Raw genomic sequence first — 143842 nt, forward strand, 5'->3', positions numbered from 1 at the left:
ACTGTCTCACTGCGGCTTCTCCTTTGTCTTTGGATGTGGGGTATCTTTTTTGGTGAGTTCCAGTGTCTTCCTGTCAATGATTGTTCAGCAGTTAGTTGTGATTCTGGTGCTCTCGCAAGAAGGAGTAAGTGCATGTCCTTCTATTCTGCCATCTTGAACCAATCCCGGCATGTATTAGTAGTTTTAATCTTTACCCAATCTTGTAGACAAAAGAGAGGATCCGTGGCTTGCCCAAGGTTGAAACAGCCAGTAATGACAGAACCAGTAATGACAGCTGGCCAGGCAGCTGGCTCCAGAGTTCATGTTCTTAACTGGCTTAAGTAGGGTTTGGCTGGATTCAGGGGTTGAAACAGTGCTATGAGACTGCTTGGCTTGGCTTGCATCTCAGAGCTTCCTTCCTAAGGTGGGCTCCTCTGTGTGTCTCCATGGTGACAAGCCCACACTGACCTCAGAGAGGTCTTCCCAACAGCTCTAGCCTAAGTCTTGGGGACTGACAGGTCTGGTCTGGGTAATGTGCCCTCTCCTAGGGCAGGGTCAGCCTCTTGAGAACACTGCAGGAGTACTACAGAAGGGAGAAAAAGTGTTTTCTCAGAGGAAGGGATGTCTACACCAAAGACCAGAGTTAATTGTGACCAAGGGTCAAAGTGAAAACCGGGTAATGGAATTCCTATGTCGACGAAAATAATCAACAAACAATCAATAATTAGAAAAGAGTTTTATTTGCGCCAAACTGAGGACTAGCCCGGAAACCTCGTTCCCAGATTACTCTAAGAAACTGCTCTGGAGAAGCAGGTTTTCAGGACAGTTTTATATCTTGTCAGAACAAAGAACATTAAACAAGTCAGGGATACATTTCTTCAAGGTTTCAAAAAAACACCAATGCATACACATACAGCACATACAGTAATGGCCTTGGCACCTGGGAAGGGAGTCTTATCATCAGAGGAGGACCAGCATTGGCGTCCCAGGAAGAGGGGCATTTAATCTTTATTTTTAAAATGGACATTCTTTACATCTGGTCAATGTGCCCTTTTCTTTAATAATTAAAGCAGATGTACAGGGTTTCCCTGGTGGCACAGTGGTTAAGAATCCGTCTGCCAATGCAGGGGACACGGGTTCAAGCCCTGGTCCGGGAAGATTCCACATGCCGCGGAGCAACAAAGCCTGTGCGCTACAGCTACTGAACCTGCGCTCTAGGGCCCACGAGCCACAACTACTGAGCCTGCGTGCCACAACTACCGAAGCCCTCGCACCTAGAGCCTGTGCTCCGCAACAAGAGAAGCCACCGCAATGAGAAGCCCACACACCACAACGAAGAGAAGCCCCCGCTCAGCGCAACTAAAGAATGCCCGCGCGCAGCAACGAAGACCCAACGCAGCCAAAAATAAATAAATTAACTATTTAATTAAAAAAAATAAAACAGATGTACAAAGTAGGTTTGACAGGCCACAAACAGGCTATTTTGGTTAGCATATAATTCAAGTTAACTCATGTAGAAGCCAGAATGATTTCCCTATATCTCAATATGTAAAAATTTCTTTTATCACCTGCTATGTGCCAGGTGTTTGCAAGGCATTGGGGAGCAGCTATGACATGGTTGTAGCCCCCCGTCAACTGGGAGAGCACAAGCAAAAGGAAAATTGCAACAAAGAGTAACTGGAGCCCAAGGAGAAGGGAATAACTGATGAGGAGGTAAGCAGGAACCAAATCCAGAAAGCCTGGCAAGGCCAATTAATAACTACCACTGCTTGAACGTGCGAGGCACTAGCCTGAACAATTGGTATACACTTATCTTCACTCTGGTACCCACTGTGTCACAGATGAGGAAACTGATACTTAGAACAATGAAATAACTTGCCCAAGGAATCCAGAGTGATGGAGCCAGGATTCAATAAACACCTTGGATTTAACCACATTGCTAAGGGAAGGCCAGCAAAGGTCACAGTCAAATTTATTTTTTCCCCAAAAGTAATTCACAGTCAAAATGAAATTTCTTGGTTGGTAGCAATCTGATATCATACATCTATCATTTCAGTGCACAGTACACACATTGAAGAACTTATTTAATGGGCCCTAGCAATGAAGATGTGGTCATTAAATACCAGATTTTTTCCAACCTGCTTTTAAGTATCATCAATATGGTCTTCAAGAAGTGCATTTAAAATATCAAGGGGGAAAAAAAAGCTGAAAGGCATTCGGATCCAAATACAAAGGCCCTGAAACCACCAAAGGGGAAACTGCTCTGACCCGAACATACTACATATGGAAACCCTGGAATGGTTGCGATGCTCTCGGGAATATTCAATTACAAGGGAGACCCAGCACTGACCTTTGTACAAGGAGACAATCAACAGAAGACTGTATTTGATAAGAGGAATTCACTTCCTGTTAACAAGGCTTCTAACGCTGTACAAGCGAAAGGAGAAGGGAGGGCAAAGACCCCAGTTGGCTTTGAAGAGATAAACCCTGGTTCTTTAGGAGTCTGAAAAGAAAAAGAAAAAAACAAAAAGGGAAAAAGGAGGTATTGTGTACAAAGGCCATGTGATCCACCCAGTTGTTAAATCCTTTGCTCCAAAGGGTTTGCTACAAGGGCTGAAGAAATGATAGAAATAAACCTGTAGAAACTTGACATTCTTGAGTATTTATTGCATTTCTTCTGCAAACACTCACAACACATAGAGATATTAAAGAGTGCCTACTAATTCAGATTTTACTTCCTGGGTGGCTTTCTGGACTATCCATCCCTGTATTCAACCTACCTCAAGCCACTCTCCCTGGTCCCCACGTACCACAGCAGAATGAAGGGCTGCCCTTTATTCGGTGCTCCCATAACCCCATATGCAGTATCTCTGTTATGGCATTGGATGGAAATCGTCTCCACCACTAGATTCTAACTTACCCCTGTCCTCAGCATTTTAGCAGATGTAGCTGCTCAGAAAATGTTTGTTGACTGAATTAATGAAACGCTTCCATACATTTATAAATACTGCTTTCTACTGTACTAGGTCTCTGTGGTCATTTTTGGCCCAGGAGCTCCTCAAGGGCAACGTCATGTCTTATCTTTCTTATCTCCATTGCCTTGCATGGTGCCTAACAGTTCCTAGCAGACAGTAGGTGCTCAGCAAAAGTTTGAAGGGTTAAGCACAAAATTTCTCAACATATGACACGGTAGGAAGGAGGCAGGAGAGTAGCAAACAGGATTACTGATGGAGGAAAACTTGTGAATTAGTGACACAGTCTTTTTCAGTTTATGAGCGTGAGTGATGGGAACTGACGGATTTCTGGGAAAGTACAATTTTAGCTTTCACGTTTCTGGCTGGGGGCAATTTCTCACAAGCCGTAAGAAGGGGGCTAACACGAACCACATACGGGTGCTTCACATTTAAAACCCCAAAACAAATCCAAGAGGCAGGTATAATCCCCGTTGTACAGAAGAGGAAACAGACCCAGAAAGGTTTATTTCTTGCCTGAGCCCACCCGAGCGGTCAGCGCCAGGCCCAGACTCCACCACAGTTTGCCGGGCCCGGCCCAGCGGTCCTTTCCTCCTCCTGGGTGGCCTCTGACTCTTTCAAGTCTAGCTGGGCGACTCCTGAGGAGGAAGAAGAAAGAAGCTGGGGGCTGAGATGCTTTGGGCATACAGGAGCCACGGGGTTCAGGACGCAGAGCATAAAAGCAACGAAGTGCCCCCGTAGGGCCCCGCACACCCGCCCGCGCGCATTCGCCGGCATCGGTAAGCTTGACCCTTCTGGGCTTCCGTAGTTCGAAACAAACTGGATCTCTTTAGGTGGGGAAAGATACATATTTTGAAATTCAAATAATGTTTGCGGATTTGAGCACTGAGATAGCAAAACCAAACCCTCCGTACGTTCTCACGAACTAAAACCGCGAAGACAACACAGCCTCTGCCCTTCACGAAAGGAAATCCCTCCCTCCGCCGGCGAACCGATGCCGGAAGTTCCGGTGGGCTTGACGTCACTACCGCCCAGTTTCTGGGAGGTGCTAAGATGGACGCTCTACAGGCTCGGGAGCGACTCCGGCGGAGATACCTGTTCCCGCGGGACGTGGAGGTTCAGCTGGACCGCGAGGGCTACGCCGGGCCGGGTGAGGCACCCCCCGCCCTGGCGCGCTCCGAGTCGCGCCGAGGTTCCCGGAGGCGAGGCGCCGGACACGGCCGGCCCCGCGGGCCTCCCGCAGCCCTACCCAGTCAGGAGGGACCGGGTTTCGTTTTTTCAAGGCTTACCAAGTAGTTTTGCAAGTCGGGTATTTACTATCGTAAAAGACCCTTAGAGATCAGGTAGCCCTGCGCATCTTGGTCTTCAGGATTCCTAGGAGAGCTGGTTTAACACCTGTTTGGCAATATCCATTAAAATAAAAAATATCCACAGATTGTATTTCTAAGAACCTAACAAAGGAGCGTACTCGTAGCAGTACACAAGGGCGTGTGTGCAAAGTCTTTCATCTCAGCTTTGCTTGTAATAGCGAACGACTGGAAACATCTAATTGTCCGTCAGCAGGGAGCTGGTTAAATACACTTGGCTGTTTATACATGACACAGCAGGCAGACTTTTATGTACCAATGTGGATGCTTTTCAAAGGGAGGCGCAGAACAACGTATGGTATGCCACCATTTGTGTTCAAACCAGATAACATGCGGTGTGTGTTTACCTGTAGATACATAGAATATGCAAGAATTCAGTAGACGTTATTACTGGTAGCTGCTTTGGGGCTGGGGAACTGGGGTTAAGGATAAAGAGAGAGATTTCACCTTAGATCTTTTTGTCCTGTATGTTGTAAATCTTGTGTATTTATTACTTTTAAAAAGTAAACGCAGAAAACATCATGCGCAGGCATGCTGGTTTATAAATTTTGAGAGTGTCTCGCAGAATTTGTATTATGAATAAGCTTCCCAGGAATTCTGATGGTCAGCTAAAAGCTCGGGAACCTTGGCTACATACTAGTGGTTCTCACATGAACTGAGAGAGAGGGCATGTCAGTCACATGGGGAACTTGTTAGACCCCATTTGACCCATTCTTTCAGATTGGGTCCCAAATGGAAGGAATTTGACTTGTCCATCACCTGTCTAAGACAGTACCATGTTGGGACTGGACCTCCAGTGTGCCCTTTCCACTTTTGAGCTGCCCCAAAAGGTTGTGTTTGTTTAAAAAATTAAAATATGTAGTTTAAGTAGTGTTTTTGGAAAATCAAGTCCATTTTGTGTTCTAATGTTTGCCACTTGCATTTTTCTTAATTAACAGGACTAATCACTTTCCTAGACTATATATGAAGCATAGCATTAAAATTCCTATACTACCAGATGACATTATTCTTTCCAAAGGACTATATAAATAAATTTGGTTGCAAAACTCATTTAGCGGCAAAAAAGTTGACTATATTGGACAGGTTTTATGGCAGGCTCCTATTAATTATTTCTAAAAATATAAACCTATTTTGGTGGTTTTACAGAAGAAATTGGTACTATAATGGGAGAGAATGTGGTTCTTAGAAAGCTCTAGGAAATTATTTTATTTGACTTAAAATAGGTGTAATTTTAAAAAAAGAAAAAAAGGGGGAATTCCCTGGCAGTCCAGTAGTTAGGACTCCGCGCTTTCACTGCTGAGGGAGCAGGTTCAGCCCCTGGTTGGGGAACTAAGATCCTGTAAGCGGCACGGCGTGGCCAAAAAAAAAAAAAAAGGTATAATTTTTCCTGTGAAGTTAATGGTTACTTCATAAGTTGAACTCTCCGTTATTTGCAGAAACCTCTACACCTGTTGAGAAAAAGGAGAAACCTCTTCCAAGACTTAATATCCATTCTGGATTCTGGATTTTGGCATCCATTGCTGTGACCTATTATGTTGATTTCTTTCAAACCGTTAAAGAAAACTTTCACACCAGTAGGTAAGAAAACTTTATTGCTTCGTAAGTTAAACACGCGTGTTTTATTTTTCACGTTTTGTGAGCCGAATTCTTCAAACGCTTAGTAGGCACCTACTTTCTGCCGGGCATGGTGTTGGAGGTGCTGGTGACGCAGAGTTGAAAAAGAGAGTGTGTATTTTGGGCACGTACCGCAGAGTGGGTGAGGCTGGAAATTATTTCATTGGGCTTTTTCAGCACAGGTGTTTTCTGGATGAGGACGGTAGTGAATTTAAGAAGGACCTAATCCATTTGTAAACCATGCAGAGAGAATGACTGAAGGTCTTTAAGAAGATCAAGTACATGAGCACTGGGAGGAGGGAATGAGAATTGTGTGGTGGGTGGGAATTGGGTCTCAGAGCTCGTTTTCAGAGAATAGTTACAGCCAACAAGGTAACTACATGTACAGGCTGTGATTGAATTAGAGTTGAGGTCACTGGTGGGAGGAGTCAGGAGCTTTGAGGCAGGATGTCAAATAGTCCATCGTTCATGAGGATTGAAATCTCTGTAGTACAATCCAGGAGTTGACATGGAGGGGAAGGTTGTTCATCACACTCCTGAGTCCTCACTGAACATTGGAGAGTGTTCTGGAGGCCCCTAGATAACAGAAAAAGAGGGAGAGGTGTTGATGAGCGTTGGAGCTGGCATCGAGAGGGGTGGTTTGCTTAAAGTGCAAGTGTAATTGTTTGGAAGTACCAGCGGGGCTAGAAAGGTGCAGACGGGACTGTTTGATCCGGTGATATCGTTGGGGGTTGGGGGACACACAGTCTCTCCCGCAGAGGCCCTCAGGAAGAGCAGTGACTGCTGGAGGGGTGCCTGAGGAGAGTAAGGGAGCAGGTGGTCTGGGGAAAGCAGGTGGGGGACGGGGGGGGGTGTTATGTAAACTATGGGAGGGAGAGAGCTTGTTCCCGTTCCTTACTTCCACAAGCAGGAGCTTTCCCTAAACACTGCCATCTTCTGGCCCTTCCCCTCACTGGCTCCTTCCCTGGGAGGTGCTAGACCTCCTGATAGGGTTTGGGATGAAGAACCAGACATGTAGCTCAGCACCGTCTTCCTCTTGGGAGCCAGCTGCCCATGGGAAGCACAGATTCTGGGCTGCTTTTCTGCACCATTGTTTTATGGGGCGACCCTGACATGAGAAGGTCTCTAGGTTTTCACTGTGACTTGAAACCCAGTGGGTAAGTCTATCTGTTTCTGGGTCTCAGTGTGAGGAAGAACGTTGTCACCATTCACCAAAGCTGTCTTCTTTTTGTAGCTCCATCAGTAAAAAAGCTGACAGTTGGTCTTTATCAGTCTGGTTCCTTTGTGTCTTTCAATTGGTCTAGAACTTGGGCTGGGAAAAGAAGGGATGGTTGTTTCAGGCACCATCAGTAGCACCTGCTGCTTCGTTCATGAAATATCTCATGAGAGCCTGAGATGTATCCAGTTATGGTGACAGTGATGAACAAGGCACATTTCTCACCCTCCACCAGCTCATTTTAGGCTGTGATAGATGAATAAGTCATGTGGTGCGTACTGTTTGCGTGTACGAGGGTATGTGTGGGATGCCGTGAGTGCACCTAGAAGGGGCACCCGGTCCAGCCCAACCTCAGGAGGTAGGCCTTTTTGAGGTTTCAGGAGAGATGAGAGGATTTATCCATTTGTGTCCTATGTATCCTTGTATATGAGAATACTAACTATTCTTAGTAGTTAAAGGAGATGGTGAGGTAAGGAATAGTTCACTACACTGTAAGGTGTTTGGGGGCGCCCACAGGAGTAGTGGCACCCGGTAGCCCACCGGTGGTGTGTGACAGAGCCTGGACTCAGCCTCCGGACCAGGACTGGGGGGCATGAAAAGAAAGTGGGAGTCATAGGCCTGTCCTCAAAGAAGTGTCAGCTTAGAGGAAACGAGACAGAAACGCATGGCCGAAGGCTGAGGATTTTGAGTAGAGTAGTGTTGCATTCTTGCTGAGGCCTCGCTAAGCAGCGGGGGAGTTGGGGCGGCTGTGGCGGGAGAGTGCTACCCACAGGCAGTCCGTGCAGGCTGCCTTCTGCTTTCTCGAAAAGGGTTCATTCCTCTGATTTTCCAAATCTGGCCTCCTCCCATGACCAGCAGGGGCTGGAAGGAAGGGGCTGATGAGCTTTTTCTCACACACACTGAGCCAGGTCTTGTGTGGAGTTGGAAGGAGCAAAAAGCCATTGTCCCTTGGGGGAGGACTGGAGATATTCTAGGAACGGGAGGGTTTCATTTAGAAATCTTTTACGAGAGGCAGTATGAATTAACTCCTTCCAAATTGATTTTCAGTATTTCAAGAAACCCTGCTTAACTTGGAGGAGTTGATGGTATCTGTTGAAATCTTTATTACTCTCACACTCAAAACTTCAGAAACAACCAGAAAGCCGCTAGCTTTCCTGTATGTTTAAAGAAAACGTCCTTTTTTGTCGGTTAGTTTATGAAAGTGTGTGTGTGTGTGTTTAAAGTCTTACTTTTTCATCCTTTCATGTGTCTCACTCTCATCTTTACCCACCCATCTCCTATTAGATCTAGACTTTCTGCAAGCTGGGATTGAGTAGCTGTGGGTCCCTCTGCCCCTTCCCCAGTTGACATTCTTCTTAGAAATAGATATTTAGTCTATTAATGAAAACTTTTAAGATATCTGATTTGTTAAGTGCTGTCAATTAGCACTTTTTTTTTAAACCACTTTATTTTTGTGTACATATTTGCTTAACAATCACTGAATTTCTAGTCAGCTTCAGGTATCTGAAGAGCCTTTATAAGTAGTTTATATTGTCTAGACCCAAGGTATGCTGCACACAGTCTGGAGCAAAATTGCAAATAACATCTTTCTAAAAATAGGCATAGAAATTCTGATTCAACAAGTTAAGATGCTTCCTTTCTCTAGTAGCAGGGCTGAGTCATACCTGGCTGGTAGGCCCTGTGTTATGGGACAGGACTCAAAATTCAAATCACCTGTATTCAAAGGTAAACTTACAAAACCTTTGTCAGATACATGCACTGTCAAAAATGGGGTCACTGCCATTGGTATGGTAAGCCAGCAACGATATGAGCCTATGTCACATTTAAGATGTGTCAAAAAAGATTATTTACTATTAGGCTGCAGAGGATGTAAAAGAGGATAATAGAAGGGTATTATTTTTGTCTCTACAGTTGGTTTCTGTTTGGCGGTGCCTTGTTGCTTGTTAGCTTATCGATTGCGTTTTACTGCATAGTCTATCTGGAATGGTATTGTGGAATTGAAGATTATGATATCAAGTATCCAACGTTGATACCTATTACAACTGCTACTTTTATTGTAGCAGGAATTTGGTAAGTTACCTTTGGAATGAAAATTTTTTTGATCAGGTAATGATGTACATGGTATAAAATTCAAGAGGGAAAAAAAAAGGGAATAATGGGAAAACAGTCTCCTTGATTCCCTTTTCAGTAGTATCTTTCTTTATGTATATATTTACTTATTTAAAATACAAATGGTGACATGCTATATATATATATTGCATTTTGCTTTTTAAATCATTTTCATTGTGAAGTATAATACAGACAGAAAAGTGGAAGAATCTAAAATGTACAGCTGAATTATCATGCAGTGAGCCTTGGTGTAAACCGTAACGAGGTCAAGAGAAAGATCTGTGCCGGCCCCCTCGGACCCCTTGCATGCCCCCTCCGACCCCTTGCATGCCCCCTCCCAGTCACTCTACCTTCATTCCTGCCCGCAGGTAAACACTGTCCCCACCTTCATGGTAATTGCTTTCTTTTGCATCTCTTATAGAAATGGGTTCATATAGTATGTATTCTTTTACATTTGACTGTTTATATGCGACATTATGTATGATTCATCCGTATTGTGCATAACAGTTGCTCGTTTTCATTGCTGTTCAGCATTCCGTCTTATAACCAAATCCCAGTTTTATCTGTTCTGCTGTTGATAGCATTTGGATTGTTTCCAGTTTGGGGTTATTATGAGTGATGCTATTAAGAACATTCTTGTGTATGTCTTGTGTGCCTGTGCGTGTTTCTGTTGGATGTATATGTACATGCATACATATATACATATCTCTAGAAGGGAAATCGTTGGCTCATCGGGTATGCTTACCTCCAACTCTAGTAAATAGTGCCAAACTGTTTTCCAGAGTGATCTTTTTTTTTTTTTAAATGGAGTTTGGAATTCTTCCATACCAGTACATATAGATGTGTCTCATTCTTTTTAACAGTTACATCATTATCACTGCATGGACATACCATGATTTATTTAACCAGCTCCCTGTTTTTTTTATTCTTTTGCTGTTATAAATAATGCCACAATTAACATCATTTTTCATAAGCTAAGAGGTTCTCAATGAAAAGTTTTTTTTATGTTTATAAAAGTATTTTATAACTTGCTCATTAAAGAAAAATCTGTAAATTACAGAAAAACACAAAGGAAGTAAATCCCATGATTCTGCCAACCAGAGAGAAAACTACACTGAACATTGTGTATGGCCTTTTAGGTTTTTTTCCTCTCTTTATATTAATTGCATCTTAATTTGGGGAAAACCACACACCTTTGTACATATTCAGTTTAAATGTATTTTTTCTATTATGTATTTTCTGTAGTTGAAGTTTATGGGTGTTTGACATATGTTGCATTGTGATGCGGTTTTTTATTAACCCTTCGGTGACGAGTGTAGACAGTTGTCTTATTTTACAATTTCTTATAAGGCTAACGTCACCCCCAGAAATGTTATTGTATTTTTTAGAACAGTAGGATTATAGCTATTTAAATTTCTACTTCTCAAAATATTATGTTAGTCATTAACTATCTGAAACACTTATTTAATTGACTATAATTTTCCTTTATTAACCTGCTCATAAAAATTCAGTTCATAAAAATCATTGCACTTAGAAAGTGTGTTATTCTTACCTTGGTGACAGGAATAGTGTTTTTCTCAATGGAAAGTTTAATAGCAGCTTATAAATGATTACTTTTTCATTCTGTTTCTAACAGAAAAATACTTTAACCGTCTTTTTTTTTTTTTTTTTTTTACCATTATAGTTTGGTAGTGTGTGAGATCGTAAAAGCAGGCTGTAGTCATTTTATTTCGTGTTCCTTTACAGATACTAATGTTAAGAGACTGAAGTCTCTGTTAAGCCAGGCCAGCTCTCATTAGAGGAGCTTTAGTGATTCCAGTTCTGAGTACTTTGTGAAGAAATTGTGATATTTCCAATATTGGCTAAATCACATATCTGAGAAACATGATTTATATATAGAAAGTTACTGGCTGAATGAACTTTCCCAAACCGGGTAAAAGTGAGTCCTTTAAATCTAGATTCTACAGTAGAATATAGTTGTATAGAGTATAGCTATAGTTGTGAACTGTGTGGCTATTTTGTCCTTTTCTTTTCAGCTTCAATGTTGCTTTATGGCATGTGTGGTCATTTTTCACTCCACTGCTGTTGTTTACCCAGTTTATGGGGGTTGTAATGTTGATCTCACTCCTTGGATGATTTCTAAAGGTAAGATTTCTGGAATGGTATTTCTAATAATGAATGCATTTGAAAAAGTCTTTCATGATAATTTTCAGTGGACATAGCAATAACAGACTAGTAAATTATTTCAGTCATGTTTACACGAGAGCTGTTCATCCATTGAACTCTGAGGTAGAAGGGACTGTGATCCCTTCCCATTTGCATAATTTAGTTCTAAGTGACTACTTTTTAGAGAAGGCACCCTGACCTTCCAAGATCTCATGAAGAGAGTATTTGCACCTTCCAATATGGATAAGTTCACACATTGGTCCATTTTCTATTGCAGTAGACTTCCATCTACTTCTATACAGATGACTATTGGCTAGATCGTTCTTAGTTAATGGGAATATGGGAAGAATGGGCAATTTTACCCAGTTGAGAAGAAAAATCTGTTTTCTAACTGTCCTGGCTGCCTCATAAAAATCTGATGGATGGCACATCAGCCTTTTCCTTCCATGTTATTTATAGAATTTCTGCTTCCCCAGAGACCACTGTGTCCCTGGGCCTGCTGCCTTCACAATGGGGTCTATTTGCTAATTGTCAGATAACTCATTTATTGAATTAGTATGTGTTCAGAGTACTCACTGTACATGCTTAGGGACATGGTGAAAAAGACAGACGGTCCCTCTCTTCATGTTGCTTACGTTAGAACTTGGAGAAAATCTACTCCATATGTCAGTTTACTTACTTGTGAACTTGAAAACTGAGACCCAGAGGAGTAAACTTGAAAACTGAGACCCAGAGAAGTAAACTTGGAAAACTGAGGCCCAGAGAAGAAAAAGTTAATGCACTCAATTATTGGGGTGCAAAAGAAAATTGACATTTCAGCTCACAGCATGTTCTCCCTTTGGAGTTTCAAAGGAAAGTCCCTATAACCAGGTAAAGAAGAAATGGATGTCCTCTCATTGTTGCTAGTCTGAAAATAGCTGCTAGCGCACACATGCTGATGTGCAGAGGCCCCTCCACACGTTGTGCTGTGTCTAGGACCGTTTGGACTCTCACAGTATGTCCTCTGTCCCTGTTGACCTGTCGCCACAAGAACATTCCCTCATCTGACCCTGTCTCCTTTGAATCTCTGGCTGTTCAGTATTGAGTTTTTCCACGTGTTCAGGAGCTTTTGACTTACTGCTGACATCAATTTATAATTGGTAACAGAGAGCCAGAGAGTGTTGTAGGCAGGGAGATTGAACTGTGCTTTTCAATATTAAATCCAACAGCCTGAGATAGAATGTCTCGCTTGGGTTTTCTTTCAGGTGTAAGGGCATGTCAGTTTAAAGTGAATGATTAACGTCCTGCTAGCTGGAAGCACCGCAGACATAATGCTACAGTGTGTTTTTGCATCTATGAAGTGAATGGTTTCCTTGGAAGAATTGTAACTTTATAGCTCTGTAGTTGAAATCAGAATAAATTATATTTCATTTGCATATTCCTAAACTCATTATCGAATTTTTCAGATTCAAAGTAGAAATATTCTATTCAGGACAGAAATAACTAATTTGCAGTGTTAATCTGTTTGGATCATTGGAGAAACTGTTGGTGTAAAAATTTAAATGAATTTTCATTAGAGATGCATAATGTACTCCCGATAGTGTAGAGAAGTTGTTCACTCTTCCAGTTAAGGGGGGGCAGTTCAGTGTATGAGATGACTGGCTGTGTATATAAAGGAATGATAGTGTCATGTGCCTTTAACCCAACTTCAGCAATTCCTATATAATACCATTTTTATAATAGTTTTGTTAGGAGGAGGACCAGTTGAAAGGATTTTGTGTTTTCCCATCACTTAAGATTTTATCACTGTGTAAATTACTGGGTTTTTAGCATTTGTTTAACATATGAACTTTTAATCATCTTAAGTACGTGTAATTTTTTTCTTAATATTCAAATAAAGTATTTCTATAACTTTCTTGTGGGTTTTGTTAATACAAACTTTGGAATTGTTTCTGTCTTCAGCTATTAGCACTTTCACTATAGAAATCAGGCTTCTTTTTAGAGAAGGCTACTCTGCTTTTCAAAGACCAATGGAAGACAGTATTTGCACTTTCAAATGCAAATATGTTTACATTAAACCTAAACATCGTAAGCATTGTGACATTTTAAGTACCTTATGTTGGTTTCTGCGCTCCCCACCCCCAAGGGACTTCAGGTGATGATATGTTTCAGTCAACACTTGTGTCTGGCTCAGATCACACCCTGCAGTAGTAGTTAATCTTGACCTTGAGTAGCAGTTAATCTTTCTCCAGCTGTGAGGCAGGAACAATATCTGTGTTGTTGGGTTGTGGGTGATAAGAATAATGTTTATGAAACACCTACTACAGTGCCTGGCATACAGTAGGTGCTCACTCAATAAATGGTAATGGAGAGGGAATGAAAGACAAAGTAGATCAAAGAGCAGGAATGGGAAGAGGCAGGCATGATCGGTAAACAGAATCAAGCCCAGTTTGTGTACAGAGAGAGTCATTTAAAGTAAGGAGCAAAGTCAGGCGAAGGTCAGAATCAGGTGGCCAAGTCAGTCAGTGATGTGAGGGTCCAGTGCAAGGCTGAGGTTGCAAACCCAGGAAGTAGGATTAGAGAGAGCACTGATTCAGAACCTCCGGAGGGAACTTGGTGGGGGGCAAAGGACGTACCCCCGTGACAACTCCCACAGAGTCTTTGGGCAGATTCTGCAAGAAATCCTTCCCTCCCTCCCTTCCTTCCATTTTTCTTTTCTTGCAAAGTAGTTTTACTGTTGATACTTGGATAGAAACCTAAGGCTGGGATTTTCTGTGTAATACAGTCATTAAAACCCAGTTAGCCGGGTGCTGATACTGTGGTATAGCTAGGGTGGTAAGGAGATGACCCTGTTACAAAGAGACATCTGAATAAATTTGTTTAAACAGGATCATGCCTGGTCCCTGTGCCCATTAAATAAGTGCTGTGCAGATTATTTGTGGGTCTTTTCCTATTGTTATAATTATTATTATTTTTTTTAAAATAAATTTATTTATTTATTTATTTTGGCTGTGCTGGGTCTTCGTTTCTGTGCGAGGGCTTTCTCTAGTTGTGGCGAGCGGGGGCCGCTCTTCATCATGGTGCGCGGGCCTCTCACTGTCGTGGCCTCTCTTGTTGCGGAGCACAGGCTCCAGACGCGCAGGCTCAGTAGTTGTGGCTCACGGGCCCAGTGGCTCCGCGGCATGTGGGATCTTCCCAGACCAGGGCTCGAACCCGTGTCCCCTGCATTGGCAGGCAGATTCTCAACCATTGCGCCACCAGGGAAGCCCTTGTTATAATTATTAAATAAAAACTGTGTCCAGCAGTGTTGTTGCTGCTTCTAAACAAGCCTATGGGAGGAACATCCACTCAGAATAGTAATGAATAACGGAATTAATAGTTGTGAATGTTTACCGTGAAAGTCAGGGATATGGTAGAAGCAAGGGTGTGCTCTTAAAAATGTCCCTGACTGACAGTCCCAAGTGTCAAGACCGAGTATTCCACCCGGGTTGCACACTGGTTGCCTCAGGCCTGCTGCTCAGAGGTTCCCATTGCAGCTGGTAACAAGGCTGTCTTGTGAAGAGTCCTCCAGGTGATTCTAACATGCAGCCTCGTTCCAGAACTATCCTGTTCCAATCACTTTGGACAGAGACATCTCTGCAGAAGCTAGAATGTTCGAATTGTCAGGGAACACAGAGATAGCAGAATCGAACTTAGCTCCGTAGGGTAAAAACCAGATTGAGGCTCCCTCCAAATCTGTGTCTGGGACCTAGCTTGGGAGGCAGTGGTCTTTCTAGGAGACTTAATAGCATTTAACATCCTGGCTGTCTCAGGGTTCTTTGGTTTTATACAACAACAACAAGAAAAGGTCTCTGGCTATGCTTAAGCAAAAGAGAAATACATTGGAAAGGAATCGAGGGAAAAGCTAAGAGCCACATCTTTAAAAGTAGAATCATTTGGGGAGGTGGGGCGGGGTGGTCCTAGGTAATAGGCGTTATTAGATGCCCTCTTCTGTGGCCACAGTTAGGATAACTGCCCTTCACTTAAAAATATTTTAAAGACTTTGATTCAGCTCAGTGTTTCTTGAGGTGGGAAAGAGCTTGGTAGATTTTAAGAAATGTTTACATAGAATTCATAAAAATAAATAACAATCAGGAATATTTCGCATACACTAAGGACTAATTTGAAAGAAGCCAAATTGCAGGCTCCGGGTCAAGGGAAGATTGGGAGTTGAACAGAAGAGTAAATTATTCCTAAAAAGGCCACAAAGATCTCTTCTAAGTCTCTCAGATTCAGTTCTGAAGTTGAGGAATGGGATTTTCCCAATTCGGCAGAAATGTAATGTGTAGCTGTTTTATTTCTAAAGCAATGTGAGCAGCTAGCTTTTAGTAGAGCTGTAGCCTTGGCAAACCTTATTATACCTCACTTTGGGTATATTCATGATGCCTTGAGATGCATCATTCCTATCCACATACAAATGTGTTGTACTATTTACCATCTTCAAACAAACACCCAAGATAGGGCTCCCTCACACTTCTCCAGTTATTAACCACTTTTTGGGTCCCCTTTACAGCAAAACTCCACCGAAGAATTCTCTAGGCTCATGATATCCAATTGTGTTCCTCATTAAAAAAAATTGTATTACGACGTATGGATGCAAAAGAGTGTGTATAATGTTCCTTTATGTACAAAAATAGAGTCCAAAAGGATGTCAGGACCTTGGTCCCTCCCCAGCCCACACTCAGGGGTAGGAGTGGACCCTGGAGTTCATTCAGCTCACTGCTTCCCTTGCTCCTGCACGCCCAGCCCTCAGCCTGATCCCCACTCTCTCTCAGGACCAGCAGGACTCCTCGTAATCCCTCCACCCCTGTCATGGTGCCACCACAAAACCTGGGATTCCTTCTCATACCCTGGGCTGACTTCTACGTGCATCTGTCTGTATGTTTCGGTTATCACCTATCGCTGCATAACAAACCACGCCAAAACTAAGTGCCTTAGGACAACCACCACCCTTTATTTTGCTCAGGAATCTGAAATTTGAGCAGGAATTGATAGGAACAGCTTGTTATGCATGGGGTGACTCAACTGGGACTGGACGGTCCACTTCCAAGGTGGTTCCCTCGTGGTTGGCAAGATGGTGCTGGCCGCCAATTTCACTCCGCCTGGACCTCTTCATGGGCAGCTTGGGTTTCCTCATGGCATAGTAGCTGGGATTCAAGGATGAGCTTTTACATTAGTTTTCTGTTGCTGCTGTAACAGATTGCCACCAATAGCGCTAAAAATGACAGAAATTGATTATCTCACGGTTCCCTGGTTAGAAGTCTAATATGGGTCTCGGCAGGGCTGCATCCCTTTCTGGAGGCTCTTAGGGGAGAGTCCATATCCTTGTTCTTTCAGGACGTTGGCAGAATTCAGTCCCTTGCAGCTGAAGGACTGAGATCCCCATTTCCCAGCTGGCTGGCAGCAGAGGGCCGTTCTCAGCTTGGAGACGCTAGCCACGTGCATTTCTTGCTTGTGTAGCCTTCTTTCTCCATCTTCAAAGCCTAGGACAGTGGGTCAACACATCCCTCTTATACTTGGAAATTCTCCTGCCTCTTCTTCCATTGCCACATTGCTCTGACCCACTCTTCTGCTGCCTCCTTCACTCCTAAGGGTCCGTGTGAATACATTGGGCCCACCCACCCGGGTCACCCAACATCATCTCCATGTTTTAAAATCCTTACTTCATTTCAGTGTTCCTTTTGCCAGCTAACACAACATATTTATAGGTTCCAGGGAGTAGGGTGTGGACATCTTTGGGGCCATTACTCCACCCACCACGGTGTTCCTAGAGACAGGAAATGGAAGCTACTGCTTAAAGCGTGGGCTCAGAAGCTGAGAGTGTCACTTCCATCCTATGCTACTGGTCAGGCAGTCACAGATCCCCTATTCAAGGGGAGGGGACATGGCTTTGCCCCATCCTAAAGGAGGAGTACCAAAAAATTTGGAGGTCGTGTTTTAAAATTGCCATAGTCTAGCAGCCACTGTGGAGAGCAGTAGGGAGTTTCCTTAAAAAACTAAAAATAGAGTTGCCATATGATCCAGCAATCCCACTCCTGGGCGTATATCCTGAGAAAACTTGAATTCTAAAAGATACATGCACCCCAGTGCTCATAGCAGCACTATTCACAACAGCCAAGTCATGGAAGTAACCTAAATGTCCATCAACAGATGAATGGATGAAGAAGATGTGTATAAATACAATGGAATGCTACTCAGCCATAAAAAAGAATGAGATAATGCCGTTTGCAGCAACATGGATGGACCTAGAGATGATCATACTAAGTGAAGTAAGTCAGACAGAAAAAGACAAATATCAGTGTCATATGATATCACTTATGTGTGGAATCTAAAATATGATACAAATGAACTTATTTACAAAACAGACACAGACATAGAAAACAAACATATGGTTACCAAAGGGGAATGGGGATGGGGGAGGAATAAATTAGGAGTTTGGGATTAACAGGTACTACTATATGTAAAATAGATAAACAACAAAGTCCTACTGTATAGCACAAGGAACTATTATATTCAATATCTTGTATAAACCATAATGGAAAAGAATATGAAAAAAAATTTTATATATATATATATATGAGATTCACTTTGCTGTACAACAGAAACTAACACATTGTAAATCAACTATACTTCAATAAAAAAAAAAAAAAGTGAAAATTGCCACAGTCTATTCTCTGTTCATAAATTCTCTAGATTCCTTCCACATGCAAAAGTCATTTATCTTCAGGAATCACTGAAGTTTCATCCCATTACAGCATCAGGTTCAGGCTTGAGCTCCCAGATCTCATCATCTAAATCAATAAAAGGTGCCTCATCAGGTGCAAGGTCCTCTCAATCTGCACACCTTTAAAGGTAAGTTACCTGCTAATTACACACCAGACATACAGGGGTGAGATAGACATAGGGTGCTCGCAATAACATTCCCGTTCAAAGAGGGGTAACAAGGCACGCGGCCTCTGTTCCCTAAAAATTCTGAAAGCCAGCTGGGCATGTGTCTCCCTCTCTTGATTAGGGACCAGTGCTGCTTCTTAGGACTGTGCAGAGCTTTAGGCTCTACCCTCTGGGCTCTATTCTACCCTCTGTGTCATCCTTTTTTTAGTGGAAGCCGGTGGTTCTTCCACTAGAACAAGTCTCAGAGAGTGAGAAGTAGAAGAGCTGCTGCTACTTTTTTTTTTTTAATATTTTATTTATTTATTTATTTATTTATGGCTGTGTTGGGTCTTAGTTGTGGCACGAGGGATCTTCCATTGTGGCACGCGGGCTCTTTGTTGAGGCGCGTGGGCTCTCTAGTTGTAGCGGCCGGGCTCAGTAGTTGCGGTGCGTGGGCTTAGTTGCCCCATGGCGTGTGGGATCTTAGTTCCCCGACCAGGGATCAAACCTGCATCCCCTGCATTAGAAGGCAGATTCTTAACTAGTGGACCACCAGGGAAGTCCCAGAAGAGCTTCTTGGTAGCATTTAAAGAAATCTTTACCTCCTGGAGCTGGAGGGTAGACATAGCTAGGGATCAGCACAGAACTGAATTGTGAGAGTGGCAGAGTAGCAGAGAAGGCTGAATTCTCAGTCTAGGAAAATATCATCCACCAGAGTCAGAGCCCTGATAGGGAAGGAGCAGGAATTTGAGAATTGGGAAGGGGATAACTGGTGAAATGCACTTGAGAACCTTGCACTCCTAGATTCCTCAGAACCTTCTGGACCTACAGAAGGGCCACCTCCCCCTTACTGGGTGATAGAGCCACTCCTTGCTTGAAGACCATGCTGAGGCCCCAGAGGCGGTAGGAACCTTACAAAGCAATGCTTGCTCGCCTCCAGATTTGTCCACATGTCCCTCCTGGCCACCCATCCATTATTCTGGATCAAATGCTTGCATAGCCTTACTGGGGATGTGCTGGCCTGCTAAGTAGAGAGAGGGATCATATGGCAAAGGTGCTTCAGGACCTGAGTAACATATACTGACAAATACTTCAGGAGCCTGTGCCTGGGAGTAAATCATGGTGGTGCTTTATTAAAAGCAGACTATAACATTGGTTAAGGGAGAGTTTGTCAGTGTGGGTGCTCCCTTTTGAAACAAGATTTAACACCCTGGCAAGGGCCTGAAGAGATGGTTCTAATCCACTGCTGTTATGGTTCTTGGAGATTTGGAAAAAGTCATGGCCCACGTTAAACAAAGTAGAGATGCCAGGATCGCCATGACACATTGTAGGGGAAGGGATCAACGGACTCAGGGAAGTGGGTGTGCTCAAATGGGTCCGCCATGTAAGATTAGAAAACCTACCAGCTGATCTTTGGAGGACCCCGAAGGCTCTCCATTTATCATGGAGATAAGAAATATGCCAATAAGAAGGACAGGCATCATTGAGTTGGTCAGCAGTGACTGTCCTCTGTAGGCCATGCTGAGGCAGGAATGCTGTTATAGAACTGGTCTCCCTAGCAGCAGTTGGAATGATAGGATCCCCTAATAGTGGAGGCTGCACCATTTTTGCTTTTCCCAGGCAGGTCTAACAGTGCACCTTCACAGCCTTGCCTCAGAGCTACCTGACTCTTGTTATCTCCCATAATACAGAACTGGATTATCTGACATTCTACACAGCATCATACTGGTCCACTACATTGATGATCTACAGTCATTGGATCTGATGAGCAGGAAGCAGCAAGTACTTCAGATGTCTTATCTGAAACAGGGTGGACGAGAAAACCTACTAAAATTCAGGAGGCTATAACTTTGGTGAAGTCTCTGGGGGTTCAGTGATCTTGAACGTGTTGGCCTATCACCTCCAAGATGAAAGACAAGATGCTGCTCCTTGTACTTCCTCCCATTAAAAAAGAGGCAAATACTTATGGGGATTTCTAGACGTTGGAGGCAACATAGACTACATCTAAGTGTGTTACTTTGACCTATTTACTGAGGAAATCACGAGGCTGCCCATTTTGAGTGGGTATTGGAGCAAGAGAAGGCTCAGAAGCATCTCCAGGCTGTAGTGCACACATTCTCCCACTTGGATCTTATAACCCAACAAAGCCAATGGCACTTGAAGTGTTTGTGGCAAATAGTGGTCTTATGTTGGAGACTCTAGCACAAACCACTAGGAGGGTCACAGCACAGACCACAAGGATTTTAGAGCAAATCCATACCTTCTTCTGTAGATAATTATCTCCCTTTTGAGAAATAACTTCTCACTTGCTACTAGGCCCTGGTAGAGGCTGAACGTCCATCTATGGCATTGACTGGAGTTATCTGACCCACCAAACCACAAGGTTGGGCATGCCCAGCAGTGATATATTGTTGAGTAGAAATGATGTAGAAGACTTGAACTTGAGCAGGGTTGAAAACCATGAATAAGTTGCATGCATAGGTGGCTCAGGTTCCTTTGAAAACCACTCCTCCTGCATTGTCTCCTTTCCTTTAATTCACACCTATGGTCTCATGGGGTTTTTTTCATGACTGATGAGAAAAAGCTCAGGCTTAGTTTACAGGTGGCTCTATATGATATGACAACACCAACCATCATTATATGATGTCCAACCACGTGGACAGCTGCAACATTACAGCCCCACCCAAAGGGATCCCTGAAGGGAAGGGTGGTAAAGGAAAATCTTCCCAATGGGCAGAGTGTTGAGTGGTACATAGGGTTGTTCACTTTGTCTGGATTGAGAGACGTCCAGAGTACAAATACACATGAACTCATGGATGGTTGCTAACAGGCTGCCAGTTTGTCTAGATATTCAGTGACTTGGAAATAAAATCTGAAGATTGATTACAAGGAGGTTTTGGGGAAAAGTGTGTGGATGGACCTCTCAGAATGGATTCAGGGTATGAAGATTTGCATCTCATGTGAATGCTCACCAGCGGCATCCCCTACAGAGGAGTGGGATGAAATGGCTGCTCTGTGGGAGTCCGTCAGCCTCGTTGCCTGGCCACCCTAGTGCTTGCTCTACGGGCCCATGTACAAGGTACATGGTGGCAGGGATGGAGGCCATGCATGTGCTCAGCAACACAGAAATCTCCTCTCCAAGGCTGATGTGGTTAACAGAGTGCTGAGTGCAGAACCTGCTGTGATGATCTGAAAAAATAAAATTTTGGAAACGTCTTCCATTGAGAGGGGGAAATCTTTATCCCCTTCCCTTGAATCTGGGTGGGCTTATGACAGCTTTCACCAACATAGGATGCCATAAATGATGCTATGTGGCTTCTCAGGCTAGGTCGTAAAGGCCATACAGCTTTTGCTAGTTCTCTTGGAATGCTTGCTTGCCAGATGTTCCCTCCTGGTATGCTCCCTTTCAAAGCCCAGATGCAACGCTGTGAGAGGTTCAAGCCACACATAAAGAAGCCACGTGGAGGTGCTCTGGTCGAGAGTCCCAGCTGAGCCCAGCCTTCGGGTTATCCTATTCCAAGCACCAGAATGTGAGTGAGGAAACCTTTAAATGATTCCAGCCCTGGCCATTGAGTCACCCCCAGCTGTTCAGGTCTTCCCACGGAGGGACCTAGACATTGTAGACCAGAGAAAAAACAATTCCTGCTGTGTGTCCTCTGCCAATTCTGACCCACAAAATGCAACAAAATGATGGTTGTTATTTACTACTAAGTTGGGTGGTTTATTATGTCACGTTGGAACAGATGCCAGGAGCAGAGGTCAACGCTGAGCTGCCGATGTGGCCCCTTTCCCTGGGGAGACCTGCCTGGTGGGTGTTTGGTTGTACGGCGCCCCTTCCGTCATGGAGGGGGTGGAGACTTGTCCTTCCTGGATGAGACACACATCCTGAAGATGTATTTGCCTTTCCTTCCCATGGTGCTTCTGCTAGCTTTCCCATCCGTACACTCAGGGAGATTCTTAAAATTGTCAGGGTGTTCTTGGCTTCTGATCAAGGAATTTATTTCCCAGCAAAAGAAATGACCATGGACTCCACCAATCCTCAGGACTTAGCATCCACTCAGAGCCCATATCTAGTGTTTTCCAAAAGATCTGTGTAGGAAAAAATGACATTAGTGGGAAAAGTAGCTAAGTTCGAATAAAGCCTGTAGTTTCGTTAATGGTTTTACATCAGTGTTAATTTCTTCATTTTGACAAGGGTACCATGATGTGTAAGATATTAGGGGAAGCTGGGGGAAGGGTAAATAGGAAAGTCTATACTATCTTTGCAACTCTTCTGTAAATCTAATATTATTTCAAAAGAAAAGGTTAAGAAAAGGTTAAGAAAAAGAGACCTGGTTTGGACCTCTCCCCAGCGAATGATCACCTTGCTGTAATGCTATATGCCCTTTTGGGGAGCCTTGGAGGAAGATCCCCAGTATATTTGTGCCAGCGTTCCAGAGCTTTTTCTCAAGGAGACCAGCCCCCTCTTCATTCAAGGGTTCCAGGTCTGTGAACTGGCTCAGGTGTGGGAATTGAGAGTTTTTGACTCTCTCGCATAATGATTCAAGATAGGTCTCTATTTACCTTCTCTAGAGATTTTCCAGTTATATAGATCCAATAATGCTTTAATAGGCTGCCTGTTGTAGGTTGAATTGTGCCTCCTGAAAGTTATGTTGTAGTCCTAACCCCTGATATCTCTGAATGTGACCTTATTTGGAAATAAGGTCTTTGCAGATGTAATTACCATGTAAGTTAAGACGAGATCATACTGGAGGAGGGTTGGCCCTTAATCCAATATGACTGGTGTCCTTATAAAAGAGGAGAAGAGACAGACGCAGACAGAGGGAAGATGGCCATGTGATGACAGAGATATAGATTGGAGTTATGCAACTGTAAGCAAAGGAACGCCAAGGATCGCCGGCAGCCACCAGAAGCTAGAATAGGCAAGGAAGGCTCCTCCCTAGAACCCTCAGAGAGAGCCTGTCCCTGCCGACACCTTGATTTCCAAATTCCAGGCTCCAGAACTGTGAGCCAAGAAATTTCTGTTAAGGAACCCACTTGGTGGTACTTTGTTACAGCACCCTAGGAAGCTAATACACTGCTCACCTCTCTTTTTCTTAGAAACTCTGGGATTATGTAGCCACCAGCAAACATAAGTGGGGACAAAATCTCTTAATTGGCACTCGGGTCCTGTTGCCTATCAGAGTAACTGTGCCCGTGTTACCTGTGGCAGTTAAGCACGTCTGGTTGGCCTCTGCTCCTCTGGGGATTCTGTCATCCTCATTGAAATTGGGGAGCCCGTGTTTCAGGGCAGCATTTCTCAGCATCATCCAAGAGGCGCCGAATTGTCACAGCAGAGCAGCTGCCTGGTCAAAGCATTCCCAGCCCCTTAGAACTAGGTGAGCCCTGCGACCAGCTCTCACCGTGGAATGTGGGTGGGGTAACGTGCTCCAGAGGTGAACGCCAGGGGCCTGGATGCCATCAGAGCCCACCATTTCTCACGCCCCCATGTCTGCCCACTGCTGAGCTGGGATCACTCAGAAGACATTGAGGTTCCTGTGCAGTTCAGACCTTTGAAAAAATGTCATCCACAGAAGGCAGAAAGCAGCGTGGGTAAATCTCTCAATCAGTTTTTCCCATTGTCTTGAGGGGAAAGGGGACAGACTTCAGTTTCTCTCTTTGGTGTCCAGAAACTTACATTTCATTGCTTATGAAAAAGAATTGAGGTAGCCCAGACCAGGGAGTCCCACCTGATTTTCTGATGGGGATTGTGTGTTATCTATCTTTGTATTCTAAGCGAGTTAAGGGTCATGCTAGCTGCTGTAGCAGATACCTTTCCAAATTGCAGTGGCTTAGCACAATAGAAGCTCATGTCTCACTCATGTAAGGTCCAGTTTCAGCAGGGAGAATGTGCTTCACCGGTCACTGGGGGCTCAGGCTGACAGGCTCCGCCGTCTTCAGCACGAGGCTCCAAGGTTGCCCTGGGTGTTGGTGTCAACATCTGGCTGGTGGCGGCGGGGTGGGGGGGGGAGGAGAAAATGGAGGATTGTGTAGGGGTTTTTCATGGGCTAGGGCCCCGAGTGTGTGTGTCACTTCTGTCCGCACCCCACTGTCCAGAACTTAGTCATTTGGTCCACTTAGATGCAAGTTGCACTGGGAATTGAGTCCCTGGCTGGGCAGACACTTCCCTGTGACAGCTCTATGCTCCGGAAGGGGAACATGTGTTTAATGGACAGTTGGCAGCCTCTGCCACACAGCGTCAGCTCAGGGTCTGACACATGGTAGGTGCTCAGTAAATAACAAAGGGTCTTAGGTACATTGTGTTTGGCGGGCACCTTCCAAAGTGCTTCGTATGTATCGACTCATTTTGTCCTCATAGAAACTTGTAAGAGTGGTTACTATTAAGAGCTCCCTTTTACCGATGAGGAAATTGAGGCACAGTGAGTCTTAGTAACTCATCCAGGGTCACACAGCAGGAAGTGATGGAGACAGGAATCAAACCTCGCAGCCTGGCTTTAGAGCTCATCCCCTTAACCACCACTTGGTGCTGCCTTTCCCTCTGCATTCGTGTTGACTTGAGCTGACGTATGAAAAAGAGATAACGGATGTTCATGTGCTTTGTAAACTTGTAGAGTGAAATAAAAGCAGAGGTGGTTTTTATGGGACTCTGGGGCATTCACGGAGCCCTGGCCACTTGTCAGACACTAAGCTGTCTCTCTCCCAGGTTCCTGTGGCATTTGGCGTAAACTGTGGGTTTCATCTTGTTGCCCCCAGGCCTGGTCCCATACCTGGCACATGAGAGGTGCTTAGGACCCATTTTTCAATAGATAAAAAGAAAAAAACACATGCTGGGTTTAGAGAACAGAATGAACCAGATGTAGTTCTTGCCTTTAGGGAGCTCAGAATAGGAAAGACAGTTAAAAAATAGATTATGCCATGTGGGAAATAGAGGGATGGAGAGGTGAACAGGTCCCCAGGGGACCAAAGAAGGAATAAGCTGGGTGTCTTAGTTTCCTGGGGCTGCCCTAACAAAGACCACACTGGATGGCTTAAGCAACAGAAATTTATAATCTCACAATTCTCAAGACTAGAAATCCAAGATCAAGGTGTCGGAGGGGTTGGTTACTTCTGGGGACTGAGAGGGAAAAAGCTGTTCCAGGCCCCTCCTAGTTTCTGGTAGTCTCAGATAATCCTTGGCTTGCAGGTGACATTCTTTCTATATCTTCACATCCTCTTCCCTCTGTATGTGTCTATCTTCAAATTTCCCTTTTTTATAAGGATGCAGTCATATTGGATTGGGACCCACACTAATGACCTCAACTTGATCATTTGCAAAGACCTTTCCAAAGAAGGTCCCATTCACAGGTACTTCAACATCTTTTGGGGGGACACAATTCAACAGATATTTATTGAGTACCTACTATGTGCCGGGCACCACTGTTCTACATGCTGGAAATACAGCAGTGGACAAGACAGGCCACATCCTTCTCATAGAGCTTTCATTACAGTGGGAGTGACAGGCCCCAGATATACACACATTCCAGGTAACGCTGTGCGCTAAGAAGGAAAACGAAGCAAGGTCAGGGGCTAGAGCACTGGGGGGGAAACACATCCCGAGTCCCACCTCCCATTGATCTGATGAGAAGACGACACTTCACTTATTCATACAGCCTCCATCCACTTGTGCATTCATTAACTCTTTGGTTTATGTACTGAGCACCCACCTGGCTTGGCTCTGGGGACACCCAGCTGAAGGGCACACTCTAAGCTTCATACTGATGAACACGTTTCCTGGTCCCCACCTGCCTTTTCACGCTCATTTCTGTGCACGTGCTTCATCCTCTCTCTGGAATGCCCTCCTCTGCCCTGCCCCGTGTCACCTGGCCAGCTCCTACTCCTATCAAAAGTGTACAGGTGGTGGGATAGGGAGGGTGGGAGGGAGACGCAAGAGGGAGGAGATACGGGGATATATGTATGTGTATAGCTGATTCACTTTGTTATTAAGCAGAAACTAATACACCATTGTAAAACAATTATACTCCAATTAAGTTGTTAAAAAACTCCCACAGAAACAACTGTACAGGTGGTGCCTCCTCCGGGAACCTCTCACCCTTCTTGGCAGACTCAGGGCTCGCCCAACCCTCCTGCCCTAGGCAGTCCTGGGTCATGAGCTCCTGGGAGGCAGGGCTGAGTCTCATGTTTGATACTCTCTAGCTTCTCAGCGAGTTAAATAGTTATCCACTGAGTGTGTCTCCACCAGAATGTCAGCTCTGTGAGGGCAGTCTTTCATAACTGAATTCCTGGCACCTAGAACAGAGCCTGAAATGATTCAGTGTAGTATAAATGAGTGTTGACCACATAAATGAATGAACAAAGTGAAAACGTGAATGATGGCAAGTCCTCAGGTTGACTCCCTCCCAGCCCAGGGCTCCCTCACAGCCAGGACCCTCTGGCAATCAGAACCAGCTACGTAATTTGCTGGATCCACTGCAAAAATGAAAATGTGGGTCCCCCTGTTCAAAAATTAAGAATTTCAGAACGGCAACAGCAGGATGGTAAACCAAGGGGGAAAGGGTGTCTCCTGGGTGCTGAGCCCTATGCTACTGCACAAGTGGCTCGCTGTGAGCCCTGCCTGCCCTTTCCTGGGCTCCATCCCCCAGCGGCTCCCTCCCAGCTTCCTGCTCCAGCCCTGATCTCAGCCACACCAGCCCTTAAGACCTCCTGAGAGGGGCACTCTGACAGACCAGGTCAGCTTGGGGGGGCCTGGGGGAGCAGAGGGAGATGCTCCGGTTCCCCCGGTTCCAGGGAGGATCCCTGGCAGCCCCCAGCCCCAGCTCAGCTCAGTCCGGAAGTAGCTCCCCATTCCCTTGGAGGAGGGAGAGAGATGATCTCTTTTCTTGGGAAGTGGCTCCTGTCTTGTCCGCATCTGGGCATCTCCTGGCAGACACACAGGTACACCAGACGGACAGACAAACATAGACACAAACGGAAAGGACACCCCGTCCCCCTATTCATAGATCTAGGGACAGGAGCTGCCACCCCCTCCCATCCTCCCAGACCCAACCAGACACACCCAAAGACTGACCTCCAGAGAGACACAGCAACACGCACGGAGAAAACAGACCGTAGAAATACGCAGTGACGAGGACAGGCAGACACTCACGCACACGGACGCGTTCGTCTGGGCTCACCTAGACCTCCGTGGTCCGCTACGGAGACGCTCAGGGGCACCAGAGGAGCGCACTCACCCGCGGAGCCCCGGACGCGCCGCTCCGCCGCGGCCACGCTTCCGCGCCCACACCCTCGGGCCGGCTCAGGGCGACACCTTGCCCCCCATCCCACCTCTGGGAGGCACCTGTCATCCGGGCAGGACTGGGTCAGCTGGCATCGGCTCAGGGGACAGAGCTGAGCACAGTGGGCGGGTCCGGGCGCGCGGGTCGGGGAGCTGGAGGACGCGCGGCCGTCGGGGCAGGGCTGGCCCCAGGCCGAGGCACCAGGGGCGGGGAGCGGCCCGCGTGGGTCCAGAGTGGGCGGAAGTGTTGCCCCGGACATTGAGGAGGGAGGGAAGGTGGGCGGTGCGAATTGGGGAGCGCGAAGAAGCCGGGGTCAGCCCGGGTCAGCCCGGGTCGGCGTGGGCGGGGGAAGGTGGTAAGTGGATCGGGTGGGTAACTTGACCGAGAGCAGGGGGCAGAAGGCGGGAGATCAGGCGTCCGAGGGTGATCAGGACAGTGAGCTGGTTGGCAGAGGGCGTCGGGGCTAGGGCAGGGGACAGGGGCAGCGGGTGGGGCCCGGGTCGCAGCCACCCCCGGGACTAGACTCAGTGCGGGTCACTCAATGATGCCCGAGGGCCAGGGGGCGCCTGCCTCTCCCCAGGCGTTTCGGAGCAGCCCGGACAGGGGCTCGTCGGGGCCCGCAGCCTGCCCGCCGCCCCAGCTCCCGGCCCCGGGGCCCCCGCAGTCCCCGGCCCCTCGTCGGGGCGCCATCCGCGCCAGCTTCCCGCAGAAGCTGGCGGAGGCGCTGAGCAGCCAGTATGGGCTGAACGTGTTCGTGGCGGGGCTGCTGTTCCTGCTGGCCTGGGCCGTGCACGCCTCGGGCGTGGGCAAGAGCGACCTGCTGTGCTTCCTCACGGCGCTCATGCTGCTGCAGCTGCTCTGGATGCTGTGGTACGTGGGCCGCAGCTCCGCGCACCGCCGCCCCAGCCGCCTCAAGGACACGCACGCCGGCGCGCGCTGGCTCCGCGGTGAGTCCCCGAAGCAGCGAACCGGCCGGCGGGTGAGTGCCCAGCGAACCCAGCCTGCTCTCCCGCTAGCCGCAGCCCGACAGCAGCTCTGTGCCCTTTCCTCCTTTGACGTCTCTCCTTTAGTCTTTTCTGCCTCCATCCTCCTGCACATCTTTTCTCCCCGCCCCCGCCCACCTTCCCTTCTCTCTCTTTCTTTGTTAAGGCTGGATTATGGCCCTAGTCTCCTCTCTCTGCCTTCAGACTCTTGCCTTACATCCCATCGTTGGAACTACGATTACACAAACCTATTCACATCTTTCCTTGTTTAAAGCCCTGCCATGGTTCCACGGACCCCATGATGGAGGCCACGCTCCTTATCCTGGCATTCAAGGCCCTCTAAGATCTGAGCCCAGATGTTCTCTTTAGTTTTATCCTCTCCTTGGCCCGCATTCTGTGCTCCAGTCTCAAAGGCTTTTAGTTCCCTTCACAATATTTCATGCTTACCCGCCTTTGCATATTCTGTTCCCTCCTCCTGGAATGCCTCCCACCTTCCTTGCTTTACGAGATAGGGCTCAGGCCCCACCCCGTGCTCCCCAGTGATGCTTTTCAGACCCCCTCTCTCACCCTTTGGGGTTCTGACCGCACTCCTTCACCCCTCACTGCGCCCTGGGAAGGCACTGTGCTTCTTGTTGACACTTCTGTCCCCTCTGCCAACACTGGGGGAACTCTAAGATGCTCATCTCTTAGTCCTAGAGCCAACTCAGGGCCTGGTATAGAGTGGGTGCTAAGAAAATGCGGTTGAGATGAATGATGTAATCAATGAGTGCATAAATGTTCAGGCAGCGGGGAATAGAAGCACTTGCTAGGTACTCACAACACATTGAAACGTTGTCAAGACAGGAACCCTCCCCTCCTCAAGGACCTTGCACTCTTGGAAGGGAGATAGACATGATGCAGGTCAAAGGGAGGAGGTGGCGGGGAGTCTGTGGAGAAAGCGGGTGCCTGAGAAATCTTCATGGGAGGGGCCGGGTACATTTCACTCTGTGTGGTCCAGACACATCACGGGTCGCTGCTTGAATTCTCATGTTCGATCTGAATTTAAGTCTCTCTTAGAGTGTGGCTGTCATTTTCCTTGCATGCTCTTGGGCACGTTACTTAGTCTTCCCACTCCCCTAGTTTCAGCATGTGTAGAATGGGAATCACACACGTGTAGGACCAGTGACTGCTGGGTACAGGGTGGGTGCCCAGCACACAGTCACTCTCCCTCCCACCCACACTCCCTTCAAAGGTCTGCCCCGATGACACCTTCTCTACACACCTGGCAGGAATTACTCCTCACTCCCATGGGCTGCCACGGCTCTCTTTGTGTAGAGCTCTTTGGCGCTTGTCAATTTCTGCCTTGTCTTATGACTAGTGGATATAAGCCTTGTCATCTGGATGAGATTTTAGGTTTCTTAGGCTCAGGGACTGTGTCTAGTTCATCTTGCCTTTGGAAAAACTGCACACAACTGCAGCATGGCCCAGATTCCTGCTCTGAAAGTGGTTGTTTCAGGGAGGTTCGTGGTTTTGTGACCCTATAAATGACAGTGAATCCAGTGTCATAGCAAACAAGCAAACAAACAAGGAAACAAGAATAAAATGTTATTTTGAGGTTGTTGACTTAAACAGGCTAAAAAAATATTGCATACAGAGGCTTTTGACCTATGCTTTCCTGTAGTGGCAGGATCCTTCTTGGTCTTTCCCTCACTTCCTTCCTACTCCATCCTTCTGTTCTTCCTTCTTTCTTCTCTTCTTCCCTTCTTCTTCTCTCCTCATCCATCCCTTCCTTTCTCTGTTACCCCTCCCTGTTCCATCCTCCCCCTCCTCCCTCCTTTCCTTTCTCTTGCCCTCCCTCCCTCTCTCCCTCCTTCCTCTTTTTCTCTCTCCTGCCCTCCCCTCATCCTTCCTTCCTCTCTCCCTCTCTCCTTTCTCCCTTCCTTCCTCTCTCCCTCTCCCACCCTGTTCTCCCTCACTCTTCCCTCCTCTCTCTCTCCCTCTTTCCAGGAAGACTCTAAGCACTGGGACCCCAGTCAATGGGTGGATGGTGGTGCCATTTCCCAAGACTGGGAAGACAAAAGGAGGAGTAAGCGTGGGGATGCAGAATCAGGATTCCTCTTGTGGACGTGTTACATGTGAGATGTCCATTAGACACCAGGCAGAGCTGGAGTAAATGAGGCAGTGTAGGAGAGCACATAGTAGGTGTTCAGTAAAGGGTGTGGCTGTCTAGACACTCAGCAAGTTACCCCATAATAACATAACTATTCAAGTGAGCTATGTGGATGATGGAAGTGGTGCTGACCCTGGAAGTCTTGGCTTGATGTCTCAGCTCTGTTACCTTCGCCTTTCTGAGTCCCGGTTTCCTCATCAGTAAAATAAGAATCCTGGCCACCTCTCAGGGAGGAGCTGGGAGAGGTCGAGTGAAAGCTGTTTGCAAAGCACTGTCTATCCCTGTAAATGAGCTGCAGTTTATCAAAGAAGCAAGAGCCTAATTATCCCCAAAGTACACCAGGAGGCCATAATGCCAAGGGAAGTGCCTTCAGCCCCAGCAGGGACTGAGGACTTCCCTGGAATCCTAGCTGGAAAAACAGGTTTGACTTAGCTCTGCCCTGGCTTCTGTGATGGTCTTAGAAGTCTGGGGCTCTGAGAAAGAGCCAATCTGTGGAATTCTGGGCACTGAGGTTTTCCAAAGAAGGTTTTTGGGTCTTGTTACAGGCTGTGAGGCATTTCTTTGAGCAGGAAAACATTCTGTCCCACCTGCTGGGTGTGAGAAAGTGAAGACTTTCTTTGGAACAAAAAATATTGACCAATTTTTAAAAATGAGTGGAAATGATGGATTATTCATCCAGATCCTCTGTTTGCTAAGTAAAGAGATTGATTTCTTCTGGAAGAAGTGGCAGCAGCTGGGATATCTCATGCCAGTCCTGTGTGTCCAGTGACATGAAAACCTAATGAATAGCCACTTCTTCCTGTTAATTACCAGGGTCCTGTTTCTGTTCTGTTTCTGGTCTCTTAAAAGACCGCAGTGGTGAAGGTAGTCTTTTTCCTTGTTTCTGGCCTGTCTCAAGCCCAGAGAAGTGTTATTAACGCAAAATCATGGCAATGACGACAGTAAGACTAATAGCCACATTTATTGAGTGCGTTTGGAATGCTGGTACATTAGAGGCATTGTCCCAGTTGTTTGTCACAGTGAGGCTTTCTTTGTGTGTGTGAATAATCACTCCCAAATCTACTTTTATGAGATCAGATTTCTACAAAGTGCTTTTTACTTAAAATGAGGCACATCCATGTATACGACGCGTTACATCTCTGTCCGGTGCCCCATCCTTGGAAAAGGGCTGCTCAGAGCACTGTGTTAAGGAACACAGTGAGGGGCTGCAAGTAAAGGAGCAGACAGTGAGCTGCTTATGTAAGATCTGCCCAGGACAGGTGGCTGTACAGGCTGTAGAGAGAAAGGTTGGGACACAGTGATGGGTTTTAGAAACAGGCGGTCCAACGTGTGAGAAAGTGAAGGTTGCTAAAAGAAATGGTTCCAAGTGCATGTGTGAAGAGAGGCGGGGTGCCATGCGGGATGGTGGCAGAGAGCAGAAGAGGAGGGAGAGGGGAAGGATGAAGGCTGCAGGACACGAGGATGCAACCGCCCCTGCACCCAGGGGAGCCCACAGTCTAGGAGTGCAGCCAGGACTCACAGAAACCACTGGAGGATGATTGACAGGATGGCAAAACCTGGTGTGCAGTCCTGGGGCAGCGTCTGGTGTGGCCAAGGAGGGAGTGGTCAGGGTGGGTCACCGTGGTATTCCAGCCTACCCTGCTGACTTCGGGGCAGATGCAGCAAGTTCATGAACACGGGTCTGGGCTTCACCTTGTTTCCCTCCTCAGAATGCATGCTCATCTCAGTTTGATCACCTCACTCCTCTGCAGACACAGCCTCTCCAGGTACTCCTCGTTTCCTTGGGCTTCTGTCCCTGCTATGGGTATAGTGAGCCCATGTCAGTGTGCCTAGCAATTCTCCTTTCTTTAAAACAATAGCTTTCTTGAGATGTAGTCCACATAGTCTACAGTTCACCCATTTAAGGTGCACAAGCCGATGGTTTGTAGGATATTAACAGAGATGTGCAACCATCACCACAGTCAATTTTTAGAACATTTTATCATCTCAAAAAGAAACACTGTGCCCTTTAGCTATCATCCCCCAGACCCTCCCCAGGAATAGACAACCATGGATCTACTTTATGTCTCTAGACTCGCCTGGTCTGGACATTTTTATAAATGGAATCACATAATATGTCATCTTGGCGACTGGCTTCTTTCACTTAGTGTGATGTTTTCAGTCTCCCAGCAGTTCTTGGGGTGGGTGTTATCACCCTCATTTTCTAGACCAGGAAGCTGAAAGGGCATCAGGAGGAGGGTTGAGCCCCTGTCACCAGAAATATTTGGACAGAGTGAGAAAGAGAAGAGGGATAAATTCCTGGCTTCAGGACAGAGGGTGTGATATTAGCAGGCGACAGAGAAGGCAAAACCTCTAACTTCCATTTGGTTTCTGTCCTCTTCATCGAGTAGAGGGGTCTTTGGAACTTGCAGGGAACAGCAGAGAAGGTGGCCAAGCCCACTGCATGGGGACAACTCTTGTGACGTCGGGGCAGAAACTTTGGTCTGGTTTTGTTCAGCAGTCTGGACTGAGCTCCCATTCTGTGCCAGGCGCTGGCTGGGCCCTGGGGACAGCAGGATGCTCAGGTTTGGCCTTGCATGGAGGGCTGCAGGAGGGGGCAAAGACGGTGCAGACAATGAGGGGCAGCAGAGCACGATGGCTAAGAGCTCCCCACCAAACCCCACCCCACCCCATGTAGCCTCACTTTTCTGCCCCGGTTTCCTCATCTGTAAAATGGGGAGGATGATACCCCCCAACCATCACATAGGGTTGTATGAGAATCAGTGAGTTTGTACATATAAAATGCTTAGAGAAACCTGTGGCATGTAGTAAGAGAAATACATTATTATTATTAACTAAATGATTCAGTGTTATGATGTGCAGGGGATGGGTGGGTAGGCAGAAGGGTAGCCTGGGGCAAGGGTTTGGGGGTTTAGGGAAAGGTCCCAGAGGAGGACCTTCTGCTTTTGCTGGAGTCTGGAAGTGAGTCCAGAGATGTCAGCGAGATCTGAGTTAGCTGGAACCCTATCTGCAGGCTTCAGATCTTGGTTTTGTCCAGTGGGTAGTGGGGAGCCATTGAAGGTTTTGAACAAAGGGAATGATGTGATCATACTTGTATTTCAGAATGATCACTCCATCTGCAGGGTGGGACCTGGTTTTCAGAGGAGTAAAACAGGAGGCTGAGAGGTCAGTTAGGAATTAAGTGGACTTAGGGAGAATATGTAGGGTCTCAGGAAGTTACCCTGAATTTTAAAAATGATAAAAGAATACACAGAATATAGAGAACTGAGCATGACAGCAACCCCCAGCAAAATTCTGGAGCAGATCAAGATGCAGGGAGTTTTGAGCAATTCCCTCAGGAAGGGGAGCGGTGATCCCCAAGGTCCAGCCTGGGGTCACTGTGAGAGAGTCTTGCCTAACTGCATGCATTATCATGCATGTTTGGGGTTTTGGGATGGGATTTCTGCTCTAGTAGAAAATGTAAACCTGATGTCAGGATTTCAGCCTCATGATGTAGCTGCCCAAAAAGCCGATGCTGGTCGGGCATTGATTGGAAAGGAAGTCAGGCTGAACGTGGAGTGTCACGTCCCCCTTTGAGCATCACGTGGGTGCCTGCAGGAGGGCGGCCCCAGGAGGAGCGAAAGAATGTCTAGTCCAGGAGAGAGAGGATGTGGAGATGGTGGGGTGGAAAATGCTGCAGCCCCACCCCCGTCAGCTCCGGGTCAGCAAACGAGAGTCACTTCTTCAGGGAAGCCTTTCCCGATGCCTTCAGACCAGGTGTGGCTTCCGGGTTGTATGTTCTCATAACACCCTGTTTTCTTCCTAGCACTTCTCAAGCAGGAGATTGTGTCATTCAGTTTGTTTGTTGATCTGACCAGATGGTGAGCTCTTGAAGGCAAAGACCCTGTCTGAATGTAATTACCATTATAACCTGAGCTCCTGGCACAGTGCCTAACGTGTAACAAGTGCCAGTTGATATTTACTGAATCATCAAATGGATGAATGCATGGATGAATGGATGAAGGAATGAGTGAACCATGGCAGAATCTCCAGGGAAGAGGATGGCAGTTCTGGGAGGCTGACTGCAGTTCAGTGCGGGGAAGAGCATTGTAATCTAAGCACCAGCTGGTGATGGAAGGGTGAGCCTCCTAGCCCTGGGCATGTCCAGGTGGAGACCAGATGGCCACTGGTCACGATGCACTGGGAAGCATCCTTGCATGAGATGGGAGATGTAAACTAACTCTGTGGAACCTTCCACCTCTAAGAGCCTATGGTTCAAGATTCTAGACTCCTAGAAGGGATCTGGGAGCCTAACACAGAGGAGGAGTCTCCCCTCTGCCAACACTAGACATTTTAGGACTATTCTCAAGGAATGTGGCTGGGGAACTTTCTAATTGGTTCTAATTCGTTAAGTGTTTCTTTGTGGTTGAGTGATGATGATGATGATAACATCCCGTTTACAGAATTTTCTATTTGTGGGGCACTGTTCTAGGAGCTTTTCATGTTATGACTCATTTAATCTCCTCTACATCCCTAGGAGATAGTCAATCTTATTATCCACATTTTACAGATGAGGAAACTGAGGCACAGAGAAGTTAAGTAATTGCTCAAGGTCATCAACTATAATAAGTGGTAGAAAAAGGATTTGAAGCCAGGCAGTCAGTACCTACCTCTATACTCTGTGTACTGTGTTTTTATAGCATAATTGATTTTTATCAATATGCAAGGTGGTATTATAAAACCAAGTTTATCAATTGTGTGATTCAGTTCTTCTGTGTCATATCTTATGTCTACTAGATCTGTCTAGTTCTGAAATCTTCCACTCTTTTTTTTTAAAGTAGCAGTTAAATATGCAAAACAAAAATGATTTTATATGGGTTATTTGGTTATTATATCTTCCTCATACATTATGTTTTTTTTTTTCATGTGTAGTGATAAGGGTGGAAGGATTCTTTATCCTATTTATTACATCGAACCCTAAATCCCACGTGGTCTGATATTAATATTGCTGTTCCTCCTTTCTATTTGTTTTCATTGCTACTTCCTCTTTGCCCACCCCTCTATTTTCCACTATTATCACTTAGTTAAAAGTGTGTTTCGTATAAAGAACATATAGCTAGGTTTTGTTTTTAATTCAATATTCCCATCCCTTAATTAATGCGAGACTTAGATCATTCTAATTGTAATGACTTATATCCCAGACTTTATTATTTCTATTTTTCTTTATGTTGATTATAATGATTTATTTTACATATTGTTGCCTCATTTGCCTTTTCCGCATGTTTGCTTTTTGGAGCACTTTGAACATTTTATTGTGTTTTTCTATTCCATTAATGGCTAGATTCCCTTTTCTCATTCTCATAACCAGATACATATTACTCCATTCTTACCTGAAAACAAAATACGCAACATTTCCCCCAGCAAGACACATGGCTTCCCACTCCAAGATCCTTCCACCCACTCTCTATTCCAGTGAGACAAGACCTTTAGAGTATACATTTGTTTCCCTCTTTTCCCCTAGTACCCATCTTTTTACCATGAGAACTTTGAAAGGTTTTTCATCTCTGCTCCCTACTCAGTCATCCCCAATTTTATTCTGTATCACAAGTCTTTATATAGCATGTAAATTACACATTTCCAGACAGTTTATCTTCATCCATTCGGATTTAACCTGTCTTATCTTGCTTTATTTTCTATTAATCTGTTTATCTACTGGACTATTCACCCATTCACTCATTCATCCATCCATCATCCATCCATCCATCCAACCATTCTCTATCCAACCATTCTCTATCCATCATCCATTCATCCTCCATCCATCCATCCATCATCCTTCCATCTATCCATCCATCCATCATACATTCATTTACACCCTCCCTCCCTTCCTTCTCTCCTTCCTTCCATTATATGTCCATCTACCTCTTCATTCTGTTGCAAAGTTTGTTGCTCACTATCGTTGCCTCTCCTCTTCGTCTTCTCTCATTAAGAGGACTCTCTCCTAATTCACTGGTTGTTTGGTTAAAGCCCTTTTTCAGGTGAGTTATGTGGATGATATTTTTCTCTTGTCCTTTTTTGTCTGTTCAGCTGTCACCTTCTCAGAGAATCCTTTTCTGACCACCACCATCAACCTCAGTCCTCTTCCCTGCTTTACTTTCCTTCATGCACTTAGCACTTCCTGACATTTCTTCTATGTTTATTATTTATTTGTTTATTTTTCTGCTTCCCCACTCAATGTTAAACTCATCAAGGACAGATACTTTATTTTATTGACATTTTTATATCCCAAGTACCTGGATCATAGTTGAACAACAAATAGTTGTCAAACAATTATATTTGGCATACCTTCAAATATCTTTCTGTCTTTTACCCTGACAAGTGGGTGCCATCTTGGCTGGGAATAGGGTTCTTGAGATGCAGTCCTTTCCTTGCAGTGGACTCTAGCTACTCTTCCACTGGCTTCTGGTTTCCCACGATGCAGATGAGAAGTCTGATGCCAGCTCATCGCTCTATATTTTGTGTACTCCACAATTTATGCAATACTATATGTGTGTATTTTTGTTTCTCCAGCAATCTTACTTGTTTACCTTTGAGCCCCTGGCAAAATGCCTCATGCATAGTATGAGTCCCTAAAATATTTGTTGTACAAATAAATGGATGGAAGGATGGATGAAGGAAGGAAGGGCTTTAAGAGCGTGAGAAGGCACATGATGTGTTTGTCACAACTCTTGAAATGTCAGTAGCAAAGATCAGTGGTTCTCAAGGTGGGGTCCCAGATCACCAGCATCACCCCACCTGTGAACTTGTTAGAGATGCAAATTTGGGGACTCCATCCCAGATCTATTGAATCAGAAACTCTGGGGGTGCAGCCCAGCACTCTGTGTTTTAACAAGCCCTCCAGATGATTCTGTTGCAGTTTGTGAGCCACTGCTGTGGACCAATCTCATTTTATAGATGGGAAAACCGAGGCCGGGAGCCATGGAAGTGACCTGTCTGAACTCCCATGTTCCATTGGTGGCACAGCCAGATTCCCAGAGTTACAGCCTGTGCCCTTGCCACCCAACCAGGCTGCCTCACCTCATCTTGCTATTTCTCTTTGTAATCAAAACGAACCATGCATTTGTCAAACCATTTCAAAGCCCTGGGATTGATTCTCCACTCTTACGAAGTTTCTGATTTCACTGGGGCATTTCCAGGATATAAGAAAATGTGACTTAGAGTTGTTTCTATAACGCTTTGAGCAATGGAAAGGAGCCAGGTGATTGCATTACTCTTCACTGGAGGCTTCTTAGGCCAGAGCTGTAATATTATAGCTCCCTGTTATGGCTCATGCCCTTCTCTCTTCTCTTGCCAAAATTCATGTCAAACACGATCCAGTTTCCTCTGTTCGTGGGAGAGAATGTATGAATGGTGGTTAATGTTGGCCCAGAAGGGGGATTAGGGGCTGTGACATTGATCAAGTCCCCACCATCATTATGGTTTTCTTGCTATTTTTTTTCATTTGGTTACGAGTTTCTTTTTAATGTATTTTGCATATTCCTTCCCAGTCTTATTCATATGCATATTTTTTGTTTGTTTTATTTTGTTGTCAGCTATGCTGGATGTACCATCAGAGAACTTGCCTTTCTTCACTTCACTAGCACAGCCCTTTTCATGCCACTGCTCTAGACCCCTCCCTATCATTTTGGAAAAATAAACTTTCTATTTTACAGACGAGTTGCAAAGATAGTACAGAAAGTTCCTGTATACCTTATACCCCTTACTTTTATTATTTAGAGCAGGAATTTAGGATCAGAGAACTGAGATTTTTGAGCAGAACAGTGACACTCTTAGATGGATCATTTTGGGGGGAAAACTTCTAGAGGACTTGTGTTGTTTTGGCCAAACTTTGTTGAATGTACGTCCCTTATCAGACCCTGGAATATGCATGAGGTCAGTACAATGATAAACAAGACATAATATTGTCTTCTACTTTCAGCTTGTGAGGCCAATAGTAGAATTTGCTTTATATATATTTAAAACTTTTTAAATTGTGATAAAATAAACATAACATACAATTTACCAACTTAATCATTTAGGTGTACAGTTCAGTGGTGTTAAGTACATTCATACTGTGAATTCATTACAGTTGTAATGTCCAACACTCTTTCATCTTGTAAAACTAAAAGTCTGTATCATTAAATAACTCCCCATTTCCCTCTCACCCCAGCCCCTGGCAGCCACCATTTTGCTTTTTCTCCCTACGAATTGAGCTATTCTAAGGCATCTCATAGGAGCACAGTCATGCAGCATCTGTCCTTCTGTGACTGGCTTATTTCACTTGGCATAATGTCCTCAAGGGTCATCCACGGTGTAGCAAGGGTCAGAATGCCTTTCCTTTTTAAAACGGAATCATATTCCATTGCACAGATATGCCACACTTTTTTTTTTTAAAAAACAGGGCAATTAAAAAAATAAAATTATTTATTTATTAAATATTTATTTATTTATTTTTGGCTGCATTGGGTCTTCGTTGCTGCGCGTGGGCTTTCTCTAGTTGCGGCGAGCGGGGGCTACTCTTTGTTGCAGTGCGCGGGCTTCTCATTGTGGTGGCTTCTGTTGTTGCAGAGCATGGGCTTTAGGTGTGCGGGCTTCAGTAGTTGTGGCACAAGGGCTCAGTAATTGTGGCTCGCGGGCTCTAGAGCACAGGCTCAGTAGTTGTGGCTCACGGGCTTTGTTGCTCCGCGACATGTGGGATCTTCCCTGACCAGGGCTCGAACCTTGCCCCCTGCATTGGCAGGTGGATTCTCAACCACTGCGCCACCAGGGAAGTCCCTGCCACACTTTATCCGTTCATCCATTGATGGACACTTGGGCTGCATTCACGTTTAGGCTATTGTGAATAATGCTGCCATGAACATGGGTGTACATGCTTTGTGTACCTGCTTTTGATCCTCTTGGGTATATTGCTGGACCATGTGGAGTTACTGTTTTTAAATTTTTGAGAAACTGCCATACTGTTTTCCATAGCGGCTACACCATTTTACATTCCATCAACAGTGTATAAGGGTTCCAATTTCTCCACATCTTTGCCAGCATTTGTTATTATTTTACTTCTCTCCCCACTCCTTCTCTCCCTCCCTCCCTCTCTCCCTCCCTTCCTACCTTCCTTTCCCCCTTCCCCTCGCTCCCCTCCCCTTCTCCTTCCCCCCTCCCCCCACCCCTTTTCTTTCTCTTTTTTGGGTAGCAGCCATCCTAATGCATGTGAAGTGGTATTTCTTTTCTTTTTTTTTGGCCATGGCACACAGCATGTGGGATCTTCGTTCCCTGACCAGGGATCGAACTGCACCCCCTGCAGTGGAAGCATGGAGTCTTAACCACTGGACCACCGGGGAAGTCCCTGAGGTGGTATTTCATAGTGATTTTCATTTTCATTCCCCTAATGATTAGTGATGTTGAGCATCTTTTCATGTATTAATTATCCATTTACATATGTTCTTTGGAGAAATGTCTATTCAAGTCCTTTGTTTATTTTTTATTTTTTTATTAATGGTTAAATTGTAGTTCCGTATAGAGTATGGACACTCACACCTTATCAGATATACGATTTGTGAATATTTTCTCCATTCTGTGGGTTGATAGTGTCCTCTGATGCATAATTTTTTTTTCATTTTGATGTAGTCCGAGTTACCTATTTCTTACTTTTGTGGCTTGTGCTTTTGGTGTCATATCCAATAAGTCATTGCCAAATCCAACATTATAAAGATTTCCCCCTATGTTTTCGTCTAAGATTTTTACAGATTTAGGTTTTACATTTAAGTCTTTGATTCATTTTGAGGTAATTTTTGATATACTGTAAGGTAAGCAACCAGCTTCATTCTTTTGCATGTGGATACCCAGTTTCCTAGCACTAGTTGTTGAAACAAATGTACTTTCCCCGTTGAATTGTCTTGGCACTCTTGTCAAAAATCATTTGACCATTTATGTGAAGGTTTAATATAATTTATTTTGAAATGATATTAGTGCATATTAACACTTATATGTGTGTATTTCTACCCTTCCCCCTCCCCCAATTTAGGTAGTATCACATTGTTTGCAGTCATTACCATCATCCTGGGATGCCTTAAAATTGGGTACTTCGTTGGATTTTCTGAATGTTTATCAGCCACAGAAGGAGTTTTCCCTGTTACCCATGCGGTACATACTCTGTTGCAGGTAAACCACACGATGCTTCTTGCTTGTTGCCTTGATTCCTGTTAAGTGTATCCCAGGGTATATAAAACAGTCCTTCAGCTGCCTCCACTGTGAAGTGGGACTGTGTCCTCTTGGCCATTTTTGTGGGAATCTTAAATGGCAGAACTTACACTGATGAAGAATCAGGAAACTCTGCCAAGTCAGAGCCCACCAGAAAAGGCTCCGGGGAATTTTAATTAACCGTTTTATTGAGATATAATTCACATACTACACAATTCACTGATTTAAAGTGTACCTTTCAGTGGTTTAGTATATTCATAGGGTTGTGCAACCATTACCACAATCCATTTTAGAACATTTCCCTCACCCCCAAAAGAAACTTTGTGCCATTACAGTCACTCCTCTGAGTCACTGAGACCTTTTCGTTGTTCGTTTGTTTGTTTGCTTACTTGTGGATTAAATTCTTTACAAATGAATGACAGGTTCATTCTCAGCCTTGGTCAACTTGGTGTGGGTAAGAAATAAGGATTTGATATATAATTTAAACCTATAGCTTAGAATCAGAAAAATCTCATGTTTGAAAAAAACCTTAGATGGATCTCCAATGCAGCTTCCATCTTTGGCAGAAATCCCTGGAAATGGCTATCAGAGTTGAGATAACAGTAAAAGTAATAAGTAGTAGGTCTATAGGACTTTTGCAAAGTACTTTTCATTTTCACTTCGTGTAATGCTTTCAACAACTCCACGAGAACAACTGTCGGGTTGTCACACTAAGGAAGAAAAGGAGACAAATGACTTGCCCTAAGTCACAGCCAAGATGCCATGATTCTTTTTTTTTAATTGAAGTATGGTTGATTTACAATGTTGTGTTAATTTCTGCTGTACAGGAAAGTGATTCAGTTATACATATATATACACACATTCTTTTACAGATATATTGAATACATTCTTTATACATATATACATATACATATATATATATATATATATATATATATACACACAATCTTATGCATATATATATATTACATTCTCCATGATTCTTCTCCACAGAAGTCACCCAGAAAGACCATGAACTTGGTCCAGGGATACTGTTATTGCTCAAAATATTTCTGTATTCCCGATTTAGGAACATCCTTCAGGACCTATTTCTCACCTCCGAATGCCAAGGATGCCATTTTTAATCTCAGTCTTTTATAAGAAAGTGGTCTCCGCTCTGCACCCAGGTGACTGCCAGTCAGCTCTTGGTGACCTTATGGTGTTTCTTGAGATCAAACACACTCTCACAAGTGAAGCTCTGTGAGAGACGAGCCTGGCAGCAGTTTGCCTCCGCGGGAGAACAGGGTGGCAACATCGGTGGAACAGGGTGGCAGCTTCCAGGGAGACTTGTTTGAACGGGTCGCCTTGTGTTTTGAGAGTTGTTAAGGGCTGAATTGTGTCCCCTGCATTCATATGTTGAAGTCCTAACCTCCAGGACCTCAGAATGTGACTGTGTGAAGATAGGTTCTTGACAGAGGTAATTAAGGCTAAATAAGGTCATGAGAGTGGGCCCTAATCCAATAGGACTGGCATCCTTATGAGCAGAGGAGAGGAGGACACAGACACACAGTGTGAGGACGCTGAAGGGAGGTGGCCGTCTGCAGGGCAAGGAGAGGGGCCTCAGGAGGAACCAACCTGCCAATACCTTGATCTCGGACCTACGGCTTCTAGAACTATGGGAAAATTAATTTTGGTTGTTTTAAGCCACCCAGTCTGTGGTACTTTGTTCTGGAAATGCCAGTAAAGGAATACAAGAGTTAATTGGCTATTTATTCCAGGGGCGTCCAATCTCATGATGACAGTCTTATAGTGATGCCAGTGACAATATGGAAAGCCTTAGGGGACCAGAAAGAACTTCCTTCCTCCTCCCTCCCCCCCCTTCCTCCCTCCTTCCACTCTGCTCTCTCTCTCCCTCCCTCCCTTCCTTCCACACGGGGCAAAACCCTGTGTTCAGTACTATGAGTCCAGGGTTGAAAAGCCGTCATCTGTGCCCTGTGGAGGTGTCAGAGCGGGAGACAATCACCAAAACAGACTCTGTCAGCACTGTCAATGCTTTGACATAATCGCCCAGAGGGGGCGCCAGGGAGGGCCTCTCACTAGCTTTGGGGTGCGGAGTGGTTGTCAAGGAGAGAGGGGTGTGGTGTGTCAGACACCATTACAAAGGACATTTGGGGCTGTGAAGTCTCTCCACCAGTTGGGGAGAAGATGTCTGGCCCGTGGGGGGAGGTGAGCAGGGGTGACGGGCCCGGACTGGAGCCATGGTTTAGTGTAGGACTGATAATCATGGACCTGGCTTTGGCTCACACCAGCAGTGTGACCTCGGGCAAATGTCTTAACCTCTCTAGGCCTCATGGGTCTCATCTGTAAAAATGCCTCCTTCATAGGGTCATTGTGAGGATTAAGGTGCTGTGTGTAGAACACTTTGCAGTGAGCGCTTGGTCAAGGCTGACAGCCACTTAGGAGCTTTGACTTTATCTTGAGGGCAATGGGGAGCCATTGAAGGTTCTGGGCAGAGAAAAGACCTGGACAGATGTGGTTTTCAAAAACTGTTACTTGGTGGGTTGGGGATCTCTTTCTTCCTCATTTAAGGCATTTGGTCAGTAGGTTAATTAATCAATCTTTCTATACCTATTGGACACTTACTACATGCATTTGCGACATTAGATGATGGGAGAATAAAAAACATGACTTTCTAAAACATACTATTTATTTTTAAATTGTGGTAGAGTACACATACCATAACATTTGCCACCTTAGCCATTTTTATGTGTATGGTTCAGCAGTGTTAAGTATGTTCACATTGCTGTGCAACCCATCAGCAGAACTCTTTCATCTTGCAAAGGAAATTCTGTCCTTTTTAAACACTAACTCCTGATTCCCACCACCCCTGGCCCCTGGCAACTGCCATTCAACTTTCCATCTCTATGAATTTGACTACTTTCTGTCTCTTTGAATCAGACAAGTGGAATCATACAGGATCTGTCCTTCTGTGACTGGCTTACTTCACTTAGCATAATGTCCTCACGGTTCATCCATGTCTTAACGTGTCAGAATTTTCTTCCTTGTTAAGGCTGAATACTATTCCGTTGTGTGGATGGACCACGTGTTGTGTATCTATTCATCCACTGTTGGACACTTGGGTTACTTCCATCTTTTGACCATTGTGAATAATGCTGCTGTGAACATGGGTGTACAAATATCTTTTTGAGACCCTGCTTTCAATTCTTTTGGATTTGTACCCAGAAGTGGGATTGCTGGGTTGTATGGTAATTAAAAAATATTTATTTAAAAAATATAGTATAACATTACTGAAAAAATTGAAAAAGAGACTAAAAATGTGTCTGTAAGCCCATTAACTGAAATATTTGTTGCTGTTTTTATGTTTTCCCTCCATTCTTTGTACTCAAGTGTACATTCTTGGCAAAGTTTTACATGTAAGGTGCAGAATTTACTGTTTTGAGTGTTTCACTTAAAAAATCATGAACATTTTTGTGTTGCTATGTAGTCTTTATCAAGCATCAGTTAAGTGGTCCTTTAACTTAGAATTCATAGATAAAAGCTAATTTATTTCAGTGTTTCCCTATTGTTGGGTTGAATGTCCTCTTTACCAGGAGTCACTGCTATCTGTTTTTTAAATTGTTAGATGTTTCGAGAATCATGCCTAAAAGTGTTTTCTAGAGCAGGATAGTAAATCTTAGGTGAAACGATGTGGAAGAGAGAGTATGTGTAAGTGTAATTTCTTGTGTGTTGTTTGATTTTCTTTTTTATAGCACTTAATTGAAAATGAAGGCTAGACGGCGGCAGGCAGCTGGGGGTGGGGGGGGGCGGCCGTGGTGTAGGGGCTGTGGCGGTGCGGGTGGACCCAGTGCGGTGGCTGCGGTTGCTGCGGGGCTGACGAGAAACTACTAAAGTTCCTGTGGACGCAAAGTAGAATTTCATAAGAACATAATGGTTCCCTACTTTTGGGATTGCGTGAGGAGTGAGGTCTTTCATGACTCATTTAAATTTAGATTTGTCTGAGTATTTCCTCCTGAGTAGATTCAGATTAAACATTTTTGGCAGCGGTAGTACATGGAGAAGAGAAAACCTATGGTGGCTGTGAGGGCCCTGACGCCATGTATGTCAAATTGATATCTTCGGATGGTCATGAATTTATTGTAAAAAGAGAACATGCGCTGACATCAGGAACAATAAAAGCCATGTTGAGTGGCCCAGGTCAATTTGCTGAGAACGAAACAAATGAAGTCAATTTTAGAGAGATCCCTTCACATGTGCGGTCAAAAGTATGCATGTATTTTACCTACAAGGTTCGCTACACTAACAGCTCCACGGAGATTCCTGAATTTCCAATTGCACCTGAAATTGCACTGGAACTGCTGATGGCTGCAAACTTCCTAGATTGTTAAATAAAATAAATTATAATAAACTGTTAACTTTTTTCAGTATTTAAAAAAAAAAAAAAAAAAAAAAGAAAATGAAGGCTAAATGAGACGAATTTATAAAGTGCCCAGCTGTGTTTGGCACGTCGTAGGTGCTCAGCATGTGTTTGTGTTTAAATAAGGCCCCAAATGCTTTTAGAGCTCAGAAAGTGCCTGGGACAGAGGAGGTGCTCATTCAATGTCCACCAATGAGCGAGTTGAGAGCAGAGAGATTTTACTGAAAAGGTACCTGCTCCAGGCACTGTTCTAAGTAGTTGACATGGATTATCCTATTTCACTGCTCACAACACCCTCCAAGGTAGGTTCCACTATCATACCCATTTCATAGATGGGAAAACAGACCTGCCCAAGGCCGAGGGAGCCAGGATTTGCACACGGGTCCGATACAGCCCCCATCCTGAGTTGCTTCTAGTGACTGCGTGGTCAGGGGCCTGGGCAGCGTATATAACAGAGTGAAATAAAAGACCAGCTAGAATTAATTCTGTTCCTCATTTAAAGCACTCAAAATCTGGTTTCCGGCCACTGGCTAGTAACAGTTCAGTGAATATTTCTCAAATGAAGCCCGATAAGGATGACATAAACACGTGAACAGGGGTTGCGGTAGGCAGGCTGCCACTCCCCAAGCCCTGCCCCGCGGCAGACTCGGCACTATTTCCTCCTAAACCCGGAGGCCTCCCTCTGATTCTCACGGCAGTGCCCCTGCAGCACTGTTCCCCCCCACACCCCCGGGAATGGCACTGCCACCTGAGATGAGGATAGTGACTTGCCATTTTTGGGCGGGGGAGGTCACTGCACTGACTTCCCCAAATTTTTTCACACCTTTCCCTTAGGTTTTATAGCTTCTCAAGGGTGCAAATACAGTGATGGCTTTCCCATTGATGTATCTTTCTTTTCTTCCTTTATTTCCGTTTAGGTGTACTTTCTTTGGGGGCACGCAAAGGATATCATCCAATCTTTCAAAACACTGGAAAGGTAAAGATCGTGGGTAATTGCTTACATGTTGAATTTAATGTTCATTTGGAACAAACAAAACTCATCACTGCCATCTTGATTAGGTTTTTTTTTGGTTTTTTTGGGGGGTTTGAACTGACTTTATCATTCTGTAAATGTGAATTTTACAAAGCGCTTTACAATGAACCATCACATCCTTTTGTTTGTTTGTAACGGATTTCACCTCCTGAAACGGCTCTGAGCGCACTGCAAGCCCTCGGTTTCCTGGTCGCTGGCGGACGTTGTGTCTTCTGAGTTATGATACGGTGTCAGCTGTGGCGAAAAAGCAACAGTCTGGACTCTGCCAACTAGCTTGCTTGGTTTTTAAATGAGACCGAGTCGCCTCTCCATCCTGACAAGCAAAGCCTTCATTTGTGGCCTGGGAAGGGGACCCTCCGCTTTGGCCTCTCTGGGACAGCTCTGGAAGTAGGGTGTTGTGGGTTGGATTTCACTTCTGCTGTCTTAGAAACTTCCCCTTTATGAGCTTCAGTTTTTCTCATCTGTAAAATGGAGATAATAGCATAGCCAGCCTCTGGGGACTGGATGAAATAATTGATGTAGAGCTTGTTCCTGGCACAGAACAAGGACTCAGTAAATGTTGTGGCTCTATTATTACCTCTGTCCTCCTCTCTCTCGAGATGACTGTGAGGATGAAGGGAGAGAATCTATAGGATAAGAGGGTGAATTACCTAAATGCATGGTATGATTATCACGTAAGAAAGCCTCTGTGCACACATACAGAGGAATCAAGGGATCACTATTTGGTTTCTAGAAAGATCCCTCATCATATAAACTGTCAGTGAGGAACAGAAAAGTCCCCCAGTACCATTTGAAATGAAAACTGCTATTTAAGAGAGTGACTTCTGTAAGACCACTGGTTGGAACTATTTTAATAGACTATTGAATTAGAAATAACTTTCACCAACCTCATTATGCAAAAAGGATCAGCTTCAACAAGGAGTGAGGCATCTATTGAGCTCCTACTGTGTGCAGAGCCTGCTGCCAGGCACTGGTGGTGATAGGCAGAGGTAATGGGCCAAGATAACCAGGCATCTGAGCATCATTCCAGGAATGTGCTGCCTGTGTTCTCCCCTGTACAGCCCCAAGCAGTGGCCTTGGCAGTGATCTTTAACTCCCATCTTAACACGAGAAGCCACGCCTCTTGGCAGAAGGCGCCACTGCTCTGCCTCCAGGGAAGGAGAATGGACAAATGGGGTCCAATGGATAAGTCAGGGACAAATGAAGTCCAGGCCCCGATGACCCAGCAAAGGCAGCTTTAATTGTCCCTTAGGGCAGGACAAAGACTTCCACATCCATCCTCATATTAAATCCAGGCTCTGCCAGGGTAACTATGGTAACTACTCTTCTCTGCATTAAATGGATGTGGCAGTTTAGGGGACTTACCTGGGTCTCCAGAGTGCAAGTGGCCAGCTGGGGATTTCCATCCAGTTTCTCCCATTTTGTGTGCTGGACCAGGTCACCTGGTCCTCCTTCCATCAGTGAGCCTGGGCTCCACTCGCAGCTTGAGGAGAACACTTGCTGATTTTGTTCTGGGGCATGGGTTTCACTTCATCTATTCCATAGACATTCTTTTAAAAATGTCACTTTTTTTTTTTTTCCTGATAAAACTTGTAAGGGTACAGTGGAATTAAAAATCATCATAATGCCACTGTTATGGACTGAATGTTTGTGTCCCCCCCCAAATGCATATGTTGAAGCCCTAACCCCCAATGTGATGGTATTAGGTGGTGCCTTTGGGAAGTAGTTAGGTCATGAGGGTCATTAGGTCCCACTAATTCCCCATGATGGGATTAGTGTTCTTATAGAAGAGGAAGAGACACCAGATCTCCCCCCTCCTCAACCCCTGCACTGAGCGCACCCAGAGGAAAGGCCACGTGAAGACACAGTGACAGGCAGCCATCTGCAAGCCAAGAAGAGAGGCATCACCAGAGACCAACTCTGCTGGCACCTTGCTCTTGGACTTTGAGCCTCTAGAACTGTGAGAAATAAATGTCTGTTGTTTTGTTGTAGCAACCACAGCTAAGACAGCTGCTACCCAGAAGTCACTACTCTTCACATTTTGGTCTGTTTTCTTCCAGTCTTTTTTCGGTGAATAGATATATATTTTTTTCTTTTTCCTTTTTACAGTTGTGTTTCTGGTGAGGCTCTCTTCCTGACTTTCTGGTGCTGCCTTCTTGCCATGTCCCCATATGGCCTTTTCTCTGGGCAGGGAGAGAGAGACCTCTCTGGTGTCTCCTCCTCTTCTTATAAGGACACCAGTCCTATTGGATCAGGGCCCCACCCGTATGACCTCATTTAACCTTAATTACCTCCTTATACTCCATCCAAGTACAGTCACATTGGGGGTTAGGGCTTCAACATATACATTTTGAGGGGCCACAATCCAGTCCATAACACCTCTTGTTGGACATCGAATTTGTCTGAAAGTTTTTGTTGTTATTATAAATAGTACTGTGATGAACATCTTTGGCTAAAAATATTTTTGAACATCTCTGATTCTTTTCTTTTTTAAAATTTATTTTATTGCAGTATAGTTGATTTACAATGTTGTGTTAATTTCTGCTGTCTAGGAAAGTGATTCAGTTGTGTATATTTCTTTTCCATTACAATTTATTGCAGGATATTGAACATAGTTCCCTGTGCTATACAGTAGGACCTTGTTGTTTATCCTCTGGTTATTTTCTTGAGTTAAATTCCTAGAAGTAGGATTGTGGGGATAAAGGGTGAGATGTTTTCAACAAATGTATATTGGGTAGTTTGACCTACTGGGAACTCCTGGCTGAATGAGATGGACTTTCCCATTCATAAAGCATTTTCTTTTACACATGTTACTTATGAGAACCTCTCACAGTAGTCCTGTCAGGGACAGTAGGTATGATCATGATCCCACTTAGAGATGAGGAAACTGAGAAATGAAGTAAGTGTCCAAGGTCAGGCAGCTCGCCTGTGGATAGCTGGGCAGGATCTGAATGCTGACTTTAAATCTACTGCTATTTCCATGGCATTGCAGTGGCTGCAGTGGCCAGCAGGGTTTGCTGGGTGAAATCTTTCTCTTTGATTAGTTGACATCACAGTATATTAGATATATTGGGATTAACAAAATATCATTAAAGTTATTTTCACCTGTTCCTTTTTACTATTCTTTAAATGTGGCTACTAAGAAATTTAAAATTACATATGTGGTTCACATCAGTGTCTTGCATTATCTTTTGGGGGATAATGCTGTTCTAGGCCATGTATGCAGACATTTCCCACCAGGATTTTTCATCTGAGGGAACCCTATAGGACTGGGGCCTAGTCCTGCCTTGGCCTTGCTTGTTGAGCAATTGGAGACAAGTCTCTCCCTGTCTCTGGGCCTCTTTCCTAAACTAGATAGTGAGTGGTTTGAACCAGATATGCTTATATCTTGATTTAGCCTGTTTTTTGTTTTTTTGTTTGTTTGTTTTTGTTTTTTTTTAAATAGGGCAAAGTGTTAACCATTTTTGAGTTACCACCTTTCAGTTTTTTGTTTTTGTTTTTGTTTTTTCGTTGCACTGGGTCTCTGTTGTTGGCGCGCAGGCTTTCTCTAGTTGTAGTGAGTGGGGTCTACTCTTCGTTGTGGTGCGTGGGCTTCTCATCGCAGTGGCTTCTCTTGTTGCGGAGCATGGGCTCTAGGCGCGCGGGCTTCAGTAGTTGTGGCACATGGGCTCAGTAATTGTGGCTTGTGGGCTCTAGAGCGCAGGTTCAGCAGTTGTGGTGCATGGGCTTAGTTGCTCCGTGGCATGTGGGATCTTCCTGGACCAGGGCTCGAACCCATGTCTCCTGCATTGGCAGGCAGATTCTTAACCACTGCGCCACCAGGGAAATCCCACCTTTCAGTTTTAGATTTAGATGTCTCTAGAAAAATTGGGAGGTTTGATAATCCAATATGTGCATGGCAACAAAGAGCTAGAGCCAAGTTGGGGTTGTTCCCTCCAGATGGGGGGGTGGCTGCTCAGTTAGCTACAGTCCCCAGCACTCCCTAATGTTATCCCAGGCCTGCTTTATTCATTGACATTTCTTGCCATGCCCTGGAGTTTTCAAAACTTCCCTCTCCTGGACTTACCCTTTTCTCTGATCTTTCGAGCCAGTATTCCACCATCCATGCTTTTAGTGCATACAAGGACTTTTCTCCTGTGTGAGAATTCCTCTTACTGGTTTGAGTCCTTTTCTTTTCTCAAGAGTGAAGTTTCGAGGAACAGCAGTTCTGAAAAGAGAGCTGGAAACATAAATTGAGATTAGAAAATGGCTCACAGAACCCTTCTTTATTGTGGTCTGGGGTTATCGGATCCAAGTGTGAGAAAGGCAGCTTGGCATGAGGAAACAACGCCTGCCATTAGTTTGTAGGACAATTTCCAGATCAAATCAACAGGAGGCTGCCAGTTCGCAGGGAGCGTTTGTGGCAGAACATCCTGCAGCTGTGAGCGGCATTGGTATTACCTGCTCAGGTTCAGTGGACCTGGGATTAGACAACGCCATTTGGACCAGGAAAGAGGAGAAGAAAGGGGAGCTGTGTGCATTATAAGTAAAAGAAAAGCCAGCCAGCCGGAGGCAAACAGCATTGTCTGCATTTGTCAAAGGCTCTATACAATGCCTCCCAGATGTCCCGGGGAAGGCTGGCCACAATCTATAGCAACTGGGCAAGCATGAGGGGCAAGCAGATGGGCAAACAGCTGACTCAGACACCCCCACGCGGCTGTTTCCTTCTCCACTTGTGCCTGGACACTGGGAAGCTGCCAAAGGAAGCCGGAGTTCAAATGAGGAAAGACTTTGCTTGCAGTTGCTCGTGGGAACCCCAGGGGGTCATCTGGGGTTAAAACTCAGAGGAGAGGCAAGGTCAGGGTTGAGGACCCAACTGTACCATTCTTCCTGTAGGGAGATTATGGACAAGGGTGCTCTTGGTTACACGGGGAGGGGGCTCACATTCTCTGGGCCTCTGCTCTCCAACTGAGAAGTGGTCAGTTACACACAGGTTTCAAGGAATTCCTCTCTCAAATCACCTGTATCTGCTGCACCTGCTCCATGCAAGACCCATTGTTAAGCACCCTGGAAGCTACCAAAGTGAATACATCTTAAACTGGCAGCCATGGGGAGTCTTTGGAGGTTTTGAAACAGACAGTGACTCCATTGGAACCATATTCTCCCAGATCCCTCCTCTGTTCTCCAGAGTCCAGAGTCCACCCTCTATGTCATTTCTTTTCTTCTTCTTTAGGAGGCAGTGTGGTCAGAGGCAGGGACAGAACTCTGAGGTCAGACTAGAACAGCCTTATCGCTTCCTAACTTTCAAACCCCAAATGCAGCTACTTATTCTATTTGTAAATAATATGGCCTAATTCCTAAACCTATCCAAGACTACAGCAGCTCAACAGTGTCATCACAGAGCAGGATCTTTCTATGTTTCCACTCTGCCACCCTCAGCGGGTGAGGGTTTCATCCCATGCTTGTTGCTTCATGGTCACAAGATAGCTGCCACAACTCCAGCCTTCATGTCTGTATTGAAGGCTGGAAAAAACGGGGAGAAGGAGAATAAGTAGGCTTTTCTCATTCTGATCTCTTCCATCAAGAAAGCAAAAGCTTTTCAGTAGTGCCCAGTAGACCTCATCTCACATCCTACTGGCCACAGTGGCCATGCCTAACTTCAAGGGAGGCCAGATAGTGAGCTTCTGGTTTGTTTTGGTGTCTTTAGAAGTAAGTGGTAAGACAGAGGGGGTGGATAATGATCATTGGGTTGGCAAACCAACAGTAAAGGCATACCCAGTTCTCCAGATTTCCGATGTAGCCCTTTCATCTTTCCTTCATTGTTCTCTTCCCTTTTGGAAGAAAGGGTTTGGGGTATGGTGGGGTTGGTTGCCTGTTTTTAGTAAATTTCCATCCCTGTATCCCTGCTTCCAAGACCCAGATTTTTTTTGCTTTGTTTTGTCCCGTAGACAATGAGTTGAGTACTGGCAGGTTCAAGATTAAGGCAGAATGCCAAGGCTGTGGTTTTGGAAGGTCCCATGGAACTGCTTCTCCCAGCCAGACAGGGGACCCACCCAGAGCCTGAGCTGCCAGATGAAATCACAATCACTGCTGAGAAGGAAGCTTGTGCGTGTGCCCGTGTACATGTGTGCAATGTCTCCATCTCACCTCACGGGGCTAGGAGCTTCCCAGGGCTGCTCAGGAAGCGAGTCTTTGTGTTTTTCAGGTTTGGGGTGATCCACTCAGTGTTCACCAACCTGCTTCTTTGGGTGAACAGCGTCCTGAATGAGTCAAAGCACCAGCTTAACGAGCACAAGGAGAGGCTCATCACCCTGGGCTTCGGGAACATAACAATAGGTGAGTGGTAAGAGTTGCCCAGCTGCCATCTTGGAACAGCTTGGAAACTTGCAGAGACCAAAATGTCCATAGATGGAGGTACGGGTTTCAAAGACCTGCAGGATCCACCCAATTCAACATCGGCCAGACAATCCTCTGTTGTTGAAAGTCTTTCAAAACCTCCTAAGTCTCTCATCCTGCTTCCATAAGTAGGGTGTGCTGAGCATAATTAAAGGTTTCTTCAGTGACTCAGGCACTTGTCAGATCCAGGGGTCATCATTTTGATCACCATTTCTCACGGTCCAGTTTGGTATGGAAATGAATGTCTTTGTTTACAACTGTGAAAGATTGGTGGTTGTTTCTGTTTGTGTTTTTAATTAAACCTCTATTACCAGTTCTTTCTACTAAAAATAGCTTTAAAAAATCCATAGAAGTCTAATGGTATGTTGTGGTTAATTGGTTTTCGTTCATTTGAAGTTTTTATTTAACTCTACTTAGTTTATAATTTTGGCCCATCTTTATTCCCCCTTGTTCCTATTGGAGTGCCTGTCTCATGATTCTTCATTTTCTTCCAAAATTCTTTAGCATTTGTGACCTGTTGCTTCTGTATTAGAGCACTGGGGTTGAGAAGAACGTGGGGTAGAGGAAGGTGCAATGTACAGGGGACTGATGTCTCAGGTTTGGGTCTTGTTCCCATCATGTTCTAGCTGTGTGACCTTTGGAAACCATTCAACCACTCTGAGCCTCCCTTTTCTCTTTTATGAAGTGAGGGGACTTGAACCATGTACTTTCCATGAGTCCTTCCAGCTTTAATGCAATGCACATCTATCCTCTCTGTACAAACCCAGGTCAGTCCCAGAGAGCAACTTTAAACCCGTTTCCTCACCAGTGGGGTGGGGATGACAAAATCAGGGGGACACACTTATATTTCTTCACCACCCCTAACCAGCAGCCCACTCTTGGGAAGGCCATTCTCTTTGGGCCCCGTTTCCTCATTGGTATCAATAACAGTAACAGCAGTGACAACAATAACAAAAAATTTTGTTAAGCATTTTCTGAGTGGCTGGCACATTAAACTCTTGTCCCAACACTCTGAGGTAGGCAACAGTGACCTCATTATATGGATGAAGCCATTGAACCACAGAGAAGTTAAGTGACTAACCCAAGATCACACAGCGAATGGACGATTGAGCCAGGATTTGAATTCCAGCAATCTGGCTCTAGAGACCTTGGTGAAGATGGGATTAGATTAATTTATAAAAAAGGACTCTGTCAGCTCTAACATTCTGTTAATCTGAACCTTTTCTCCTGAGTATTTCCCTTGTCTTTTGCATTGTATTGTATTGTGTTACAAGTGTTGGGGAAACTCCTTATGAATTGAAAATTGCAGTGTTCTGCAAAAGTGAGGGTAATTAACACTACTACCAAGCTTTTTTGGTCTGATTTTGCAAGTAGTATCATATAAATTAAAACATATCATAAATTAAAACAATGACAAAATGTAAAGAAAAAATCCACAATAGCACCTACCCAGAAGTACACTTAAATGCTGTTAACATCTGGTTATTTTTTGGTCTTGTGCTATTTATATATTTATAGTTGAGATCATACTGTACATATTCAATCATTTTTTTCTACAACATACAATAAGAAATAGATTTTACATTGCAACCCAAATGCACACATACCTGTATGTGTGTACACATGAAATAATAATCTTACTATATCAGAGACACTCAAATTTCTATTGTATTTGATTCCATTCATTCAATCCTATTTTATTCCATTGCAATTCCATTAAAAAAAATATTGGTTGCTACCCTCTAAATTGATTTCACAACTGAGTTCTGGATTGTGGTATGCATTTAAAAACACTGGATTTACAATTTGTTCTTAGTTTTTTCCCATTGTTATTGTAACAATTATTTTCCTGTATCATTAAAACACAATTATAATTTTTAATGGCTGCCTACTATTCTACTGTAAGGATGTACCAAAATTCATTTAACACTTTCTAAATTGTTAGACATTGAGGTGTTTCTCTTTCTTTCTCAAAACACAACAAAATTTTACCTAATGCTTCGACTATATTTTTGACTTGTCCCTTAGAAGAGATTGGAATTATAGGCCAGAGACTTTATATCATCTTTAAGGCTTTTGTTGCATATTTCTCTATTTACTTACAGCTTACCCCCTCCTTGTTATGAAATGGTCCTTTATACCATTGCCAAGTGTCTTTCAGAAGGTGAGGCCTGTCTTGTGCCACACTTGCTGGCTTCGGATATTCTCAAGAGGAAAATTTTTGCTGATAAGGGGCATTTTCCCTCACAAAGTTGTTTTTAAAAAGTAAATTAAAAATCACACAGGTCAGTCATATTCATATAGAAAGTTTAGAAAATACAGCTAAGCAAAATCTAGAGGAAAACTTACATAAGGTTGTATGTCAATTATATCTCAATAGAAGTTTCTTTTACTGAAAAAAAAAAAAAATCACCTGCCATTTTTCCGCCCAGAGATAACCATTGTTAACATTTTAGTTTATGTCCTTCCATATTTTTTTCTATGTCTGTCTATCTCCCTATCTCTCTCTCTCTATATATATATATCGCCAAGATATCTATAATTTATAAAAATGGAGCCATACTCTAGCCTCTTTGGCAAGCTGCTTTTGTTCAACAATATCTTCTGAATGTCTTTATATGTTGATAAGTAAATTTCTAAAATACCATTTGCAATGGCTGGACAATATTCTGATGTATGGATAAGATCTAATTCGTGTAATTAGTACTCTTTGGGGAGTATTCATGGCTGTCAATTTAGCCATGATATTAAACATGACAAAAAGCCATGAAATAAAGCTTTTAATTCAATGGCAAACCCAAGCATGAATCCACAGTGAGAATATTTTTTTTGTGGTTTTCTGCTTCGCCACTGAATGTGCTAATTGCCCTCCCCTGTGGTCTGTCTCCCCCCTAGTTTTAGATGACCACACGCCTCCGTGTAACTGCACACCCCCGACCCTCTGCTCTGCCATCTCCCACGGGATCTACTACCTCTACCCTTTCAACATAGAATATCAGATACTGGCCTCCACGATGCTCTACGTCCTGTGGAAAAACATCGGGCGCAAAGTTGACAGTCATCAGCATCAGAAGATGCAGTTCAGGTCTCACGGGGTCATGCTGGGCTCGGTACTGGGCCTGACCGCACTGGCTGCCACCATTGGGGTCGTGGTGGTGTATCTGATTTGGATCGGGCGTTCCAAAACCAGGAGCGAGTCAGCACTCATCATGTTCTACCTGTATGCCATCATCTTGCTCATGCTCATGGGGGCGGCAGGGCTGGCTGGGATCCGGATTTATAGGCTAGATGAGCAATCACTAGATGAGTCCAAAAATCCGGCCCGCAAACTGGACGCAGACCTGTTGGTGGGCACTGCCTCCGGCTCCTGGCTCATCTCCTGGGGCTCCATCCTGGCCATCCTCTGTGCCGAGTCCCGCCCCCCGTACACCTGGTACCACCTGCCCTACTCCATCCTGGTGGTTGTTGAGAAATACATCCAGAACCTCTTCATCATTGAGTCCATTCACCGAGAGCCAGAGAAGCTCTCCAAGGACATCAGAACCCTGCAGGTGGTCACAGTCTGCAATGGCAATGCCACATCCCTCCCTTCTTCTTGCTTTGAGAGCAGACCTGCAGCCGGGGACGTGGCTCCCCAGGGCAGCGAGATGCCACATGCAGCCAATGGAAATATGTGTCTGAGAGAAGTTGGTAGCAAAGAGGAAGAGGAGAAGAGCTGGGAAGGGGCCCTGGGCCCAGCCTGCCACCCCCATTTCCTGCAGGGCAATGCCCAGAGAAGAGTCTTAAGGAATATTGCAGCCTTTTTGTTCCTCTGCAATATTTCGGTAATCTGCAAGTTATTTCTTTATTTAAAAATATTGATTAATCTATTTTCCTTGCCGTTTTCAAATAAGGAATGAAGGCAGCTTTTAATCAAAATAATTGAAACGTAAGGTTAAAATATTAGACTGGAACGTAGGCTTATATTCTACAAATCCGCTTACTGAGTATCTGTGTGCAATGGACTGGGGTGGGAACTAAGAATTAAAGGTGAGAAGATGTAATCTCTTTCCTCAAAAAGGTCACAGTATTAGTGGGAGAGGGAGACAAGGAAAAAATATAGTACAATGAATATGGCAAATGCTGGGACAGGGCTATCTGCAAGGTGGAATGGGAGCATGGATTCAAAGAGGGACTTCAATAAGTAGGGGATGCTTGAGGTGAGACAGAGACTCCATTAGGAGTGCTTTTGGCTGCAAATAACAGAAAGCTTGATCAGCAGTATCTTCAGTCTTAAAGACAAGAATTCTGGAAGTTGGCTGTTCAGGGTTGGCCTGGCAGCTGAACCCTATCATCGAGGATCCAGGCACTGTTCACCTTTCTACTGAATGTGGTTGGCACATGGTCATAGGATGGCTGCAGCAGCACCAGGCATCACGTCTGGGTTCAAGACAGGAAGACAGAGGGAAGGATTGGTGCCAGGCAATGTCTGCAATTGATGTGACCACCCCTAACTGCAAGGGAGGAGGGGGAAGTGGATGGTTTGCTTTCTAGCCTCTATAATGGACGGTAACAAGGTAGAAAAAGATGTATAATCAGCCACTCAGTATTGTCTGCCTCAGCCTCAAGGAACAGTTGGAAGTTTACCAACTGTGGTCAAGGCAAGAAAAAGAAAGCCTTGGGGCAGAGGGCGCACGATGTGCAAAGACACAGAGGCAAAGGACACCATGGCCTAGTTGAGTAGCACCAGCAGCTTGTCATGAATTCCATACACGTGAAGCAGGGCGGGAAACAGGATGGAGGGTCTGGTTAGACGGGTCTGGCTTGCGCAGAGCTTCATAAGCCTGGCTGAGTCTGGTCTTCACTCTGAGGGCAGTAGAGGACCCTCTCAGATTTGTGTTTTAGAATGATCTTCTAGCAGCAACGTGCAGGAAGGATGGAGGGAGGTAAGATCAAAGTCAGGGAAACCGGAACAGAAGCCCCACACAGCTGCCCAGATAGGAAATGATGGGAACTTGAACCAGGGCAGTGCTGGTGGGGATGGGGAGAAGGAAAAGGAATACAAAGCATTGGGTGTTGTTGGGATTTGTTCTAGAGGTACATAGAAGGATGGCAGGTCTGGGTAAAAAGGAGGGAGAAGCAGCCTTTGGTGCACACAGGCATCTGCAGTGACTGTGGCTGGTGGAATGGTGACGACGCCCCAGCCCACGGGGCCCGCCCATCATCACAGCCAACTCTCTGCTACCAGCCTCCGTATCATCAGGGCTGCTCTGTTTCCCCAGAAGCTTACTGGCTTTTTTGCTTCCTCTCCCTAATATCAGTTGGTGCGTGCCCAGGGACTGCAACTTTTGATATTACCCTAAGGCCACAAAATTGGGAGGGTCCATCTGAAGCTGAAAGGGCCATGTGTCTGCCAACAACATCTGATTCTTGCTTTGGATCACCTGGACCTTGGTCCCCCTCCAGGTCGGCAGACAGATATGGGGAGTTCTGAAGGGAGAAGGGGTCCCAGGAGAGTATGGCTCCAGGTGCGCCCTCTTCTTTCATCTTATAGACATTTATGGGGCACCTGCTCTGTGTCAGGAGCTATGTGGGTACAGCAGTGAACAAAGGACTTAAAACAGGAAAACAAGAGAGAGAGATACTAATAACTACAATGGGGCTGCATTTTACGTAAGGCTTACATTCCAGAGAGGGGTGTATCAGCTTAGATTCTTATAAAGTCAGAGTTGGTTCTAGAAAGCCCCTAAAGCGTATTGTTTTTTATGCACCCCAAGGTATGAAGATATCTCTTTTCAGTGAGTTCAGAAAGACCACTTTCCCTGTGTTGGTTTTTTGCTTGATCACCAGGTGATACACTTGGCTTGCTTTTTTGGACCAGCTTGACCGAGAATAGCACTGCTATACTAGAATCGAGTGGCAACTGATGGTCTCTTGGGACCCGAAGGCCAGGTCCAGGGCTCTGGACCAGGAGAAGGACACGTTTTATCTCTTCATCTCTGTGCTCTGCCCCTGATGGCCCCAGGCACTGCCTCTGTTCCCTGGGGAGTGAGCCGGAGGACGGAAATCATTGCAGGCTGATGTCTTAGGATGACCTGAGCCAACTCCACGGGCAGCACTTTGAAACCCTGCACTTCATCCCATGTTGTGCTAAAGGCATCTGGCAGAGGCAGGAACTGTTTCTGTGTGGGACCAGGCGCTGGCGCAGAGGCAGCGGCTGGAGGTGCTGGTGTGCACGACCACGTGGGGCAATTGGCAGCTGTGGGGTGGACAGTAAAGGGTGGTGGGTGTGATGACGGAAGAGCTTGAGTGCTGTGGGAACACTGGGGTTCAGGGGAGGCCTCCTCTTGGTGGAGTGGGGCAGTCTGGGTGGAGCAGCAGGTACGGGGAAGGCACGGATGCAGAGCAAGGCAGGGCTTGCTGGATGCGCTCAAGAACTGGAAGGAAACCCACGTGGCTAGAGCTTGGAGAGCAAGAAGAGAGAGGCGTGGCCTGGTAAGCCATGGCCACAAGCCAGGACTTAATCCTAAATGCAACAGAAAACCATCTAAGGGTTTTATGCTCTGAGTGACAAGATCTGATTCGTGTTTTTATTCTTTTAAATTAAATTAAATTTTAATGGTGGTAATGAACACATAACCTAAAATTTACCATTTTAACCATTTTCCAGTGTACGATTCTGTAGCATTTAGTGCATTCACATGATTGTGCTACCATCACCGCCACCCACCTCTAAAACTTTTTCACTTTGCAAAACTGAAATTTTGTACTCATGAAACAACTCTCCATTCCCTCCACCCCATCCCCTGGCAGCCACCGTTCTACTCTCTTTCTCTATGAGTTTGACTCTGGGTATCTCATATAAGTGGAATCATACGGGATTTATCTCACGTGGTGCAAGGACCTTCAGGTTCATCCATGTTGTAGCCTGTGGAGGGAGAGGGATGCCAAGAGTGGCTCCCAGGTTCCGCCTTGAGTTCCTGGTACATGGTGATGCTATTTATGGAGATTGGGGTCTCTGGAGGGGGAGCAGGCTTGGGAGGGGGCTCAGGTGGAAGGAAGCACATGAGTTTAGTACTGGACACATTCAGTGGAAAGGTCTCTTGGGCATCCAAGTGGACATAACCAACAGGCAGATATTTTGGTTTTTTATTGCTGTGTAACCAGTGACCCCAAATGCATGACAAAAACAACAACCATTTTATTATGTCTCAGGACCTTGTGGGTTAGGAATTCTGGCAGGGCTTGGCTGGACAATTCTATTCCTAATGAAACTGACTGAAGCTACTGGATGGGCTGCTTGGGTTGGAAAGTCCACGATCTGGTGCCTTGGGTTGGGGAGGCTGAAAGGCTGGACTCAGCGGGGACTCTGGCTGCAGCGTATTCGTGGGGACTCTCCAGCACAGCGGTCTCAGGGGAAGTGGACTTCTTAGGTGATGGCTCAGGACCCAGAGCCAGGCTTCCAAAGGACTGGAAGTGCCAGTCTCTTAAGGTCTGGGTGTGGACATTGCACGGCACCATTTCTGCCATATTTTATGGGTCCAGCAGTGATAGCGTCCACCCAGATTCAAAGGAAGGGGGCATAGTTCGCCTTTCAAGGGGATGAGTAGCAAGAATTATAGCCAACTTCACAGCAGATGGAAAGATCTGGATTTCAAGAAAGAGGTCCATAATCTCTTCTTCTTTTATTCTCATTTTCTTTCTTTTTAACATATTTAATGGAGTATAATTTGCTTTACAATGTTGGGTTAGTTTCTGCTGTATAACAAAGTGAATCAGCTATACATATACATATATCCCCATATCTCCTCCCTCTTGCGTCTCCCTGCCACCCTCCCTATCCCACCCCTCTAGGTGGTCACAAAGCACCAAGCTGATCTCCCTGTGCTGTGCAGCTACTTCCCACTAGCTATCTGTTTTACATTTGGTAGTGTATATATGCCAATGCTACTCTTTCACTTCATCCCAGCTTACCCTTTCCCCTCCCCGTGTCCTCAAGTCCATTCTCTATGTCTGTGTCTTTATTCCTGTCTGGCCCCTAGGTTCATCAGAGCCATTTTTTTTTTTTTTTTAGATTCCATATATATCTGTTAGCATATGGTATTTATTTTTCTCTTTCTGACTTACTTCACTCTGTATGACGGACTCTAGTTCCATTCACCTCACTACAAATAACTCAATTTTGTTTCTTTTTATGGCTGAGTAATATTCCATTGTATCTATGTGCCACATCTTCTTTATCCATTCATCTGTCGATGGACACTTAGGTTGCTTCCATGTCCTGGCTATTGTAAATAGAGCTGCAATGAACACTGTGGTACATGACTCTTTTGAATTATGGTTTTCTCAGGGTATGTGCCCAGTAGTGGGATTGCTGGGTCATATGGTAGTTCTATTTTTAGTTTTTTAAGGAACCTCCATACTGTTCTCCATAGTGGCTGTGTCAGCATTCCCACCAACAGTGCAAGAGGGTTCCCTTTTCTCCACACCCTCTCCAGCATTTATTATTTGTAGATTTTTTGATGATGGCCATTCTGACCAGTGTGAGGTGATACCTCATTGTGGTTTTGATTTGCATTTCTGTAATGATTAGTGATGTTGAGTATCCTTTCATGTGTTTGTTGGCAATCTGTAGATCTTCTTTGCAGAAATGTCTGTTTAGGCGTTCTGCCCATTTTTGTATTGGGTTGTTTGTTTTTTTGATATTGAGCTGCATGAGCTGCTTGTATATTTTGGAGATTAATCCTTTGTCAATTGCTTCATTTGCAACTATTTTCTCCCATTTGAGGGTTGTCTTTTCACCTTGTTTATGGTTTCCTTTGCTGTGCAAAAGCTTTTAAGTTTCATTAGGTCCCATTTGTTTATTTGTGTTTTTATTTCCATTTCTCTAGGAGGTGGGTCAAAAAGGATCTTGCTGTGATTTATGTCATAGAGTGTTTTGCCTATGTTTTCCTCTAAGAGTTTTATAGTGTCTGGCCTTACATTTAGGTCTTTAAACCATTTTGAGTTTATCTTTGTGTTTGGTGTTAGGAAGTGTTCTAATTTCATTCTTTTACATGTAGCTGTCCAGTTTTCCCAGCACCACTTATTGAAGAGACTGTCTTTTCTCCATTGTATATTCTTGCCTCCTTTGTCACAGATAAGGTGACCATATTTGCGTGGGTTTATCTCTGGGCTTTCTATCCTGTTCCATTGATCTATATTTCTGTTTTTGTGCCAGTACCATACTGTCTTGATTACTGTAGCTTTGTAGTATAGTCTGAAGTCCGGGAGCCTGATTCCTCCAGCTCCGTTTTTCTTTCTCAAGATTGCTTTGGCTATTCGGGGCCTTTTGTGTTTCCATACAAATTGTAAAATTTTTTATTCTAGTTCTGTGAAAAATGCCATTGGTAGCTTATTAGGGATTGCATTGAATCTGTAGATTGCTTTGGGTAGTATAGTCATTTTGACAATGTTGATTCTTCCAATCCAAGAACATGGTATATCTCTCCATCTGGTTGTATCATCTTTAATTTCTTTCATCAGTGTCTTATCTGCATACAGGTCTTTTGTCTCCTTAGGTAGGTTTATTCCTAGGTATTTTATTCTTTTTGTTGCAATGGTAAATGGGAGGGTTTCCTTAATTTATCTTTCAGATTTTTTATCATTAGTGTATAGGAATGCAAGAGATTTCTGTGCATTAATTTTGTATCCTGCAAATTTACCAAATTCATTGATTAGCTCTAGTAGTTTTCTGGTAGCATCTTTAGGATTCTCTGTGTATAGTATCATGTCATCTGCAAAGAGTGACAGCTTTACTTCTTCTTTTCCGATTTGGATTTCTTTTATTTCTTTTTCTTCTCTGATTGCTGTGGCTAAAACTTCCAAAACTATGTTGAATAATAGTGGTGAGAGTGGGCAACCTTGTCTTGTTCCTGATTTTAGAGGAAATGGTTTCAATTTTTCACCATTGAGAACGATGTTGGCTGTGGGTTTGTCATATATGGCCTTTATTATGTTGAGGTAAGTTCCCTCTATGCCTACTTTCTGGAGAGTTTTTATCATAAATGGGTGTTGAATTTTCTTGAAAGCTTTCTCTGCATCTATTGAGATGATCATATGGTTTTTAGCCTTCAGTTTGTTGATATGGTGTATCACATTGATTTGTGTATATTGAGGAGTCCTTGCATTCCTGGGATAAACCCCACTTGATCATGGTCTATGATCTTTTTAATGTGCTGTTGGATTCTGTTTGCTAGTATTTTGTTGAGGATTTTTGCATCTATGTTCACCAGTGATATTGGCCTGTAGTTTTCTTTTTTTGTGACGTCTTTGTCTGGTTTTGGCATCAGGGTGATGGTGGTCTCATAGAATGAGTTTGGGGATGTTCATCCCTCTGCTATATTTTGGAAGAGTTTGAGAAGGATAGGTGTTAGCTCTTCTCTAAATGTTTGATAGAATTCACCTGTGAAGCCATCTGGTCCTGGGCTTTTGTTTGTTGGAAGATTTTTAATCACAGTTTCAATTTCAGTGCTTGTGATTTGTCTGTTCATATTTTCTATTTCTTCCTGGTTTAGTCTTGGAAGTTTGCACTTTTCTAAGAATTTGTCCATTTCTTCCAGGTTGTCCATTTTATTGGCGTATAGTTGCTTGTAGTTGTTTCTCATGATCCTTTGTATTTCTGCAGTATCAGTTGTTACTTCTCCTTTTTCATTTCTAATTCTGTTGATTTGAGTCCTCTCCCTTTTTTTTTTTCTTGATGATTCTGGCTAATGGTTTATCAATTTTGTTTATATTCTCAAAGACCCAGCTTTTAATTTTATTGATCTTTGTTATTGTTTTCTTCATTTCTTTTTCATTTATTTCTGATCTGATCTTTATGATTTCTTTCCTTCTGCTAACTGGGGTTTTTTTTGTCCTTCTTTCTCTAATTGCTTTAGGTGTAAGGTTAGGTTGTTTATTTGAGATTTTTCTTGTTTCTTGAGGTAGGATTGTATTGCTATAAACTTCCCTCTTAGAACTGCTTTTGCTGCATCCCATAGGTTTTGGTCATCGTGTTTTCATTGTCATTTGTTTCTAGGTAGTTTTTGATTTCCTCTTAGATTTCTTCAGTGATCTCTTGGTTATTTAGTAGTGTATTGGTTAGTCTCCATGTGTTTGTATTTTTTACAGTTTTTTTTTCCTGTAATTGATATCTAGTCTCATAGCATTGTGGTTGGAAAAGATACTTGATACAGTTTCAATTTTCTTAAATTTACCAAGGCTTGATTTGTGACCCAAGATATGATCTATCCCGGAGAATGTTTCATGAGCACTTGAGAAGAAAGTGTATTCTGTTGTTTTTGGATGGAATGTCCTATAAATATCAATTAAGTCTGTCTGGTCTAATATGTCTTTTAAAGCTTGTGTTTCCTTATTTATTTTCATTTTGGATGATCTGTCCATTGGTGAAAGTGGGGTGTAAAAGTCCCCTACTATGATTGTGTTACTGTCAATTTCCCCTTTTATGGTGTTAGCATTTGCCTTATGTATTGAGGTGCACCTATGTTGAGTGCATAAATATTTACAATTGTTATATCTTCTTCTTGGATTGATCCCTTGATCATTATGTAGTGTCCTTCTGTGTCTCTTGTAATAGTCTTTATTTTAAAGTCTATTTTGTCTGATATGAGTATTGCTACTCCAGCTTTCTTTTGATTTCCATTTGCATGGAATATCTTTTTCCATCCCCTCACTTTCAGTCTGTATATGTCCCTAGATCTGAAGTGGGTCTCTTCTAGACAGCATATATACAGGTCTTGTTTTTGTATCCATTCTGGCAGTCTATGTCTTTTGGTTGGAGCATTTAGTCCATTTACATTTAAGGTAATTATTGATATGTATGTTCCTATGACCATTTTCTTAATTGTTTTGGGTTTGTTATTGTAGGTCTTTTCCTTCTCTTGTGTTTCATGCCTAGGGAAGTTCCTTTAGCATTTGTTATAAAGCTGGTTTGGTGGTACTGAATTCTCTTAACTTTTGCTTGTCTGTAAAGGTTTTAATTTCTCCATCGAATCTGAATGTGATTCTTGCTGGGTAGAGTAGTCTTGGTTGTAGGTTGTTCCCTTTCATCACTTTAGATATGTCCTGCCACTCGTTTATGGCTTGCAGAGTTTCTGCAGAAAGATCAGCTCTTAACCTTATTGGGTTTCCCTTTTATGTTATTTGTCACTTTTCCCTTGCTGCTTTTAATATTTTTTCTTTGAATTTAATTTTTGATAGTTTGATTAATATGTGTCTTGGTGTGTTTCTCCTTGGATTTATCCTGTATGGGACTCTCTGCACTTCTTGGACTTGATTGACTATTTCTTTTCTCATGTTAGGGAAGTTTTCAACTATAATCTCTTCAAATATTTTCTCAGACCCTTTTTTTTTCTCTTCTTCTTCTGGGACCCCTATAATTCAAATGTTGTTGCATTTAATGTTGTCCCAGAGGTCTCTGAGACTGTCCTCAATTCTTTTCATTCTTTTTTCTTTATTCTGCTCTATGGTAGTTATTTCCACTATTTTATTTTCCAGGTCACTTATACGTTTTTCTGCCTCAGTTATCCTGCTATTGATTCCTTCTAGGGTATTTTTAATTTCATTTATTGTGCTGTTCATCACTGTTTGTTTGCTCTTTAGTGCTTCTAGGTCCTTGTTAAACATTTCTTGTATTTTCTCCATTCTATTTCCAAGATTTTGGATCATCTTTACTATCATTACTCTGAATTCTTTTTCAGGTAGACTGCCTATTTCCTCTTCATTTGTTTGGTCTGATTCGTTTTTACCTTGCTCCTTCACCTGCTGCATATTTCTCTGATTTCTCATTTTGTTTAACTTACTGTGTTTAGGGTCTCCTTTTCACAGGCTGCAGGTCCATAGTTCCCATTATTTTTGGTGTCTGCCCCCAGTGGGTGAGGTTGGTTCAGTGGCTGTGTAGGCTTCCTGGTGGGGGGGACTGGTGCCTGTGTTCTGGTGGGTGGGGCTGTATCTTGTCCTTCTGGTGGGCAGGGCCATGTCCAGTGGTGTGTTTTGGAGTGTCTGTGAAGTTAGTATGACTTTAGGCAGCCTCTCTACCTAAAAGGTGGGGTTGTGTTCCTGTCTTGCTAGTTGTTTGGCATGGGGTGTCCAGCACTGGAATTTGCTGGCCGTTGGGTGGAGCTGGGTCTTAGTGTTGAGATGAGGTTCTCTGGGAGAGCTCTTGCCGATTGATATTACGTGGGGCTGGGAGGTTTCTGGTGGTCCAATGTCCTGGACTTGGTCCTCCCACCTCAGAGGTTCAGGTCCAACACCTGGCCGGAGCACCAAGACCCTGCCAGCAACATGGCTCAGAAGAAAATGAAGAGAGAATAAAAACAAAAACAAAAACAAACAAAAAATGTACAGACAGAACCCTAGGACAAATGGTAAAAGCAAACCTATACAGGCAAAATCACACAAAGAAGCATACACATACACACTCACAAAAAGAGAAAAAGGAAAAAAATATATATATTAAAAAAAAAGGAAGAGAACAACCAAACCAATAAACAAATCCACCAATGATAATAAGCACTAAATACTAAACTAAGATAAACATAAAACCAGAAACAAATTAGATGCAGAAAGCAAACTCCAAGTCTCCAGTTGCTCCCAAAGTCCACTGCCTCAATTTTGGGAACATTCATTGTCTATTCAGGTATTCTTCAGATGCAGCGTTTATCAAGTTGATTGTGGGGATTTAATCTGCTGCTCTGAGGCTGCATGGAGAAATTTTCCTTTCTCTTCTTTATTAGCACAGCTCCTGGGGTTCAGCTTTGGTTTAGGCCCTGCCTCTGCATGTAGGCTGCCTTCAGGAGTCTGTTACCCGCCCAGACAGGAGGGGGTTAAAGCAGCAGCTGATTAGGGGGCTCTTACTCACTCAGGCCAGGGAGAGGCAGGGGTATGGTAGTCATAATTGGAATGTGGGGCAAGCCTGCGGCGGCAGAGGCTGGCGTGACATTACAACAGCCTGAGGTGTGCCGTGTGTTCTCCCTGGGAACTTGTCCCTGGATCACGGGACCCTGGCAGTGGCGGGCTGCACAGGCTCCCAGGGTGGGTATGGGTAGTGACCTGTGCTTGCACACAGGATTCTTGGTGGCAGCAGCAGCAGCGTTAGTGGTTCATGCCTGTCTCTGGTGTCTGAGCTGTTAGCCACGGATTGCGCCTGTATCTGAAGCTCATTTAGGCGGTGCTCTGCCCTCTGTGGGCAGACAGGGGAGGAATCTCCTCTCCTCGTGCACCCTGAAACAATGGTCTCTTGCCTCTCCAGCAGGTCCAGACTTTTTCCTGGACTCCCTTCCAGCTAGCTGTGGCTCACTCGCCCCCTTCAGGCTGTCTTCATGCAGCCAACCCCAGTCCTCTCCCTGGGATCCGACCTCTGAAGCCCGAGCCTCAGCTCCCAGCCCCCACCTGCCCCACTGGGTGAGCAGACAAGACTCTCAGGCTGGTGAGTGCTGGTTGGCACCAATCCTCTGTGCGGGGATCTCTCCGCTTTGCCCTCTGCACCCCATTTGCTGCGCTCTCCTCCGTGGCTCCAAAGCTTCCCCCCTGCCCACGCCCCATCCCTGCCAGTGAAGGGGCTTCCTAGTGTGTGGAAACTTTTCCTCCTTCACAGCTGCCTCCCAGAGGTGCAGGTCCTGTCCCTACTCTTTTGTCTCTGTTTTTTCTTTTTTCTTTTGCCCTACCCCAGTACATGGGGATTTTCTTGCCTTTTGGGAAGTCTGAGGTCTTCTGTCAGTATTCAGTAGGTGTTCTGTAGGAGTTGTTCCACATGCAGATGTGTTTTTGATGTATTTATGGGGAGTAAGGTGATCTCCATGTCTTGCTCTTCTGCCATCTCGAAGGTCTCTTCCTTTTCTTCTCATTTTCCCTCCCTTCCTGACAATATATCCTCTGTGTGTCCACTGAGGGCCAGCAGTGCTGTGAGTGATGAAGGTGCAACATGCCCCAGAGCTCTGGTCTTCCTCCTATGGGGCTTATAAACCAGATGGCAGGACTAGCAACAAAAAATCAAACAGGAGAAATGCCTATAGTTATGTGTGCCCTGCAGGGAAGTAAGAAAGGATGGTGCATGAGGTGGTGCTTGGATGGCCATGGTAGATCACATGGCCAAGTTGGTGGGAAGGGCTTTCTCAGGCGGTGGGATTAGAGACCAGAGCTGGATGGCAGAAGGAGCCATGGGTGCTACAGGCAGAGGAAGCAGCCAGTGCAAAACCCTGGGTGGGAGGAGCTTGCCTCCTTTGAGAAGAGGAGGAAGGGCATGTGACTGGGGTGGGTGGGTGGGGGACAATCTGGGGAGCTGGGTTGGGGGATGGTAAGGGATCATCTAACAGAGGGCTCTGCCATCCCGTGTAGCAGGTAGATTTTATTTTAAATGTGCTGTGAAGCCCTTGGGTGTTTAACCAGGAAAGGGACACCATCTTACATAAATAATTAATCTGGTGATGAGTGGTGAATAGACTGTAGGCTGAGAGCTTAAGCAGGGAGCCACTGCCATGGTCCAGGTGAGAGATGGGGGTGGTGGCCTGGCCGGTGGAGTGGAGAGAAACGGGTGGATTGAGAATTGATGGATTGGGTGGCAGGCGGATTGTTATGAGAATGAGTGAGAAGATGAGGATGATGCCTGAAATTTTGATTGAGCCTCTGGGAGGAAGATGTTGCTGAGGAGGCGGGGAGAAATGGGAATGTAATGTTGAGTTTGAGATGCATCTTAGACAACCAAGTAGCCAGTGGGATATATGAGCCTGCAATTCTCAAGGGTAGACCAGGCTGGTGATTTAGATTGGGAAGTCGTAGGCCCATAGCTGGTATTTACAACCAGGACTGGGTGAGATCATCAGGGGTCATGGGTATAGGGTAGAGAAGAGGACCCAGGAATGAATGAGCCCTGGGACCAGCCAACATTAAGAGACTGAGCAAAGGAGGAGGAACCAGCTAAGGAGGGCGGGAAGAACCAGCTGGCGTGGGAGGATGACCCTTAAGGACCCAGAACACAGAGAACACAGTGGTCTAGAGATATAAGGCCACGAGTGTTCTATATGGAGATGTTAATGAAAGCCACGTGTATCAGTTACCCATTGCTGTGTAAGAAATGACCCCTAAACTTGGCAACTTAAAACAACAGACATTTTTTTTTTTTTAAAGGAATTCCTTTATTTTTTATTTATTTATTTTTTATTATTTATTTATTTATTTATTTTTAGCTCTGTTGGGTCTTCGTTTCTGTGCAAGGGCTTTCTCTAGTTGCGGCAAGCGGGGGCCACTCTTCATCGCGGTGCACGGGCCTCTCACTATCGCGGCCTCTCCTGTTGCGGAGCACAGGCTCCAGACGCGCAGGCTCAGTAGTTGTGGTTCATGGGCCCAGTTGCTCCGCGGCATGTGGGATCTTCCCAGACCAGGGCTCGAACCCGCATCCCCTGCATTGGCAGACAGACTCTCAACCACTGCGCCACCAGGGAAGCCCCAGACATTTCTTATTTCACAGCTTCTCTGGGTCAGGAATCTGAGTGTGACTTAGCTGGGTGGCTCTGCTCAGGGTCCCTTACAGGCTGTGGCCAAACTGCCCACTGGGGCTGCAGTCATTTCATGGCTTGATTTTGGAGGGGAAGGGGGTCTGTTTCTAAACTCACTTATGTGGCTGTTGGAAGGATTTGGTTCCTGGTGGGCTGTTGGGCTGAGGGTTTGAGTTCCTTGCTGGCTGCAGGCCTGAGATCCCCCTCAGTTCCTGGCCATGTGGCCTCTCCATAGGCTGGCTCACATGGCAGCCAGTTCCTCTCTTGCAAGAGGGGGTGAGCAAGATGGACTCCAGAGTCCTTTTGTAACCTAATCTCAGAAGTGACATCCCATGACTTGTGTCATATTCTGTTGGTTAAAATAGAGTCACTAGATTCAGTCCAACTCAAGGGGACAGGGCTCCACAAGATTCCCAGGAGGTGGGACCATTGGGGGTCACCTGAGAGGCTGCCTGCCACAGTGTAGGGGTGGAGAAAGTTGTGGAAGTGTCAGTGTGAGAGGGAAGCAGGTCTAGGAGCCCAACAATTTAAGGGGAGGTAGAGGAGGAGGAGCTGGGACAGGGAGGCTGAGAAGGGGAAACCAGTGTGTAGGTTCCATGAGCAACAAAAATAATAGGTTATTGCTTTATGTTTTGCAGACTTAGTTGCCATTTTATTCTCATCTGAGCCCTCTGAGACAGGTGTTAGTATTCCCATCTTATAGGTGAGGAAACTGTGGCTTGGAGATGTTAAATTATAGTCTGTAAGTGGCAGGAGTCCAGGGCTGGTTCCACGGCATGTGCTTCTCCTCCTGATCAGGGGGATGTGGGCAGGGTCTGGGCTGCCTCTCTAAGCCAAGGACAAGCCAGAAAAAGGACCACAGAACTCACCAGCCCAGACCCACGTGGCTGGGACCCCCAAGCACCAATGGTGAAATGTAAAGACGGGTGTGGGAAACAGGGAGCACCACTGTAGGAAAACACTGGGGGCTATGGGAACACACAGGGAGTTCCTGCCTGACTGGTTAGATCAAGGAGGGCTTCCTGGAAGGGGAGGTGTCTCAGGACTTGGAAGAAGGTAGGACTTAGCAGAAGAAGGAAGACAGGGAGTCCCTGATAGAGGAAGAGGCAGGAGCAAAACCCTGAAGGCTGGGGAAAGGCACATTTGGGGGCTGTGCACAGCCCGGGAGGGCCAGAGTGAAGGGTGTGATGAGGGATGTGGAGACGTGGACGTGTTCCCGATCATTGAGGGAATTTGGACCGTCTCCTGAAGGCATTTGGAGCCCTGGTGAGTGGTCAGCAGAGGAGTGACAAGGTCAGATGTGTGCTTTATAAAGATCACTCTGAAGCCACGTGATGGGCTGGAGGGGGGGGGAATCGAAGGAGCCACTGGAGTGGAGGGGATCATGGGAGGCATTGCAGCAGTCCGGGGAGGGGGAGAGGGAGGACCAGACCAAGGTGAGGGCTGTGGGGATGGAGAGAACCAGGTAGGTGTGAAGAGCGTTCGTGCAGGATCGGGGCTCAGTGGACTGATGCGCTCCATAGAGATGGGAAACACGCAGGGGCTGCTTACCCCTGTGACAGGTGTGACTCGGTCTCCCTGAGTCCAGGTCAGCGCCTGGGTTTGTGGGGAGCCCTCGGGCGGCTGCTAGGACCACCTCCTCTTCTCTTGCAGCTCTGGATCCCTCCCGCCTTTGGCTGCCGCCCCGAGTACGACAACGGATTGGAGGAAATTGTCTTTGGCTTTGAACCCTGGATAATAGTGGTCAACCTGGCCATGCCTTTTTCTATTTTCTACCGAATGCACGCAGCTGCCTCCCTCTTTGAGGTCTATTGTAAGATATAATCTGTGTCCACATCAAAGACTGAGGAGAGAGCTAACAAGAGAATTCAGTGGAGCCACCTGGGAATGGCGAGGTCGGGCAAATACTGCCTTACAAATGTGAGAAGGGCCGCCTTTTGTCTGCGATAATTGTTTTTCCCATGAGCTGGAATTACCCATCACCCTAGATGAGTGTAAACAAGTTAGATCAAAATCTGAGATGGCTGAAGTCTGCCCTTGGTTAGTTAATTCTAATCGAACCTAAATTATTTGATCTCCTTCGAAATGAGATCCTCTGTTTTAGAATAATGTGATTTCAGGTTGGAAAAAAATATATCCAGTTTGTTTTTCATTAAAATATTTTCTGTTATCATGTTACTATATACAACCTTTTCCTGACCATCTGCATAGTCTAATCACCTTTAAATTTTATCTTTCCCAGAGCTGATGAATGTAGCTAAAATCACATTTAGTTTATATTGTACTTTCTGAATACGTTTCATTTTTTGAACAAAGTTATTTTTATCGTCTGGATGGAAATTTGTGTATAGATCAATATAAAGACATATTTCTCACCTGAAATTTTGGCATATTTTCATTTGTAAAGTTTTTTTTAATACATTTTTAGTATCTTTCACTATGAATATATATATGCTTACTTTAGAAAATTAGGACATTTCAGAAGAGTAGAGAAAAATCCCCTAAGATGCCGTTGTTCAATTGACAATCATCTTTTTCTTCCAGTTTAATTGAGATGTAATTGACATATAGCACTGTATAAGTTTAAGGTGTACATTAGTGATTTGGCTTACATCATGAAATGATTATCACAATAAGCTTCGTGAACACTGGCCATCTCATATAGATACAAAATTAAAGATAAGGATCTTGACAGTCATTTTTTAAACATCTTGATGTGTTTCTTTTAACCGTGTTGGATGCACAGGATTCTTTTCATTGTTGTTTTGTTATACTTGCCAGTGATGATGTGACATATTCAATTTTGTATGCATTTTCCCCTCAACAATATGGCACAAACCTTCCCACCCACATTGTTATAAACTCTTTGTAAATATCATTTTCATACTATATTATATTCTATTGAGTACGATAATTAACCTTGTTTCCTATTGTTGGTTTTAGAGTGTTTATAACTTTTTGTTTTTATCAGTGACTCTGCAAAAATCCACCATATGTGTAAAACATTTTTTGTATTTAGAATTGCTTCTTAAGATATATGCTTAAAATCAAGATGCCATATCCAAAGGTTATAAATACTTTAAAGCCTCTGAAGGAATATTGACATTTGGGATGGCTTTGTATATGCTTTTTCTTAATTCTTTTAAAATCATAATAAAATTAGTTAACTTACTGTAAGTACTAATGTGAACATCTTTTCGTCTGAGTGTGTGTGTGTGTGTATATATATATATATATATATATATATATATATATATATATACTTTTTTTTTTTTTTTGACAGCACAGACAGAGGGACATTAAGAAACACCAAAATTTTTACATAACTGAAATACTTTATATTCATTTTCGGAAAAAGTAGGAAGTGGGCAGATAGACTAAAAGCAAAGTAAAACATTATCTATCATACCTTCCATCTAAGGCAGTGGTTCTCAACCGTGGGTGATCTTGTCTTCCAGGGGACTTTCAGCAATGTCTGGAGACATTTTTGTTACCGCTAGGGGGCGTTACTGGCATCTAATGGGTAGAGGCCAGGGAAGCTGCTAAACATCCTCCAGTACATAGGATGGGACTGTTTCCACCACAAAGAATTATTCTGCTCCAAATGTTAACAGTGCCTAGGTTGAGAAATTGCAATCTAGAGGTAACTGCTGTTAAGTTTTGGTACCTATTAGTACACACACAGACACACACACACTCACACAGGCACAAACAGGATTGCTTTTATATATATATTGTATTTGCATGTAACTTGCTTTTTAAATCTTAATACACCAGCACGCTTTGTAACTATTTTAGGGTCCCCCGGCATTGATTCTCACACTTTTGAATGCATTAGAATCATTTAGGGAGCCTGTTAGGATTCCTGCCTTCCCAGCTAGAAGGTCAGCTTCCGTTGGTCTACAGTGGGGTCCTGGATGCTTAAATAAGCATCTCAGGTGATGCCAGCTCCCTTCCAGAAGCATCTCAGGAGTCCATGCACCTCAAGTTAAGACTCCTGAAGGACACTCCTCGACATTGTGTTCTCTTCTGCAATGTGACTTTGCATGGCTTCAAAGTACATTCCTTGAAGGGAGGTACCATTCCTGATGTAGTGAAACCCTGATGTTGGACATTTAGAGACATTTAAGTGGTTTCCTTGTTTGTTTGTTTGGTATTATAAACGACACCATGGCAAGCATCTTCTGCTGAGTCTTTGTGCACATTGGTAAACGACGCTGTGTGAGATGACTACATGTGAATGCCAATTTCTCCAAAAGATCCCATTTTGGTCATTATTAATTTCCTCCTGTTCTAAGCACATCAGTACAGCCCTAGGGCCTCAGCCTGTGGGTTTTAGGCCCTGCCAAAGAGATATAGGGAATCACAGTAATGCTGGGAACAACTGGTCCAGGCGTGGTGGTTTTGGGGTGGGCATGGGGCACCATCAGAGCTCAGAAAAGTCAGCACAGCCTTGCTGGGCTCAGGGCTTTTGAGGAGTGATCTTAAAGATGTCCCTAAGCAAGAAGAGCCCACAGCCTCAGGGGTGGCTATTCCAGCCAGGCAGCTTCGACCCACAAGTAGTTAAGCATCCTGACTCAACCAGTTTAGGCACCAAGGAAAATTTATTACCTTAATATCAATGCAATTCACAGAAGAGGAACCAGAGTGTGCAATTAACAAGTGTCCAGATCTCAGGGCTAGAATAAGAGCAATACAAATTAAAATAACAATGAGATACTATTTCCCATTCATCAGATTGGCAAGGGTTGGTTGGCAAGATGTGAAAGAAAGGGAATTCACGTACACGGGTGGTAGGAGAGTATATTGATAAAGCCACATGGAAGAACAATTGGCAATATTGACTAGGGCTAAAGGTGCATATTCCTTAAGACCTAGCAATACCACTTGGTGTGTGCCCCAGAGGTACCCTCACTCACATGTGTTCATCACACATAGGAGGTGTGTTCATCACACATAGGAGATGTGTTCAGAAATGTCTACAGCAATAGTGCTTGTCATTGGGAAAAACTGAAAACAGCCTAAATGTCCATCAGTTAGGAGTATGAATAGGTAAATTATGGACTATTCCTACAATGGAATATTTTTTCCCAGGAGTGAAAAAAATGAATGGGCCAGAACAACATGTATCAACCTGGGTAGTCCCTCAAGACAATGCTGAATTAAGAATGAAGTAGCATGAAGGTATAATTGGTATGATACCATTAATATAATGTTTCAAAACAGGCAAAACAATTCCTGATATTTAGGGGATACATCCATACACAGTAAAATTATAAACACACATGAAGATAGGATGCACCCCAAGTTCAGTGTAGTGGTTACCTGTGGGCTGGGAGGGAGGGAGGGGCAGGACTGGAGTGGAGACAAACAGCTGAGTGCATGCAGTGTCTGAAAAATGTTTGATGTCTTAGACAAAGTGATTGGTATAAAAGTATTCATTATAGTTTCTTCTGTGCTTTTTGATATGCACAAGATATTTCATAATAAAAACATTTGAAAGAAAGAGAAAAGAAAGTCAACATAAGGAAGATGAACTCAGAGTCATCAGAGAAGGTGAACTTGCAATACTCATCCACCATTGTTGGGAAGAGGGTGTCAAGTCTACTGCTGTGTGGTCTCCTCGGCAGGTAGATCCCAGAGGTGGAGTAACTCAATGCCATTAGCTGTAAACATCACCCGACTCGCTCCCCAGGGATGATTCCGTGCTCATCAGGAAACCCGACATGGATTTGTTTTCCCATGTGGTTCTCTGCTGTGGGGACCGATGCCCTTGGCACTCAAGTTACCAGGATAATCTCTTTCTCATCTGTTCTCACCTGTGGCAACCTGATCAGGGAAGAGCCTATGCATTTGGCAGCTTGAGCTCATTCATCCCTGACCCTGGTCAAGGCAGGATTTGAACTCATGATTTTTGGGTACCATGGCTCTTGGTGAGGCTGAATGGAAGGGCAAAAACTTTGGAGCTGGACACCCAGGGTCACAACTAGCCCCGTGGCACCTGGGTGTGCCTTAGAAAAGATTTCCCTTCCACAAGACGTTTTATGAACTGCTGGACTAAACTGCACCAGCATCTGCCTAGTCGTCCTTGCCTGGAGGTCAAGTTAGCCTCCTTTGTCTCCCCACAGGGAACATCGGTCATGAAGCCCAGTTGGAGTAATTACTACTCTCGCCTGCCTTACTGCATAACCCTTCAAATTCACCAAGCTCCTCGTGTCTGTCTCTGTCTATGAAGTCTCAGCTCCCAGCTGACCTCACTGGATAAGCATTACTACTCTATTAGAATGGGGGGTGGGACTTCCCTGGTGGTCCAGTGGTTAAGAATCTGTGCTTCCACTGCAGGGGACACGGGGTTTGATCCCCGGTCGTGGAACTAAGATCCCGCATGCTGCGCGGTGAGGCCAAAAAAAATGCGGGGAACCTTTGACCACGCCTACATCACGAGGAAGTTGTAGCCTTTGGACCACTGAGCCTTTTAAAAACCCATTGCCTTTCCTCTCTATTAGACATATCATCTTAAAAAGAAAGCCAAAAATATCATTCAAACAATTGCTTGAGGATGTGTGTACAGGCCAATGCATCCACGGACAGAACGTCTCCCTTTTCTCCCAGTTGTAAATTGCTACACCTAGCTTCACAGGGTGAAGAGCGAGCGGAAGCTGCTGCAAACAGCTGGTTCTTCCCTGGGATTATGAGCGTTGCTGTGAAAGAGCATGACCAGCAGGGGGCGCTGGTGCCTTTCCTTCTGAGTCCACTTCACTTGCACTTTCAGGCCAAAGTGAGGGGAGATGTTGTGGTAGCAGCCTAAGGGTAAAAATGCCCCGATTGTACTCTATCCATAGCTCTGGGTTCCTGCGATGTGTCAGAGATGGCTGTCACCATCCCAGCGGAGGGCTGGGAAAATTCTGAGTTCTCACAGGGAAGCTGAGAACTAGTTAGTTTCAACAAGGATGCTCCTTCCCCGTGCCCGCACCACCTCCCACTTCCTGGGGGAGGTTTGGAGGAACAGGGTGTATGCAGGGTGTTATGAGGCTGGGGTGGAACTTGGTCAGGGCAGCTGGCGGGAGGGCACTCCGTGGGGTCTGATGGGGAATGACCGAGACATTAGCTTGTCCTAAAAGCAGAGCCGAGGGGACCGTGGTGAGGAGACAGGATAATGATGAGTGTAGTGTTTTAATGCTCAAAAGGGATGGTAGTTCCGGTGTGGTGTTTCAGCCGCGTTAATAACATAGGAAACACCACAGTGATGACGGTATGTTAATTGTCTAAAAAAAGTAAATCAAATCAAGTCACCTGCTAAAAACCCTTCAACGGCTTCCCGTTGCTTTTAGAAGAATGTACAAACTCCTAACCGTGGTCTGTTGGGATCTTCAGGATCTGGCCTCTGCAGCTCCATCTTCTTCTCAAGCCAGGCCCTCCCTCGGCCTCCCCCTCCCCCGGCCACCCCGCCTGCACTGCTGCAGCCACAGCCGGCTCCCAGTGCGCGTCCCTGCACTGCTGCAGCCACAGCCGGCTCCCAGTGCACGTCCTTGAATATGCCAAGCTCTTCTGCTCCTCAGGACTTTTGCAGTGCTTCCCACCCCTCCTTGATCACCTGTCTAAACAGACCCTCTGTTGTGCCTCCCCTCGGCGCCCTTTACCGTTACTTGCATAGTTATTTGCTTGTTTTTTTGTGCTTTTCTCTTGGGAGGGTGGGGCTTTGCCTCTTTCTCTCCCAGGGCCTCACCACGTGGGTTGCATGACCACATGTGCTGCCCTCTCGACCCCAGACTATTGCAGGGCTTGGGGAGACCCCGGGAAGGCTTGTGATTGGCCTGTTTCAGACCTGGCAGAACTTCTCTGCCCGCTTCTCGTCCACATCTGCGGACCCTCATTCGCCTTTAAGGCACAAGAGGGCGCTTTAAGCCTGGTGCTTAATAAAGAGTCCAACAAGACGGTGCATCAGGATGTGCTCCCCTCTTCCTGCTCTGCATCAGGAGCTAAGCAGGGGCACCCAGTTCTACGGAGGCCTGTAGGTGGGGTCTGTTCTCCTCCGTAGGGAGGAACCAGCGGCCAATCGCTTCTTCCCGCCGGGACAGGAAGTGATCCGACTGTCTCCCCGACAGACTGACAGCCGCAAGGGCTGCCTACATGTCTTGGCAGATGTTTCTAGAACACCCGTCTTGGGTGATTGGTCTAAGCCAAGCATAGTGACACCCTCCTCCCCTTCGCTGGGCATCGGTATGGACGGTATGGAGGTGGGCATGTGAATAGCTCTAGACCAGGTGGGGGTAACCTATGCCGGTGAGCTAAGAATGGTTTTTACATTTTTGAAAGGTTGTTTTAAAAAAACCACATTCAAAAAAGAATATGCTGCAGAGACCATAAGGTTCTTATGGCCCATAAGAACCTACCATATTTACTAGCTGGTCCTTTACAGAAAACGTTTGCTGACCCCTGGTCTTGACCATGAGAGGTAAGAGGCCTCTGCTGGATAGCCCTGGAAGGATTTGGATCCCTAATAAGGAGGAGATGAGGAAGAGGTTTGCCTTTTTTCCTGCCTAAATGTGGTTGTGGGAGGAAGTCAAGCCTGGAGCTGTGGCAGCCAGTTTGTGACCATGAAGCAAGCAGCCCAAGAATAAGAGGCCAATATGCAGAGGAAGGAGATGGAAGGAGGCTGAGTCCTTGAATACACTGCTGAGCCCCTGTCTGATCCTGGAACTGTCGTCCTCTGAACTCCTTCTTATGGGAGGTAAACGTTACTGTTGTTTAAGCAAAGGGTGGGCAAACATTTTCTGTAGAGGGCCAGGTAGAAAATATTTTAGGTTTGGTGGACCATAAGCTCTCTGTTGCAACTACTTACTTCTGCCCCTGTAGCATGAAAGCAGCCACAGGTGATTCATCAATGAATGGGCAGGGCTGTACCAATAAAACTTTATTGACCCAAACAGGCAGTGGGCTGGATCTGGCCCTGGGAGCTTGCTGATGCCTGCTGTGCGTTGGGTATTTTGTTACTTGCAGCTGACCCATCCTAACTAGCATTCTCTGAAGTCGGCCTCAGCTCAGAAGTGCCCCTGGGCTCTAGCATGGAGGGGTAAGCCTGAGAGTGGGGAGGTGCTGCAGTGCTGGTTGGTGCTGGGGGATTAGCACATAAAGCCCACCCACTGATATGTCCTTTTCTCCATGTCCACATCATGCTTCCCACTGTTTCCTCCAATATCTTCTCGTAGCCCTAACAACTGTCCTGTGAGCACATGACCTTAACAAAAACAGTTTCACCTTTTCCAGGAATGTGATCCAGGGAATGAAAGGTGCTCCTGCTTCCCCTCCATGCTCCACTCTGGCCGCGGTCAGCCTTTCACCCACCCTGCCTGGCAGGGGATGGCGTGGCCCGCTCACTGGGCAGGACTGAGCTCCACAGCTGTGTCCACCAGGTCACAGAGCCAAAGAGTAGCCAAAGGAGGAACAGGGCAGATCACCTTCCTGGACTGAGCACCGTCCCCGAAAGTGCAATTTCTCCTACAATTTAAAGGTGATATGATGGCATGATGGTGTTTAAGACCGTGGCCAGCACCGTGGTCACAGGTGAACTGCAGAAACAGGTGAGGGCTCTGTCCCTGATGTTAGAATCCGGGTGTTCCTTGAGTGCTATGCTGGACCCTGAAGAAAGGACAAGATCCCAGCAAGAGTTAGGGGTGGGGCCTTCCAGGAAAGGGCCCTGATTCTACCCTCCCAGGTGCACAGAGAGCCGGGGCTGCCCCTTAATGTGTCCCTGACGAATGGTACTTCCGTGGCAGAAGTGTGGTTTGGGGAGATGGACAGGCTTTGAGTCCAGGTTCAGGTCTCTGCTGCAAGTTACCGTCCGCTCACTGAGCCTTGGTTTTCTCCTCTATAAGACAGTGGGGATAGCCTGACACACCTTAAAGGGTCACTGAAAGCATGAACTGAGATGATGCATGTAAAGCTGGAACCATAGAGCCTGGCGGGCAGCAAGCTCTTATTACGGCTACACGGACAATTTCAGGTCTCTGCCTCCAGGGATGCTGCCGAGTGTGGACCAGATGTCTCTCTTTGCACACGACAAGTGCTGCTCCGAGAATTCTCAGATTGCTGGTCCTCTACATGGCCCAGAGAGCCCGTAGGAGGAAAGACAATGCCCCCTAAAGATGTCCACACTTCCTAATCCCTGGAACCTGTGAATAGGTCACCTTAGAAGGCAAAAGGGACTTTGCAGATGTGATTAAGTCAAGGATATTAAGGTGGGAGATTCTCGTGGAATATCAGGGCAGGCCCTCCATGTAATCACAAATGTCCTTATAAAAGGAAGATTTGACTATGGAAGAGGAGGAGGCAATGTGATTACAGAGGCAGAGATTGAAGTGATGTGGCCACAAGCCAAGGAGTGCCAGCAGCCACCAGAAGCTGGAAGAGGCAGGGATGGGATTCTCTTTCAGGCCTTTGCTGATGGCTCTGCCAATGCCTTCATTTCAGTCCAGTAAGACTCATTTTGATCTTTTGATGTCCAGAATGGTAAGATAATAAATTTATGTTTTAAGCCACAAAGTTTGTGGCAGTTTGTTATAGCATGCACAGGAAATGCTTTTTCCCTTTATACCGGAAAAAGCGGGATGGTCCAGGGCACTACCAAGCTGTCTGTGTCTCGGTTTCCCTGTCTGCAGATGGAGCGGGTGAGCAGCATGAATCCGGTCTTGGCTTCAATGACACACTCCCTGCGGGCTGGTTCTATTTCTCTGGCCTCCCTTCTCAGAGCTGTTTGCAGGCTCATGGCCCTCTTCTTGGCCATTTGGTGTTGGAATTTCTGGGGGGCTATACTGGGTCCTCTTGGCTTCTCACTGCTCTTCTTGGTGGTCTAGTTCATGGCCAAGGGCTTGCCTACCGTACAGATACTGTTGGCTCTGAAATTTGCATTTTCAGCCTGACCTCTCAACTGCAGGCTGGTTATTTCCAGCAGCATACTTGGATGTCTCAAAGGCACTTTATACTGAATGCGTCCAACACCAAACTCAAGATATCCCACTCCTCTGGCCACTTCTCCCTTCATATTTTCCATCCCCATGGATTGTGCCAGCCTCTGTCTGTTATTCAAGTCAGACATACAAAGGCTGTCTTTACACTGCCCTTATGCCTCATTTCCAATCAGTGGCCACACCTGTCACTTCTACCCCGAAATACCTTGGTTCCATCCACTTCTCTCCACTTCCAACCCCACCACCTACTCCAAGCCACCATCATCTCCATCTTGGTCTTCCAAAGTAGCTTCCTCACTCATTTCTCCAGTGCATCCCTTGCCTCTACCAGTCTGTCCTTCATGCTATGGCTGGAGTGGCGTTTGAGAAAGGCCAAGATGCTCCTATCCCTCCCCTGCCCAACATCCTCCGGTGGCCTCCCCTCACTGCTGAGACAGAGAAACTTACCTTGGCCCCGGGTTCTGCATGGTCTTTCTTGACCACCTCTCCAGCCTGATCTCATATCACTTTCCTTGTGCTTCACTTTTCCTCTGTGCTCCATCACACTGACCAGCTTCTTTAGTTTTTTGAATGTGTTATGTTCCCTCCTGCCCCAGGACCTTTGCACTTGCTGCTTCCTCTTCCTTTCAGTTAGTTAATTCCTACTCATCTTTCAGATCTCCATCCAAACAATGGTTTCTCAGGGAAGTCTTCACTCACCCCTAGACCAGGTCTGGTGTCCCTATGAACTTTTGCAATACCATTTAGCTTTCCTTCACCGTGTCTATTGTACCTTTTAATCATACAATTACGTGTCAGATTGTTTGAATAGTGGTCCTTTTTTTTTTTTTAAGGTCGTTTTTTTTAAAACCACTTAACTGTAAGCCTCAAGAGGGAGAGACAGTGTATGTTTTTTTTCCCTGAGGACTGTGTCCTCAGTCCCAGGAGAGGAGGAGCTCCATAATCATTGTCAAATGAAAAAATAAATGAATGAATGCTTAAAGATCTTGTAAGACAAAAATGGGGAACTGGAAGATAGTTTCAATGCTATGGAAAACTCAGTAAGAAAACATGTATTTGTTTGATATTTGGCTAGGAAGGTTAAAAAGTTATTTATTTATTTGCTATTGGAAAAACTCAGATAAACTTTGTTAGGTCACCTTTTCTTGGTACCACTTCCTAATTGAACTGTGAAGGGGCTTCCATACTCCAGATGGAGGGCTGTGATGGGGGAATTACAGACTGTGAGCTCCAGGGATGGGGACTGAGTCTTCATCTCTTTAATTCATCTCTGATGTTCAGTACAATGTCGACCGAGCAGGTATTTAGCAAATATCAATGATGACACACACTGCTAATTGCTTTCCCAGAACGATTCCTTTGCTTGCTAGGAAAACCCTGACTTTGGTTGGGGACGCAAAGTGCCGGGTCTCAGGTGATGACTCAGGGTCTGTTGAAGCCAAGCATGGGCAGTTTGTTCCCTTTTCCCTGATACTGGAAACATTTTGCAGTCTGCCTTGTAGCTAGGGGTGGCCACGTGGTTCCCTTCTGGCTAAGGAGACATAAGGTCCTTCTAAGATTTTCTTCACTGGTGACAGGTGAGAGACACATCAAGAAAAAGTCCCCCTGACATAGTCTCCCCCCATTTTTCTCCTGGAGTTTGAACTTGGTCATGATGCCTAAAGCTGTAACAGCCATCCTGTGACCATGAGGCTCCAAGGGCACAAAGCCACAGCGTTGAGAAAGTGGAACGTTTGGATGAAAAGATGAAAAGATTCTGGGTCCTCAGTTGTATCACTGAGCTTTTGCACCAGCCCTTGCCGGCTCCCTCTGAATTTCCTGTTATGTATGTCTTTAGTGCATAAACCATGAATAGTCAGGCTTTCCGTTATGCACAGGTGATAGCACCCTTAATCAATATATTTATTTAAAATTTCTTTTTAAAACAATTAATTAAAAATTTAATTGAAGTATAATTGATTTACAGTGTTTCAGGTATACAGCAAAGTGATTCAGTTATACATACATACATACATATATATATTCTTTTTCAGATTCTTTTCCATTATAGGTTATTATAAAATATCGAATACAGTTCCTTGTGCTATATAGTAGGCCCTTGTTGTTTATCTATTTTATATATAGTAGTGTGTATCTGTTAAACCCCAATTCCCAATTTATCCCTCCCCCACCCCCTTTCCCCTTTGGTAATAAGTTTGTTTTCTATGTGGGTCTATTTCTGTTTTGTAAATAAGTTCATTTGTATCATTTTTTTTTTAGATTCCACATATAAGCGATATCATATGATATTTGTCTTTCTCTGTCTGATTTACTTCACTTAGTATGATAATCTCTAGGTCCCTCCATGTTGCTACAAATGGCATAATTTCATTCTTTTTTATGGCTGAGTAATATTCCATTGTGTTTATGTACCACATCTTCTTTATCCATTCATCTGTTGATGGACATTTAGGTTGCTTCCATAAAAATATTTTTATTTTGAAATCATTTCAAGCTTACAGAAGAGTAGTAAGACAAAGAACTTTCATTTACCCTTTACCCAGATGCACCAATTGTTCTTGACCATGTCTCTACTGCATATATGGCCTGATCTGATGTGATCTGTTATGGATCCTCTCCTGGAGCACGTGAAGTTTAGTTTAGACATCTGGCTCCTTTTCCTTTAAATATTTCAGCAGGTATTCTCTAAGAACAAGGGAGGTCCAATGATCAAATTCAGGAAATTTAAGGTTGCTGCCATACAACTGTCTTAATTGTCAATAATTGTCGATTGTCAATGGTCTACTTGTCAATGATGGTCTAATGTAGTGTTCACATGAACATTTTGCCAACTGTCGCAATAACATCCTTTAAAGGGTCTCCCCCGATCCCTGGCATGCTTCCACGGTCTTCTTTAATCTGGAACAGTCCCTTGGCCCTTCTTTGTCTGTTGTGACATTGATACTTCTGAAGAGTTCAGGTCAGTTGTTCAAGGTCCCCAATGTGGGTTTGTCTGATGTTTCCTCGGGGAGCAGGGATGCTACATAAAGATGCTGTGTCCTTGGTGCATCACATCGAGGGCCACTTGGTGTCTGTTTTTCCCACTCCTGGGGGTGTTAACTTTGTTCACCTCATTAAGGTTTCTCAACAGTGAAGTTATCATTTTTTCTCTTTGTAATTATTAAATAATATGAGTGGAGGTGCTTTGAGACCATGCAAATATCCTGTTCCTCTCCAAACTTTTACTTAGTGATGATTCTTGTCTAAGTCAATTATTACTATTATGGTTATAAGATGTGATTTTTTTTTCTTCTTTTTTAAATTTTTTATTGAAGTATAGTTGATTTACAATATTGTGTTAATTTCTGCTGTACAGTAAAGTGACTCAGTTATACACATATATACATTCTTTTTCATATTCTTTTCCATTATGGTTTATCCCAGGAGATTGAATATAGTTTCCTGTGCTGTAGAGCAGGATCTTGTTTATCCATTCTATGTGTAATAGTTTGCATCTACTAACCTCAAACTCCCAGTCCATCCCTCCCTCCCCTCCACTCCCCCTTGGCAACCACAAGTCTGTTGTCTATGTCTGTGAGCCTATTTCTGTTTCGTAGATAAGTTCATTTGTGCCATATTTTAGATTCCACATATAAGTGATATCATATGATATTTGTCTTTCTCTGTCTGCCTTACTTCACTTAGTATGATAATCTGTTGCATCCATGTTGCTGCAAATGGCATTATTTTATTCTTTTTTATGGCTGAGTACCATTCCACTGTATATATGTACCATATCTTCTTTATCCATTCACAATATGTGATTTTCTAATTCTCTTATTCCTTTGATGTTTATTTATTTTATTTATTTTTTTCTTAGCCGATGGCTTGTTTTTTTAAAAATTTTCTTTTCTTTTCTTTCTTTATTTCTTAACATCTTTATTGGAGTATAATTGCTTCACAATGGTGTATTAGTTTCTGCTTTATAACAAAGTGAATCAGCTATACATATACCTACATCCCCATATCTCCTCCCTCTTGTGTCTCCCTCCCACCCTCCCTATCCCTCCCCTCTAGGTGGTCAGAAAGCACCAAGCTGATCTCCCTGTGCTATGTGGCTGCTTCCCACTAGCTATCTATTTTACATTTAGTAGTGTATATATGTCCATGCCACTCTCTCACTTCGTCCCAGCTTACCCATCCCCCTCCCTGTGTCCTCAAGTCCATTCTCTACATCTGCGTTTTTTTCCTGTCCTGCCCCTAGGTTCTTCAGAACCTTTTTTTTTTTTTTTTAGATTCCATATATATCTGTTAGCATATGGTATTTGTTTTTCTCTTTCTGACTTACTTCACTCTGTATGACAGACTCTAGGTCCATCCACCTCACTACAAATAATTCAATTTCGTTTCCTTTTATGGCTGAGTAATATTCCATTGTATATATGTGCCACATCTTCTTTATCCATTCATCTGTCGATGGACACTTAGGTTGCTTCCATGTCCTGGCTATTGTAAATAGAGCTGCAGTGAACATTGTGGTACATGACTCTTTTTGAATCATGGTTTTCTCAGGGTATATGCCCAGTAGTGGGATTGCTGGGTTGTATGGTAGTTCTATTTTTAGTTTTTTAAGGAACCTCCATACTGTTCTCCACCTTTGATGTTTATTGTCATTCTACCGTAAGGAAGCCTCCTTCCCCCTCCCTCCCTCCCTCCCATCCTTCCTCCCTATCTTCCTCCCCTTCTCCCTCCCTCCCTCCCTTCCTTCCTTCCTTCTTTCCTTCTTTCCTTCCTTCCTTCCTTCCTTCCTTCCTTCCTTCTTCCCTCTCTCTCCCTCTTCTTCCTTTTTATTCTTATTAAAAGGATTATCACTATGGATTCATGGATTTTAATTTTATTCAATAGGTTATAATCCGTTATTATTATCAGTTCGGATGCTCACATTGTCCCAGGTTTAGCAAGTGGCAGCCCCTTCAACTTGGTTGCTGTGCCCTTTTCACATGTCTCCATCATTCTTTGAGCACTCTCTTGTTTTCTGGCACCACAAGATGTCCCAGGCTTGTATGGTACCTTCTCTGCCCAGCTCTGGCATCAGCCATTTCTCTGAGACACTCTGAGTCCTTCTGGTGAAGGCTGGTGTTTATAAACCAAGATCTGGGTACCCTGTGGGTACTGAAGCCATGAGAAATGGAGCAACACTTACTCATCTGTGTATTAGTCATGCTAACTAGCGTGACCTGGAGAAAGAAGCATATGTGTCACTCATGGAGAGTCTGATGCAGATTAGTGGATCCTGGAGATTCCATCTTTGCAGCCCTGACGTCCCCTCACGAGGTCATTGCTGAAGAGAAGGCCGAGGAGTCATGTCCGTTCTTAAGATACTTCCAGCAAGGAAGTCTGCATCACTTTTGCTCGCATTGCCATTTGCCAGAAGTCCAAGGGAGTCTGGGCAGCACAGAGAACACACAGGTAGTTGGTGCACCCTTATCCCTTCTAACCACAGTATGTTCATTCATGCAACAAATGTCAACTCGGTTCCTCGTAGCCAAACTGACTCCAAGAGGCTGAGATGACTTCACCTCAGGTGGTTTACAGCAGGGGGAGAAAGGTAAGTAAACAGTAAGTGAACAGACCATCACATGACAGTGGGCTTGCGAACTGTAGCAGGGGTGGGTGCTATGCGCTGCGCTGACACTGAATGGTTACCTCCCTGGGGTCTTGAGGAAGACCCATCTGGGTGGTCCATTGGCACTGGGTTTGAAACGTGAATGGGAGTTCGCTCCCACTCAGAAAAGGGTGGAGACATCTCAGGCAGAGGAGAGAGCCAGGGCAAGGGCAGAAGACCTGAAAGAACTAGGCATGCCAGGAGAAGAGGGAACAATTTGAGGTAGGTAGAAGGTGGGGTCTACTGGGAAAGGCTTGGGAGGCAAGGGATGAGGCTGATAACCAGGTGGGAAGGGCTGTGCTAAGATGTTTGGAATTAACAGATTAACTTTTGTTAGTTGGGTGACTAATTAATAATGTGGGTCACAAGGCATCATGGGATGTGTTTAAGCTGATGAAAGACATCTCATCTGTGTTTTAGGAGGATCATCTCGATGGTAGAGCACGAGATGGAGGGGAGAGAAGACACCAAGACACAGGGACCTGTTGGGAGGCTCTGGCAACCATGTAGGCATGAAGCGATGAGGACCTGAACTGGGGGTAGCAGAGGGGACAGATAGAAGGGGTTGGATGTTGGAGCCATTTGAGAACAATGAAACCATAGTGGTTTCCTTTATTGCAGACCATGTGGCTGATATTATTTGCTCACAATTGTTCCTGGCCTCCTTACATTGCCGTGGTTTCCCTGTGGACAGGGCGTAGTTCTTGCTCGCCCACTGACCTGCTTTGGTCCTGGATGCATGAGTTGAGTTAACATATGCTCCATCCAACCAGAAGCTCCAAGTGTGTGCATGGCTGGGGCAACCCTCTTGGCTCCCACTCTGCATCCCGAGAAGGCAAGCCCCAGGGGTATCAGTGGCCTGAGGATGAGAGAGTGGAGGAGCAAACTGAACCTGACCCACAGTTTGGGGCAAAGCTTCCCCAGCTGACCACAGACCATTAGCGACAAATAAAAGTTCATTATTTTAAGCCACTGAGATCCTGGGGCTGTTTGTTACACAGCATTATGGTAACAAAACCTGACTAAAACAGGGGCTTACCATTTCCTAAGTACGGCATGTTGTTTATTGGTAATATCTCTGCATAGTAGGTATTAGTGTTACCATTTTAAAGATGAGGAAACTGAGGCTCAGAGAAGTTAAGTAACTTGCTCAAGGTCCCACAGCTAGTAAGTCAGAGAAGAAGGATTTGAACATGGGACTGTCTGACTTGCAAACCCCTCTTCCATCCTCTATCTACATGAATATGCTAACTTCTGGGATAGCTATTTTTTCCTGCCAGAAATGGCTGCTTTCAGCTTCCTGTGTTTCTGAGTTGGGAGAGGGGTGGGGGCCTGGGGACCAGCCTTTGGGTTTGAAGAGGCCTCCAGGTCACCATCAGTGGATGTGTGCTTGAGGGGGCTTCTCCAGCCTCAGGGATGGAGGCTGATGTTTCATCTCTACCTTTCTGCCTGGGCTCCGCTGAGCCAAGCTGAGTACATTGACAGCCTGGGTGTACCCTATAGCCAAGGAACTAAGCCCGTCTTGGTGTAAAACAGAGTTGACTCTTTTGATATCATCAATGGCGGCGGCGGTGGCAGCAGCAGCAGCAAAATCCTGGCTGTTGGCCCATTGATTTAGCCATTTGTCTCAGTGAAGCGAATCCAATTTAAAATATATCTTCAGAAAAAGAAAGATCAATGAGTTTAAATAGAGGACTATTTGCTAACTGGATTAGGAAAACCCCTTTGTGCTAAAATGTTCTAAGAAAATCCTCTTAGTACAATTTTGCAGGAGCCAAAAGTGTGAGAGGATCACTTACTTGCTGTCATCCTCTGAGGGCAGGGCTCTAGCTGGGATAAAATAAGAGAAGGGATTTATTAGCTGCTTAGTTGGTTAGAGTCTGTGCAGACGTGGCTGGGTTCTGAGGCTGACCCAAGAGGCTGATTCCTTGGTTTTCAGTTGTTAACCAGCTCTTTTGAAGTATGTGGGAAAGAGCTTGGGTGAGAGAGGGCAGCCACTGCCTACACAAAACCATTATCCCTACCAGGCAGACTGCTCCCTGTGAAGATGGAAGAGACAAGGGCTGTAGCACCCTGGCAGCATATTAATTTACTTCGCTTGCCCAAGGTCTTATGGATAGAGAGAAAACTCTGTTTCCCAAAATGATGAGAAACCTGATATTTTGGATAACAGAGGAATGAGTCTTGCAGTTCTGAAATCTGTCCTTTCACACACGAAGCTTCATGCCTCTGAGCCTTTGCACATGCTGTTCCCTCTGCTAGGAATGCCCTTCCAACCCCAGAATGCTGGTGGACTCCGTTCAACCCTCCAGCTTGAGTGTCCTCTCTTCCGTGCTGCCCACCCAAACGGGCAGTTCATTCCCCTGTTCTCAGGTCACCACTGAACCTTGTTTATTCCCTGCTCTGGGCAGGGCTTTTTCAGTCGTAGGTGACAACTGAAACTCAACTCAGGTATATGTTAGGAAAAGGCTTTTGTAACTGCAAAGACCAGGGTAGAGGCTCAAAGGTGTCATTCTCTCTCACACACTCTCTCTTTCCTCTTCCTTTTCTTCTTCCCCTTCCCTCTCCCTTTTCCCCTTCCCCTCCTTCTTCCTCCTCCTCCACCTCCTCCTTCGTCGGGAATGTAAGCCCCAGGAGGACAGGAATGTATATTTGATTCTTCTTGTATCCCCCAGCTTAGGGCAGAGCCTGGGACGTAGTTACGTTTGAGCCTGGCTCAAACATCAATTTTGTGTTAATTAGAAAAAGATGCCCCTTTCTCAATATAATTTACTGCCTTTTGCTGGAAGTTTTAAATAATCACTATACAAACCTACCCTGGCTATGACTTGTATACCCCATACAGCCTCCCCTCCATCTCCCACATAGTAGGTTCTTAATAAATGCTTGCTGGATGAATGAATGGATGAAATTCAGGGAGTCAGAACTATCTGAAAAACCAATGCAAAACTGTGTGGTGAGCTTGTGTGTACCTTTGCTGATTGAATTGTCCATTAGTGTCAGAGTGTTGGGCACAGAGCCCCCCATTTTATTAGTCCTCCACCAACAAAGATTTGTCAAGCACCCACTCATTGTGTTGGTTTGGGGAATTCAGACACAAATAAGATGCAGTTTGTTGATTTAAGAAGTTCAGAGGCTAGAGAGTCAGATAGCCATGTAAATGAATGGTGACAATATAGTGTCACGATTGCTGCCTTATGAGCCAACCCAGGGCTCCAGTGGAGCTCAGGATACTGACTCAGTCCAGAAGAGCCAGGAAGGCTTCCTGGAGGGGTGCGGTTTAAGTCAGATTGAAAAGGAGGGAAAGGTACTAACACTGGTAAGTGCTCCATACAACATATAAAGCCATGATCCGTGTGTTTCAGTCTCCAGGCAGTGTTATGTTCAAGAAGATAATTTCTTAACTCAAACTTTTCTTGCATTTCTTAAATTCTGTGAAGGCAACAGGTAATCCTTCTCTAAAATTCCCTGTCCCTTCCTATCCACTTTCCTACAGACCCCAGTTCCCTCACCGCATTCACATCAAACTTCCCTGGGAAACCGCACCTTGAGCTTTCAATCTCTCTTCCCACTTTTCTCCTTCTGCTCTTTATTATGAAGACAAACATAATCTCTTCCTCTGGGACCATTCCTTCTTCCTCCAGCCTCTCAGGTCCAATAATGCATCCACTTTCTGACTCTCTTTCACAAAACTCAGGGCAGAAATCTCCTTGGAGAGCAGCCCAGGGCAAGGAACTGCCCTGGTACAGCCAGAGGAAAAAGGGAGGCTCAGAGTCACTCATACAGGAATGATTTTGGTATTATCACATTTATCTTTTAAACTACTATGATCAACCCATTTTGAAGATGAGGAAACTGAGGCTCAGAGAGATCAAATAACTTGCCCAAGATCCCACAGCTAGTAAATACCTGCTCCTGCCTGCCATGCTTTCCTTCTCTTATCTTCTCTTTTGCCTTCTTAACTGTGATTTCAACCCAAAGAGAGACTTCCCCAGGGAAGGCTTCTCTAGACATTTTGTCTTGGTCAAACCAACCTATTGTACACTTTCATTAGGCTGTGTACTTTTCCTTCATAGCACTTGTCACAGTTGTAATCGTACATTTCTCTGGGTGATTCTTGGATTAAAGCCTCTCTTCAACACTAGGCTATAACCTTGTGGAGGGAAAGGGCAATGTATATATATATATATATTTATATACCCTTGTATTCCCAGCAAACAAAACAGCATCTGGGACATAATAGGTGCTCAATAAATATTTGCTGAATAAGTGAATAAGAAACTGAAATTCAAACCCCTGTCTCTAAAACCCAAGTTCTTTGCTAACATCATGTGTTGGTGTTCCCCAGGAGGACAAAATGGGAGGGAGGTCATTTCAGGGTGAAGAATTACCATATGACTCATTAGGGAAATTACAATTTGTGTGTGTGTGTTGATAGTGGTTTGAATCCAGGCTGCATATAGAGGAGCAGCAGTAGAAGCTGGGGCACTGAGCAAGGGCACAATGATTAAAAGACTTAAAAGACCTCGCTTGCCTCAGGATCAAGGATCACAGAGAGCTACTGAGAGTCTTTCATCTGGGGAGAGGCATGATCATAGTTATATTTGAGAAAGATCACTCTGCCTGCCACTGAGTGGAGGGTGGACAGAACCTGAAGGCTAGGGTAGCGTCACCATAAAACAGCTTGGAGAAGGAAAAGTCCTGGACAGGGACATCAGTGGAGAGAGGGGTGGTCCAGCTCCTAGGAGGTGGGGAGAGACAGGTGTAAGTGTGACTCCCCCGTTTTAGGCATAGACACCTGGACAGGTGGTCTTGTCATCTCTGGCAGCATAAAGCACTGAAAGGGGAGATGGTTTGCGGTGGGAGAGGCTGTGTAGGGCTGAGCAGGCTGGGTCTGAGAAGCTGCTTCACTTGCAGCTGTGGGACCAGGGTACAGGTGGGGCTCAGGGCGAATGGGGCAGGTGGGTCAGAGTGCAGAGAGAGACTAGGGAGGAGTTGAGAGTCCAGCCCCCGTTTCTAGACCCCAACACAGGGTGGGTGTATAGGTCAGTGGGTCTCCGATGAGCCTGAGCAGCATGCTGCCGCCTCCTCCATTTCTCGCCAGCCGCCTTCCGCTGAGCTTAACACCAGCAGAGAGACCCGGGGACTCACAAGCGCAGCTGTCAGCTGGGAGGGAGGTAAGATCCAGGAACACTGCCCTCCCTCTCCAGTGTCTCCCCACCTTTCATTTTTAAGAATTTGGGCTTTGGGCCACTTATTCAAGCCTCAGATTCCTCATCTGTTAAGCATGAGATAGGAATCCATCCCTGTAAAGAGAAAGACTGAATGCACCCTGCAGGGAGGAGGCTCCTGGCTGGGGCTCCCTTCCTCTTCCTAACCTGCTGGGTTCATCCAAAATTATTCCCCAAAGGAAAAGCCGTGTAAGGATTGGGGGTGGGGAATAGGCTTTCCCAAGAGGTCAGGTTAAGTCCCAATCTTAGGATGGATGTTCCGGGGGAGGCTGGGAGAAGATGTTCCCAGGAGACACCACCTCCTGGCTTCACTGAGCCCGTACACCACCCGATGGAGAAGGAAGGAATCGTTTACCCCATTTTGTGGACTAGGAAACCAAGGCCCAAGGAAGTTAAGGAGGACTCTTAAGGTCACACAGCCAGTCCGGAGTGGGACTTAGGTCTATGAGAAATCCAAGGCCATCCTCTTGACCCTACAAACGCCCTTTCCCAGTCTAGAAGCCAGCGATTCTCCCCATTCCTACTCCACTTCCCTGTTCCCCAAAAGTGGGCAGGGCACCAGGGCTGGGCCAGGTACCTCTTCGACTTCCCAGGGCGTGGGTCTGGGTCATCAGAGGGCCGGGGTCTGGTACTAGAGCGCCTCTCAAACCTGCGGGTTTGCCCCCAAACTCCGGCGGACGCAGCTTGCAGAGTGAGGGCGCCAAGGCATAGGTGGGGCGGGTACGCAGGAGACTGGAGAGTGCGGTGGCGGGGGGCGGGTGCGGGAGCGCGGGCCCCGGGAGCAGCGAGGAACCGAGGAGGCAGCGCAGCAGCGCTAGCCCGGCGCCGGCCGCTCCCGGCCCCCGCCCCCTCGGTGGTGGCTCGCTCTTCGCTTATCCGGCTCCGAAACTGACACAGCCGCCGTCGCCGGCTGGCGCAATGCCGGCTCCCGGGAACAGCCCCTCGGGCACCGGCCGCTTCCCGGCACTGGAGGGGCGCAACGCGGCCACAGACCCAGTGGCGGTCGAGGAGGCAAGAGGGGTGCCGGCGCGCCCCGGGGCCCCGGCGCAGCGCACGGTGAGCGCCCCCCGGGGCTCGGGGATTCCTTAGCCGCGGGTCCCGGGGTACCACCCCCCGGGTACCCGATGGGGCCGCCCGGGGAGCGCAGGGCAGAAGTTGGGACCGCGCGCAGCCCGCCTGTGCCGCCGAACCCGATATGCTGCCGCCAGGGCGAAACGGCACCGCCTACCGGGCGCGGTCCCGGCAGCAGCAGCTGGCGCAGGGGGGCGCCGTGGGGGGCTCGGAGAGGGCGGCGCTGCTGGCGCCAGCGCAAGTGGTCACGGCCGGCCTCCTGACCCTGCTCATCGTCTGGACCCTGCTGGGCAATGTGCTGGTGTGCGCGTCCATCGTGCGCAGTCGCCACCTGCGCGCCAAGATGACCAACGTCTTCATTGTGTCTCTGGCTGTGTCTGACCTCTTCGTGGCGCTGCTGGTCATGCCTTGGAAGGCGGTCGCCGAGGTGGCCGGTTACTGGCCTTTTGGGGCCTTCTGCGACATCTGGGTGGCCTTCGACATCACGTGCTCCACCGCCTCCATCCTGAACCTGTGCATCATCAGCGTGGACCGCTACTGGGCCATCTCCAGGCCCTTCTGCTACGAGTGCAAGATGACGCAGCGTGTGGCCTTGGTCATGGTCGGCCTGGCGTGGACCTTGTCCATCCTCATCTCCTTTATCCGAGTCCAGCTCCACTGGCACAGGGACAAGATGGGCTCCTGGGGTGGACCCGCCATCTAACCTGGTCAACGGGACGCCCTGGGAGGAAGCCGGGGAGCCAGACTTGAGGGCGGAAAACTGTGATCCAGCCTGAACCGAACTTATGCAGTCTCCTCCTCGCTCATCAGCTTCTACATCCCGGTGGCCATCATGATCGTGACCTACACGCGCATCTACCGCATCGCCCAGGTGCAAATCCGCAGGATTTCCTCCCTGGAGAGGGCCGCGGAGCACGCGCAGAGCTGCGGGAGCCGTGAGGCCTGTGCGCCCGACACCGGCCTGCGGGCATCCATCAAGAAGGAGACCAAGGTCCTCAAGACCCTATCGGTGATGATGGGGGTCTTCGTGTGCTGCTGGCTGCCCTTCTTCATCCTTAACTGCATGGTCCCTTTCTGCAGCGGACACCCCGAGGGCTTTCCCTGCGTCAGCGAGACCACCTTCGAAGTCTTCATCTGGTTTGGCTGGGCCAACTCCTCCCTCAACCCCATCATCTACGCCTTCAACACTGACTTCCGGAAGATGTTTGCACAGCTGCTGGGTTGCAGCCACCTCTGCTCCCGCACTCAGGTGGAGACAGTGAACATCAGCAATGAGCTCATCTCCTACAACCAGGACACCGCCTTCCACGAGGATATCGCAGCTGCCTACATCCATATGATCCCCAACGCGGTGACCCCGGGTGACACGGAGATGGACCCGGAGGAAGAGGAGAGCCCTTTCCGTCGTACGTCCCAGATCTCTCAGACGTCCCCAGATGGTGACCCTGCTGCCCGGTCTGTCTGCGAGCTGGACTATGAGGGGGAGATTTCATTAGGCAAAATAACGCCTTTCACCCCAAATGGATTCCATTAAACTGCCTAAGAACTGTTCTTCGTGGATCTATATAACCACATAGATATTAGCAAGCATGCAGAATACACACTGGACGCACACATACATTTCCACTGCTGCTCAGTTTATCATGCCTTCCGTGTCGGTGTAGTAGTCCATGTGCTTAGAAACCTCACCAGACTGATTTGTTGAGGAAAGATTTGGCAGAAGCAGTTGGAAAAAACTCAGTCAAATATACCCTAGCCTAGCAGAGATGGACCAATGGTTCTTTTAGAGAAGATAAGATGGTGATTGATTCTAAAAAAAAAAAAAAAAAAAAGTGGTATTTTTCTTTAAAAAATATACTCTCCCCTCCCCTTTTAAATGAAGAGATTGTTCAGTGACTTATTTGTGTTTGGGCTGATTTTTAAGCAATAAGTTTCAATGTGTGTGCAGCGCTGATGGAAGTGTGTGTGGCTTTCCTGTATCTTGCTTCCTGTGGCCTGTGTTTCTGCAGTTTCTACTTGCTGTGTGTCTTTGCTACAGCTGAGGAATTCTTCCTGATTTGTTCTGGTGTCTAATAGACACAAATTTTGTGTTCTATGGGGTGATTATCGTTGCTTTGCCAGATTGGTTTTCAGGACGGCTCCTAGAGAAGCCATGAGAGCATCCTTAAAAGCAGGAAAGATTTTGGCTGGGTCTGGAAGCACCCATTTATTTTCTTTACAGTCAGTTTGGCCTTAAAGGTACACACAGGGGCAAGAGAACTTGAAGAGTTTCTGATATCTCAGAATTTAAAAAAATTAGATACACACATCTTGAGTCTGTGCTGAAAGCTGGCTTCATGCCACAACATCAAATATGGAATTCTCAAGCCTGGAATTCCTTTTTTTTTCTCATTTGGAATCTTCTTTTTCAAATTACATAACATAAAACAATTCTGAATCCTAGACAGATGCTATCAGTTCATTGAAAAGATCATATAGAATAATCACCTGGTCTTTCTCAACCTCAAATCTATAATGTTTTAAAGTTACATGGCTTTTGATCTACCGTGTTTTCTGAAGGGCTTTGAAATGTGTGAGTTGATATGCTTTCAAAAAACAAACCCAATTTTTAAATAGGCATTTTCATTTGTAGACAATAGGAAGTGAGGGAATGCATTTTAACTAAAATGTAGGAGCCAGAGATGATATTTGAATGAACTTGAAATTGGAAAATCAACGAAAAAGCCCAATGAATTCCAGTCTTTTTGTTTTTCTTCTGTGCTGTCTGCACAGCAAAAGGGAGCATTTAGTTCCAGAGCCACTCCAGACCAGAGCATATTATTACCATTAGATCTAAATGTGAGCGTTGTTAATGGAAGCAAATGAAATGTGAATATGTAATTTCGTACAGGTCCCTACTTTGAAGCAGGCTTCTCAAGGATAGTTCAATCAATTTTGGTCTCTTTAGGGATAATTTTATTGTCAGTCTCCTGAACAACCAGGTCTTGCTCACTGCAAAATGTGCAGTGCCTGGCACATAATGCTTAATAACCGCTGCTGAATGAATAACTGACTTTCTGGTATGGCGAGATTGAAAGCGAATCCTATTTGAGACATTAGTTTTCATATATGATTTAGTCAGATTGATATGGGAATCTGAGGTCTAGTGTTCCATTTTTACCTCTTGTGAGCTGATTGCTAAGTGGACCATTAGGGAAACATCAGGGGCAGTGAAAAGCGCCCTGCTCTGAGATTCAGGAGATAGCTGTGTGACCTCGAATGAGTCAACTCACCTCTCTGGGTCTCACTTTCTGTCTGCCTCTGTAAATTGAAAGAGTTATACTAGAGCACAGTTTTCCAAACCATGTTTCATGATGCAAATATTAGTGGATAGGGTCTAGGGTGAAATAAATTCAGCAGACCCAGGTACAATATCTGTTTTCTACAGGGCTTTCTAGAACTTTTCCTGTGCATCGTGACTCCCCAAGCAGGAGAGAATTCTGCATTGTTTTCCAATGTCTTTGACCTTGTGAATACCTGTTTGGTACAATTCCTTATTACTTTCTCTTTGGAGATCACAGTTGCAGGGAACATAGTTTCAGAAACTCTAAATGATCTGAAAAATCTCTAAAATGCAACTCTTCTATTCTAAAAGACAGGTTGTTACAAGAAAATTTTTTTGGTGGCAAACGTTGTTCTAGGCCCCAGTTCAAATAATTTCTGTGTTAGGAAACACGGGTTATGTGAGGATTTTGGGAATGCCTTTTGCAAAATATCACTCATCATTCATTATAATTATTTATACCTACTACGTGCTAGGCACTCTTCTAGGAATATAGAGGTCTGGGAACTTATATTTCAGTGGGAGAGAGACAGCAAACCAACGCTATGATACTATACTGCAGTGTATTATGCTATCCAGACTGAAATGTCATGTCAGGCAGTGATACTGATGTGATGCAAAATAAAACAGAGTGAGTGGAGTGATGTGGCTGCCATTTGATTTAGGGCAGTCAAGCAAGAGGCATGAAGAAGAGAGACACAGATGGAGAAGGAAGGCTCAGGGCGACACCAGCGTCCAGGGGGAGGAGTGCTCTGGGCAGAGGGAGTGGCCAGTGCAGAGGCCTGGACACGGGACTGTGTGGGGCGCGCTGGGGGAGAGAAGGGTGGCTGGTGTGGGTGCAGGGCTGTGGAGGGTTAATGCTAACAGCAACGGCAGGCACTGTAGAGACTCATTCTGTGCCCGGGCTGCGCATGTACGGATTCATTTAATCCTTGCAACCCTGCAAGGCAGGCACTTTTGTTACCTCCATTTTACAGATGGGGAAATGAAGGCATTAGGAAGCTAAGTAACTAGCCCTGGGTCACATAGCTCGTGAGTGGCCAAGATGGACTTGAACCGGAGAGCCTGGCCATTGCGTCTTCCTTATCTGCCCTGAGGTGGTGAGAGGGGCTGTTGAGGCACGGCAATCAGCAAACGCACTGATGCCTGGATCAGAATACTCCTCGTTCATCTGTTCATTAGATGGTTAACTGATGCATTCCTATATGCTTGTGTAAGCTGATGTTCATTGTGTCCCTGCCCTGGTGCTCCTTTGTGTTTGGAGGGGAGGCAGCAGTGAAAAAAGGAGCCCATATTTTGGCCAGGTACTTTCCTAATCCCTATTTGATCCTCACATTAACCGCACGTACTACTATTTTTCCATTTTACGGATGAGAACACTGAGGCACAGAGAGGTTAAGTTGGTTTTCCAAGGTTAGATGCCTAGTAAGTGGTGGAACCAGGGTTTTTACCTAGGCCTGGGGTTCTCAATGGAGACAGTTTTCTCTCCCAGGGGACCTTTGGCCGTGTCTGGAGACATTTTTTGGTTGCCACAATTGGGTGTGAGGTGCTCCCGCTGAGGCAGGAGATAGATGGGCCCCAGGCTGAGCAGCTGGAGTCGGTCCCCTGTGGACAGATCCTCCAAGATGAAGACAATAGCTGGGGCAAGAGGAGCTGAGCCCTGCCCAGATAAGAGATAAAGAGACCACGTATTTCTCATTCTCGAGGTCAAGGAGACCCTCAAGGCTACACATGCGCAGAAAGGCTCCTCCGGGGCCAAAAAGGGGGGGTGTCATCCCATAGTAGGTGATGTCAGCTTAACCATAGGTCTCTTCGCTAGAATCCATCTTGGCTAAGAGACGCGCGTGCACATGGGGAGGACCCTGAGTTATACCAAATACGGACTCAGAGCCAGGCAAAGCAAGATGATTGGGCAGAGGAAACCTGGAAGAAATGCCCCATAGAAGTGATTCAAACTACCACAAGGGCGAGACACCGAGCCTGACTGTGTGTCTACTCACATGTATCCTTTTTCCTCCTAATAAACACTTTACTTGTCTCACTACTTTCTGTCTCTTTGTAGAAATTCATTTCTACAGAGCCGACAGGCCAGGGCCTTGTCACTTGCCACTGGTCTAGTGGCTAGGATTCAGCGCTCTCGCTGCCGCAGCCTGACTTAAATTTCTGGCCGGGAACTGAAATCATGTTTCAAGCCACTGCAGGCTGAGGCCACCTGAGATCACTGCCATCTAACGGCCGAGGCCAGGGATGCTGCCAAACTTCCTGCGGTGCACAGGACAGCCTCCCACCACAAGGAATTATTTGGCCCTGAGAGGCCCTAACTCCACATCCCAGCTGCCTGTCGCAAAGCCACACTACCTAGGCTTTGAAGTGCCACAGCCTTGAGTTCAACTTTTAGCTTCCCCTTTCTTAATTGTCTGAATCTGAGCACCTCTCCTAGCTTCAGTTTCTTTGTCTTAGAAATGGGTAACTTAACCCCAAAGTTCTGGGTGAGGATTAAATGAGTTCGTGTAACACTGAGATTATTTTCGTGTCATTCTTTTTCCTTTCTTTTTCTCCTTTTTAAAAGAACTCTGTGGTTTGATATATTTTAAGAAGACTTTGAGGTTCCTCGCTTAGGTAGAACTACATCGTCCTGAAAGCCAACAGCAACGAGAGCTGAGACTCCTCCGGTCTTGTTCCCACAAGGCTTGGTCTCCTTCTCAGCCTAGACCAGTGTTGGGCACGAAGTAGGTGTTCAATAAATGTCGATGTCTCTCCCGACCTCGGTCTCCTACACACACACACACACACACACACACACTCTCTCACACTCACACACACACACACACATGCCAGGCTCAGGTGATGCCACTGAGTAACTAGGTGTTTACACAGCGAGTCCAGGGGTGGTGTTTTCTGTTGGGGGGGGTGGTGGTCCTCTCATTTAGGGCTGATCAAGGGCCTGCAGAGCTGAAAGCCCCACAAGAAGTGTTTTCATCATGCAACACACTTGAATGCTCTTTGTAACTAGCAAAGTGCCTTCAGAGTGTTACCTTGACAATTCCCCCGTGAGGTCCTTCCAGCCTGCCCATTAAAGAGATGAGGCAGTTGAACTGGGGAGGGGTCCAGAGACTTGCCCACGATCACCCAGCCAGAGGGACCCACGCTGAATTTGAAGGTGGCTTAATTCCTGCGCTCTCTCCACCCACTGCACGGAAGGAGCATGTGACAACAGGTGAGCAGTGAGTACTTCCTTAAACTTTGCATCTCACTCTCCTTACCCTATTCCTGTCTCTGGGTAATGGCATAAACACTCTGTCTCCCACTTTGGGGAAGTTTCATGGCCTGGTTGGTGAGATAGGACATGGCAACCTATGGAATAGCAGGGGCACCTCGGGCATTGCCCTCTCTAGGGGGTCTCCCACATGGTCTGTCTAGCATGGTGGCTTCAGGGGAGGTGGACTTTGTACCTGGTGGCTCAGAGCTCACAGGCACGCCCTGAGCATGCGGAGAGCCAGGTGGATCCTGAGTCTCCTTTGGTGACCTTGCCTCCATGAACCATACTCTGTTTCTTAGAACTGAATCCCCAAGGTCAGACCTTATCCAAGGGGAGAGAATTAGACTTCACCGCTTGGTGGGATGTGTCAAGGAATTTGCAGAAGAGATGTTTTACATGTTATGTTTTATTAAAAAAATTATTCTGACGCAATTTCAGACTTACAGAAAGGGTGCAAAATATTACAAAAGAATTTCTAATTACCCTTGATCCAGGTCCCCCCAAATTAATATTTTATTGTTACTTGCTTTGTTCCTCTCTCTCTCTTTCTTTTTTTCTTTTCTGAACCATGTAAGACATGATGCCCATTTACCCCTGAACACTTTAGAGCGTATTTCCTAAAAACAAGGAATTTTCTTATCTAATCTTCAGACCTTATTCAGATTTCATGGTAATGCTTTTTATAATAAAACAAGCCAAGATCTGTGTTGCATTTACTGCTGTATCTCTTTAGCCCTTCTTTACTCTGAAGCACTTCCAGCCTCTTTGTCTTTCATGACTTTGAATTTTATGAAGAACACCGAGCCAGTCACTTGGTAGAACGTCCCTAAATTTGGATTTGTCTGGTGTTTCCTCCAAAGTAGATTGTAATATACACTTCAGGCAGAGGCACCACAGAAGCGATGGATGCTGAGTTCCTCCCAGAACATCGTGTCTGAGGCACATGCTGTCAGTTAATCTCATTAAGCAACATAAACTCTGATCATAGGATTGTGGCAGTGTCTACTACATAGTGACTATTTTACGCTGTGTAACTAATAAGTATCCTTTGGAGAGATACTTTGAGACTATAAAAATATCCCATTATTACTCAGAATTTCACCCATTGGTTTTAGCATCTACAAATAATGATTCTTCTCTGAATCAATTCTTATTATGATTGCCAAATGGTGTTGTTTTTTTTTTTTTAATTCCACCTTTTTTTATTGTAAGTCAAGGAATTTATTTATTTATTTACACCAATGTAGACTCTTGGATTCCTAGTTTTTCTCCAATAGGCTATAATCCTTTACTCTCCATATTTATTGTGATGTTTAAATTGTCCCAGATTTGGCCATCGGGAGCCCTTTCAAGTTGGCTCCTGTGTCCTTTTGATATGCTTTATTATCCTTTGAGTAGTTTGCTATATTTTGGCACAAGATATTCGAGTCTCGTCTTGTATATTCCCTGCCTGAGCCCTGGAATCAGCCATTTCTCCAGGGAGATTTGGTTCCTTTTTATTGGAGAATGGTATTTAGAAACCAAGATCCAGGTACTGGGGTGTTATTGCTACTGAGGTGACATTGCTGCTAGGTCCTCTTAAAGGACAGAGCTGGGAAATATATACATATATACATTCATATGTGCATATGCACATTTTCATAAGGAATCATATATATTTCTATATCTAGCTATGTACATATAAGTCCCATAGGTTCATTCTGTTACTTTTGGACATATTTTAAAATCATCACCTTGATTTCAGATCCTGACTTTCTAATGTCTTACTTCATGAGAACTGGAAGTCAAAGAGATTAAGTTAACTGCCAAGGTTTTTTTTTCTTTTTTTCGTATTAAAATGGGGATAATAACCGGACTTACCTTATAGTTTATTGGCAGGGTTGTGTGATATGGTGCAGGTGGAATGTGGAAAGCCACGCACACAGTGAGAATTAGAAAACTATCAGTCCTGTGACTGTGTTCATTACACCTGAGAGTGCAGAGCAGGACCTCTTGTGTCCAGGTAATAGTTCCGTGCTCCGTTTCAGGGTTAGTGTGGGGACCAAGAGCTCAGGGCCAGGATCCAGGAGATGCATAGGATAGAACAGCAAACCAGACTTGGCCACACCTGGGACAGAAGAAACAGGACGAGATGTCAAACTTGATAAGGAGGCCAGGGGAGATCTAAGAGGAGAATGTTCTCTAGCTCATACGGAACCCCTGGAGCTCTAGATCACTTTGGGGAAGGAGTTACAGGGAGCATGAGTACCCCCTTTCACAAGCGGGGCAGAGCCATCAGACTTTGGCTTTGACATGGTTAAGGAGATGCCATTTTGACATTCCCAAACTGGGACCTGGGGATGCATGTGTCCCAGGATGTTAAGGTATTGTAGGATGTTAACATAGTGCTGGGTCCAGAGGATTGTTTTCTATTCTCTTCTAAGACCATCTCTGGGGAACTGGCACTCCACCAACAGTGACAGAATGGTGACACCTAGCATTTGCTGACCACATACTCTATGCCAGATGTTTTATATCCATCTTTTCATGCCATCGTTACAATATTCTTGTGAAGTAAGTGCCATTACTTTCATTTGAAAGAAGAGGAAAAGAAAGCTCAGAGAGGTTCAGTGATTTGTGTAAGTTCACACTTCCAGTAAGTGACAGAAGTGGGATTTGAAGATAGGATGTTCGTGAAGAGGGTCCACAGATGGAGCCATAGTCTACCTCCTGGAGAGTCCCCCTTTGGGGCCTTACACACTCCTTGGAGGGATTCAGACAGAGGGTCACGCCTTCATACATATTGCCCCAGGGGTCTCCTCTGAGCTAAACATCTTGAGGTTCTGAAACTAATTCTCATCAGATTCGGTTGTAAATTCTCTCTGCATTTTGGTCCCTATTCTGTGCTCTTCCAATGCCTTTTAACAATGGGCAATTAGACCTCAGTTGTCTATATCAGATTGGGTCTGCTCAGCATGTAGGAGGTCCTATCTTTCCACACCTCTGATTTTTTCAAGAATTGGGAAAGCATGTCCAATACTGCTTGTCAGAAATTGCAACTATAGCTCAGTTCACACATCAATTTGAATTCATTGGTAGTGGCCGCCCAAAGTCCTGTGATGAGAAAGATACCAAGGCTGCATTCCAATCAATGGAAAAGAGGTGCCTGATTAACTAATGATGTCTATCTGGGGCTTGGGAGGTGGAGGTTGTGTGATAAGTGCTAAGCATGTTGCCATTCTGGGTCTACCAGTAGTCCTCAATCCTCTCTGCCCCATAGAATCACTTGAGGGCAATCACTTGCCCCATAGAATCACTATTAGTGTCTGAAGCTCAGTCCGAACAGTTGAATCAGAATTTCTGAGGGATAGGGCCTAAGATTTGGTATTTTAAAAAATTTGAATGTGTTTGAATGTATAGCCACAGTTGAGGAACACTATCAGTCTACAATATCATTAGGCAGGTTTCAAAATTTTCCCCCTTGATCCTGCCTTACTTCCTCAAGGTGCACTTTTGCTACAATATATGATTGGTTCTTATTAGCAATGACTACATCTGACTGTACTCTAGATCTCTTATTATCCTGCATTATTCTTAGATTTTCTGCCACAAGAAAGAATCTCAATGGCTAGCCTTTGCGGAAGATGATCTCAATAGTTAAACCAATTCAAACCTCACTTCAGGTGCGGCTAGAACATTCTCATTGAAAGTGAACCCTAGGGGTCCTTTTACTGAAGGAAAATAATCCAGTGGGCCAAGTGGTAATATTGGAATATCTAATTCTCAGATTCCTCACTGGTAAAATGGGATGTAGAAGATGAGGAGTATTTAGTCAGTACCTAATAAATATTTGTTGATTAAATGAATTAGTGGAACACAAAATCAGAATACTTGTTAAAAATCTAGAAAAAAAGAATAAAGATATCACAATATATCCTTTGCCTGTTACACTGGAGACAATGGATCTCTTTAGTTTCACAGGCCCATAAATTCTGAGGAACTCTATTCTAGGAGCTGTGTGTAAGAAATTATTTCCAAGAAGCTTCCTACAATCCTGGGCCTGGTTTGATGAGATTCTGGAATTCAAACTGATGCTGAAGTGGAAGGAGGTTTTTAAGAATCTTGGGAAGGGAACAAGTGTATTTTGCATGTGGGAAGGATGTGAATCATTGGGGGGGCAGAGGACAGACTGGTAGGCAGCTTCTGAGATGGCCTCCAATGGTGCCTTCATCCTGCTATTTTTCCCTTAAGTGTGGACTGAACTTAATGACTGGCTTCTAATGAAGAGAATATGGAAAAAGTGATGGCTGTCACCTCTGAGATTAGGTTACAAAAGACTGTCACTTCCATCTTACTCAGTCTTTCTCACTTTCTTGTTCTGATGGAAGACAGCTGCAATGTTGTGAGCTGTCCTATAGAGAAGACCAATGGCAGGAAACTGGTGGAAGCCTCTGATCCACAGCCAGCAGGGACCTGAGGTCTGCCAGTAGCCACTTGACTTGGCTTGGAAGTGTAATCTGCCTCAGTTGAGCCCTCGCATGAGATTACAGCCCAAGCTGACACCTGCATTGCAGCCTGTGAGGGACCTTGAACCAGAAGATCCAGCAAAGCATCACCTGGGCTCCTCACCCACAGAAGCAATAAGGTAATGAATTCTGTTTTGTTTTTTTTTTAAAAATATTTATTTATTTATTTAGGCTGCGCCGGGTCTTAGTTGCAGCACATGGGATTTTTAATTGCGTTATGCAGGATCCTTTAGTTGCGGCATGTGGGCTCTCTAGTTGCAGCATGCAGACTCTTAGTTGTGGCATGGGGACTTCTCAGTTGTAGCACGCAGACTCTTAGCTCCTGCATGCAAACTCTTAGTTGCGGCATGCATGTGGGATCCAGCTCCCCAACCAGGGATCGAACTTGGGCCCCCTGCATTGGGAGTGCGGAGTCTTACCCACTGGACCACCAGGGAATTCCCTGAATTCTTGTTGTTTTAAGCTGCTAAGTTTTGAGTTAATTTGTTACCGAGTGGTAGATAACTCATGTAGAAGGACAGGGAGGGAATAGCATCTACTGAGCCCTTCACTAACCTCAGGTGCATCATAGACCTTTTCTCATTTCATCCTCATGTCAACCTGGATGAAGAAGATGCTGGGTGAGTGTCAGGGGTAGGATTTGAAGTCAGATCTGTTTGATTCTAAAACTTGTACTCATTTCCCAAGTCCAGGATGCTACCCAGGAGACATTTTCCATGTTTCTAAAGTCAGTAATAGAATGACTAATGCTGTTGCTAAAAAGTCTGCATAAAATGAGCCATTATTAGTTCAATACACACAGCAACCTGCTGTTGCTGACCCCCTGTGTGTCTCCAGTTAAATACACACCAGGGCACTGATGCACACACAACTCACATGCACACAGATGCCCTCACAATACATGTGTGCCCAAGCTACATTTATAAGCATGTTAGTTCACATATGCACACATAAGCACGCACCAGCACGCACAAGTGCCGTCACATGTACCCGTCTCATCTTCTAAGAAAAGATTCTTTACAACGGTCCATTCCTAAATACAAACATTCAACAAGGTTTTCAAGCCTGAACAGAAATGGCCACTATCATTTTTTTCTTTAGCAATATTCCATGTACTTTAAGCAAATTTGAAATCTGGCTGGAGACTTCAGAAATCATTTTGTCCATTCCCTTCATTGTGCACATGTCCCAGAGAAGTTGATGGACTTGTCTAAGAATCCCAGTAAGGTTGTAGGAACTAGAACCAGGTCTTCTGACCTCAGATCACTGCTCTTTTCCTGGCAATATGCACCTGTCACAGAGGCTAGGGGGTGGGAGAGATGGGGGAGTTGGAGGTTGGGGGCACGGGTAGCGCTCCTTGACCCTGGAAATCCATTTCCGAAGGAGATCATGAGTGCAAAAACATTCATAGTCAATTGTTCTTTCTGTGTAAAAGAAGTTGATGACATATATTCTTTATGTACAATATTCCCTGTTAAGATGGAACACTGTTTAGTTGTTTGTGGATTAAATACAGATGCCCAGGGATTTTTAGGATCCTGATTAATTCTAATTGACAGAAGTGTGGAGAATGATAATTTGCAAATGACAAATGTTAGCACTTAGGGGGACAAAACAGCATTTCAAAAGCCGGTTTTTTGTTTGTTTTTGGTACTTCATGAAAGAGAGCAGGCCTTTCTGTGCGAAGTGGCAGGAAGCTATTTTCAAGGAAAAGCTTAGGGGGAAAGAGGACTTTAAAAATGTATTGAAAACAAACCCAAAGTCACTGGACCTTCATTACAAGTTCCTCCTCCTGGGCAAGAGGCTGTTAAAATGAAATAAAGAATTTAAGCAACTTTCTGTTCTCTGCCCTCTCCTCCTCCCCCAGTTTGGTAGAATGATTTGGACATCTCAGGCAGCAAAGAATGATCATCAGATCTGAAAGCAAGAGATTTGGGTTTGAGTCCCAGTTGTGTCATTTTAAAGTAAATGATTCACCATCTCTGAGTTGGGTCCTCTCAGCTCTGATAATGAATACCATCATGCTTACATCACAGGGTCATTATTAATTCAAACAATGCTCATTTGCTAGAATTTACTCTGTACCAAATGCCATGTCAGGACTTGGGCAGAGTGACCTCACTGATCCTTCACAACAGCCCTATGAGTAGGTCTGCGCATTTCTCTTGTACAGGAAAAGATGCTGAGGTTCAGAGAGGTCATGCTCCTTGCTCCAGGTCACACAGCTAAGAAGTGACAAGGTAGGGATTCCAACCCATGCCTGTCTGACTTGCCGCTATCCCATATGGTAAGAATGTGATGACAACAAATTGCAAAACAAAACAAAATAAAACCCACAAGCTCCAAAGACATATTGATTGCCTATTCTGTCCCCCGCTTCCCACCATGCTAGGAACCCAGAATTGAAAATGGATTAACATTATGGGCTCTGCTTCCATGCACCTGACATCCTATTCTCCGGAGCCCTTGGAAGCTGGAGAGGAGAGGGAGTCTGGCAGTGGTGGTGACGAGGGATGATGTTTTGGATTTAACTTTGGACTCATGTTTAAGGTGCATAAGGGCCATCCATGTGGGTGGATGGGGTGACGACCAGGGCAGAGATCCGGGTCTGCGACCACCACCACCAAATATAATAGCCAACATTGATTGACTGCTTAATTAGTGACAATTAAGTTTCCATGTGTTAGTCTATTTGGTCCTCACAACGATGCTGTGATGTAGCTGCACCGCTGTGTGCAGAGCGGTGAGGGGACCTGCTTCTCATCCACACGCAGGCAGAAGGTAAAACCTCAAGGCGGATGGTTCTCGCGAGTTCCAGGGTTTTCCCATTTGGTGATTCACTGATCAGTCTCCTTCCTCAAGCTTCAATATCTCCTCTATTTTGAGTCACTTTCAGTCTTGTAAGAGCTCTCCTGTGTCTTTATTTTGCCTCGTTAGATTTTTCTGGGTTCACTGTGTGTCAGAAATTTTCTCCCTGAAAATGAAAGCATTTTCTTGACTGTTGGGTTGAGGGACCCTCAAGGAAATACATTTGCACACCAATAGGAGGCACTAAATCTTAATTCCTGATCAAACAGACAGCAGGAAAGGGTTTGCCATGAGGAATGTGGTGAGGGAGGCATCGACCTGTTCTGAGCACAGGCCTCTCAGCCCCCAGTGCTGTTCCCTGCACAAGTACAGGGTATGTCTACACTCTCTGCTCCCCAAAGACCTTGGGGCTCCAAAGAGCACCCTGGGCAGAGAGAGGATCATGATAAAAGTGATTTATTGGCTGCTTGCTACATGCACATGCCCCCTGCTAAACATTTTATAAACATTAACTCACTACATGTTCACCAAAAATTCAGTGCAATTAATACTGCCACTGTACAAATGACAAAATGGAGGAATGGAGAGGTTCAGTGACTTGCCCAAGGTCACACAGCGAGTGTGGCAGATCTGAGATTTAGATCCAGACAATGACACTCCAGAGCCCACTCTCCCCACCAAGAACCCTGCCTGGCTTGGTGTTGTGGCTTGTGCTCCCATAGGCCCGAGTCCTGGGAGCCAAGTGAGGGCCCTCAAATATCCCATCTGGGACTTCAATCCCTGTGTTTTCTCGAGCAGCCCTTGTCAACAACCACTTGAGGTTATTAAGAGCATTTTTCTGACCTTAACATGGTCATCTGTAGCTGATCCCAGGCCATTCCCAACTCCCACAGCCATCCTGTCTCCAATAAACTTGACCTGTGTTTCTGATGAACAAAGGGGGCGTGGTTCTTTTGAAGGCATGAAGTGAACAGGAATAACATGCGTGGGGTTGACCAGATACCTCAGTGGAATGTGTGTCACGTTGGAGGCAAGAGTTCCGTCCTGAGATGGATCCTCAGTCCCCAATGACATCTGCCTCACCTGTTCTCATGGTTCAGGAATCTTTTGACAGGGGATCAGTGATTCTATTCTGCACATCAGAAGCTGACCTCTCTGGACTTCCCTGGCAGTTCAGTGGTTAAGACTCCGTGCTTCCACTGCAGATCCCTGGTTGGGGAACTAAGATCCCACATGCTGCACGGCGCAGCCAAAAACAAAGAAGCAGACCTCTCTAGGAAAGTGGCACATGGACTCAGACCCACACACAGGCATGCAAGTGATCAGTGCCAGCACTTTCTTCCACCTGTTCATTCTTCTGCAATTTTTTTTTTTTACCAGCTCCCAGGTGCTGGTGTTCTGAGCTGGGCCCTGAGATTGCAGAGGCAGCAGGATACAGACTATGGAGTCCAGGGGAAGGAGGATTGATTGATTCCAATAACTGTAACAGGGATGAAAGTCATTGGTGCCACAAGAGAGGCGAGAAAAAGTAGAGAAGGAATTAAAAGAGCGTGAGTTCCTATCTAAAGGGAGCATCAGGAAACATTTTGTAGCTAAGGTAGCATTCAAACTAGTCCTTGAAAGGTCTGTAGCATGAGAACAGGTGAAAAAGGGTGCGAGAAAGCAATACAGGAAGGATCAGCATGAACAAACAAACATAGGTGAGTAGACATATCATCCCTCCCAGCTGAAACTGAAGATGTTTTGGCTCTGAAAACAAACATTTTAACCATAAGTATATCAACATTGACAAATTTTTCCCAAACAAGTATTTTCCAGAGTAAAATGCACTGAACAAATTTAATGCATTGATCATTTTTCTCTTTGAGGCAATTAAGCGATTTACAGCCTTACTTTCAACTTTCTTTTTTAAAATCTTACTAAATTTATTTTTATCGAATCAATTATTTTCTTGGAAAACTTCACAGTGAAGATTTGATTGATTAGTCAGTTTCTCTTCTCCATATCAAATTTCATCCATATCTTCTACCATTCTGTCTTCTGATGGAGGGAAGGGAATTATTTTTAGCAAATTACCATTTACTTTGCAATTGCCTGTTTTATTTTTTATTGATGATTTGTATCAGTAATATTCATTATGAGTTAGATTAAAAACTAATAATTTGGATTTATCGTTTAGCTGACCCATGAGAAATTTGTGAGCAAATCTCCTCAGACTTTCCAGGGTTGGTGTTTTGTCCTGGAGTGGCCAATTATACCGCTAATTTGATTTTTTTCAAATACTGCCCATCAGGTTGAATATTGTGTGCTCATTGTTTATACTGTGGCTGGAGCAGAGAGAAGGAATGGTGTCAAGATGGTGGGATAAAAATATGTGGGTCCTTATTTCAGCTCAAGGGTCTGAAGAGAGGAAAACACAGTGCTTTGTACTGGGGACTCGCAGTGCTTGGTGACATCGGTCAGCAGTGGGCAGTAGCATGCTTGGGTCTTAATAGCACACCTGAACAAAACACTCCAGGTTTTCTTGTTGTAGCTTCATGAACTAGTTTAGGTCATTGCTAAGAGTTCTTTTAATCCAGGCAGCTGGTGTAACATAGTGGCTGGAAGTAGGAGAAGGTTGGGGTTTGAATTTTGGCTCAGTACTCACTAGCCGTGTTACCCTGGGCAAGTGTCTCTGCTCTCTGGACCTTTGTTTCCACATCTGAAAAATGGTGATGATACCTATCTTGTGGGATGTTGAGCACAGTTCTTGGCACCTCGTACATGTACCATAGATTGAGTCTTTGTTTTCAGGATTTAATGAACTAATTGCAGAGTAAACAGTACATAACTGTAAGTCTTCTCCTTCCCCTCCCCCTTTTCTTCCCCCTCTCCATCCCCTTCTCTTTCTTCTTCTTCTCCTCCTCCTCCTTCTTCTTCTCCCTTCTCTTCCCTTTCCTCTTCCTCTTTCTCCTTCTTTTTCTCCTCCTCTATTATCTGAAAATCTATCCTTTTGATGGGGTTCAGGACACACTACCCCAAATTTTGTACCTGAGTATATTGAGTACTTTAACCTGAAGGAGTTTGAGAAAATGGCAGAAACAGGAAGGTCACTCTGACCTCCCACCCTGGTCAAAGCAGGAGGTAAATCTCCCACATGAAAGGTACCCTCTCTGTACTAGGAAGAAGGGAGACATCTTATCACTAGAGAATTTAGGGATGAGAAGGCTGTATAACAAGCCTTGTTACTTCTTCACCATTTACTACCCAGAGTCCAAACCCCACTGTCTTGTGAATTCTTCAGAAATTGTTTCTTCGTCTAAAAGGTCCACAAAGCTTCCTGCTCTGGTTACTTCAGATTTTCATTCCTCTGTGAAGGCTCCCATGTACATATAAAAATTCATTAAAATTTATATACTTTTCTCCTGTCGATCTGTCTTATGTCAGTTTACTCCTTAGGTCCAGTCAGAGACACAAAGAAGGTAGAGGAGAATTTTTCCTCCCTTACAGCTCCACACGTGAAGCTTCATGTCTCTGAGCCTTCACACATGCTATTCTCTCTTGCTAGGAATGCCCTTCCAACCCCAGAATGCTGGTGGACTCCGTTTCACCCTCCAGCTCAAGCATCCTCTCTCCTGAGCTACCCTTCCGTGTGCTGCCCGCCCCAAACGGGCAGCCCATCCCCCTGTGCTCAGGGCCCCACTGAACCTTGTTTATTCCCTGTTCTAGGCAGGGTTTTTTCAGTTGTAGCTGACAACTGAAACTCAACTCAGACATGTGTTAGCAGAAGGCTGGTATATTGGCTTTTGTAACTGCAAAGCCCAGGGTATGCCTGGATCTAGAGGCTCAAAAGATGTCTTTCTCTCGTTCTATCTCTTCTCTCTTTCCTCCTCTTCTTCTTCTTTCCCACCATCTTTGGTCTCTTCACTGACCCCAGCTGTATCCTGCAGCTCGGTTCCTCATCTCTTCACCTGAATCAGATGATTTCCCTCTGGTTCTGAAACTCTGAACCCCACATGCCACTGGCTTTGGTTGTCTGCAGCCCTGGAGGCAACAGAGACATTGAGGAGGTCAGTCGGGCAGGATTGTGAGGCACGTGGAGGAAGTCAGACTAGGAAGGCAGTGGAAGCGGAATCATGGTGAGCTCTGCGTGCCGGTCCAAGAAGTCTGGGGTTTGTTCTGTAGTGGAGGTGGGGAGCCACAGGGAGTCACTTGGCAGGAGAGTGTACAGCGATCAGAATTTCCACATTAGCAGGGAGACGAGAGACTTTCCCCTTTGCCAGTTTTATTGGCATAGGAGCAAGATGATGGACGGCTCATGAAGTGTGGGTTACTGAGTTTTAGGATTGAAAATACAGCAAGAGTGGTGGTATGGAGGCGATGGCTACCAAAATTAGCTTTGGTTGCTGTGACGGCTAAATAATGGGTCCCAAAGATGTCCACATACCATTTCCCAGACCCTGAGAATGTTACCTTATATGGCAAAAGTGTGAACATAACCTTATATGGCGAAATATGTAACTAAGTTCAAGATCTTGAGATGGGGAAATTATCCTGGATTATCCAAATGGACCCGATGTAATCACAAGGGCCCTTATAAGAGAGAGGCAGAGGGAGAGGCTACTACAGAAGAGAGAAGGTAATCAGACAACGTCTGCAGAGAAAGAGAGATTGGAAGATGCTAGGCTGCAGCTTTGAAGATAGAAGAAGGGGCCATGAGCCAAGGAATGCCAGCAGCCACCAGAAACTGGAAGGGGCAAGGAACAACTTCTAGAGCCTCTGCAGAGGGCCCGGCCTTGCTGACACCTTGATTTTGGCCCAGTGAAACTAATTTCGGCTTTTCGGCCTCCAGAACTGTGAGAGAATGAATTTCTGTTGTTTTAAGCCACTGAGTTTGTGGTAAATTTGCTGTAGCTGCAATAGGAAACTATGCATTTGCTTAAAAGGGTTTCTGAGGGCAGGCTCCACTCCCGGAAGTCAAGTTCTGCCACCTCCTGCTGATGCCAAGGACTGAGCTCCTTGAGGGCAGGGCTATGGGAATATGGGTCTCCATTTGCCCAGTGCTTACATGGACCCTCTACCCTTTGCCCGCATCACAATAAAAATGCCAAATTCTCACTTCTTTATTCCATCCTCCACAGACCTTGCCAATTTATCTGCCTAAGTAGAATTCTCATCACTGTACACTCTCCTGCTAAATGACTCTCAGTGGCTCTCTCAGGCTGACTACAGAACAAAGTACAGACATCTTGGGCTGGCAGGGGCTCAGGAACTGCTTACAGACCCGGTTGTCATCTTTCAGGGGATGGGGATTAATAACAATGATAATGATGATGATGATGGTGGTGGTGGTGGTGGTGATGGTGATGATGGTGATGATGATGGTCAAGATGATGGGGATGGTGGTGATGATGATAGTGATGGTTGTGATAGTGATGATGATGGTGATGGAGATGGTGATGATGACGTCAATGATCATTATTTAGCACCTGGTGCTCTGGGCTTTCTCCACATGATCTCATGTAATCCTTGCTCTATCCTTATAATGAGGCTTTTACAGGTGGGTAATTTGAAGCTCAGAGAGGGCTTTAGTCACACACTGTGGCACTGGCCAAGCTAGAACTCTCTGGCTGGCTCCTGACTCCCTGAACAATGTTTCCATGCTACAGGCTGTCCCTGTAGTGTGGCTGGGACAGCCTTGCATGTCTGTTTTGGCTGGAGAGCTACATCTCTGTCCTCATAGACCTAACCCCAAGCCCTGCTGTTCCAGAGCAGTTCAGAGTCTAGTGTTATAAATCAAATAATAATAAATATGAGAACTCAGAAAGGGATCACAATAAATCACTTAGACGAGTGTTACCCCTGCTGGTTGGTTCACTCTAATTTGTGCACTTCTTTGGAGAGATACTTTGTGCCCTGACACCCAGCTTGGGGAGTCCAAATTCATATCAGCTTCCAATCTGCACTGTGTACATCTTCCCCTGTGCCTTCCTCACTACCTCCCTCCATTATGTCAAAGTATTTTTAGCCAGAGGAAACAGCAGTTTAAAAAAATCTATATATGCCAGCCGTCTTTTCAGTTACCTTTCTTTTAAATTATATAATATATACATGCACTTTAACTGGATGCCTCTCTTTGCCTCATCTCCTGTTCTCTTTCCAGTTCCCCAGGCAGACACTGTGTATTGGCTACCCCATAGACATGTCTCACTCTTTCAAGATCCCTTGCCCATCTCCCACTATTCCACATGAAACATGGAAAAATGTTCACAAAAATTTTATGAACCTAACCTTTATGTTAAACCTCTTTATGTTAAAGAGGGAGGCTATCAAAAGGTGGTCACAGCCCAAGTGTGCACCAATGGTTGAATGGATAAACAAAATGCTGTCTGTCCATACAATGGACTATTTATTATTCAGCCTTAGAAAGGAAGGAAATTCTGACACATGCTACAACATGGATGAAGCTTGAGGACATTTTGCTAAACGAAATAAGCCAGTCATAAAAGGACAAATACTGTATACTTCCACTTACATGAGGTACCTTCAGGAGTCAAATTCGTAGAGATGGGAAGTAGAATGGTGGTTGCCAGGAGCTGGGGAAAGAAGGGAATTGGAAGTTAGTGTTTAATGGGTATAGAGTTTCAGTTTGGGGTGATGGAAAGAATCTACTAGGTATGGATGGTGGTGATGGTTGCACAGCAATGTGAATGTACTTAATGCCACTGAAAGTAAACCTAACAATGGTTAAAATGGCAAATTTTACGTTATGTGTATTTTACCATAATAAAAACAAGCCATTAAATAATCTTTTATAATAATTTCATATAAATGTGTTGTTTTTTCTGGATTATATAAAAAAATACATGTTCAATGGCACAGCTGAAAAATACAGAAAGCTTCCAAAACAAAAGATTTACACTTTCACCCCTCAAAATTAGCTGTTATTAATATTTTGTATATATATATATTTTTTTAACATTTATTTTATTTATTTATTTATTTTTGGCTGCGTTGGGTCTTCATTGCTGCACGCGGGCTTTCTCTAGTTGCAGTGAGTGGGGTCTACTCTTCGTTTCGGTGCGCGGGCTTCTCATTGCGGTGACTTCTCGTTGCGGAGCACGGGCTCTAGGCGCGCGGGCTTCAGTAGTTGTGCCACGCGGGCTCAGTAGTTGTGGTTCGCGGGCTCTAGAGCACAGGCTCAGTAGTTGTGGCGCATGGGCTTAGTTGCTCCACAGCATGTGGAATGTTCCCGGACCAGGGCTCAAACCCGTGTCCCCTGCATTGGCAGGTGGATTCTTAATTTTGTTGTATATTATTTCCGTCATATTTCCATCCACATTTACTTACACACACACACTCATACATTTTTAATATTTTCTCTAATAATGAAACTGAAATCTTACTGTTCTCATACTCTGGTAGGTTTTTTTCCTTCTTATTTAAAATATCATGAACAGTTGTCTAGATGAGTTTTTTTTTTAAATAACTTTATTGGAGTATAATTGCTTTACAATGTTGTGTTAGTTTCTGCTGTATAACAAAGTGAATCAGCTACATGTATACATATATCCCCATATCCCCTCCCTCTTGTGTCTCCCTCCCACCCTCCCTATCCCACCCCTCTAGGTGGTCACAAAGCACCGAGCTGGTCTCCCTGTGCTATGCAACTGCTTCCCACTTAGCTATTTATTTTACATTTGGTAGTGTATATATATCAATGCTACTCTCTCACTTCATCCCAGCTTACCCTCCCCCCTCCCTGTGTCCTCAAGTCCATTCTCTACATCTGAGTCTTTATTCCTGTCCTGCCCCTAGGTTCCTCATAACCATTTTTTTTTTTTAGACTCCATATATATGTGTTAGCATACAGTATTTTTTTTCTCTTTCTGACTTACTTCACTCTGTATGACAGACTCTAGGTCCATCCACCTCACTACAAATAACTCAATTTTGTTTCCTTTTATGGCTGAGTAATATTCCATTGTATCTATGTGCCACATCTTCTTTATCCATTCCTCTGTCGATGGACACTTAGGTTGCTTCCATGTGCTGGCTATTGTAAATAGAGCTGCAATGAACATTGTGGTACATGACTCTTTTTGAATTATGGTTTTCTCAGAGTATATGCCCAGTAGTGGGATTGCTGGGTCATATGGTAGTTCTATTTTCAGTTTTTTAAGGAAGCACCATACTGTTCTCCATAGTGGCTATATCAATTGACATTCCCACCAACAGTGCAAGAGGGTTCCCTTTTCTTCACACCCTCTCCAGCATTTATTCTTTGTAGATTTTTTGATGATGGCCATTCTGACCAGTGTGAGGTGACACCTTATTGTAGTTTTGATTTGCATTTCTCTAATGATTAGTGATGTTGAGCATCCTTTCATGTGTTTGTTGGCAATCTGTATATCTTTCATGTGTTTGTTGGCAATCTGTATATTGTCTTTGGAGAAATGTCTATTTAGGTCTTCTGCCCATTTTTGGATTGGGTTGTTTGTTTTTTTTGATAGTGAGCTGCATGAGCTGCTTGTATATTTTGGAGATTAATCCTTTGTCAGTTGTTTCATTTGCAAATATTTTCTCCCATTCTGAGGGTTGTCTTTTCATCTCGTTTATGGTTTCCTTTGCTGTGCAAAAGCTTGCAAGTTTCATTAGGTCCCATATTTTTGTTTTTATTTCCGTTTCCCTAGGAGGTGGGTCAAAAACGATCTTGCTGTGATTTATGTCATAGAGTGTTGTGCCTCGGTTTTCCTCTAAGAGTTTTATAGTGTCTGGCCTAACATTTAGGTCTTTAATCCATTTTGAGTTTATTTTTGTGTATGGTGTTAGGGAGTGTTCTAATTTCATTCTTTTACATGTAGCTGTCCAGTTTTCCCAGCACCACTTATGGAAGAGGCTGTCTTCTCTCCATTGTATATTCTTGCCTCCTTTATCAAAGATAAGGTGACCATATGTGCGTGGGTTTATCTCTGGGGTTTCTATCCTGTTCCATTGATCTATATTTCTGTTTTTGTGCCAGTACCATGCTGTCTTGATTACTGTAGCTTTGTAGTATAGTCTGAAGTCAGGGAGCCTGATTCCTCCAGCTCCGTTTTTCTTTCTCAAGGTTGCTTTGGCTATTCGGGGTCTTTTGTGTTTCCATACAAATTGTGAATTTTTTTCTTCTAGTTCTGTGAAAAATGCCATTGGTAGTTTGAAAAGGATTGCACTGAATCTGTAAATTGCTTTGGGTAGTATAATCATTTTCACAGTGTTCATTCTTCCAATCCAATAACACGGTATATCTCTCCATCTGGTTGTATCATCTTTAATTTCTTTCATCAGGGTCTTATAGTTTTTTGCATACAGGTCTTTTGTCTCCTTAGGTAGGTTTATTCCTAGGTATTTTATTCTTTTTGTTGCAATGGTAAATGGGAGTGTTTCCTTAATTTCTCTTTCAGATTTTTCATCGTTAGTGTATAGGAATGCAAGAGACTTCTGTGCATTAATTTTGTATCCTGCTACTTTATCAAATTCATTGATTAGCTCTAGTAGTTTTCTGGTAGCATCTTTAGGATCCTCTATGTATAGTATCATGTCAGCAAACACTGACAGTTTTACTTCTTCTTTTCCATTTTGGATTCCTTTTATTTCTTTTTCTTCTCTGATTGCTGTGGCTAAAACTTCCAAAACTATGTTGAATAGTAGTGGTGAGAGTGGGCATCCTTGTCTTGTTCCTGATCTTAGTGAAAAAGGTTTCAGTTTTTCACCATTGAGAACGATGTTGGCTGTGGGTTTTTCGTATATGGCCTTTATTATGTTGAGTCAGGTTCCCTCTATGACTACTTTCTGGAGAGTTTTTATCATAAGTGGGTGTTGAATTTTGTCGAAAGCATTTTCTGCATCGACTGAGATGATCGTATGGTTTTTATCCTTCAATTATGGCGTATCACATTGATTGTTTTGCATATATTGAAGAATACTTGCATTCCTGGGATAAACCCTACTTGATCATGGTTATGATCCTTTTAATGTGCTGTTGGATTCTGTTTGCTAGTATTTTGTTGAGGATTTTTGCATCTATGTTCACCAGTGATATTGGCCTGTAGTTTTCTTTTTTTGTGACGTCTTTGTCTGGTTTTGGCATCAGGGTGATGGTGGTCTTGTAGAATGAGTTTGGGGATGTTCATCTCTCTGCTATATTTTGGAAGAGTTTGAGAAGGATAGGTGTTAGCTCGTCTCTAAATGTTTGATAGAATTCACCTGTGAAGCCATCTGGTCCTGGGCTGTTGTTTGTTGGAAGATTTAAAATCACAGTTTCAATTTCAGTGCTTGTGATTTGTCTGTTCATATTTTCTATTTCTTCCTGGTTCAGCCTCGGAAGGCTGTGCTTTTCTAAGAATTTGTCCATTTCTTCCAGGTTGTCCATTTTATTGGCATATAGTTGCTTGTAGTAATCTCTCATGATCGTTTGTATTTCTGCAGTGTCAGTTGTTACTTCTCCTTTTTCATTTCTAATTCTGTTGATTTGAGTCTTCTCCCTTTTTTTCTTTTGAATCTGGTTAGTGGTTTATCAATTTTGTTTACCTCTCAAAGAACCAGCTTTTAGTTTATTGATCTTTGCTATCGTTTCCTTCATTTCCTTTTCATTTATTTCTGATCTGATCTTTATGATTTCTTTCCTTCTGCTAGCTTTGGGTTTTTTTGTTCTTCTTTCTCTAGTTGCTTTAGGTGTAAGATTAGGTTGTTTATTTGAGATTTTTCTTGTTTCTTGAGGTAGGATTGTGTTGCCATAAATTTCTCTATTAGAACTGCTTTTGCTGCATCCCATAGGTTTTGGGTCATCGTGTTTTCATTGTCATTTGTTTCTAGGTATTTTTTGATTTCCTCTTTGATTTTTTCAGTGATCTCTTGGTTATTTAGTAGCGTACTGTTTAGCCTCCATGTGTTTGTATTTTTTACAGTTTTTTCCTGTAATTGATATCTAGTCTCATAGCACTGTGGTCAGAAAAGATACTTGATATGATTTCACATTTCTTAAATTTACCAAGGCTTGATTTGTGACCCAAGATATGATCTATCCTGGAGAATGCTCCATGAGCACTTGAGAAGAAAGTGTATTCTGTTGTTTTTGGATGGAATGTCCTATAAATATCAATTAAGTCTATCTTGTTTAATGTGTCATTTAAAGCTTGTGTTTCCTTATTTGTTTTCATTTTGGATGATCTGTCCATTGGTGAAAGTGAGGTGTTAAAGTCCCCTACTATGATTGTGTTACTGTCGATTTCCCCTTTTATGGCTGTTAGCATTTGCTTTATGTATTGAGGTGCTCCTATGTTGGGTGCATAAATATTTACAATTGTTATACCTTCTTCCTGGATTGATCCCTTGATCATTATGTAGTGTCCTTCTGTGTCTCTTGTAATAGTCTTTATTTTAAAGTCTATTTTGTCTGATATGAGAATTGCTATTCCAGCTTTCTTTTGATTTCCATTTGCGTGGAATATCTTTTTCCATCCCCTCACTTTCAGTCTGTATGTGTCCCTAGGTCTGAAGTGTGGTCTTTTGTAGACAGCATATATACAGGTCTTGTTTTTGTTTCCATTCAGCCAGTCTATGTCTTTTGGTTGGAGCATTTAATCCATTTACATTTAAGGTAATTATTGATATGTATGTTCCTATGACCATTTTCTTAATTGTTTTGGGTTTGTTATTGTAGGTCTTTTCCTTCTCTTGTGTTTCCTGCCTAGAGAAGTTCCTTTAGCATTTGTTATAAAGCTGGTTTGGTGTTGCTGAATTCTCTTAGCTTTTGCTTGTCTGTAAAGGTTTTACTTTCTCCGTCAAATCTGAATGAGATCCTTGCTGGTTAGAGTAATCTTGGTTGTAGTTTTTTCCCTTTCATCACTTTAAATATATCGTGCCACTCCCTTCTGGCTTGCAGAGTTTCTGCTGACAGATCTGCTGTTAACCTTATGGGGATTCCTTTGCATGTTATTTGTTGCTTTTCCCTTGCTGCCTTTAATATTTTTTCTTTGTATTTAATTTTTGATAGTTTGATTAATATGTGTCTTGGCGTGTTTCTCCTTGGATTTATCCTGTATGGGACTCTGTGCTTCCTGGACTTGATTGACTATTTGCTTTCCCATATTAGGGAAGTTTCCAACTATAATCTCTTCAAATATTTTTTCAGTCCCTTTCTTTTTCTCTTCTTTTTCTGGGACCCCTATAATTCGAATGTTGGTGCGTTTAATGTTGTCCCAGAGGTCTCTGAGACTGTCCTCCATTCTTTTCATTATTTTTTCTTTATTCTGCTCTGTAGTAGTTATTTCCACTATTTTATCTTCCAGGTCACTTATCCGTTCTTCTGCCTCAGTTATTCTGCTATTGATTCCTTCTAGAGAATTTTTAATTTCATTTATTGTGTTGTTCATCATTGTTTGTTTGCTCCTTAGTTCTTCTAGGTCCTTGTTAAACGTTTCTTGTATTTTCTCCATTCTATTTCCAAGATTTTGGATCATCTTTACTATCATTACTCTGAATTCTTTTTCAGGTAGACTACCTATTTCCTCTTCATTTGTTTGGTCTGGTGGGTTTTTACCTTGCTCCTTCATCTCCTGTGTATTTCTCTGTCTTCTCATTTTGCTTAACTTACTCTGTTTGGGGTTTCGTTTTTGCAGGCTGCAGGTTCATAGTTCCTGTCGTTTTTGGTGTCTGCCCCCAGTGGGTAAGGTTGGTTCAGTGGGTTGTGTAGGCTTCCTGGTGGAGGGGCCTGGTGCCTGTGTTCTGGTGGATGAGCCTGGATCTTGTCTTTCTGGTGGACAGGACTGCATCCAGTGGTGTGTTTTTGGGGCGTCTGTGAACTTATTGTGATTTTATGCAGCCTCTCTGCTAATGGGTGAGCTTATGCTCCTGTCTTGCTACTTGTTTGCCCTTGCGTGTCCAGCACTGGAGCTTACTGGTCATTGAGTGGAGCTGGGTCTTAGCATTGAAATGGAGATCTCTGGGAGAGTTCTCGCCAATTGATATTTTGTGGGGCTGGGAGGTCTCTGTTGGTCCAATGTCCTGAGCTCGGCTCTCCCACCTCAGAGGCTCAGGTCTGAAACCCAGCCTGAGCACCAAGACCCTGTCCGTCACAAGGTTTTCCCTCTTGGCGTTGGACTCTGTGTGGACCACCGCCCTGTCCTCATCACAGAGGGATGCTTTCATGTAGGTAGATGCAGAAGGAATGTCTAGATGAGTTTTATTTTCAAGTTACATACTCATTTATTCATTCAACAAATATTTAATGGGCATCTATTTTCTGCTTAATTCTTGTCCCTCTACAAAGTTGAAAAAATGTTACAGTGAACTCCTGATATACACAACCTTGATTTTCCATTAACATGTTATGATCCTTGCTTTACCACATATATATTCATTTATCTATCCCTCTATACATCTGTTGATCCACCTCGTTTTGATGCATTTTAGAGTAAATGGCAGACTCAGTACATGTAAGTCTAAATTCTTCAGCATGCTTATTATTAACCAGAGATCAGTTATTTGCTTACAATTTTTCTTTTGGTGGGAAATTGATCTACAATGAAATATATATATATTAAGTATATATTTCCTGAGTTTTGAAAATCATCCACCTGGAACATTGTTATCACCCCAGAAATTTCCTTCTTGTGCTTTCTGAGACAATCCTTACCCCACACCCAGAGGCAACCACTGCTTCTCTTCCACTCTAGAATCCTTTTTTTCTTTCTAGAATTTCATACCGATGGAATCAACTAGTATGGAGATGACTTTAGCCAGCATAGTGTTTTGAGATTTATCCATGTATCAGAAGTTTGTTCCTTTTTAATGCTGAGTAGTATTCAATTGTGTGAATAGCCAGTTGTTTCTCCATTTACATGTTTATAGATAGTTGGGTTATTTTCACTTTTTGGCTCTTATGAATAAAACTACTGTGAAAATTCTTGCATGTTTTCTTTTCTCTTGATCTCTGTGATGGTTACTTCTATGTGTTAACTTGACTGGGCCTTGGGGTGCCCAGAGATTTGGTCAAACATTATTGTGGGTGTGTCTGTGGGGGTGTTTTTGGATGAAATTACCACTGGGCAGAGTGAAGCAGATTGCTCTTCTCAGCATGGGTGGCCCTTGTCCAATCAGTTGAAGACCTGACCAACAAAAAGTCTGAGTAAGAGGGACTCCTGCCAGACTGCTGTGCTGAGGCTTTTTTTTCGCCTTCAGACTGGGGATGAAGCACTGGTTCTTCCTGAGTCTCCTGCTTGTCTCTAGCTTGCCAACTGCAGATCTTGGGACTTTTCAGGCTCCATAATTGCATGAACCAATTCCTTATAACAAATGACTTTTCATATATATATGAAAAGTCATATATATATGTATATATAGTCATATATATATTCATATATATATATATGTATATATATGAATATATATATATCCTATTTCTCATCTCATGTTGGAGGACCGGATCACAAGAGACCATGTCAAATCAGGCAAGAATATTTGATGCCTCTGCTTGGATGTGGCATATCTATATCTATCTTCCTTCTTTCCTCCCTCCCTCCCTCTCTCCCTCCTTTCTTTCCTCCTTCCCTCCCTCTCTTCCTTCCTTCCCTCTGTTCTTTCTTTCTTCCTTCCTTCCTTCCTTTCTTTCCTCCTTTCTTCTTTCTTCCTTCCTTCCTTCCTCCCTTCCTCCCTCCCTCTCTCCCTTCCTTCTCTTTCTTTCTTTCTTTCCTTCCTTCCTTTCCCCCTTTCTTCTTTCTTTCTTCTTTCCTTCCTTCCTTCCTTCCTTCCTCTCTCCCTCTCTCCCTTCCTTCTCTTTCTTTCTTCCTTTCTTTCTTCTTTCTTTTTTTCTTTCTTTCTTTCTTTCTTTCTTTCTTTCTTTCTTTCTTTCTTTCTTTCTTTCTTTCTTTCTTTCTTTCTTTCTTTCTTTCTTTCTTTCTTCCTTCCTTCCTTCTTTCTTTCTTTCCTTCCTTCCTTCCTTCCTTCCTTCCTTCCTTCCTTCCTTCTCCTATTGGCTCTGTTTCTCTGGGGAATCCTGACTAATATAGTCTCTGACTTGCTGTTAATTGGACCTGAGGCTTTGGAAACTGAGCAGTTTCAGAGACTGATTCTGGAAATTTGAAGGGTAAGGTAGGTGGCCAGCAATCCAGCAGTTGGCAATAAGGTTTCCCATTAAGTGGTCTGAGAATCTAGGCAGCAGAATCTATTTTTGAGTGTCCAGTGGGGGCCATGAACTTTGTTCTCATGAGGCAAAAACTCTGGCACTGGGCTGGGAAAAGGGGCCCATGAGGAAGGGGTGTCTAACCAGCACAGTCCAAGAAGGGCAGTATAGTTGTAACTGCACAGCCAAGATTCAGGGTGAAACCCCAGGCTGATCTCTAGATTAATTTAACAGATTAATTTATTTAATAGATTAATTTATGCATTCATTGACTGACTCATTACAAGAGGCAGTATGGCAGGATTTATGCCTGCCATAAAAACTTAGGCTCTGGAGTTGGGTTGCTAGTTTAGAATCCCTGCTCTCCCACTTACTAGTTATATGACTCTGGGGATAAGTTGTTCCTCAGTTTCCCAGTCTGTTGAATGGGGATAATTATATCCAACTGCAATGCTGTAAGGATTAGTTGAGATACTTTATATAAAGCACTTAGAACAATCCATGGCACATTGTTAGTACTGAATTAACTTTATATAATGTAATAGTCAGGCTCTATTGTGACAATCTGCCTAACAAACAATCCCAAACATCTCAGTGCTAACAAAAAACATTTACCTCTCACATTCATAGATAAGCTATGGCTCTACAGGGCTCTAATGGGTTTGGCTAAATTCAGATGGGCCTAGGTCTAGGCTGTGAGTTGGGTTCATGCCTGCTTCATATGGCTCTCATTAGGGGTTCCAGGAAAGGAGCTGCAGCTATCTGCGGCATGCCTCACTTAATGCCTCTGCTGGATGTGGCATTCTCTAAGTTTACACATCCCATTGGCCAAAGCAAGTCACACAGCCAGGCTCACTATCAGTGGGGTGGGGAAGTACATCACTCTCATGAAGGGAGGGGAAAGAAAATGTTTTCTGCACAATAAATATACAGTAACACAATCTCCCACAGTATTATCAAATGTTTCTTGAGTGTTTAATAGTCCCCAGAAAATGTTCCAAGCATAGGGATTCAGAGATGAATCAGACAGTGACTCAGCCCTCAAGGGTACTCTCACCACCGTGTGGTAACTACAGTAACTGGAGTGGCACAGGAGGCCACGAGGAGGCCCCTAGGAAAACTTAACCCCTCCTGGGGTCCAGCAAGAATGATTTTAATTCTCACAAGGTCCATAAATCAGGTATCACATCTCCATTTTACATATAAGGAAATGGAGACTCAGAGAAGATAAGTCACTTTCTTTTGGTCCCACAGCTAGAAAATGGCTGAGCCTGGAACAAACCCTGTCATGACTGTCCCAAGGCTCTGCTCTTTGCATGACAGCACTGGACTCAAGTGTGAAGTCAGGGTCAGCAGGACCAAGATGAGGACTGACGGAGACTCCCAATCCTGGCAGGAGTCTGGTCCCAGGTCTGCATGAATGTGAGCTCTAGCAGAGACATCTGTAAGCCTAGACCCTCACAGCTGGACTAATCACTTCAACCATCTGAAGGGCAGACTCAACAACTGCCAATCCAGTGAACTGTCCAGATGATGCTTTCTGTGTTGCCCTGTAATACTAAGTCCCCAAGCCCAAACCCAATGTGTCCTCCTGGTGTCCTTGATTCCGTAGAGTTTTTGCCTCTTTGTTTGTCCACAGTGCTGGGCACTTTCCCTATTTATGTATTATACCAGGTGATCGCTGCTTATGAAAAGCCCATATTCTACATTTTCATCAGCACAGTCTCCAGAGCTCCAGCCAGTGCCTGGCACTGAGCAGGGGCTGAATAAGAAGGTGTGGAGTGAGCGAATGAATGGTTGGATCCATAGATGCTGCTGAGTCCACTGGAAGGAGAGCAGATGAGATTTATTTTTGTCCCTACCCCCTCTCTGGTCCTCTGGAAGCATTTTAGCCAGAATAGGTCTGGTGCACCCAAACACCAGAGTCCCTTGGGGACACAGGCACAGAGGCGAGTAATTGGCTCTCTCTTGTATATCTCAGAAAACATTGGGGTGGGATGCCCCTGTCTTTTATCTTCTGAGGACTAAATTCGATGTCCATTGTGCTCTATCAGCTGACTTTAAAACTTAACCCAAATACTCCCCTGATGCAAAGCACCTAGTCCAGATGAATCAGTAGTGGTACCTCCCCAATCAGTCTAGAGCATTTGTGTGGTCACGGTCCTGTATCACAACATCCACTACAATCAGGGCCTGACAGAGAATCCTAATTTTCTTCGTGGGTTATTTATAACCAAATCACAGTGGGAAAGAGCTGTTCCCCTCTCCTCTCTCAAGGCTGTCAATCTCTCCATTTCATGTAAGGCTTCTGGCTGCAGTGATAAGACTTAATGAATTGGCTTGTGAATTGGAGAGTGCTAAGGGCAAAGGAGTCTTATCCTTAAGAGACAAAGAACCCCAGAGATAAAGGGGGCCTTAGAGGTTTTCTAGTCTAACTATCCCATGTTACAGATGGAAAAACTGGAGGATCAAAGAAGTTAAATTAGTTGCTGAACTCAAATAGTTAGGAAAAGGTTGGGGACTTGGAAATCCGAGTCTTCAGTTCTGATTCAGGTTTAATCACTCATAATATGTATGATTTAGAGCTAGTTACCCAATGTTTCTGAGTTTTCTGGCAAGTGGGAAGAGTAATAGCTATTCTGTGATGATTAGAGATAAATGTCTAAGTGGGTGGCTTATGGGAGTTGCTACAATGATGCTGGAAGAAAAGAGTTACTGTTCTCTTCCCATCACTGCACATGGCTTCAACCAGCTTCATGCTGCAGAACAACAGATTTCTGTGTTCCCTGCTTCTCAGTGTGACTCATTTTGATTTTTCATGGATACAGAGTAAGCAGGATTGTATGGGAGTTCTTGTTCCTCTAGACTGACAGAAAATACCAGCAGGAGGGATCAGGGTGAAGTTGAGGGAAAGATAGACTTACTCCATGACCTCCAGGATCCCTGTTCCTTGGTGTGTTCTCAGTCTTCGGTGAATTGCTCAGCAAAGGAGCTTTTTAGGGCTCCCTTCCACAGAGACTTCTGCCCCTAAGCTCCTCTCAATAGCAGGTCTGGTGAACCCTCAAAAGATAGCCATATACAAGCCAAGGAGAGAGGGCTCGAGAAGAAACTGACCCTGCGGACACCTTGATCTTGGACTTCCAGCCTCCAGAACCGAGATAACAAACTTCTGTTATTTAAGCTGCCCAGGCTATGGTGTCTTGTCACCGCACACCCAGAAAACTAATACAGTCAGTTTCACTCCCTATAGTTGGAGGTCTGCGAGGTTCATTCTCATGGTGTTACATTAAAAATTTTTTTCCTACCTTTATTTATAAAGAACACATCTCCTAGCAGAAACGAACACAACACTGTAAAGCAAGTATTATACCCAATAAAGATGTTAAAAAAAAAACCCCACAGCTCCTCCTCCCAATGCAAACACACTCACAGAGGAGAAGCTGATGACACCACCACCAACAACAACAGAACTGGGGACAGTGGGACCTTATTTGACACTAGTCTGTGTGCCTGACTTGGGCATCACTGGGGATTCTTCCTCAGCTGTGACCCAGACAGAGGCTTGGAAGGCATTTGCCATCTGGGCTTTGCCTTCTTGCTGCTTTCGGAAACCCTGCTTCTGCCACGTGCATAGGACACACGGCTCAGTCATCCCTGCTGCTCCAGCTGACAGCCCGCCAACCACGTGGCACATGAGTGGGGTCATCCTGGACCAGCCATCTCTTGGCAGATCCACCATCTGACCGCAGATGCAAGAGTGAATCCAACCAAGATCAACCCAGAAGACCCTCCCCCTGACCTCTACACTCATGAGCTAAATAAATTTCTGGTGAGGTTTCTTAGAGCTATAGCTATAGCTAATTCAGGGTAACTATAACCTAGCATAGAAAAAGCCAGGTGAGGGTGTGGTCCACTGTGGGTTCAACCCCAACGGAGACACTGTAGGAAGCTGTAGAGACTGTAGGTCAACATTGTAACTCTGAGGGACAACAGGCTGAGGTATTTATTCAATGATTCTCATTCCTTATTGTAGAGAGCTGTTCCCATGGGCGTTAACTCTCCTGAACTTCTGGGCTGTGGGACTTAGCCACATTCCGTAGCTTCAGAGAAAGCCTTGAGGTAGAAAAGTTGAGAGATCAGACACCCCTTGCGATGAGAAGCCATCTGGGTACTTGGGGACTGTCCATCCTTGCAGCGGCTGAAGTCAGAGGTGGGCCCAGAGGATGTGGGGTGAGCACCGATGGCATCTACTGCAGATGGGGCGTCTCAGTTACAACAGGAACTGTGCAGTGATGGACAGGGTACCAGGGGGGGAGACTGCCTAAGAGAAGGGATTTGAGAATGCTCTGTGAACTGCCAAATATATGAATTGCATTGGTTATTCTTAATCTAATGTCAGGGATCCCTTAGTTTTTTTAAAAAAATATTTTATTTTTTGTGATTCTGTATATTTTTATTGTTTATTTATTTATTTTTAATATATTTTTTTATTGGGGTATAGTTGCTTTACAATGTTGTGCTAGCTCCTGCTGCACAGAGAAGTGAAACAGCCATATGTATACACGTATCCCTTCCCTTTTGGATTTCCCTCCCATCCAGGTCACCACAGAGCACTAGTAGAGTCCCCCTTGCTGTACAGCAGGTCCTCGCTAGATATCTATTTCATACCCAGCGGCGTATATATGTCGGTCTCAGACATCCCTTTGATGGTGAACATTTCAGGCAAAGGGGGAGCAGACCTGGACTCCCAGCAGGCTGACTGGGAAGCTGTGCTGGGGCTGCAGAGCTGGAGAATTCATCTCTGTTCCACTTGTACTGCTCGTTGGGGAGACTGTCTGCTTTGCTAAGTGTGGCCGTGTTCATGCTTCTGCAATGACAGGCATTATGAGCACGAGATAAGTGCTTATTAGCCAAGCTTATTTACTCAGGGACCAACTGTGTTCAATGGCCATTCCAGTGGAGGAAGAGGGACGTGTGTGTATATTTGACTAGAGATGGGGGATTCACAGGTTAAAGGTTTGGGGAGAAATGTTTCCTGCACATGTTTTTTTTAAAAGCCAGAATTCAAAATGTGAAGAAATGAATTTCAAAGAAGTGGAAGTCTGTGGATACTGACAGAGAGTGGAAAATGCAATGCTGGGCATGGGGCCGACCCCGGTCAACGCTTCCCCAGCGAGTTCAGGGGACGGTCAGCATCGTGGGAGACAAGGGCTCTGCACACGTGTGGAGGATGGGACGGAATATTCTCCTTTTGGGGCAGTTGCGTTGCTCTTTAGCAATTCATCTCCCCCAGAGGATGGGCAGTAACTTAGGCTCCCTAATCTTGCCTAACTCAGATTTCCCAAAGGAAGTCGATCTCAGGAACTTTTTCTGTCGACCTCAAATAATGTCTCTAGGAATACTTGTAGACACCAAGCTGCAGGAACATGTCACAAACCCATTTCCTTGACAGGTATGTGGTCCCAGAAGAGATGAGACTTGCTTAGTATGTATCATAGAAGGAGGATTGGCTTGGGAATCAGAAGGTCTGGCACCTGGCTTGGCGTTATCTTGCTATTTGATCTGGGCAAGCCACCTATCCTCTGTAGGTTTCAATCTGTCCAATTCTTTCTGTTTTCTCATCAGTAAGATGGAACTCATAGTAGGTGGGTCGTTTGAAGATTAAATACAAATTCATGGAAAATGCTTAGAGCAGCCTGGCGCATACTGTGAGCTATAGGCTATTATTGTGATGATGACACGATGATGATGATGATGTACTGGGCTTTGTGTTTATGGTTTTGCCACATCATCTAGTGATATTGTCATTTACTGATTGTGTCTCTACCATGAACTAGCCTAAATACTTTCTATACATTATCTATTTTAACCTTCAAAACAACCATTAAAATAGGCAATATTCCCCCCATTTTACAGATGAGAAAACTAAGGCTCAAGAAATTTATGCTACTTTCCCAAGACCCCAAAGCTAGTAAACAGCAAAGTCAGGATCCAATCTCAGCCTGAAATCTCATTACCAGTAAAAGTAATTCACTGTCCATTAAGAGAGACTGTGGAGGGACTTCCCTGGTGGTCCAGTGGTTAAGAATCTGCCTTCCAGTGCAGGGGACGCAGGTTCGATCCCTGGTCAGGGAGTTAAGATCCCACATGCTGTGGGGCATCTAAGCCTGCATGCCACAACTACAGAGCCCATGTGCCGCAACTACTGAGCCCATGTGCTGCAACTATTGAGCCCACGTGCCACAACTACTGAGCCTGCGTGCCACAACTAGGAGAAGCCCACGTGCTGCAGCGAAGAGCCTGCGCACCACAACTAAGACCCGATACAGCCAAAAATAAATAAATAAATATTTAAAAAGAGAGAGAGACTGGGGAAATCTTTGACTGCCTGCTTTACAGAGACACTCTCCATCACTCTCTGAACCCTCACTCTGATCAAATATTCTTAGTAGCAGTTGTTATTACCTGATATTATGTGTCTGTGATCTGTATGGCCCGTAGAATGTAAGTGCTGGGAGGTCAGCATTCTTGACTGTTCTTTAACTGTGGTGTCCTCAGTGCCGAGAACTCAGCTGACACACAGTAGGCTCTCAATAAATATTTGTTGACAAATGAATGAATGGTACGCTTATTAAACACCTCCTGTGTGCTAGTGAATGTGTTAGATCCTATGGATACAATAGTCACCAATGTAGGCTGTTTCTGTGTTGGGATAAAGCTTGGAGGAAATTATAACATAGTGGGTCTAGCTTCACAGTGATCTGGAAAAATGGGCTTTTTCTTCCCTTCATGATACTTCTTTTAAAAGCTGGAAAAATGGCACTCTGCTCAGGGCAGATGAGAGGTGCTGAAGAGGATGTGCTTGACTTAAAATAGCTTTTGGGGAGGTGCTCATACTGGCCAGAGAAGCATCTGATGGCCTTTTAAGACTCTTAAAAGACTGGAAGAGACCAAATTCATTGATTTCTTCCTGAGCTGCCTTCCCAGTCCACGCTTTTACCTGCCTGACACCCACCTGCCTGGCCTGGGCAGGTGTTTATGTGCAGTTTGGGCTTCAGTCCTGGGGTCTGGGTACAGAAAAATTGACCCTGTTTCATAAAATAATCCCAGCTCTAAGTGGCATCCAGCCTTTTGGTGTGTGGACAGAGAGGAGAGCTATCATGACTCTGGAAAAGAGGAGGTGGCTCCTTCATGAGGGACAATTCAGGTGAGGTCCTCTCCCCCCATGCCCTTGGTCCTTGTGTCCCTCTGGCCTCGGCCACCTGCCACTCTCCTCCTCTTGCTTGGGGTTGCAGCTGCATGGAAGTACCGAGCCCCCGGAGCACATCGTGCTGTTTCATGTTCCCATGCCTCTGTTCATTCTTTTTCTTCTAGAATGCTCTTTCCCATTCCTGCACGCCTTCAAGGTTTAGGTGAAGTGTCTTCTCCTCCAGGAAGACATCCCTGATCACCATCACCTTCTCTGCTAATACTGGGTCAGCTGCCTCTCGTTAGAATCCATATCTTGTTTTGACATTTGTCACGGACCCTCCTTGTCTATTTATCAGCTTTCTCCCCCACTGGACTGAGTTCTTCAACAGCAGGCACCATGCCCCTTGCTCCCTTGCATTCGCAGTGTGTAGCATCTATGTGTGATAGATACCTATCGACAGAATGATTGATCTCTCAAAGATGGCACAAGCTCAAATAACCAGCGTTGACCTGCAGGAATTGTATTGACCTTGCTGAGGTGCAGGAGCCAGGTTGCCCCAAAGCAACCTTAGGCTTGATGGAAGATTTGGCCAGAACCCAAGATCAGCCACCCAAATCCTTGGCCAGTGCCAGCAGCCAGGGCAGTTTCTCTAAGGAGATCTGCAGAGAGGCTGGTCGCATGTGTGCTTCTTGTTACTCTCTAGGCTCTGGGCTGAAATCATAACAGAGCATCCTCGCCCCGTGAACAAGGTTGGATGCCGTGGGCCTCTGTGAGCCCCTGAATTAGTCTGCCTCAGGCTTTGTTATTTCCTCTTCAATCCCACCATACCCTGCCGCTTGGCAGCTGGTCAGCTCAAAGCCAGGATGGAACCAGGGATAGAGTTTGCCCTCTTTGGGAGATGCCTTGGCTCCATGGCTCTGTCCTCGGCCAGGTAGAAGCTGCCTGTCACAGTGTCCGGGCTGGACTTTCGGGCCTGTGCTCGCTCTTTTCTAGCAGCTGTGCACAGCTTCCCTTTACCGCAGGTCAGACTTTTCTCAGACAATCTATTTCCATTTTGATGAGTTTCTTGGCACCCTGGGGCCACCACTGGCCCATCCGCGTGTCCTTGGCAGCCGGCATATTACATGCCTGTCTTTCAGGAGCCTTTGATCACATTCAAACTTTAAAGCACAGGTTTGGGGCTTCTGGTGATGTTCTGCCTGCCTCAGCCACAGTGGGAGCTGGTCAGCCTTTGGGGCGATGAGTGGTACCCAGATGAGGGGCTGGGCTTGGTCAGTCTCAAGGGGGGAATCACAACAGGCACCCTGGGGGACAGGGCAGAATATCTCTTTTTACCCCTAAGCCACTTACTGAGTTGATGGTTGATGTAGGGATTGTGGTTTTCCACATGAGGAAACTGAGGCTCAGCAGGGCTATGGAGCCTGGTAGAAAGAGCATTTTAGCTGCCCTGGGGGGCCAGCCAAGGACTGGTGGGCTTTGAGAGGAGACTTGGAGGATAGCTAAGAGTTTTCCAGGGTAAAAGAGATGGAAAGTCATTCAAGGTAGAGGGGACGGCATCTGTAAACTCCTGGAGTAGTAAATGAATGAAGTTTGGGCAGGAATGGCAAATGGGACCAGAGAAGAGGATTTAAGGAGGCAAGTGGGGGGGAAGCAGACCCAAGCCGCAGTGTGAAAGGCTTGTGGGTCATGCAAAGGGGCTGCAATGGGGAGTCAGGGAAGTTTTGAGAGGGACATGTGCTTTAGAAAGTCCCTCTGCTGCAGCGGGGACAGTGATTTGAGGGAGAGCAGTTCTGGAGCTACTGCAATGTTGCAGATGGGTGATGATGAAGCTCCTGACGGCAGGAGTGGGGAAAGGCAGAGAAGAAAGAGAAGAACAATTTTAGCATCATCAGGACTTGGATGCTGACTGAGTGTTGGGGGAGAGGAAAGCAGAGTCTGTGTGGCCCTCGGCTTGCAGCCTGGGCAGGTGGGGGGATGGACGGAAGAGGGAAGAGGTGTGATGCAGAAGGAGGTGGACACGCTGATTTGCAGCACCTGAGGGGTGTCCAGGGGGCGCTGTCCAGCAGGTACTGGAACCAGGTCTGCTGCTGGGAAGGGGGTTCTGGCAGGAAGTGGTATCGGTCAGTCTTCAGCTGGAAGGTTGTTGAAACCATGGAAATGAGAGATACTGTCCAGGGATGGCATTTGAATGTGAGACGGGGTGAAGGCTGAAGGTGGACCCTCAGTAAGAGTAGGAAGAACACGAGTCAGTGAGGAAAGTTGAGCAGGAAAGCTCGGTCAGGAGGGAGGCCCAGGTGACCCCAAGTCGGCCAATTCAATGTGCTGCAGGTCACACAGGGGACCTTCTAACCTCCCCGAGTGGGTCAGGGGAAGAGTTCTGGGGGAGGAGTGCCCTGAACTGAGCCTTGAAAAGTGACTCTGCAGCTGGTGAGGAAGGAGGGATGTTGGGAGGACAAAGAAGTTAAGGACACACTGAGGGGTAACACGTGACACTAATCAGTGACATTCTGGGGGAAAGTCTAGAAGCAGGCTAATGAAGGGGCAATGCCTTCGCTCTGCACATCTTTCCAATACACCAACCTGACCAGGTCATTCTTGTGTTTCAAAAAGCATTCAAAGTCTCCCCAGAGGCTCTGGCAGGTTTCCCTAAGAGGCTTCCGAGTGGGGGTTATAGGTGTTCCATTCTCCCTGGCCAAATATGTTTGGGAAAGAGTGGGTTAGACAAAGTTAAACAGGTTTCCTTACTGCCAGACCTCTCAGAACTTTCAGTGCACTCTGCGACTGTCCACGAAAGGGGGAATAATAGAAGGGATTTCCCAAACCCGTGCGACCACAGAACCCCTCTTTCCCAGGCCCCCTGGGGTCTGAGATTTCATGAAGCACTCTTTGGGAACTGCTTGCCTTCAGCACAAAGTCCTTATTCCTCAAAATGGAATTCAAGGTCCTGAATCTTTCTTCTTGAGTCTAGACTCTTACTGCATTTTCTGACCCTCCTAGAACACCCTGTGCTCTGGCCATGCCAGCCACTCGCATGTTCCCCAGGTGCTCTATCATCACATGTCGTTGGGCTTCTGGGTAGCAGCTCTTTCCCTTTTGCTGGCAAGGTCCTCTCCCTTATCTGTGGCTCACTCCAGTGAGAGCCCACCTCCTCCTGGAAGTCTTCTCTGATTCTCTCAGTCGGGTTAGGTGCCCTCCCTTAATTCCACAATGCCCCCAGCTTCCTGCCATGCCAGCACGCCCTGTGGTGCCGAAATTGTGCACCTGCTGCCTTTCTCATCAGACTTTGCTTTCTTCAGGGCAGGGTTGCGTTGGCTTCATCGCTGTATTCCCAGGGCTGGCCACATACTGAGCGCTCCTAATCATAGGTTTTGAGTTAATGGAAAGAGGCAGAGACAGAGCTTGCAGTGTAAAACTGCTGCTGGAGCAATATTCTTTGGTCAGCTGTTACCAACCTACCAGCCATTCCAGATGTTCTAGAGTTCCATCCAGTGTAAAAGGCACTTTTTCATACACTGTCTCACTTCCTGAGATGATAAGTATAGTTCACATTTAAAAAGAAATTTGGGAATGCTTCTGCCAGGGTTTTGCATACACAAATAAAGATGGCTCACGCATGGGATGGAGCCTCGTAAATCCAGTCTTTGAGAAAGGCTGTTCTCTCTCTCACTTGTAAGGTGAGCAGCATTGTGAGTCCTGGAGGGAAGACCGTCTCTTGGCTTAGGACTCTCTTCCCTTTGTCTTATTTGGACTTGTGGTCAGAGCCGCCCTCGCAATCCCAGGGGGCACCATTCACACAAGAGAAGGGGCAACAGGATGGCCCTGGCTTGGACCCACCCTGGCGGGCACCAGTTCCTTCTTGTATCAGACACTGGGCTTTCACTGCAGCCCTGAAGTGGGAAACAATTGCCTTTGGGTCAACAGGTCTTTCTTGGGAGGCCAGTGATACAACTGAGTCAAAAAGAGGCAGGGCCTAGCTGCCTCATGTTGGAAATTATGCTAATTTGCCCTAATTGGGAAAATGCATTTTTTTTGACACGGATGTGGCATGTTAAAATGAACATTCGACTAGAATTTAGAGTATTTAGGCTCAAATATAGACTCCATCTTTCATCATCTAGGAAATCTTGGGCCGTCCCAGACTTCAGACTAATTTTTTACCTTATATAAATGGTAGAGGGTGACGGGGCCGGTGTGGGTGGGTCAGAAGTCCTTGGGCATCAGGTCCCTGGTCCCTTCCCAGGCTTAGCTGCTGAGATGCGTGGGAGCACTGGTGCTGGGCTCAGAGGCTGCGGAGCATCTGGGTAGTGGGTGTTGGAGGGATTGGGGTTGGTTGTGGGTAGCCAGGTGCCTTTTCCGTGCCAACAGAAAACACCCTGCTGACCCCTGGGAGGAGATGGTACGGGGAGGGTCTCGTGTGTATTGCAGTAGAGAGAAGGAGCAGAGTGGTTAGGGCAGAGGAGGAAGGACAGGGGAAGGCCGGAGAAAGGCAGCAGGCAGCAGAACCTATTCCAAACTACCCTCCCGCCTGGCCTGCAAGGCTCACCATGTCCTGCCCTCTCCCAACCTCTCTTGGGATAAATTATTCAACATCAGAGGACCCCAGTGGTTAAATGATGAGATTAAGACCTGCCCTGGCAGGGTTGTCTTGAGGATTAGAGAGAATTCATCTTAGGCATCCAGCACGACTCAATAAATTATATCGATAGCTATTTCTATTATTATTAATGGCTTTAACAGATCCTCACCTACACAGCACTAACCTACTTACCCTCCAGGTCCTTTATCCATGTGATGTGTTGCTAAACCAGTTCTCCCCATTCTAGACTTGTGCATGATGATACTCTAGGGGGAATTGTGTCCCGCCAACCTATTTTACAGGTGGGCACTTGAGAGCCATGAGTAACAGTTTGATGCTGTTCTTAACGATATCATTCTCCGGCCACCCAATTGAGAGTCACAACCCAGACACTTCCTGGCACATTTCCATGTTCTAAGTATTTGCATTGCACTCATCTCCACTGGATTTGTTTTTGTGGCTTATTTATTTATTTTCCATCTTCTTCCACTTGAATGTCAGTTTCATCATAATTGTAAATTTTTTTCTTTACGCTCATATCCCCAGCACCGAGAACACTGCAGGGCACAGCAAGTGTCCTCTGTAATTAAAATTGGTGAGGAACTACCTTACAGGTTCTGGTGGCCAGCTTTGTGACCTTGGGCAAGTTGCTCTTCTAAGCCTTAGTTTCTTCTGTGCTAAAGTTGGGACAACAATACCTGGAGATGCAGCTTGAGGTCAGGCATCTCCAAGGAGGCCTCAGGGACATGCCTCAAAGGATAATATTTTTGCAAACTCACCACGGTCTGGCTTTTAGCCTTAAAGATGAAATCTTCTTATACCTGAGATTTACGGGGGATGACTCATTTCTATTATTCTCACAAGAGACTGATATATAAGCCAGGCATGATAACTTACTAATTTTTGCTATGAAAAACAGAATCATTGAGAAAAATCAGAGTTCAAACTAGTTTCAGCAGTTTGCTGGAAGCCAAATTATAATGAGAAGCCTGTTAGGGCATTATGGAATGAGAAAAAAGGGCACGAGTTAATTGATGTAAATACTTGTCATTTCTGGCATCTGGCTTTGAGAGCTAAGCATTCATTTCCAAAATCAGGAGTGATTGGACAGGTTGAGTCTATAAGTCAAGGCATCCTTATCTTTGAGGAGACCAATGGCCTCTGCCCTGTGATACTTCAAGCTTTGTTTTCAGGCTTTCACAGCCGATCAACATCCCCTTATGATGGACACAGCCTGCCTTGGACTCTGCGAGCTTTAGTTTTGTCTTTTAAAAACACTTTTCCATCTTCTGGTTTGCTGGGGTCTCCCTCCTTGATTCTAGGTGGCTCTGGAAGAGTTGTCAGTTAGATTGCACTGTCTCTTGCACTCTGCCCTGCCCACCACTTCTGGGTAGAGCATATGAGCAATTCATCCACCCTGGCCACAGTGATTGATCTGAGAAGATGTATGTGACCTGAGTAGGGCAATCAGAATCTTTGTAAGGTTGCTATCTGGACACTGGGGGATGGTAGACTGCAAAGCTGGCCACAGTAACCCCTCCCATCCCACACGCCCCTTTGCAATGTGACTTTAGCCACCTCCCATGAAGAGGTGGAGTCTATTCCCCCCCCCCCCACTCTTGAATTTGGGCTGATCCCATGACTTGATTTGATCAGTTGAAGAGATGCTGTTTGAGTTTGAGTATTCTGTTGTCACTCTCAGAATCCTGCTGCCTTGTGAGCAAGCCAGGCTGGAGCTTCTTTGAGATTAAAGCACTTGATTCAGAGAGAGATGATGTAGAGAGAGAGAGAGAAACCCAGACATCCCCTCTGTTTTAACCATCCCAGTTGAGGCCCCTGATGTGTGAGTGAGGCCATCTGAGACCAACCATCCTCCTGCTGACATCACCTGACCACAGATGCCTGATCAGATCCAGAAGATGCCACACAGAGCCAAAGAATTGCCCAGCTGAGCCTTGCCTGAACTGCTGACACAGAATTGTGAGCAGAAAAATGGCTGCTCTTTTAAGCCACCGATTTTGGGGGTGTTTTGTTCCACAGCGCTAGAAATATGAAATTTTTTTCCCCACTGGTGGCCAAGCTGAGAAGGTGCAAGGCTGGGGCTACAGGAGGCTGCTATACTGAGAAACTCAAGAAGAGAAAGCCAGGTAGAGACCAGCAGAACGGAGAGATGAGAGTTGGAACCATGAATGATATTATTTGAGCCCCTGAATCCAGCCAAGACTTAAGCTGGCTGCCTTACTAGTTGAGCAAAAGAAAAACTTCCTTCTTTAATTTTTAAGTTAGTATGAGTTAAGATTCTGCCACCTGCAACTTAAGGAGCCCTAAGTGATACACATTCGTTGGGTGGGTGTGTTAATATATGCAGTTGGGTTTCAGCCAAATTTTATTGGCCTGGTGACTTCCAATATCTTTAAAATTAGTTCCTCTATCAGTCAAAATTCCTTGATTAAAAAAAATATCTCATTCACAATTAGTTTATTCATTCACCAGCTCTCTATTGATCGCTTACTACGGGCAAGGGACTACGGTTACTGCTAGGGATTTAGCAGGTACTATGACACATCTGGTGTCCCCAATCTCCACTTGAGGCTATTTAATTAGAATTGTGTTAAATTCCAAGAAAAAGAAATGGACGTTATGTGGAGAAATGGAGATTATGTGCACAACCTACCCCACAGTTTTGTTGTGACAACCAAATGGATCTTGTGTGTGAAAATACCCATCACTGAAAATACCTTCATTTAGATGTTCTTTTCTACTTCTAAATCTTACTTGGAATGCAACATTCTCAATTTGCCAAATAGTGGGGTAGTGAGTAGCTGAGATGCGCCTGCTCTAGATTCAAGAGGCATATAGTCCTGGAACTGCTGGAGGTCTGGGCTTCCAACACACTTCTGAAATACTGTTTCTGTCTTCACCACCTACACTTCCTGCTGAGAAAGCAAGTTTTTTTTTTCCTTTGCCTTTATTACTTCCAAGCTCTAGTTCTTGGCTGAGACAAACTGCAGTCCCCAAATGCTATGATTTAATGAGAGGAAATTTACTTAATGTACAAATTTGCCTGGGGAAGTGATTCTGATAAGGATAATTACGTCCACATCTTAGTGTAAATTGCAGCAAATGTCTAAAACTGTGGGCAGCTGCTGAGTCCCTGTCACTCAATGCAACCTCCATCCTTTGGGGTGCACAACCAGCTAATGAAAGTTCAGTGGAAGAAAATGAGAAGTCTGATAATAGCCATCTGACCTCCCTGAGTTTCATCATTTATTCAGTTAAGAAGTAGTATCAGAATAGGGTGTTTTCTGCATGGACCTAGGTCCGGCCATAGATGGAAGCTGCTGGGGAGGGCTTGGTCCCAGGTATATTTAGGAATTGAGGTTGATGCTGCAGTCATGATTTTTCGGTCCAGACCAAAACCAGTGATCAGCCTCATCTCCTACTCTTATCCTCATATGCACCATGTTTGGCCACACCAACAGTTTTCTATTCTCTGAATATGCCATTTACTTGTTTATTTCCATGCCACTGACCCTTTCGTCTCAAATTCCTCCCCCGCCTTCTCAGTCTGATGAAATCCTAATCCTCATCTGAGAGGCAGCTCACATGCTTTCACTCAGAAACATCTGTCCTAATCACCCCAAGCTACAGTCATTGTGTCCTCAGGGCTCCCATCACATCCTCTTCATATCTATGTCAGGGCATTTATTTGTTCAGTCAATACATAATGAGCACTTACCAAGAATATGGGGTCCTGAGATGAATCAGTCATCTTCTTGTGGGCTCTCAGAGTCTAGTCGGGGAGATATTCAAGTAAAAAAAGATCACCACAATTCTAATGCAGTGATAAATCCTTCAGTGAAGGTGAACAGGGGCTTTTGTGGGAGTCAACGGGAGAGAACCCAGCCAAGACTCGGGAAACACAGAGAGTTCTAGAGGCAGGATAGTCTTTAAGGATGAATAGAATTTCCCCAAGGGAAGATAAGGAGACAGTCATTCTATGGAGAGGGACCACCAGACCTGTGCTGATTATCAGTGGTTTGTCTTCCCTAATTTTTCTCAATCCCTTGAAGGTTGATTTAAATCCCCCCATGTTTTAAATCCCCCCATGTTTTAAATCCCCCCATGTTTTAAATCCCCATCACCTAGGAAAGATGTATAGGTAATGTTTGGGAGAGGGATGAATGAGACATTACTCCAGAGAATGTTAATTCTGGTATTGTTTGGGGGTCTGGGCTATAAGCAGTACTAAATAACTCAGTGAATAATAAGAACATGTAACCAAAATAATGGGTCTGTATCAGTTATTGATTGCATTTAACAAACAATGCCAAAACTTGGCAGTTTGAAGCAACGATAATTTATTTCTTGTGATTCTGTGAATTGGTTGGGTGGTTCTTCTGCTATTTTTTCTTGGACACTCATACAGCTACATTCAGCTGGAGGGTCACTGGATCTGGGCTTAGCTGGAACAGTGGATACAGCTGGGCCCCTCCCTTTATATGGCCTTTCATCCTCAAGGAGGCTAGATTGGGCTTCCGCACAGGATGGTATTAGCACTCTAAGAGGGAGAGGCCTGGAGCACAAGTGCTCATCAATCTTCTACTCGTATCACATTTTCTGACGTCTCAGTGGCCAAAGAAAGTTGCATGGCCAAGTCCAGACTCAAAGCAGTAGGGGATTACACAAGGGGATCACATAATCATGCACACCAGGAAGCATGATTCACTGGAGCTGTTAATGCCACAATCTACCACAGATCAGTATGTGTCAGGCAGTCAGAGCCGAAGGGATGAATATACATGTATGGTACACACACGTAGGGATGCATGTCAGAGTCATTGTTCTGGAGACAAGGGGCTGGGGCCAAATTTCTGAGATCCTGCAGTGTAGTGACAGGAGCCCTAAACTTGGCTGGGCTTGGAGCTGGAAGAACAGGGTTTGGATCAAATGAAATGAATCCATTAAAATTTACTTCACAAGTTATCACCAGCATCATAAGCAATAATGTGAAAGTATTTTGCAAACTTGTAAAGAGGAGAAATTAGTATTCTTAGGCAGAAAACCCAGGTAAGCACCACAGACAGCTCCAAGACTACAGTGAAGCTGCAGTAACTACACAGCATGAATATGAATTCATGCTCCCTTAACCCGGAGGCACCTGTGCCCTAGAGAAACACCTTGCTGAGTGTCTAAATGATTAGATTTGCTTCATATATTCTCATTTGCCTTGGGCTATTTCCTGTCATGACCCGTATGAATTGAGTTTAGATTTAGTCATGAGGAAGAGAAACCCCAAATAAGAGTAGCTTAAACAAGAAAGAAGTTTTGACTCTCACAAGCCAAGGTTATTGCTAGACAGTTCAGGGCTGTTATAGCAGCTCTGCTCCATGAGGTCCAGACCCAGGATCCTTACTACTCACTGTCCTGTATCCTTCGGGTGTGACCTTCAACATCATGGTCTAGGTGGGTGGCCAGTGCTCCTGTCACTACATTTACACTCTTTCATTTGCTCCTCCCTCCAATAAACACAATTTTCTGGTGCCCACTATGTATCAGAAATAGACAGAAGGGTTACATTTGCTACATTAAAAATCAGGAATCTTGAAATTCTGAGAAGAGGAAGAGAAAAGTTCTTCAAAACATCTGTGAGGAGAAGCATCCAAGACATGTAATCTAAGTAATGGCCAGTCTGGGTTAGGGATGGTGTTTGAACCATGTAAAATAAGTCCAGTAATATTTACTTCAAGAAGAAAGATGAACATAAATCCTTTATAATATTTTCTCCTTAGATCCCAATGAATTGTCTTGTGCTCTGCTTACTCATATCTCACTGTGGAGACAACTGCTCTGGGCTAACTGTATTAGTTTCCTATTGCTGCTGTAACAAATCACTGCACACTTAGTGCCTTAGTACAACACATATTTATTGTCTTATAGTTCTGGAGGTCAGAAATTATAAAATCAGTATGTTGGCAAGGCTGAATTCCTTTTGGAGTCTGTAGGGGAGAATCAGTCTCCTTTCCTTTCCTAGCTTCTAGAGGTACCTGCATTCCTTGGCTCAGGATTCCTTCCTCCATCTTCAAGGCCAAGAGTGTAGCATCTTCAAATCTCTCTCCCTGCCCCCTCACTTTCTATGTCTTTCTCTCTCTTTCTCCACTCTCTGCTTCCACCATCACATCTCCTTCTCTGACTCTGACCCTCCTGCCTCCCTCTTATAAGGACCATTGTGATCACATTGGATTTGCCTAATTCCCCCATCTCAAGCTCTGTAACTTATTCACATCAGCAAAGTCTCTTTTGCCATGCAAGGTAACATATTCACAGGTTCTGGGGATTAGGCCCTGGGTATCTTTGGGGGCTATTTTTCTGTCTACTACACTACCCATTCATTCATTTATTCGTTCAACCAATATTTATTGTGCACCTGCTATGTGCCAGATACTATGCTATCTGGATACAGTGTAGAATCAAACAGACATGGCCCCCTCTCTCTTGGAGCAGTTCTTCATTTTTCTAGATAAGCACCAGTTGATAATGCCCAGAGCAGGTGAACATATGCAATAACATAAGAGGAATGTTTCATGTGTTTAAAACACAGACACAGACACATTCACTCACTTACATAATCCCTTCAAGTACAAGTACCCTTGTGACTGTAAATGTTTAGGATGGAATGCCCACCCTGTGACCTGTTTCTAAATGAGTGAACCTCGTTATAAGGAAAACATCCCTAATGCTCAGTGCAAACACCTCTACCTCAGTCTCACTAGAAAATAAAAACTGGGGAGATTTTTTTCCCACTAAGTCCTGTGCTTCTTGATAATTTCAGCTTCCTCATCTCTCAAGGGCCCATAGGTGACTCTAGCCAGTGCTGGGAGAGCAGAGTCAATTCCTGCTGAGGGAACCCAAGCCTGGCCAATCACTGACTTTGCCTCACCTTCCTTGCTTGCTGGTGATTGGCTGGTGGATTGACCAATGAATACCTGGGTAGGGATTTTTTTGCCGGGCAGCCTTCCAGGGCTGAATTACTTATAAAGTTTCCCAAACTGCCTGGCCATTTGGAGTTGAGAATTATAGATCCACTTGCCACCTCATTGTCAGAGGCCCAGAACCTTGAGTTCCCTTTCCTGTCTTTACTCCAAAGATGGAAGCTGTATCTTGAATGACTCTAGCTGTACTGAGAAGTTATCCTCTGTAAGACTTTCATCTCCATCTGGCCCTGTGTATGGGCCAGCCACTATCTTAAACAGGAACTTCTCTGCCCTTTTTACTCACTCTTCCCCCAAATGAGGAGAACTGGTTTTCTTGGGGAAATGGAGAATGACATTCACTGGTTCAACTTTTCTTTCTTTTTTTTTTTTTAATTAATTAATTAATTTTTGGCTGCATTGGGTCTTCGTTGCTGGCGTGGGCTTTCTCTAGTTGCAGCAAGCAGGGGCTACTCTATGTTGCCATGCATGGGCTTCTCATTGAGGTGGCTTTTCTTGTTGCAGAGCACAGGCTCTAGGCACGTGAGCTTCAGTAGTTGTGGCACGCGGGCTCAGTAGTTGTGGCTCGCGGGCTCTAGAACACAGGCTTCAGTAGTTGTGGTGCAAGGGCTTAGTTGCTCTGCAGCATATGGGATCTTCCAGGGCCAGGACTTGAACCTGTGTCCCCTGCATTGGCAGGCAGATTCTTAACCACTGTGCCAACAGGGAAGTCTGGTTCAACTTTTCTGATTGGATTAAATATATGGGTTTAAAGCTGTGAGTACTGCCAAAGGAAAATTGTACCAGATGGAGTTAAGCAGGCAAGGAAAACATTATTCAAGACTATTGCAATAGCAGTTAAGACTATAGAATAGAGGAGAGAGATTGAGCTCAACTTGAATAAAATGGGGACAGCTAAGGATTTATAGCCAATGGGCAGGGTGAGGGAGTCAGTGGATGGAAACTACTAAGAGGGACTTGGTTAGGTAACAAGAACAGGGAAAAGAGGAGCTTGATTGGATATGAAAGATGGGGGAAGAGGACCTTGATTAGATATCAAAGGTTGGAGTATTCTCATTAAACTGGCTTAGCAGGATTCTTGCTAAAACTGGGATCTGCAGGCCAAGGACAAGGTCTAGTCAGGAAGAGTGCGCAGAGGAGACTGACTAAAGTTTGGTCAAGGAGGGGATCTTTATCAGTGTCACTGTTTTCTCTGTGTCAGGAATTGACTTGCCACACGACCTACACACTCTCTGTCCCTCCATGCGTGAATGCCCTGGCCCCATGAGTATATGGGAGAGAGAATGTGTCAGTGTGTGTGGGTTGGTGGTTGGTGAGAAGCTTGGGCTTGGTGCACACATTCACCTCACAAGCTCAATATTAGGAAACATGCTTTAGATGTTTTCTTTGATCACTATTCCAGAGAGGCTGTTCCTGTTTATAGTTCCCACCAGTGATGTAGGGGAGTTCCAAATGCTCCACATACTTGCCATTACTTGGTATTGTTCATTCTTTCACTCTTTTCCCCCCGTTGTTCAGACTGAGTAATTTCTATTGATTTGTTTTTAAGTTCACTGATCTTTTCCTCTGTCATCTCCATTCTGCTACTAATGCTCTAAAGTTAATTTTACATTTCAGTTATTGCGTTTTTCAGTTCTAAATTTTCAATTTTTAGAAATAGTTTTAATTTCTTTGCTGAGAACTATCTTTCCATTGATTTCAAGAGTGTTTTCGCTTACTTCACAGAGCAGGACTATAACAGTTACTTTAAAAGAACCATAAAATTGGGGTCATTCCACCTAGAGGGGTGGGATAGGGAGGGTAGGAGGGAGACACAAGAGGGAGGGGATATGGGGATATATGTATACGTATAGCTGACTGACTTTGTTATACAGCAGAAACTAACACACCATTGTAAAGCAATTATACTCCAATAAAGATGTAAAAAAAAAATTGGGGTCATTTGGGGTTGGCATCTGTTGATTGTTATTTCCCTTGAGTGTTGCTGAGTTCTTCATATATCAAGTTCTTCATATATCAAGTAATTTTAAGTTATATCTTGGGCATTTTGAATATTATACTATGAAGCTCTGTGTCCTATTAAAGCTTTCTGGACAATTTTTTAAAAGCAGGCAATCAACCTAGTTATGTTCAGACTGCAAGTCCTGACCCACATTCTGTGGACAGTATTTCCATTTTCAGTTTAATTTTCAAAGTTTTTGCAGTGCTATCTGGGTCTGCCCTGTGTGTGCACCACCCAGGGGCTAGTCTGGACCCACGTGGAGGTCTAACTTGTAGTGCACTTCTCAAAGTTTTTTCTACATTGCTTCTGGTCAGTTCCCTGATGTGGTGCTCAGGGGGGAGCCCAGGACTTCATACATAGATTCAGAGCATCCCTTTCTTCAGCTGGCTCCTCACTGTGATTTCCCCAATAATCTCCAGTGTCCAGTTGTCACTTCTGGTATTTTGGCTAGAAATGCAAGGATATAGCCTCCCCATTGTGTTAAGCTTCGCAAATGGGTTTGCAACTGGGGCAAAACATTGATAGAAAAAAAAAATAAAGAAAACATAACTGGCATTTCCCCCACAATCTTCAGACCACAGAGGCCCATTGTGCCTGTTCCTATTATCAGAGAGAAGATTACTTTTCTTAGATTTTTGGTGTCTATGTGGCTACCACTGCTGCCACAATCCTAGGAGTTCAGCTTCACGGCTGGGGTCTCAGGGCCAAAAAAAATGGGAGAGATTTTTACACTTTCAAAGGTGACTCTTTCGCAACTACGGTATTCTTTTCCCCACATGGCCAATTACTACTTCTGTCCCTCTGGCCAGATAGGGAGGATTTCTCTTAGAGCTTTTTCTGCCAGCGCTTATTGGGCAGTTCTGGGAATTGTTTGTTCAGGAGTATAAGCCAAGAGATATGGGAGGAAAAAATGCAAAATTCTCACTGCCATATTGGTTGTTCTTCAAGTTTTGATTTCCCTTGTCAATTTGCCTGCTATAATATATTTCGAGAGTTCTTGCATATTTGTATTACGTATTATATCCAGGGTTTTTAGTTATAATCAGTGGCAGAAAGGGGTGGAATGTGCTTATTTCATCTTAACCAGAGCCAGAAGCTGGATGAGTTACTTTTCTTTCAGTGAACTTGAAAAGAAAAAATGTCAACCTCCATGGCTTGGAGATGAAAGAATAGGTAAAATAGTAAGACCAGGACCTAATCTCTAAGACCTCAGCAAGAATTAGGACAGGGGGGTCTGTTAATTTGAGTAGATTCCTTGAGGGTCCATGAATGGATACAGGGTGCCGTAAATGGTTAGTACCTTTCAGCAAAGCACTAGAGCTTGTGTCTCCGGGCTCATGGAAATGCTTATCTCTCTGACTCACCATTCCCCATTATCTTTCAGTATCTGAAAAACAACTCTGCACAAGAAGAGTTCACTGCGGTGGATAGTCGAGTATGAACAAAAGGCCTGAAAATTGAGATGATGCATTTGATTTAATATAAAGTAGAAAAAACAGAAGATAGATAAGACAGTTATAAATTGTGCTTTATGTATTCTGTGATTATAACAGGATAAATAATAGACCAGAAAAGGACAGAGATGTATAAAAATTAAAATGACAGTGTTGGGGAGAATGAAACATATGAGATTATGGGTGTCTTATTGTTTTCTTTTTCAAAAAATTTCTTAATGTTGTCCTACTAACTTCTCAACTGTAAAATGTAAAAATGATTCCTGGTCTGTTGCCTGATAGTCTTGTTTCTCATTCCATTTCTATCATTATTTTGGGAAGACTTTCTGATTCTCATCTCTCACTCCAACCCCAGATAAGGTGGTCCTGTTGCATGTTCCCATATCACTGTGTCCCTCCTCTCCCAAGTGCTGATGACACTTT

General features: G+C 44.8%; 4 protein-coding genes and 1 pseudogene across 4 annotated transcripts; 4 read left to right on the forward strand and 1 right to left on the reverse strand.

The window, feature by feature from the left end:
* Positions 1–3990: 3990 nt before the first annotated feature.
* Positions 3991–13293, forward strand: TMEM128 (transmembrane protein 128). Its single transcript, XM_061191235.1, has 5 exons — positions 3991–4101; positions 5755–5896; positions 9060–9218; positions 11294–11402; positions 12668–13293. The coding sequence occupies exons 1-4, from the start codon at positions 4005–4007 to the stop codon at positions 11391–11393; spliced, it is 498 nt and encodes a 165-aa protein (XP_061047218.1). The 5' UTR covers positions 3991–4004; the 3' UTR covers positions 11394–11402; positions 12668–13293.
* On the reverse strand, positions 8634–8931 carry LOC133092467 (transmembrane protein 126A-like; annotated as a pseudogene).
* Positions 13294–28124: 14831 nt separating the features above from the next.
* On the forward strand, positions 28125–71288 carry OTOP1 (otopetrin 1). The gene is made up of 6 exons (XM_061191234.1): positions 28125–28530; positions 40749–40885; positions 46256–46314; positions 52556–52686; positions 55642–56570; positions 70911–71288. Exons 1-6 carry the CDS (start codon positions 28125–28127, stop codon positions 71079–71081), a joined length of 1833 nt encoding a protein of 610 aa, XP_061047217.1. The 3' UTR covers positions 71082–71288.
* LOC133092016 (elongin-C-like) lies at positions 44731–45336 on the forward strand. Its single transcript, XM_061191233.1, has one exon. It carries the CDS (start codon positions 45019–45021, stop codon positions 45307–45309), a length of 291 nt encoding a protein of 96 aa, XP_061047216.1. The 5' UTR covers positions 44731–45018; the 3' UTR covers positions 45310–45336.
* Positions 71289–92294: 21006 nt separating the features above from the next.
* On the forward strand, positions 92295–93704 carry DRD5 (dopamine receptor D5). The gene is given in 3 exon segments (XM_061191236.1): positions 92295–92857; positions 92859–92935; positions 92938–93704. Coding segments are annotated over 3 exon segments (1407 nt in total).
* Positions 93705–143842: the final 50138 nt, after the last annotated feature.

The sequence above is a fragment of the Eubalaena glacialis genome, chromosome 5 (genome assembly GCF_028564815.1).
Source record: "Eubalaena glacialis isolate mEubGla1 chromosome 5, mEubGla1.1.hap2.+ XY, whole genome shotgun sequence".
NCBI classification, from domain to species: domain Eukaryota; kingdom Metazoa; phylum Chordata; class Mammalia; order Artiodactyla; family Balaenidae; genus Eubalaena; species Eubalaena glacialis.

Excerpts from the sequence above, each read along its gene's own strand:
- LOC133092016 (XM_061191233.1), top strand. The coding sequence starts at position 45,019 with ATGTATGTCAAATTGATATCTTCGGATGGTCATGAATTTATTGTAAAA.
- OTOP1 (XM_061191234.1), top strand. The coding sequence starts at position 28,125 with ATGATGCCCGAGGGCCAGGGGGCGCCTGCCTCTCCCCAGGCGTTTCGG. Across the intron at positions 46,315-52,555 it reads TCTTTCAAAACACTGGAAAG|GTTTGGGGTGATCCACTCAG; the intron begins GTAAAGATCGTG and ends TGTGTTTTTCAG. Across the intron at positions 52,687-55,641 it reads CTTCGGGAACATAACAATAG|TTTTAGATGACCACACGCCT; the intron begins GTGAGTGGTAAG and ends TCTCCCCCCTAG.
- TMEM128 (XM_061191235.1), top strand. The coding sequence starts at position 4,005 with ATGGACGCTCTACAGGCTCGGGAGCGACTCCGGCGGAGATACCTGTTC. Across the intron at positions 4,102-5,754 it reads CGAGGGCTACGCCGGGCCGG|AAACCTCTACACCTGTTGAG; the intron begins GTGAGGCACCCC and ends CGTTATTTGCAG. Across the intron at positions 5,897-9,059 it reads GAAAACTTTCACACCAGTAG|TTGGTTTCTGTTTGGCGGTG; the intron begins GTAAGAAAACTT and ends TTGTCTCTACAG.